Here is a 142,403-nt window from a genome sequence, read left to right on the forward strand (position 1 = left end):
TTCTTTTATAGTAATGCTGTCCAAAAGGTTTTAGTTCAGCTTCATTGGAAAGTCCCTGTAAATTAGCATCTGGCTGCAAGAAAACCTTAGAAATTCAGAGATGCCTGCAGGTAATTATTTCTGATTCTCATTCAAGGAATGTTTCCACATGCATTTTCATACAGTTTGGGGATACTTGGTTACAAAAGTAGGATTCTGCCATTTTGGTAATCAGCGTGTGAGTAAATAACAATCTGCTCTTCTGCAGTATCCAGAGGGACTGAATGCATCGCTGTACATTTTATGCATGTAGGGAAACTGCAGCTCTGGAAATGTTTTGCTATTTCTTAGGGACCCTCTCTGTAGGTATCTCCAACTCTGCAGGTATCTGGCTGGGAAATCCAGGAGGTGTTTTACACCTTGCAGCTACCAAATGACACAGTTTCTAATCTACCATCAATGACCCATTCCTTCATGCCACCCCTAGTTTGGATTTTTTTCCCCTTTAAGCAGTATGTCCCTTTGCATGCTACCACAGCCACTTCAGATAGAGCTGTAATTATCTTTGCTACTCCTCGGCCTTTCAATATGTCACCTTCAGCATTGGCAGATGATGAATGCTCATGAATTTTACTGAATTTTAGTCATTATTCAGCCAAGTCTGCCTGTATCTCCCAAAAAATAAAACGCATGATGGCCTCTTGTCATCTGCTGCAGCACAAACTACTTTTAAGAGATAAATCCTCCTTTTTAATAGGACGAAATCATAATTTTATCCTTAGCAAGGGTAATAATAACAACTACTGACCTGTGACCACAAGTGTGCTGTTTCTCAGAGAAAGGCAATTAAATACTGATGTGACCAAATACCAGAGGCAAACTCGAAAGATGTGAAAATTGAGGCAAGTGAGAGGGCCTTTTGAAAGAACACCAGTTTAGCACCAGGGGAAGAGACAACTAAACAAAAAATTCTGTACATTAAGATGAATTATGTGAATAGGTTTCATAGCCCCACCTAGTCACACTAATTCCATTTAATATACAGAATCGTAGAGCAGAATCATAGGATAGTTTTGGTTGGAATGGACCTTAAAGAGCATCCAGTTCCAGCCTCTGTGCCATGGGCAGGGACACCACCCATTAAACTAGGTTGCTCAAAGCCCCATCCAGCCTGGCCTTGAACATTACCAGGGATGGGGCATCCACAGCTTCTCTGGATAATCTATTCAAGTGCTTCATCACCCTCAGAGTAAAGCACTTTCTTCTGCATATCTAACCTAAATTTCCCCTCTTTCAGTTTGAACACATTACCCTGTGTCCTACCACTAGAGTTCCTGATGAAGAGTTCCTCTCCAGCTTCCTTGTAGGCCTACCCTTCAGTAGGTCTTATCCTGTACTTATTAAGCTATAAACACACAAGTTTTAAAGACATATGAGGAGAAAAATGATAGTTGAAGGCAAAACTACCCTGGTTTTTCGATGTTTCGATGATAGCACATGGAGCTGTGCAAGTTTTTGCTCTCTAGACAGCATCAGACTCTGCTTGTGGGTTTCAATGTTCCCAGCCTTTCCAAGAGCAAAGCCATCTCAAGGCAGGTGTCTGAGCAGCATTCAATGCGACACTTGAGGAGAACATGGTGATTTTTCATGTAGAAAATGTCTCATCTTTACTACTTAGTTTCAGCCCCTGAAGTCAATTTTCCCAGTCTGTGGCACAGCCTAAATCCAAGCACCTACAGATAAAGCCCCAGCCACTGAAACCTAGCAGCCAGTTCCTCTCCTCCAAAAACTCACCTTCCCCTCCAATCAGACTAAACCAAATGGAAAAAGGAGACAGCTGTGATCCCAGGCTCCATCAATGACTGAGGATCCTGAGAGTTTTGCCAAGAGCAGTCAGCTCACTGTGCTGGCACAGCCAGGGATGCTCTTGGTCACAGCTGTTCCTTTGGTCACGGTCAGCTATTGTTGCTTAAAAACATCACTCCTGTCTTTCTGCTGTGCCATGTAGCACTGCATTACTGTCCAACAGGGACAAACAGAAATTTAAAAAATATTCTGATGAACAATAGAATAGCCCCATCTTGGCCTCTCCCACTAGAGGGCTTTTTTGACCAGGTAACTTGTTACCACAATACCAAGTGCTGAGGGACCCTGCCAGGTTCTGCTCTCTGGGCACTGAGCCTGTAGCCCCAGTACAAAGCCTTACATGACCTCCTCCAGCTCCCCTATCCAAACAGAGGATTTGAGAGGCATCAGGTAGGCATGGACACCACACATGGCAAGAGGGGGCATGGGTTGCCACAGGCTGCTCCCCTGGGTGCAGGTTCCATAGCAGGTCTCCTCTTGACAGATCTAAAAATAGCAGCCAAATACATCCCATGGGCTACTCAGCTCTGGGGATCTGCCCCATGTCCTCATCTTCAGCTTGCACAGAATCAACACCCAAATATGTGAGTCAGAAAGTGCCGCTCTCTATTGCTGCCCCATCCTCTCCAGAGTTCCCCTCTCATTGCTTTTCCTCTTAGCCTCTTGGCAGGTCTCCTGCATGCTAATCAGAGAGCACTGGGTGCTTACCTAGCCAGCCACTGTCTCAGTAATTATTCAGATTTTAGATATCCCATGCAGCATTTCTGGCTGATTGCTGGATGGCTGACTTGCCAGATACACAAGGTCTGGGGGCTGGGGAGAATAAATATACAAAACAGCCCTGGTGTGAGAAACCACTGCCTCTGAAAGGCAGTCCTGCTGGATTTCATCCTTTTGTTACCTCTAGAGAGAAAGCAGGCAGACATTTTAGATTCTCATCTCTGGCATTAAAAAAAGTAATAAAAATTAGTAGTAGCACAATAAATGTTTTCAGGCAGAAGAAAGTGAATAGCAACATTTCCTAAACTGTGTTAGGTAAGAATGAAACAAGTAGATTTTACGATCTTCAAATGCCACTGTAGTGGGCTAAGTGATAAAATGGCTTTATGCCTCTTATGGCAAAATTGAAGCTAGAGACATGTATAAATAAAATTATTCCCAGTTTCCTAATAAAAGACAAACCTGCTTATATAAATAAGTTAAATGGTGACAATCTAAATAGATTTCAGAAAGTTTCCTGTCTTACTTTGAACTATTAAATAAATGCAGCTTTGTCCCTTTGGAGCTCTAATGAAAATCACATCAAAATCCAATTTACAGAATGCTGAGACATAGTGAAAGTTAGGAGCATTAAATTAATTGGTTTGCCTTAAAGAGTTATCGAGACTGGATTTGTCAGTCTGCCATGTTTTAGCAGGAAGATGCTCCTTCTCTCACAGCACTTCAGGCTAGCAGTAGCCATTTCTTTGGTAATCTTCCCATGTGCTTCTGGATAGGCTGAAGACAAGATCACACATCTCTGCAGGAAGGCTGTGGGGCACTCACCCTGCACTGAACATCCCCCTGCCTGCCCTCTGGCACTTGCTGCTGGACAGATGGGGAGGACATTTCTTCCTGCTCTCCTCAGCTCCAGTCCTGGAGAAGGAAGCTCCCAGGCAGGATTGGTGTTGTGTGTAAAAGCAGCAGTGGTGTGTGCAATCCCAAGCCAGGGTACAGGCGGAGTCAAGCCCACAAGGCAGCACCTGACTCCCCTCCTCTCCCCTGCTAACACAAATCTGGGCTGTGGAATTCTCCCCCACTTCCTGCTTTCCATCTGGGATGCAGGATATCAGTTTCTCTAGCTACACCTGAACTGCAAGATTAAATCAAACTGAAAATTTAGCCAATAAAAGTGAAATAGAATTCTTCAAGTAATGTATTGGCCTAAGGAAGAAAAAAAAAACCCCCAAACACAAGAATTAAGAATTATCCATTGTTTGTCTCAAATTTGTCAGTGGGTTTGAAATAAGAATTGTTAGATGAACTACAGCCAAAAAATGGAGGAGAAAGGGTCACTACCAACTTGATGTATATTTAAGACTAAAGGGCTAAAGTGGATAAGAAGAGTCAGCTCAGTTTCCTGTCATTCATGAAGGGGTAAGACAGGACAGCAGAGCTCCCTGTATTCTGGAAACATGCTCTAAAGACTGTGCTGTATGACATTCCCAAGTGAGCTGGCCTTCTCTCCTGGTAGCCCTATTTGAAGTTTTATAGAAGAGGAATGGGGCAGGAGAAGCTGACTATCAGTGCAGGACACCCAGGATTACAATCAGTCCTTGAATTTGGTCTCCATTTCCACTGTCCTAGTTTGCCTGATGATGACAAACTGCAAATCAAAACTGTTGTTTGAGCCTCAGAGTAAGGGCTTCATTCAAACAAACCACACTTTACTAATATTATTACTTATTTAGTTCTAATGCACCTGGAGTGAAGACAGACCCACCTAAAATGGATTTGATCTGAGAGCAAAAGAGTGCATTCCGTGCAAGGAACACACCTGAAGATGGACACAATTTTGTAGTCATTACCCTTCAACAGATCAGAGTTCAAACCTTTTCTGCTTCCTCAGCTTACCCTGAGATTTCATATAATTCATTTATGCTCTGCACAGACTCTCCTTTTGCTGATGGGAACCCTCCATTTCCTACACCTCTGCCACTCCTGTCACTCTAGACTGCAATTTGTGTTCTCAAATCTGGAGAGACCTCTCATGGCATCACAGGGATATTTTCAAGATATACAGCACCACTCTTGGGCTTTGTATGGAAGCTTGAAGAAGAAGAAAAAAAGGTATTAAATGCATCCTTGATGAACATAAGCCCTTGCCCCCAGGAACAGCACTGGGTTTTCCAGAGGATGCTGCCCAGAGTGCTGGGAGCACAGCAGAAAGTCCCAGCTTGCTGGGAGATGCAGTGCTCATTTATGGGCTTCCCTCAGTTTTCCTCCAATGCCTGCCTTTCCCCTTTATGCAAGTCTTTGGACCACATGATGGGAGCTGCAGAGAAGCTCCTTCTCCTCTGTCGCTGACCATGCTTTAATATTGTCTGTGCAGTTCCTCCTCAGACAGCAGTGTTACTCTTTCTCTTGTTCGTAATGAGGTTAAAACAGAAATTAACAGTGGCTTGACAAGGTGTGTCAGTGCTCAGGAGGTCACGTGGCTTTACTGGCACTGGGAGTGGACACCCAAATATGCACGTACACAAGCCGAGACACCGGCAGCTCCAACCAGGAAAGCTGAAGTGACCATTTGTTTCTGGTGTGACAGCTTCCTCCTGCCAAGGAAGACTTGCACTGGACTGGTGCTTCACACAGGAAATACATCAACCGAAAGCATTTCACCATACTCCTCGGACACCCTATTTTTGGTAACTTTTAAGTACCTCTTCACATAGCTTCTGGATAAGAATCTAAATATGTTTTTCAATCCACTGGGAGGGAGAAGGGGCCTAATTATTTTTCAGTTTTATTTAGAAATAGAATTACAACGAGCAGCATGAAACCCAAACTTATTAGCCGTGGTAGGAGATAGGATTTAATACAGAAGTAAAAATAGCCCAGCTCTACTTACCCTGATGCAAAAAGCATTAAGAGATGCAAACTCCTAAACCAGGCAGAATCCTTTTTAATTTTGCTTTATTTAGGCCTGTATCCTAAGCATCTGTGCACTGATGTGAGATGAATATGTAAAACAGTAATAACTGCAGCTAGGTATCACATAAAATGATTCATACCTATTATTACCTAGTGCTTTTTGCCCCAAAAGGATTGCACAGAATTTACAATCTATGGCTGAGATGCAGCACATTAAAAACACAACGCTCCTATCACTGATAGGAACTGGTTCAGGTATGAAACATGACAGGCGCTTAACAGCAACAACATGTCAGAGTTAAAGACAAGAAGCTATTAAATCCTGTTACTGATAGGATTTGGGTAGTCAGAATGTCATCAAAAGGAAACTTTCCTATAGTCTCCTGTTCTCAAAAGGCAAATAACTGAGAGAAAGAGTGACATAAATGGTCAAGACTATATTAAAATTCTAACCTGAGAATTTAAACTTTTAAAAAGCAAGTAGAATTGCGCTGAGAGGTGCAGCATATTGTACATGTGATTTTTTAAAGGCCTGCATTGAGCTTGTTTCTAACTACTTCTGAGCGTTTCCCATTCTCTTTATGGAGGGTGCCACCCAAGTGTGGGGACATGGGAGGAGGACAAAGATTACCTCCAATTCTCAAAATGTTTACAAAGGCAACAAATGTTTTCCAAGCTGGAAATATTTAGAAACTGCATTTGAGGGGCTGTCACATAGTACACTTATGTCCTGAACACATGCTTTCCAGCAAAAGTGGGGCCAAGGTTCCACAAAAGGCAAATACGAAAACCAGTCAGCTTTAAATTTATTTTCTTGACATGAAAGCACTCTTCTGGATCTCTTGCTACCTGCATGACACTGCTTTTTATGTAACATAATCTAGGAGATCACCAACAATATGCACATGGGAGAGTGTGTACTGAACCTTCAGCATGTACTAGAGGCCCTGCTTTCTATCCACTCTAATTTATTTACGTGAAATAGCTTCTAAATCAACTTTCACATGGCTTAAGCTTTATTAGGAGATGCTGTTCCTGGCAAGCTGAGTTCAGCTGCTCTTTTCAAACTAGGTAGGATTTTTATGGAGTGTAAAGGCAGCGAGTTTGGCTAATCTCAACCTCAGTCTCTCCAAATCAAGTCTGAAGTAACAAAAACAAACATATATGCAGACCTGTCCCAGTTCCACACTGGAATCACGTAATGTTTTGCCTACAGGTAACTTATCTTACCTAAATGCTGACCAGAGACAAACCTGGTCTTAGGTCCAGCACACTTTTAACTGAAGCAGGGATGTTTGAGGGACAACACTTAAAAAGATGATTTCAGACTGCTGAGATTTGCTGTGCTTTTAGGCATAGACCATTTTTCTTTTCTCCCAAGATGTCTCCTGGCTCTGATCTGACATAGGTTCCTGCCTCTAGTTTGAGCTCAGCAGTGGTAGATGACATCATGACCATGGATAACCTGATAGAGAGGCAGTGGTGAGGAGTTCTGCACTAGTTGATACCGGCCTGAAAGAAGAGGATACCATCTACATCCCAGTCTCTTCAGTCTTCCCTCTCCTTCACTAGCATAACTGCTAGCATAATAATTATCTTTGGTTCTCCTGCCAAGCTCATGCACATGGGCCCATCCTATACAATCCCTGCCTGCCAGCCAAGCTGCCACAATGCACCTGTGAATGTTTCCAGCTTTTATCAGGAGTGCAACACATGACAATACAGGGACTTTCACTGTTCCATGAGGGTAAGAGAGGCCCTGAGGCTGGTGCCTGCAGCACAGCTCTGACTCCTCCTGTGTGTGGCCACTTGGGACCTTTGGGACACATCTGTGAGCTGGGTGTGGGCAGAGTCCAGTTGAATCAAAACTCTTACTGGTTTAGTTCAGCCAACCACACGGGGCATGCACAGATCTGGTGTCTCAGACCTGGTTTAGGTGTAACACAATTCATACAATTCATTAGATGCAAATGGAAATTGATACAATTTTAAATTGATTAACTGATCCTGTATGCACACATGCCTTTGCAAATCTATTTGAATTTAGAGTGTGATTTTGACTGGCAGTTTAGCCCAGCCCATCTTGAGGAGCTGTGGGAGTAACAGCACTTTTTAAACTAACTACACAGATAGCAGTCACAGACATCCCAAATCTCCTTGAGATATGGGAACAGATTCCTAAGAAATAGAGGTTTCAGACATGATTGACATGCCAGTCAATCACCTTCCTGACCAAAAGAGGAAAAATATCTGTTCTCATTGAAGTTTGCTTCCTTTATCATTACAGACACTTGCAGATTTGGGATCATGAATGTATCTACAATACAGAAGATCTGCCTCTAGCAATTATCTTACACTGTGCTGCAATGCCACATGCAATTAGGACTGCTCTTCCAACACACCAGACAGGTGTACTTCTTGCCCAGAATTATTTTTCATCTGACAGCACTGTGAAGGAAAGTGGAAAAGACAAGTAGAGAAAGTAGCTAAAGCAAATGAGGGCATTCACAGTGCCTGGGAAAGTGGAGAACCTGAAAGAAAAGCATGTAAGGTGCAGGAAGAGAAAGATCCCCAATCCAAACCTCAAAAAACTTGGCTACTCCTAAACACCATTGAGGCAAGTATAAGATATTTTACTCCAGCATAGGTATGTGTTCAGAGATGTTGCTATGGGATGCCCAGCATCTCCCCTGATGGGAGGGAGGCAGAGGAAGCCAAGTTGCTGTGGGGACACCTTCCTGCAGACAGCCTTGAGGTTACATTCAGCTCAGTCTCCCCTGCACTTCAGCTGCCTGGGTTTCTGCTATCTCTGCACTCCTCCTCCTGCAAACCACTTCCCTGCTCTTCTTGCTGGGCTGTTTGTGCTTTTGGGAATCCTCATCAGCAATATTTGGTGCTTGTGTGGCATTTTTCAGAGGCAAAGCTTGGAAAATAATCCTGTGTCCTGTCAGTCTCAGAAGTGCTTCTGTGGAAGCTTCCAAGACAAATGGGGCTGTGGCGGGTTAGGGGAAGAAAATCTCTGTCCACAGAGATCAGAGGAATGGGATTGAGTATGCTAATGAGAAAAAACTGATGTCCCTATATAGCTATCAGTATTTTGCAGCCTTCTGTCTGTATCAGCAATCTTTTGATCAGGTTTATAAACCTTCCATTTCCAAATGGAAAAAACGCAGATCAAAAGTGAAAGCCCTCTGAATTTGGTTGCAGGGCCTGTTCTGCAGCCAGATCCCTTGGCTGCTCTATGTGCTCTTCCCCTTCTCTGCTTTGGTACAGCCAGAAGGTTGTGAATCTTTCCCATCTCACTCACATAACTGGGAATGGGACCCTGAGCGTGTGTGCAAAGATGTTTGACTTAAAAGACCAATTCAAGTGATCTTTGACCTGGCCAAGGTTTGCTGTTCTCAGAGAAGAAATAAGAGAAATATTCAGCTGCCTAGGAGATGCCTCTCTTCCTCACTTAAAACTTCTTAAATACCAACAGTGCAATGCAAGATGTGTGCAGAGTGAAAATGAACACCTCATCTGTGGTTTTAATTGTTAAAATAATCATCTCTTCCCTTTGCACAAAGATGTGTGAATTCATACATTTAAATGTCATGTATTTGATAAATAGGCCTAAAGAGCAAGCCATCTGGCATCAAAAAAATATTGTGACAAATCTGACACCGTTTTCATTTTTTCATGAATTGCTTCCCACAACACAAGCAAACAGATTAAAGGTCACTGAAAATACAAAATGTGTTTGTGAGTGGTTTGCTTCCTTATTTTTTATGTTTGCCTGTGAATGTGAGATATTGTACCTTTGCTTTTAGGGAAGGTGGGCAAAGAGGAGGCTGTGGGAGGACAGAGGGGCCTTTGCCTTAGAAACCAAAGGCAAATTGTTCAGCCTTCCCTGGAGGCCTTGACTAATCAGGGAATCAGCATAAGCCATGAGAATGAAACCTGGCTCACTGAGAGAAGACATGGTTGTTATTTAGGCTATTATTTATTTTTGCTAGTATCTATTAAACTTCAACCTTTTTATTTTTTTAAGTATCAGCAGTTTCCCTTCCACGTGCCATCCAAAAAGAATCAGTATTGATGCTAGTATAAAGGACTACTTTCAAGTTAGAAGCTGAAATTTGTGTAACTACAGCAGGAAATGCCTTTCCTCCTTATTTCAAGGAGATAAAAGTAAAGGTACAAACAGTTTTAGGAACCTTAAGCGCCTTTTCCTGTGGAAGCTACCTCCTTTACAGAGGAGCTGTTGGTTGAGGCTGATCACTGCAGTCTGGAAATGAGGGTGTGTCCCTGGTACAGCCTACAACTCCCAAAGGTTCCTCAGACACACCTAACCACAACGTTTGTCAAAGAGATAATCTGAAATCTCTCCTACATGCTGTATCTTTCCAGAGGTTAATGACTGTGTCCACCAGACTTTAATGGTTGAATACAGGCCCTTGAGATCAAACATCATCAGCTGAATTTTAAAGCCTATCTGATGTCAAACCAGACTGAGCAATAGGCCTTATTACAACAGGTAATTGACTCATTTTGTCAACTGAAACTTTGTTATCAGTTTAGGAGTTTTGCATATGTTTTCACCAGCTGGATGCAGTGGAAGGGATTTTCAGATCCAAGATTCTTAAAGAGTAAAACCCATAAACCCCAGGCTCAAGTCCTGGCTTTATAAAGTTTTTAACTGAGTTCTCATGGATGATACAAGTAAGTTTTCATGCTTGGTCTGTACACACAATAATCTATATTGATGTAGGTTACATCACCATGTCAGTGAACTCATTTTTACTCAGAAACACTGGCACTGAAGTGCTCAAAACCAGCAGCTGCTAGTTTACAAATTTCTCCTGCAAAGCCTCATCAGGAAATAAAATTGTTCTAGAGTGTACTATGCAGTAACAGAATAAATTTTTTTAAAAGACCTTTGCAAATAGATAAATTAACTAGAGTATAATTGCTTGAGGCATTTCCTATCTTTACTTGTCAGAGGACAGATAAGAAATTGGGCACCATTGTGCTTTAATTAATGTTCCCTGGGTCCCATTTGTAAGATTGTTGATCTGTTTAGGCTTTTCAAAAAGCTAGATTTTCCATTAAAAAATTCAACTTGCAAATACTGAGGGAAATAACTAAGTGGTACTCATTTGATTGCCAAGCACAGAAGAAACTCCTCCCATCTGAGTTAACTCTGGAGAAATGGCACTTAGTGACTGAGATGTGTGCACTCTGCCAGCAAGGACACAGAACTCCTGGTGAAAAAGTCATTCAGGAATATGAATAGTTGCACCCTCATTTAAGAAAACCCCTAGATTTCCATGATCTGCTACATGCTGCATTATGTAGGAAAATTAAAACAAACCCAACCAAAACCATATTCCTTCAATCTTGTGGCCTCTCTCCCTTCCAAACGTGAGCAAGTGAATTGGTTATTTCGGCCAAGAGATCTGGGAAAAAGATGCTTACTGCTGACCAAAGGAGAGCCTCCGGGTTAATGCTTTATTTAAACTCCTTAAATGTAACCAACAAAAGCATCTTTGGAAGCTGCAGAACATGTAGGAAGCAAACAAGTCTGCCAGGATTGAATCTTACCTACATCCTGCCCAACACCCAGGGTTTTGCTGTGTTCTGCCTCCTTCTGATGATCCTGGCTCTGTCACTTTTATGCTCAGGGTATGTTTTACAGCATGTTATTCCAATAAGGCACTTTAACATGACTTTTAGAACCTGTGCCCTCAGCTAATCATTCTTCCACTTAAAGCAGCAAGTGAGGAGACTGGCTGAGGGGATACTGTCAAAAAGTGTGGAGTGATGTGACTGTATGCACTGATAGGGCCAATCCCCTCATCCCTTAAAGAGAGATTTTAGGTATGACCAAAACACAACCAACTTAAACACTTGCATTTGAGCAGAGGTCCGGGCAGCCTGCACATTACCAGAGGGAGCAAAAGGGAAAAAGAGTGATTGTCAGCTTCAAAACTGGGGGGCAACCCCCAGATACCCCAGTACTAGTCCTCTGTGAGCATCTTTCTCGAACACAGCCACTGTTCCTGCTGCAGCTGCAGGTGCTTATTTTTGGAAGCCTTCACTATCATCTCATTTCTCCAGGAAGCCAAGGAACACAGATATACCTCAAAGAATGGTGATTATCTCAGGAATTTCTCTGCTGAGCAAATGACTCACTGAGTTTTTATCCCTCAATACTGAATTAAAATTTAATAAGAAAATCTCAGAATGGGAAAAAAGTTCATTTCACTGCAGAGAAGGACTTTTGGTTGCAAAGAAGATGAATGCAATGATCTGTGCAGTTTGAACTATCTGTGGAGATGTCATTCATCAACAGATAATGCAATTTATTCCTCAGACATTTGCCAGTGTCTCAAAAGCATTGATAACAAGGTCTGTACTGCCAGGATCTAATTGAGTTTAAAGTTTGGCTGCCTAGTAAAAGTCTTTAATAGAAGAAGAGCTCATATTTCTGATTTTGAGAAACCTTTCTTAAACACTACCAATAAAATAGTGGAATTGGTGATGATAGACCTAGAAGGGTGGAATGGTCACAAAGAGAATTTGCTTCTCATTTCTTACATTTTTCTATCCCCAGAGTTGCACCAATAAATTTTTATGAGGATTTAATCTTCTATACACATCTTGGAAAAAACTCTCTGGCATTTTACTTCTCCATGTGCTCTCTCTAGAGCAACAAAAAGAAGTGACCATGTGGGACCCAATCTGCCCAGTCATCTGAGGGACAGCAAAGAGAAATACAAAGGACAAAATGAAATGAGAGCTTTCATTTTGGAGGAAAATATTACTTACTGTGCAATGAAGGAGTGAGAAAGACAAAAGATATTGCTTGCTAGATTTCACCAAATCCACAAGAAAGTCATGCCAACAGTCAAGCACCCCACATTTACATCTCAGCATCAAAATCTAAGATCAAAACAGCACAACTGAGTTTTACAGAGTAAATCCAAAGCACCTCGAATCACAGATTTTTCAGACTAGGAACAGCATTTTTTTTTTTTTTTTTGACTCAGACAAAAATCAGGATAGGGATGCTGAACTGGTGAAGCCACATACAAAGTTGAGGAACAAAAATTCCAAAATGCTGGCCACTGTTACATTCCCCTGGGTATATTTAGATTTCCAAGTACTTGGATCTGCCACACCATGGTGAGGTCTACTTTGTTACTCAAGTCCATGACTGGAAGTTGATCTGCTAGGGTCTTTGATGTAAAAAGTACTAGGGCAACAAAAATAATGAGCAGAGGAAAAACTCATATATCTGTGATAGCTTTGTAGGCTAACTACTACCACTTTCTTTTCTATTAAATATAAATTTGTATAACATACACACACACACATGATTTGTAAGGCTGGGCCTTAAGAGCTTTTCCATTCCCTTTTCATTGTTTTATAAGAGCATGGCTAACAGAAGTGTTTGACAGAGTGCAGGATTATTTTGAGAGGCAGCCAAGTCAGCGATTTAATGAAATATAATTTCATTGGTGGTGGCTACAGAACAGGCAGTCTTGGCCCAGTATAAGGGTTTTCAAACTCAGAAAAAATCAACAGAGCTTTCAGAAAGTATTTTTGAAAAATGGTCAGTAGTGGAGGGAAGGAAGATGGAACAGCTACTGCCTCATTGTGCTGGAGAGTTCCTGAAACAGTCATGCAGCAAAATCGTTCTGCTTCAGGCCAAATAGAAATGTTTCCAAGTATACACAGAGCATGTAGCACAACTTGGCTGGTGCTTCAGCACAGATTCTCACAAGAATAAGAGAACTGAAATGAGGCCCCAGTCAAGCCCATGCTTGAGAAAGTATTTTGGAACTATTTGAGTTAGGAGGTACTGGATCTTTACACCAAAAGACCCCTTGTCTGACAGGTCATCTTGACCCCTTCAGAGACAGAGACTCCAGAAAAACATGTCTCCACACAGTGTGTGGCTGATGTGAGGCTCTCCAGCTGTACTCATTGCACTGTGTGGTGTCACTTGATAAGCACAGAAAAGACATTTCAAATATCTCAAGAGCAAACTGGATTTTATTGAGGAAAGGAAAGAAATAAAGGATGTAGAGTCTTGCTGTTTAAATGAGATTCCTTCTGGGAACATTTATTAAAGTACAGTCCTGTACTTTGGAAATGTCTTAATTTTATTGTAAAGAATATTTTGATCCATTGCAGCAGAGATGTGAACTGCAAGACTATTATACTTCAGGGAGTCAAACTCAGACCCAGTGAATCCTGTTTCACAATTTGTCACTCAGAGGACTGCAGTTCCTGTGGCTTTTTACAACCAGTCCTCTTATTAATTATATGCATTGCAGCAATGAGGGATCAAGAGAGAATAAACTGGGGCAAATTGACCCAGCGTCGTGGTTGCGGTGGGAGGTCAATTTTTCCAGGGGGATGTGAGCAGGCCAATCAGTGATCAGCTTTTCTGCTGGCACCTGGATTGGTCACTCAGAGGTTTAGACACGCCTCTGAGGACACAAAGAGTTAAAAGCAGGACCCCAAGGGGGTTCGGCCTCTTTTAGATTCTGGTTTAAGCGGAGAGATGTCTCAGGCCTCCTTCCGCTGCCCAGCCACGAGGCTGGATGGGGGAGGGGAAGCACGTGGTCGGCTCAGGTAAGCCGGAGCCCTGGGGGGAGAGAAGAGAGTGGACAGGACTGGAACTGAACTGCCCCGTCCAGGATGGAGGGGTAGAAAACTGTGGAAGTGCCTTCTGTGTGTGCTCACCCCCCTCCTTCCCCCCAAACTCCGGGAGAAGGTGCCGAGCCACGTGGGGGTTGCTGAGCCTGGGAGTGCCTGAGCCTGCAGCCCTGCTGAGAGCAAGAAACTGTTAACTCTTGTGTGGCAGAAAGAAACTTTTCTTAGACATTTATTCTCATGACTGGTGGTTTCAGAGGAGAGAAGGAAGTGGCCTGGGACCGAGATGATAAAGCACGATTAGAAAGAACCCGATAGGCAAAAAATGAGAGGAGTAGCTTTCTGAGCTGGACTTTTCTTACATAATGTCAGCCATAGACTGAACTTAAATCTCTTTTGAACATAAACTGCATTTTGGGTGGATACAGCTGCCCTTGCTTTTGCTACAGTGACTGGCACTTGAAGAGTGGAGCAAGCAGAGAAGAGAGGGGGAGGGTGAGGTGGCGCCCTCTGCCCTCAGGGCAGACCTGCTCCTGGAACCCCGGCCCCTGGGTAAAAAGGGGAGAGCTCGGCATGCAGCATCCTTAAAAGAGCCCTGTATGCAGCTTTACACTATGGACAGCGGCGAGAGCGCTGGACATAGGAAAAAGAGAGTGTCACCCTGGCAGACTTCTCCGGGCGGTGCCACAGGTGACATGGAAACACATAAGGGGTGGACCCGTGTTTTCTGAGGAGCAGTCTGTGGTGCAAGGGAGACTCCTCTCTCCCTTGCTGAATTGAAGATTAGTTTGTTGGTTTTTTTTTGAGTAGTAATTGTTTGATCTAAAACCCAAAGGTTTGGTCTGTGAAAAGTAATGTGTGGGGGGTAGAAACTGAGAGAAGAGATGTTCTGAGAAGTTTTTATTTCTGTCTCTGTGTGTGTTTAAAAGTTTTCTGTCTCTGTTCTGATGTAATGTAATAAAGTTTTAGTGGTTTTTTTGTTTTCAAGATTTAAGCCTGCTGTGCTCTGTTCCTGATCACATCCCACAGTAGTTGTTAGAGAAAAAACATATATTCATGGGTGCATTAACATCTGGCCAGTGCCAACCCATAACACCCAGCCACTGTATAGCTCAAATTTATAAGAAATAATTCTTTCCCATATATCTCAAAGCTCTGCAAAGCTATGCAGAGGGACTCCTGGGAAATTGTGTTAAATAGAAGAAAATATGGTTCCTGCAGCAAAATCGTCATGCAACCCAGACCAATTGGTCCATGCAAAACAAGCAAGGAAGCAGCTCAGTGTCTGGCAGGGCTTCTAGCCCATGCTGCAGGGAAAGTTCTCCAGTTCAACTCCCCTCTCAGTGCTGCAACTCTGCATTGCACCCGAGAATGTAGAAACCTGTGGTAAATCTGATCCTGTAGAAAAGAATACTGATTGTCCACCCACACACAGGGCTTTTTGGCCAAGAGTGGAGTGTCATCCACTTAGTCTATCACTAGCATTCAGCAGTACAGTGAATTTCTTCCCAGTCCTTTAATCTGTTCTAAAGGATAAAACTGCTCTTACGAGGAGCCAACTCAGCTGAGATAATGATTCCTGCATGACACACTTTAGTATTTAATAGACATAACACCATCTGTTCTAGCTTTAAACAGTAAAATCTGAGACAACGGAACCAGAAGCTGCAATAGTTAAAGAAAAAATCAGCCAGAGGCAGAGGAAGGAGGCAAGTGAATACATGCAGTACATGCATAGAAAATGGCTGCAGGGGAAACTTTCTCAAGACACTCTGCAAGAGAGCTTGCTGCTACCTTCTGTATTCTGCACAGCATTTATCTATATTGTGTCTTATGTTTTAGAAGCAAACTAGTGGGGAAGAGAAGGGAATAGAGTACTACCCTGAATCAAAAAAGTGCCACTTTCTTCACAGCAAACAGGGATTTACAAATAGGCTTTTTTCTGATACTGGAGAGATGATTAGATTAAATGCAGTGGGGAAGACAACATTTTTCCCTCTGGGCTGCAGACAGGTCTGAGCTGGACCTAGGGTTTATCTCCTGCTGAATCCAGGGTCTGCATTTTCCACAAGGCATATCTTTGCCAGCAATGCAGCACCGAGGGGCAGCAATGTTTCTAGAACCAAGAACAATACATTGAACAGATGCAAGACTGTGTTCCTTCTCTGCATCTTTTCTAGACACCTCTGCCAGGGAGCTAAAGCAGCAATTAGACTGTTTTCACCAACCCTCACCCAAAGTGTCTCTTGTCAAATAGTTATAGTCTGAAGTAGATATTTAATTGTGTTTGAAAAGGTAAAATTACACTTCACATTATTTTTTCTAAGGAAATTTTTAAAGCCAAATAAAAATCAACCAAATAGATGATCAGTCTTCATGAGTGTGTATAAGAACATGACTGCAAAAAATTCTGTAAGGATATGCAGCAGATGAACTAAGATTTTGGATCTAATTTTAAGCTTATGTCATCTTTTTACCTTACTCCAAGGATATGTGTCAAAATCAAGAACATAGCTACCGCCAAGAGAGTTGAACCCATGCTATAAAAACACAGCTGGAATCAGGCTCAGTGTCTTCATGTGTCACACAGTCAGTGTATTCCTATTTAAAACCAAACAAAAAAATCCTACTGTGAACAGAAAGCTTTGCCAAGGGTTTCAGAGAAATACCATGAGAGTAACACTAGAAAAGGAGTATCAAGACCTGCTTGTGTCTTTAAGAGGAGCTGTGAACTTTAAGAGGAGTATTTGGTGAAATACCTGGGAAAGAAGACCAATGAGCCATCTGAACAGCTTCCCCTTGTATGCACTACACCAAGAAATACACTGCAAATAAATAGATAGTATACAGCCCTCAGTACAGCACAGAGACTCTGAGGTAGAGTCTTATTCTCCAGTTAAATCAGTCCCACAATTGAAAGCCCTGCAGCCAAGCGTGCTTGTACTACTTTGAGAACAGCTGAGTGTCAACCTTGATTTCATTAATAAATCAATCTAAAACACTGGTGGAATTTCAGTTGAAGATTCTCTCAACTTGGCTCTCAAACATTCGCCTTAGGGATTTTTCTCTTTTCTAAATCCCTCTGCACTCCCTCCTGGCAGTCCTCCCTGCTTCCTCGCTTGAAACCTGTTTGAGTGAAGAGTGTCTTGGGTCACCCCACTTGCCTAGAAGAGGTGATCATAAATCACATCCTATAACTTCATCACACAGAAATTTGAAGACCAGAAGAGATGAGTGAATACTTGCCCTGTGCTGTCACTATAAAGTATCTAGTGCAAAGACAGGTGCCCAAATCAGATTCTGACAAGATGGTGCAGACATACATTTTTTTTGCATGCCAAATGCTTTCTCCAAGGAGGTTGTAATTTTTTTTTCACTACATCTCTTTTCATGAAGCTTTTTCTAAATTCTCTTTGTTCACTGCTCTTTGGAAACCTGAAGGGGAAGCCTCCAGCTGGAGTCAACTTTGGTAAGACATGCTGTGGGATTCCAACTGACAAGATCATGTGTAAACAGCTGAGCAACAAAATTAATTAGAATATGAGGAATATCATGTAAAAAACTATGCAAGATGAGCTAGCGTACCAAATCCTACATTTCAGGACGACAAATTTTGGAAGAATTAGTATAAAGTTAAAGCAGTAGCTTCTAAGATGGCAAAAGCTCAGCTGGACGTATTTATTTCACTGTTTTAGCATAGTTTTTGTGGATAGAATAACCTTTCCCAGTGAAGAGCTTGCCTAAGATGGGTGCCAAGCTGAAACTTGGATAGCGCAGGACTGGTTTTGTCTGGACATCTGCTGCTACTGCTCCTATTTACATGTTTTTGGTGAATGTTTGACTTGCTTGCAATAAACACGATTGTTACTGAAGGTCTGGAGCATATGCGTCATGTCTGTGGAACTAAGTGGTGAACAACCTGGAGCTTGTTTGGTGTACTTTCAAGCAAGCAATGAAATCAGCTCTTTCAAATCTGGATATTGCCAAAAAACATGATTTTAGTGAAATAATATGTAGTCTTTTCAGGCCTGAGGCACAAAAGAATAATCAGTGTATATAAACTATTTTCATTTGCTTGTTTCCTTTATGTGGTTGTAACAGGACAGATGGAAGATTTGCACTGATTAGCCAAGATAAAGGCATTGATATGCTCCTGAAGGGACTTGTTATTCTGTCATGTGGAAAAGAAAATATGCTGCTGAAGCATGCTTTCTTACCATGTGTTGTGAAATCATTAATAAATTCTAGTCATTAATACTGACTAGAACAAGACAATGTGGTATTTAAATAGTCTTAAAATGCCACAGTAGATAAATCTTATTTTGGTATTTAAATAATAACATAAATTTGAAAAAAAATCTCTCCTCTGAGCTGCACCTTGGCTTGAGACAGTACTGGCAGACATGTGAGGATCATGAGTGGTAAAGATGTCACACCCTGTGAACGGAAATGTCTGCAGAATCCTAGCCTCTGAAGAGCTGCCACCCCACACCACAGAGAATGAGCAGAGTACATCCAGCAACCCAGTTCAACAACAGGTACCAGCAGGTACCAGTATCAGCTCCTCTGTGCCACAGCTGACACCTACCAGGACACAGGGAAGCACCACTGCTGACAGAAAGGAGCAGTGCCTCCCTTGGGACAGTCCCTCTTACCCAGGCTGCCATGCCTGACACACTCAACAAGCAGACAAACCTGCTGCCTTGCTGTTCTTGTCTTAGGCTAGACTGTGAGTAAGCATGTGAGGAGTTACCCCATCTGCCTGGGGATAGCCACAAAAATTGGCAAGGTTAATAATAATCTTTATTATTTCAAGGGGAGGGAGCCCCAGCCAATGAAGGAAGAGGAGCTCCTTTCCAAAATGGGGTCAGCTCCTTCTGTTGACCTTCATGTACAATTTCTATAAACTTTCAAGGAATGCCCCTCCCATGAGGGGAAAACCACTTTTCACAATCTTTGAAAGAAGAAAAGAAAAACACCTGTGTACTTGATGAAAAACCTTAACTACTCTTCATAAGGGGTCAAGAAACAAACACAATATATGCAACACACATTGAGTGGAGACAAATTATATCAAATTATATGCTGAATAAGAAATTAAATGCAATGAACTCAGAATCTTCACTTAAATCTCTGTGGAGAGCTGGGGCAGTGTACAGAAGAGAACCTGCATGTACAGCAATGAAAAGAATATGAGAGCTTCACCCAGTAGTGGGGCTGTTCTTTTATTATCTGTGCTCCTGTGCTGGTTTTGCCTGGGGTAGACTTAATTTTCTTCACAGCGGCTGGTATGAGGCTGCGTTTTGGGTTTGTGCTGAACACAGGGTTGATAATGTAGAGATATTTTTGTTGTTGCTGAGCAGGGCTTACACAGTGCCAAGGCTTTTTCTGCTTCCCATACTGCCACACTGGCCAGGAAGTTGGGGGTGTGTGGAAGTTTGGGAAGAGACACAGCCAGGGCAGGTGACCAAAGGGATATTCCAGACCATACAGCATCATGCTCAGTGTGTAATAAAGTGGGGGGAAAGGAGGAAGAGGGGATGTTTGGAGTGATGGTGTTTGTCTTCCCAAGTCACCATTATATGTCATGGGGCCCTGCTCTCCCAGAGATGGCTGAACAGCTGCCTGTCCATGGGAAACAGTGAATTAATCACTTATTTTGCTTTGTTTGCATGGAGAACTTTTGCTTTCTCTATTTAACTGCCTTGATCTCAGACCTTGAGTTTTCTAGGTTTTGCTCTCCTGATACTTTCCCCAGTCCTGCTGGTGGGTGAGTATACGAGTGACTGTGTGGGGCTTGGCTGATGGCTGGGGTTGAACCATGGCACCTACTAAAATAAAGCTACCCTGTCACATATAAAGCAAGCATATCTGGTTATTTGTGATCAGGCTCATTCAGCTGCCCATGCTTCTTGGAAATCTCTGACTCAATCTGTTGGTTCTGTGTTTTCCTTATTGTATTAAGCTATGACCTCAGTTTGGCTCTCTAATGTCAAGGTAAGACCAATGTGGTCTGTATGTTTGTCCTGGAGACTGATAAATACTTTTCTCAAAAAAAGTGAACCGTATTTGAACTCTGCTGCTGCATAAAAGGGCTAGAGGCTGTTCTGTAATACACTGACTTGCCCTCTGAAGAACCCTCTTTTACTGCCATGACTCTATCAAAGCCCAGAAGTGGAAACAAAGACAAGTTCAGACAGATATATCAAAGCTGTAGGTAGATAAACACAGAGGATACAAACTCTGTCCATAATGTCCTGCAACTGCCTTACAGTACCTGTCACATGCTGAAGTAAACTGAGTCACCTGCTCATGAGTCAGTCATTGGAGGGGTGGGCTAACTAATTCCTGATATGCAGAGATTCTTTTTGACTAGTACATAAAATACATAAAACTTCAGTGTTGTATCAAAAATGTATGCATCATCAACTGGAAAAGTTTGTCATTAAGAATGCAGTTACTTTTTCTAGGCTATTCCTCAGTAAAGGTTAAATAGCTGAAAAAACCCCCACAGATACAGAAGTCTTCAAGAAGCTGTGCTAGATTCTGCCAAGTAAAGTGGTGTCAGTAGCTGGAATTTCAGAGCATAAATCTGACAAGTGGGAATAAAACTGAGAACTCAGGGCTCAGAGATTCAATAAAGCATTGTATCTGCAGGCAAAAATAAGAAGTGGAGAACTCTGTTCATAACAGTAAGAGGACCTGGAAAGCAGGAGGAAAGATAATTTAGAACTAATAACTTCATGATGAATAGCCTGATCAGAAAGTGTAAAGCAGATAAAGACTGGCTCTCCAAGACTGGCTTGGAGAGATGTCAAGTGGTGCTTGAAAACAACTTCCAAAATGCTTATATGGTCACAAAAGGCATGACAATAGGAGAAATAAACCAAAATTAAATTTGCAAACATGGAAAAATACTCCAGGAACCTGGGAGGAAATATTTGGCAATCTCTGAGGAAGAGCAAGACATGCAAAGCGAGAGTGATAGGACTTTACAGCAAAGCACAACTGAAAGCTAGTTAGAGGTTTCCTTGATCACAGAATCACAGAATAATTAAGGCTGGAAAAGACCTTCAAGAACCCTGAGTCCAACCTTAGATCACCATCTTGTCAACTGGACCACAGCTTTAAGTGCCATATCCAGTTGTTTCTTGAACACCTTTAGGAACAGTAGTGGTATTCCACCGCCTCCTTCGACAGTCTCTTCCAATGCCTGGTGTCATGGGTTAACACTGGCCAGATGTTAATGTACCTATGAATATATGTTTTTTCTCTAACAACTACTGTGGGATGTGATCAGGAACAGAGCAAAGCAGGCTTAAATCTTGAAAACAAAAAACCAAAACTTTATTACATTACATAAGAACAGAGACAGAAAACTTTTAAACACACACAGAGATAGAAATAAAAACTTCTCAGAACATCTCTTCTCCCAGTTTCCACTCCCCACACATTACTCTCTATAGACTAAACCTTTGGGTTTTTAATCAAACAATCACTACTCAAAAAAACCTAATCTTCAATTCAGCAAGGGAGAAAGGAGTCTCTTTTGCACCACAGACTGTTCCTCAGAACACACGGGTCTACCCCTTATGTGTTTCCATGTCACCCGTGGCACCACCCGGAGAAGTCTGCCAGGGTGACACTCTCTTTTCCATGTCCAGTGGTCTCACCGCTGTCCATGGACTGAAGCTGCATACAGGGCTCTTTTAAGGATGCTTGCATGCCGAGCTCTCCCCTTTTTACCCAGGGGCCGGGGTTCCAAGAGCAGGTCTCTCCTGAGGGCAGAGGGCACCACCTCACCCTCCCCCTCTCTTCTCTGCTTGCTCCACTCTTCAAGTGCCAGTCACTGTAGCAAAAGCAGGGGCAGCTGTATCTACCCAAAATGCAGTTTATGTTCAAAAGAGGCTTGAGTTCAGTCTATGGCTAACATTATGCAAGAAAAGTCTAGCTCAGAAGCCACTCTTCTTAAATTCCCTGCCCATCAGGTTCTTTCCAATCGTGCTTTATCATCTCGGTCCCAAGCTGTTTCTCTCTTTCTTCTGAAACTACTAGTCATGAGAATCAATGTCTGGGAAAAGTTTCTTTCTGCCAAGAAAGGGTTAAGAGTTTCTCGCTCCCGGCAGGGCTGCAGGCTCAGGCACTCCCAGGCTGGGCAACTCCACCCTGGCTGGGCATCTTCTCCCGGGGGGGAAGGGGGGGGGGGGGGGGCGTTGAGCACACACAGAAGGCACTTCCACAGTTTTCCACCCCTCCATCCTGGGTGGGGCAGCTCAGTTCCAGTTCTGTCCATTTTCTTCCCCCCCCCGGAGGCCCCAGCTTACTCTAGTTCGGCTGCGTGGTTGTCCTGAGCCCGGCCACGTGGCTCCCCTCCCCCACTCAGCCCAAAGCTGAGCAGGGGAGAGGAGATGTTTCCACTGCTGAAACCTGAACCCAAAAGAGACTGAACCCCCTTGGAGTCCTGCTTTTAACTCTTTGTGTTCTCAGAGGCGTGTCTAAACCTCAGAGTGGCCAATCCAAGTTCCAGCACAAAACTTGATTACTGATTGACCTGCCTAAATCCCCTTAGAAAAATTCACCTCCCCCCGCAACCACGACACCTGGCCACTCTTCCAGTGAAGAAATTCCTCCTGATGTCCATCCTGAACCTCCCCCAGCACAGCTTGAGGCTATGTCCTCTTGTCCTATCTCTGGCTGCCTGGGAGAAGAGGCTGACCTCCATCTGGCTACAATCTCCTTTCAGATGGTTGTAGAGTTACAACCCCAAGCCTCCTTTTCTCTAGGCCAAACAACCCCAGCCCCTGAAGTTGCTCCTTTCATGATTTATTTTCCAGAGCCTTCACCAGCTCCATTGCCCTCTCTGGACATGCTCAGCACCTCAATGTCTTTTTTGCTGTGACGGGCCCAGAACTGGACACAGCACCTGAGGTGTGGCCTCACCAGTACAGGGGACAATCACTGCCCTGGCCCTGCTGGCCACACTATTTCTGACCCAGGCCAGGATGCCATTGGCCTTCTTGGGCACCTGGGCACACCCTGGCTCGTGTTCAGCCGCTGTTGACCAGCACCCCCAGGTCCTTTTGCACGTTCAGCTTTCCAGCCACTCTGCCCCAGCCCGCAGTGCTGCCTTGGGTTGTTGTGACTCAAGAGCAGGACCTGGCACTTGCCCTTCATGAGCCTCATGCAATTGGCCTCAGCCCATTGATCCAGATAATGGAAGGTAATATATGTCTGCACTTGTGTTAAGGAGAGACTGAAACACTTCCTCCCTTGGTAAATGACTTTATAAGACAGTCAACACTTGTTTTGGTAATGTTTTGCTGCCTCCTCTACCGGAAGGTGAGAAAAAACAATAAAATTTGACACAAGAGAATAGTTTGCCATGAACCTTTCAGAGGACAGAAAAGCCTGGAAAGACATGGGAAAGCATCTTTTTGTATGAGCAATCCCTGCTACAAGAGCATGGACAAGGAGTTGCCATGCAGAGGCACAGACATAGGAGGGAAGGTGCTGGGGAATAGTGGTTTGAAACAGTTTTTACTTCTTCAATAGTCACACCTAAAATGGGGGCACTGCAGCAAGCTGAGAGCAAATGCTGCTGGTAACAGCTCTGCTGGAAGAGAGGAGCGGTTGGTCTCAAGTCAATACAGCCCTATTCTCCCATTTCTGGGCAAAGGGGACTGGGGGAACATCAGAGCAATGCAGGAAATGAAGCTGCCTGTTGCTACCCTGCACAAGTGCTCACAGAATTTCACCTTGCAGGAGTCTGTGCCCACTCTCCCACAGTGCTGGATTCCCATCACTGCTGCCTCACAGCACTCCAGACAGGAGCTGCTCTCCAGGAGGCAGACAGAATAACACCTGCTTAAATTGCCAGTGTTTTACTGAACTTGTAGCACAGCAGACAGCAGTGCAAGGGGAGATGGATTCAGTCAGAGGGTTTCAGTCAGAGGATTCAGCGGTTGCTGGGACACAGCTTGGCAGGGAGCACACACACACCTTGCCAAGGAAGTGGCAGGGGCAGGAAGGACACGTGCAGGCACCAGGCTCTCCTGTGCCAGGGCTATGCAGCAAAATCATTGTGGGTGCTACAGCAGGGCACATCTGGCAAATATCAAACACAGACCTGAAATACTCTGAAACTAGGATTTAAGGTTATTTGATCATCTTCTCCAGTAGAAACTTTTGCTTTTGTATGAGTATAAAAATACTTCTAAGAGAAATTGTAACCCAGAGGCATCAATTTTGATCTGAACTGCTCAGTGTAAAAGTGAGCCCAGGTTTTGTGTTCATTATAAAATTCTCGCATTTTCTTTTCTTTTTTTTTTTTTTTTCCCCTACATGAATTCTGTGCAGCCAATTTGATCCTATGAGGAAAGGAAAATAAAACACAGAATAGAATAGCAGGAGTAATTAATGGTTTTGCATGCTTCCAATTTTCAGGTACCAAAGTCTGAAATACCTTAAAAGGTAAATGAATGATTTTAAGAAACACTTTTTAGGATGTCCTTTCTAGAAATCAGATTTCTTCACAAGTTTTGAAAATAAGAATCAAAAATTCATTCAAAGTTCTTTAGATTCTTGTTTTTAATGTCGTCTCTGTGAAGAGCAGCCTCAGTTAACAAGTCTCAGAAACTGCAGCTTCAGTCAAAGCAAATCCCAGAGCAAAAGTTAAATTTTTGTTCACACTTCTGGATATCCAGTTGCACTGATGTCACAAAAACTCTGTCCTGTGGACCAAAGGACTAGATCCAGGGCTGTAACCCTGGTTACAGGCAGGCTCCCACAGATATGTGGATGACTTTTCTGTGACAGAATTGATGACAAATTCTATCTACAGAGGTGGAACTGAGCATACCTGAGCCAAACCCACAGATTTTAGGGACCATCAGGTGCCAAAATGACAAAGTTTTTGTCTGAAGACTGCATGCAGCTTTGAGCAACCACTGTCACTACTTTGAAAACAAGACTAGACCTGCAGTAGTGAAATAGTAGATTTAAAGCAATTACGAGAGGTTGCTGATCTTGAGTAGTTCTAAAAACCATTCAAACAGGGATGTAATGCAAGCTGCCTTTGTGCAAAATTTTATTTCAAGGGAACACGATGCTTATGCTTTATGGCATCCTGCAGTCATACACCCTTTCAAGCCAAGGGGCATCGGCTTTGTTTTCAGGAGACTCCAAAGGGAAAAAAAAAGGAGAGGAAAAAGCTTTTAAGCCTTCAATTTCACATTTTCCAGCCTCCTTTATGCACTGCATTTCACTTTGACATAGCATCACTGATGACAAGGGGCTGGCTCTCACTCTTGCTGCATGCCCAGTTCTCTGCACAGTGATGACAGTAAATACTTCGGGCGATCCCCTCCCTTCCTCCACTGGCCTAAAGCTCTGAGATCAAGAAGGAATCTGTTTCCCGAAAGGCAGTGAGAAATGCTCTTCAATAAGGATGCGTTCCCTGAAGCAGATCCATCTCTGACAGCCTCATAAGGCATTTCAAATGCAATGGGTACCAAAGTTGTTGTCAAGAGTAACCCAGAAATGGTTCTTCCTGAACCAAAATGAGAACCAGAAACGGGGCAGGAGCCAGTCTCTAGACATGGCCAGCACACCTCACCCAAATCCCAAGAGATCTGGGCTCAATAGCCCTGGACAGCCAGAGTCAAACTGGCAGTTTGTCTGTCAGTTTAGGTGCTTAGGATCAGTTTAATTTGACTTTAGTAGTTCACACAGGGGCATGTCCCCATGACCAGAGGGCCAGGCATTCAACAAGGGTTAATGTCATTGAAAGAAGCACAGAGGATTTTTTATGAGTTCTCAGCAATTCCTCACCACAATAAAAGTCCTGTGAGTAGGACTTTTTATCCCTGATCATGGAAACACTCAGAAAATGCAGACAGCATATCCAAATTTTCAAATCAGGTGTGGAAATAGCAGCCTCTTTTCTCTAAAGGTCTGTGATTTAGATTTTCTCTAAATCTAGGCTAGGTATATGCAAGGTAAGAGATTCAATTACAATACAGGATTAAATAAACACATGAAGTTAAATGTTCCAAGACAAAACCACAGTGAATGAAAATAGAATCACATCAGCAAATTGCCCTAATCTGACAAATTCAACAAGTCATCTAGGCTTCAGTTAATGCTATTGCCTCTCCAAAATTAGCATGATGATATTTCACAACTCTAGAAGCCTCCAGTTAGTTTAACAACCGTTGTTACTGAACTCCAGGAGCCTTGCCAAAAAGCTCTGACCTTTTGTTTACTCATCACTATTGACATGATTGATGTCATCACAGAATTGGTCTCATTTCCTGCCCTCAACATGAGACATTTGGCTTTGTACTGTGCCCTCTGACACCTGGCATGGAAAACAACCAGCTACATGCAGCGCTTTACGATAATTTCGGCTGACATAATTGCCAGGTAGTTAGAGTGACACCTCCTGCCAAGGAACTGGAGTGTCTGTGAAGATCAAGCCCTTCTGTTAGGCTGGGCATGACAGTGAAGACTCTGCTTTGTGCATGATTCCCCTCGGAGGTGGGTGTCTGATGTGAGAGCTGACAGACAGCAGAAGACGTAGGCACTGAGCCACCAAGAACTGCTGCTCTTCCAAAGTTGGGTTTGGCACCTAATGAAGGGTTTGGGAAGGAGCCACTTGAAGGAAATAGTCTGGGATGGAGAAATCCTGAGCTGTTTCTCTTTAAAGAATCAGAATGATGGGAGTCTCTTACAAAGACACATGTGGAAAAATAAGGAGATCTTCTGGAAATGCAAGCTGATGGACTGAAAAGCTTGGAGACTTTAGAATGCTAAAGGCTTGACATTTCCATATATCTAAAGGAAAAAGAAGTGCTCTTTGAAGCTTCCACCTGAAGCCAGGGAAGAAGCTTGTGGGAAAGCATTCCCAGAGGGAAGGAGGACAGATCATTTGGCCTGCTAAAACCAAGGATGAGATAGGATGGGATTTAGAGGCTAAAAACATTAAGGAATATCTAGATTCCATCCAAAATCTAGAGCTGAGATGGTTTTGCCCTTTTCCATGCTAAAGAGGCAAAGGCAGCACAGTAACCTCCATCACTGGGATTTGTGCAGTATGTGGAAGAAGAGCAAACACAGTTTGTTTGTTTGTTTTTTAAAAAAGAGATGAACAGAACTTTGATATCATTCTTCAGATATAACAGTCTGGTCTCACCAGCAAGTGTTCAGAAGAAAGCAGAGAAGAAAAGAGTCATTAAAGGTAAAAAGGGGGATAATATTTAGCATATATTTAGCAATTCCAGTTATGTTGGACTAGATTTTGTTTTTCTTTGAAGGAAAAAACCTTATTTTCTAGACGAAAGAAAATAAGGTAAATTGCATTCATCAGAACTTTGTTAAACCACTATGGACTATTAGAACATAAACCAAGAATAAATACAGGAAATTTCAAGTGATTAAAGTGACTGCAACCAGCTGAGCCGAAGAAAGGTTTCATCAGGCCAGAGGAAGATTATAAGCAGAATTCATTACTGATCAATCTTTTCAATTTTTTTCTGTTCATATTCATTAGTGTTTTCATTGCTTACATTGTGCAATCAGCACATTTCTTACCAAGATTTCAAAGTGAGAACTCACAGTTAGTAAAGATGACAATTTGAAAATTGTCTAAGAAAAACTAGAGAACCCTGGTGGGAGAAACAATGGAAATTTAATTATAAAAAGTACTAGACTGTGCACTTAAATGCCATAGTGAATCAAATACTTCTCATTTGGATGCCAGGAAGAGTAGGGAAGTGGGAGCTGGTTTCAATTGCCATCTAAGGCTTGGTTTGTTCTATTCTAGCTGTGAGAGTAGACACACAGCTGCCCTCTTTAAAGAGGGGTTGGAAGCTTAGTAGAGCAACACATGAGTATAAACTGTCCAGGAATAAATGTAATTTGGGGACTAGAGTACTCTGGGGTTAAAGCAGCATCCAAAGTTCATTAAATAAGCCAAATTATTTGGAGTACCATATTTTCAAGTTTACAGCCCTTATATGATCTGCAAATATGCTATAAACCAGCAACTGTGTGGGCTGCAACCACTCACAGCTTATTGGAGAGGAGCACCATAGTTGTCTGCACCCTCTGATTTCCCCTCTGAGTGGCTGGAGTTTCCCTCTGGAATTACTCTGTCTTTCCACATGTGATCCAAACTGCCCGATAAACACTACTGCTCTAAAGTGGATCTGGATTCATTGAGAGTGGGAATTATTCATTGTGGTAGTTTGCAACAGTGAAGGCTCAGGCCTGTGGCTGTTTTATGTGCTAACTCAGTGTGCTGGTGGTTGTCCCCACATCTCTAGGTCAGGAAATGAAAAGAAAGGCATTGGAATATCTGTACAGCATGGAACCAAAGGTGACCCAGCTCCTTAAGAGGGTTTTTGCTATGACAAGTGCCCAAGGCAGAGTGGAGAAATAGGGCAAGTCCATGGAAATGACTTCAATGCATGCTCTCCTGGGAAGCAGGGACTGAGGCAGTCTGTAAAGGTGATAAGACATGAAAGATTATCACTTCACAGAAGGTGATAATATCCTGCCCTCACTGGAATCACTGCCTTGTCTATCAGCTAAGCTGAAAAAATGCCATTGAGCGCAGCCTGTGTGTTAGAAAAGAGCAAATATATTTGTGACTTATAGTCACAGGATGCTGCACTGGGACTTCCCACATAATTTATTTCTCCTGTTCCCGAGGCTTTTTCTCACAGTAGAAATTAGGGAAACTCCTACCCTAAAACTGTGCTAATACATGCTATATAGTCACTTGAATTTCTCTATATTATTTCTCAAAGAAAAACATGATTAAGTGAAAACAAGTTGACCTCCTTGATAGGATACTATCAGCTTTGCCTGACCCCCGATTTTGTTAGAAATGCAAAGGTATTTTAGATTTCAGACAGTCCTAAATACATAATTGTAGTGGGTTTGAGTAGCAAGACTATGGTAGTGGAAGGTTTCTGAATGACTTCTGTGAGAAGCCTCTGGAAGTCCATGTCCAATAGAGCCAGTGGCAGATGTCTGCAAGATGGACATGCCACTCCCTCATCTCAATCCACAAGACTTTTGCTATGTTTTCTCTCCCCTGGCCAGTTGAGGAGGGGAGCAATAAGCAGATTTGATGTGCACCTGGCATCCAGCCAGTCAACCCACCACAAAAACCAAATTCACTTAGTTCTGCATTAAGAACCCATGTAGATAAGAGGTAATGAGCCCTCAGCACCCTGAGCATATTTCTTTTTCCCCACTGCAAGACTGCAGTGGAGCAAACTACTGCAGACCATTCTGAAAACACATAATTCCATTTCCATAGCGATAAATGCTGCACTATGCAAATCTGAAGCGTGTATCCAACGCTATTATTCTACTAGGTATATTGTTCTATTTTCTGGAGGAAAGGGGATTGTCTGAACTGCTGGCTTCCCAGGCCAACACACCCCCAATTTCCTTGACTATCCTGCCTGGTTCTCTTGTTATCTTTGCTCCACTCCCTGAAGAAATTTAGATGGCAATTTCTTTAATTCACAGCAATGTACTGGCAAGCTCGGTAGCAGCTCCTGTCAGTAGTAGGGATAGAAATCATATTGATTTAGACACAGATTTCAGATTTATAACACAGCTTTCCAGTGTGCCAGCAGCAGGAATGCAGCATGTGAGAGGAAAATCAAAGCTGATAGCCCCCAGGAATGATGTCTGCTTCAGCAAGTGGCTCTTTGCCAACCACCAAGACAAAGGAGAGGGGAGATCTTCAGTAAAATAAAGTATAAGGAATCTGCAAAAGTGTATTAGAGCAAGCCAGGCCCATATTTATCATGTACACAGCAAACAGGCTCAATAACAGGAATTTCTATGAATTTCAAGTGGGTGCAAAGGTTCATCAGTGAATGACTGGAGTAACAGAGTTCATCCGTCAGAGCCTCAATTCCTCCCAGTTATCCAGGAGGGGGTATGGTTTAAATACAGACCAATGCTGGCTGCATGCCATCTTTATGCCTTCTGTGTCAGAGGGTTTGTTTTTGTGGAAAACTTGACAGCTCCGTAACAGCAAAAAAGATGCTCTCCAAAAAGTTTGGATGGCGGGACATGTCAGTTAGGCTCTTCTGTGGCCTGAGCCGAGGTCAGCACATCAGGGAGACCTGGGGAGGCTCAGAGGAAGCTGGAAACAAGCCCATGTCCATTAAAAACAAACAAACAAAAACCCCTCAAGACAAAAAACCCACCTGCTTTTCATGAAAAAATAGATAAATAAATCTGAAAAATATCTGAAAATCTTAATATTCCTAAATCTGCTTTTAAAATAAGGGGAGAGAGGAATTTTTAAACCTCTCTATCCTGCCCCTTCTTGTTTTGCCACACAGAGAGACATCTCTGCCCATGGTGTTGAGGGATCCTGGTACTCTGGAGGGGAATAAGAGCTTGGTACACAGGCAGTCGTGAGACAGGATCAGACTGAGTCTGCTGTAGTCACTTCAGTGTGGTGTTTATCCTTGTCCTGTTCCTCAGAAAGAGAGCACCAAGATATCCAGGAGATACTCAGTCCAGGTAGACAGAGGGAACTGGAAGAAGGTGGAGATCTGCACTTGAAGAGCTCCATCTTCTTCCAGACTGGTGGTGGTGTCTTTTCTAAAATAATAAAAATTGTTGTGACTCATGACTTTCATGGCTGGTGCATTCTAATTACAGATGTCTGTTCATTTTGTATGCTCATTACACTGAATTACATCTTAGATGGAAAGTTACCCTTTTATTCTCAAAAAAGAAAAAAAAAATTAAAAATCAATTAGTCTCCCACGTTTGAAACTCCTCAGTGGTCTCTTTCTGGAAATTTAAGTAGTTGTTGAAAAAGAGTCTAAATCCGTAAGAGCAACAAGAGATATTTCAGCTGGCAGCCCTGTTAGACAAAGGTAAATGATGAATGTGAGCTCCTGACTCTGAAACTAGATGTTGGAGGGGACACCAGAGTTCTGCCTCTACCAGAAAGGAAAAGGAGGCAGAATACAACATTTCCCTTTAGTGAGACTGGAAGGATGAATCCATGGGAATATTCATATTCCTTATGAAATAATCCCACTAATAAACATAGGAAGCTAAAACCCCCCCAAAACATGACCCCCCCAATAAAAGGGCTGCTGCTTCTAGTCACTGATCTGGAAAAAACAGATTTCTAAAGTTGTCTTGCAAACCCAAAATAAGATAGACAATTTAAAGTAATTGCTGACTTTATAAGGCTTCTAAAGATTCTCCTGACACAGATTTGTACCAGCCCAGGTATTGTTGGCTCATGCCATGTAAAAGCTTATCTCACACAATTCCATCAGCCTTCAGCAGGTTGTGCAGCAGAGGAGGACCCAACTGTCTGAGTCACGTGAATTACTTAAAACTATGCCTTAAAAAGCCAGATTGAAGTTAAACTCCAGTTTGCAGGCTTTGTCAGTCTGTGAAGCTAGCAAATTCTCCCCAACCCTGTCAAATAAATGGAGAGCAGTATATGTGACACTAAACTCAATATCTCTATTACCTGCATAGTCCAAGGCCATTTTAATGGCCTTAATGTTTTGAAGATAACATTTGTCAAATGTACAAAGCTGACGGAGCTTAACAAATTTCACAAGTTGTAAACTAACTCCCAGTAGATTCACTGCCAGTATCCTACAGTTGTAGATGCTACATGAACAGTCAGACCAATCTGCAGTAAATTTGTAGAGTAAAACTGGGTCCACTATGGGACTAAGACAGTGAGCAACAGCTCACATCATGTATGCATGCCCAGGAGAAGCCTTGGGAAAACAGTCAACTGGGAAATGTGTGATGATCCCACACAATGCCATTTCCACTGGTCTCCTTATGGTAACCCCTACATCTGCCCTGGAGCAATGATCAGATTCTGTCTACTGGCTCTAGTGGGACTCCAGGCCTTGGCATCTGCCTTCCTCAAACTCCCTGTGGACAAAATAATATATAAACAATAAAATCTATTCTCTCTTTGAAAAAAAATTGTTTTGAGAGTGTAAATGCCCCCTTGTGTGATATTGCAGTCTGACAAAATAAAAAACGAACCTATATTAACAAGTTGATTATGATGGGAAGGGAAAGAAATCACTTTTTTCAAAGTATTTTGGTGTTTGTTCCCAGGTTGTTGATATATTTTGCAAACTGCAGAGACTAAATAGATCCCTGGGGTTCCCAGGTGTGAAAGATCTGCACTACTGAAAGCAGCTGAGGGAGGGAATGTTCAGGAACTATATCCTGTCATCATTAAATCATTTTGCTGAATACATCAAAATGCTAAACACAAATATTTACATATAAATCAATTCATCTATCTATTCACGTTGCTAGCACAAATACACAAAACCTGTGGAGAAATTTAACAGGTCCCTCCAAGGCCTTCCCCCCCTCCAAAAAAATAATCAAAAAGCAAATTCACCATGAGGAAAAGCTAACGCATAACCTGGGACATTACTGAGCTGTCACACCAGCAGCTTGAGTTTGTAAACAAGCAAACCCAGCAGTTCAGAGCAGCATGAATCACCTCTGTTCATCTCAGTGGGGCATTAGCATCATTCCCAGTAACGAGCCTCTAACACAGCAACACCGGGAATTATTTCACTGCTGACCAAAGTGCGCAACGGGCGGGAGAGAAAAACAAGCCTGCATGATGTCCTTGGAGCAAAACCTTACCCTGGCACCATGGTGATGGAGAAGTGCCAGCTCCCACATGGTCTCTGGGACATAAAGGAGCCATGTCCACAGCTCTGGGGGGTTGTGCCAGGGAAGAGCCTGGCTCTCCCATTCCCAAACAGAATTTCCTTTCTCCATAGGGAGGGATTCAGAACCTCAGAACTACAGGTAATTACTGTGACCACTGGCTCAAACTCAGCAACCTGCAGAATCCTTATTATCCTGGGGTATAATCCCCTTATCCTGGGGTCTGTCTACACAGTCTGTACTCTGCCAGCAATCTGGAACAGGACTGGTAACCTCTGGTATTTTGGTTACCATTCCCGGCAGCACAGGCTTTGCTCCTCTCAAATAAAGGCAAGGGCTACAGAATTGGTCCATCAGCATGGTGAGATAAAGCCTCCTATTTAAATTAAGGTATGGCATTAATTTATCACTGCACAGGGCCCCAGATGGGCAGGAAACAGCACAGAGCACCCACAGAGATTTTGTTTTCTTGCAGAACCCTTTATGCCCCCTCTCATGAAACCTACATGACAAAAGGGGACCAAACTCCAAACACTCAGTGGAGATTTTAGGCAATTATTGATTTTGTTATTCAAGTAGAAAGAGCAGTTCCCATGGCAACGAGCCCATCACTCCCTACCTATGGCATCACTTGCTCTCATAACACAAGCTCTTTATTTAAAGAAATATGTATGTTCACAGAGCTGCCCCTGGGAGACTGATTTCCTTTCATTTCACCCTGGCATAGGCAATGAACCACTCCGTGTCTGGCTGCTTGAAACCACGCTGCAAGCTTTTCCCACATTCCAGTTGGCTGCAACAAATGGTTGCAGCCTGCCTGCCCCAAGGGGTGACCACCCTGCAGTGCTGGGGGCTGGTGCTGCTCCAAAGCATTCCAGGTGGGCTGTGTCAGGGAGCACCCCCTTGTGCTGCTGACTGGGTGCTCAGTGAAACCCTGCTCCTTTTGCATCAACACTACACAAGGACAGAGGTGCACCCTCAATTGTTATTGGTTGTGTCACAGCGAACCTGGCATTGGTGGAAAGAAAATTTACATTCACAGTATTTCCTCAGCAAAATAAAACAAGTAAATAAGTTAATTAATTAATCAATTAATTAGAAGTGATATCACACCACCACAGAAAATTACGGGAATTCTGATTAGGAAAAGTCAAGCACTTTTGATGCTTTTATAATTTAAAATAATGCACCAGCAGGACAGGCTGCCTCCTTGGGAGGTGCAAATCAGCACAGCTACCTGCAGTTTTAATAACAGTCAAGTTGCACAGGCTGATGAGCAGGCTCCACATCACAAAAAGATAAAAACTGCTCAGAAAGAGGGGAGACAGCAGGTAGTCTTGGGGTGGTTGGCAGGGCAGCACTTGGGAAAATCAGGTCACACCACAACCCCCAGCTCACAGTAGCACTTCGTGTTCATCATGTGGCCCTCTCCATGCTGGGAAATGGGAGGAAAGGGTCCCACATGCACCTGTGAGCAGCAGCCCCATGCAGCCACCAGGAAAAGCATTTGGGCTTGAACAAGAACTGTGAGAAGCAACAGTGGCACTGGTTCACCTGGAAAGTTAAAAGCGAAGTCTAGTCCAGATGCAATATCTGCTTTCTAAAAATTAGCCATTGAAAGAGAGGAAGTAGGGATTGGTGTGACAGTGCTGAGAAAGCCTGTGGCTGGGATGAGAAGGCAGCTTGCTTTTCTTCTGATTACACATGGGAGGAAAATACAGACCCAGAAACCAGAAATGTGTGAGCAGGGTCTTTCGGGTGAAGTTCAGTCTCCTGGCAAAATTTGATGAAACATAAACTACTCCAAAACTCTTTTCTCACATAGGTCCAGATCCCTTAACCATAACCTTGTGCATCCTGGCTGGAGCTCCCAGTGCCTGTGTGAGCAGGATGCTGGCCCTGGCTGCATTTCCAGGTTGTGGTACCTAAGGGATTTGCAGCAAGATGCCTTGGTGGCTTTGCAGATCAAAAAGAAGCATGGTGTGCACAGACCCAGCCACTCATCTGAGCTACAGACAGTGGGGTGGCATTGCAAGAGGTGCCAGGAGCCTGGACAGGGGATCTCAAACCAGGCACAGAGGAAGCAGGTGAAGATACCTGTTTTGGAATGTGATAGAGGAAATTGTGGGAAGAATAACAGCGAGGGAGATCAGAAAAGCCTTGGCTTGGAAGAAGCAAAGGTGTTAGAGCTGAAGGAACAGTGGCTAGACTTAGGAGAAGAATACATACTAAAAACAACAGCCAAAGGAAACAGATCAATGGGAATAGCTGAAACTAAAAAGGTATGAGTACATCCAACATAATATAGTGCAGAGCCTCTAGAGATGCCACAAAGATTGATGAGACATTAATGGATTTCAAAAAAATTAAAAAAAAAAAAAGGCCATGAGATGCTGGGTGTGAAAAAAAAAAGTGAGGAATCTTTTTTGCTTTCCATTGCTAGTGTCCAGGTCTGTAAAATTCCACTCAATACAAGGGAACATCTATTTCACAGACACAATGGTTCAAAAGCATTAGCAAGCGTGAAGTAAACCAAGGGCTGAGAGAGGGCAGGACTTGTAGGTTATCAGCCCAATAATTCAGCAAAGACAGAACTGTTTTTTCCACTACTAATTTCCATTTTAGTCAGTTAATATAGCTGAACACACAGTCCTAAGACATGATAGAATAATTCAAAATAAGACAGGAAAGAAAGACACTGATGTCTTATATCATGCACTGCTTATCTAATGCCACTGATTACTAGCAAAACTGCTTGTTTACCCTCAAGGCATGGAAGCTTGAGGTTTTTGCTATTTTGCTTCCTTTCCTCTTTCCAATTTTCCACTGATTTTCATGGTGTTGAAGGCACTGCATCACATTTAAGAATCAGCCTAGAGAGAGGCATTAAAGATGAATGAGAGAATTATATCTTTTTTTACAGCAGGATGCTTTTATAGGAATTATCAAATCTTTTTCAATATTCATCTTTGCACCTGCACAGAATGGCTAATGAGGAGTCTGAAAGGCATTCTCTGGGAGTCACTGTGGGCATCAAGGCATTCCGTACACAGCCCCATTGCAGCACAGCCAGCTGTTGCCTACCATAATGGAAAGGGACCTGTGCAAGACAGATATCCATCTACAAGAGAATGTTGTCAATTTGATGTAGCCAATGCAGGAATAATAGAAGGTTTCTCCCTGTAAATATGATTGCTGCACTATTCAGAGCAGAAAAAGCTGTGGCATGAGGGGTTGTTTTTGCATCATTGCTGAACAAGCCTGGGATACAATAGGAAAAAGACCTTGACATCTCTTACAAAGGCACATAAACAACAATAAGTCTCTTCTTGATGTCCATTGCCTTATTCGTGCCTTTATAGTGCAGAATTGAGAAAGACTCCTTTATGTATAAAAGGACTAAATACATCTGTTTCATGATCACATCCATTAGGATAGAAAGAAGGGATTAAAAAGTAGACTTCATTGATATTTAGTCTTAGAGAATGGATGCCTCTTTTCTGTCAACATAGAATTATTCTATGAATTAGTCATGATGGTTCAATTCTGTTCAAATATGTAAAGCACAACCTTCTAAGTAGACTAATTTACCGGCTTGCTTCGTGGCCCTCTGCTTCAATTTACCACTTAGTTGTACATTAAAGGACAATTTGCCTTGGTGAGGTGGCATGGAGGACGTGACAGCAGTGTTTGTCTCCTTCCTCCTGCAAGAGCAGGGTGCTCCTTTCACGTGTCATGGGATCAGAAAACCTGACTGCTTTTTCCATAGCACAAGCTCAAAAAGAACACGATTATCTCCTGTATTGTCAGAGAATGAAAGAAAGACTAGAGAGGATGTGAACACGGCAGGGGGTTAAAATTTGCAAGTTTTGATCTTCTCCAAAGCTGCTCTGAGTTTAATCCATTGTTGAACAGCAGCCCCAAGCATCAGTGTCCTGCAGGGATGTTACAATTCACATGGTGGGCAGTTTGGTCACCTAGAGGCACCCACTTAAACCAAATCATGGTTAGCAAAACCAGCAGAGAGTTTATGTTCAAACCCCCGGCTAAATGCACAGGTGCTAGCAAGGACCAGGGAACTGTGCAGCCATGAAGTGCTGTTGTGCTGTACCTCCCCCAGGCTCTTTCACTGCCTCAAAGCCCAGCTCTGCCCCTGCCACAGAACCTTGCCTGCACTGCACTTTGTGCAGGGGAGGACTCCCATGCTGCTTGCCATCACAAAGCACCTGACTTGAAGGGGCCAGCAAAGTTGTGAAGAAGGTGGGAAATAATGCACTTACAAGACAGCAAAGATATGTCTGGGACAGGAGAGAAGGAACATCCCAAGTAGAAATAAGCTGCAAACATTTCTATACACACCAATGAAGGAGGCTGAAAACCAGGATGCTTCTGGATGTATATGTAACATACTGCTTCTGCACACATTTGAAAGATTTTTTATTAACTGGCAAAAAACTCAGAAAATAGTAAATTTTTACCTTAAATCTTCCAATGAACACATTTCAATCTAGGAACTGTACCCAGAATTGTATCTGCACCTGATTTGGTAAGAATCCTCTTGGACTTAATAAATAAAAACTCACATACATTTACAGTGAACCCAAACTACCAGGTAAAATTGAAAATAATATATTCATGACAACAAGATTCATTCCAAGACTAAAAAGAAGGTGAAAGTTTTTTTCTACAATGATTGATGGAATAAGGTGGCTTGAAACGTGCTGGATCTTAGCTGTGCAGTCTTTAGCTTTTTAGGAAAGAGACACTTGAATCCAGCCAAAAATTTAGAAATTCACTAATAAGTAAAATGAAATTACTTGACCCACGTGACAGGGAAAGCCAGATTGCAGATTCTTAATTGTTTGCCCAGAATTTAACTGGACTAATATCTGTCTTGCTGATGGTCAGGATTAGGACCTCTGCCAGAAGAAATTCTTCAGGGATGGAAGGTCCTCGGGATCTATCTGCAGTGGAAAACCCCCTCAATAGGGCTACAATAGGACTTTTGATTTTTCAGCACCTCCCCACTCACAGATATTAATTTACAGCATCACAATTGTGAAACCTGTTCCCCCTTAAAGATCTGGGAACTACCCCAAATCAGGATTTCTACCATTCCCACAGAGACTGTTTCTAAAAGTCATCCTATGCTAGGTTTATGCAGGTTTTTCTAGAAATATTAATTTTCTTTTCAGTCCATACATAAGTCTTCTTTTTGGAGTAGGAAACCAGATACTAACTGATTAATAGATATTAACTGTTTCAAAGACAAGCAATGTGAAAATGAAGCCAGCTCTCTGGACTAGTGAATGCCCCAAGAAATGAACTTTTAACCACTGATCAGAAAATAAGACACTTTCTGATACTTCCCCTAGGGCAGAGGTCAGACTACAAGGAGCAATACAGAAATTCCAAGACTGAAGAGCGGTTTGTAACACAAACTGCAAAAGCAGGAGGATGATGGGGATGGACACACCTCTCTGGGCTCTTTAGTTCCTATGCTGTGTGTGGGGATATTTGATCCTGCACTTCAGAACTAAGAAACAGATTGCCACAAAGGTGCAGGAATACAGCCCACGACAATTAACAGATGCTCTCTCCTTTTTCTGAGTCCCTTGGGGCAGGCAACTTTGGATTTAACTGCTGAAAACGCAGTTAACCTTAATCTGTTGCCAGATGTTTGAGAATTGAGTGGGATTCTCAGGGAAGGGTTCCCGTAGAGGAGGATCAGCACACAGCTTTGTGAGTGACGTGCCAGTCAGCAGGGTAGCAGCCTCCTCCTGGGATACACAAATCGAAGGCGGTGGGGTAGAAAGGTGGAGGCTTCTGTTAACTTCAGTCAAGAATGTTGATTAAAAAAATAAAGAAAACCCACATTAAGTAAAAGAATTGCTTCCTTTACTTTGTAAAGCACAGGAAGATAACACAGAGGGCCAAAAAAATCCTCTGCAACTAGAAGTCAGACAAGCCAAAAACGTGGTTTGTGTTTGCAGAGCTTCTTTAAATCCACGAGTCTTCCCATCTTTTAAATCCACAGGGATTTTTCCTTCCCAGGGAGCTAATTAAACTACACAGCATGTTTTGTTAGCTAACAAGAAGCTTATATCCTTTATGAGACTATGAAAAACTCCAAGAAAGCCAAGCCTTCACAAGCAAGTGCTGCACACAGAGCACTGATGTTGCCAGTGCTGTGTAATGCCAAAAACAATGTTTGTGTTACCCCAAACACGCCAGCATTTCTCAAACACTTTTTCAGGCTTTCAGAGCTTTCTCATCCCCCTAATACCCAGTTTCCATCCATTTCTACCTGATGCTGATTTTTTATTTTCCACCCAGCTGACCAGTTGCAGGCACAGCCAATATTGCTCTGCACATGAGGGATGTTGGCACTCCAGGAGTATTTATGGAACACCCAAGAGAATAATTATGGATCTCATCTGCTTAAATGCAGGTAGAACCAGAGGAGGTGGGTCTGTGGCCACCTAAATTTGGGAGGATAAAAAATTCAGAGGGACTTGTGTGTTGCATCCTTCCCACTGGGAAAATGACCCAGTCCTGTGCCAGCAGCATCACGTGCACAGCCCCTTGAGCTGGGGGAGCTCCCTGCAGACCATCACTCTCCAACATCAGGAGCTAACACTTAATTCACACTATTGTTTTCCTTGGCAATTTTGCCCCTCTGCATGGCCAGCGTTGCATTTCAAAATCTGCACTGCTTTCTTTGGTGTGCATGACCTTGGATGTTGCACCTCTATCTTAGCCCTGAGCTCAGCATCCAGAGAAAGACCAGGATACAGGAAGTGCCCATGGGAAATCTGTGTATTACAGATGAGCAGCCTGAAATCTTTCTTTTAAGTCCCTGCAGCCATGGGGATCCTGCCCTAGTGCACCTCAGCCTGAACAGATGGCAGCAATGGAGGCCTCACAGAGATGTTTAGGTCAGACTTGCTGTCTGTATGTCTGGGATAAGAAGGATGAAGTGGGATTTTTAAGAAATCTAGTCTTTCCAAGATGCAGTGATGGACCAAGATACATGGTACAGAAAAACAGCTGGTGGCTGAAAGAAGCCTTGGCCTAATTTTGTTTTTCAGAAATCTTGCCTCTCATTTTAACCATTCTCTCTAGTTAGAGATCAGAGGACCTGGCCAGTGATAGTAATTTTTCAAACACTGGGGAGGGAAAGAAAGAAAGCCAGGATGCAGCAGGAGTCTTTCCAATAATTTCCTCTTTTCTTTCTCTAACTCTCAAGTTCCAAACAGAAACTTCTCCTGAGAAAGAGATGTGCCTGCATTAAATGCACTGAACTAGGATCAGAGGTTTGCTTTTTCTCTGTTGAGGATAAGGAAGTGCCTCACAGGCCATGCTAGACAGCATGCATTTTGAAATACTGGATGCTGTAATTATTTCTATTCCATTTTAAGAATAACACATCAATAGTCAAGCAGCAAATACTCCCTCCACAGTAAACTGAAGGAAGAGCTACATAACTTGTTTAAAATTCAACACATCAGCCAGAAAAAGTGCAGCCAGAGAGAAAAGCCTGTGGACATTTCTGCTAACTGTCTTGAAAGAAGACAGAAGTCAGACACAGGCCACATCACAGGTGACAGCAGTGACCCAGAGTGAATTCTGCCCAGCTAGCTTGCAGAATCCCATATCTTCACTGCCATGGCCCAGCCAGCCTGCACCTCAGTGCAGTTAAGGCAGCAAACAAACACATCATCACCTTTCCTTTCTTCTGGGGAATGAAGGGACTTCCCTTCTCCATATGGTGCTGGGAAGTTAATTTATTGACACTTGTAAGTGTACAAATACTGCAATAGTGTTACAGTGCTTAACAAGAGAACTAACACCTCCCCTTTTCCAGACCGTATCCAAAGCTGATTCTTTTTGTGTTACCCCACATTTAAATTCCATCTGGGAACCTTGACCACAGCTTTCCCTAATGCTAACAAAATGGCCTATAGCTGAACTATGGACTTGAACATATGACAGTGATTTATTGATGACATCTCCTAAAAACACCGAGTGCACTCAAACCAACATTCACTCTAACCCTGCTTTGGCCAGCATTTCTAAGCTAGACTTGTCTGGGGAAATGCACAGCTAACAAAAGGAGGCAGCATGGGTGTCTTTGGATACATATCTGGCCAGGTTTCTAACACTGAATAGGAATGGTAATGATCTTCTGCTCTTCAGTACAGCAAGATGATTTATACTTTCAGAACCTCTAGGCATCACTGAGGTCCTTGTCTTTATATATCAATCACAACCTTATTTCCACATGAATGAAACAGATATATCTATATATATACACCCAGACACACATACATATGTATATATTCACAGACAAAGGAATCTGCAAGAACTCAGAAGAACACCCTTTCTGGTTTGCAGTTCTGTGATTCTTGGGAAGACTTTCCAGAGCATTTCCCGTCACAGCAAGTTGGTTGAATGTGTACCAGAACTCATGCTAAGAAGCTCAGGGAGAAATAAGTTCAGATAAAAGGACAGTGTGTCCTGCCACTATGAAACCCAGAATTTAAAATGCCCAGAGGTTTCTGGCCAGCCCACAGGACTTCCTTGCATCCTTACACCAACATGTCCCTGTTGGTGTTCATGCTTCACACTGAGGATATCTGAGGGCTTTGTGCCCACTGTGAAGTTCACTGCAGCACTCCTTGTGAGAGTGTACTTTCCTGTGACTGCTTTCACTCCAGCATAACATTTTAATTGAGAGGAAATTAACAAAACAATACTCCATAATATCCTTCTTTCCTCCAAGTAGTGCTGAGAAGCCAGCAGGTGCCCCAGCATATTCTTGCCTGTACTCCAGTACAGCGATTAGATGCATGGGCTTTTGTAGCACGGGAATTGCAAATTGTAATTGGTTATTGATGGATTTGTTTGTGATCAAAAAGTGCCATTGTCTGCCAGGGGGTGGTTCTTCAATTCATCTTCTGTGATCTTGCATATACTGGCCTTTTTCTGCTTCAGTCTTACATACATTGTAATTCTGGCTTCTGTTAGTCAGTATAAGAATGCCATTCACCTTCTATTAAAACATGAAGAATTACAGATTCTTGAAGTCAAGTGTTCTATTTCCTCAAAGCAATCTTCTCTTCATCCTGCCCTATAGCTTTCCAAAAAATTGACATTTAGAAAGAGATTCTTTTCAAAATTTGTTTTTACAGATCATCTCCAAGAGCTTGTTCTGATTTCACGCAGGATCTCTGTTGTGCTTTCAACCCCTGCTACCAATTTCCACTCTTGCATATTTGTTTGTGAAATCACTCTGTTAAAACCATGCACAAACAATGATTGTGTGCCTAAAAACTGAGAGAAGTATAAAAAAAGGGATCCAGCAAGTCAAGCTTGTAAGAAACTCAAGGGAGTGAAGAAGAGCAGCCTGAATTTCATCCTGATAGCTGCTGGTGGTGATAAACGCAGCAAGGAAGTTTTCTGTGTGAAGAGAAGGTTGGATTTTATCTGTAGGGACCCAGGAGGGCCCTTCTGACAGACAGACCAAGATGCTTCTTAAGGTGTGAATCTATTCAAGCAACTTTGGAGAGGCCTGAAGATTTGAAAACAAGTGTCTTCCTTTTATCTGGCAAATATCACAGTTTATCTTCCTTTTATCTTGTCTGAAAACTTACTCATCTGTTAATGATATCCTAATTTTCCTTTAAAAATGCCTTGGCTGTTTGACTTATAGACTGATCACTACACAAATCTACTGCTGTAATCATTCTCTCTCCTCTGCATTTATAGCCTTGCATCCATTAGATTTACATATATATATGTATTCAAATAGGCACTTGAATCTCTGAGTTTCTTGACAGAGCAATCTAATTTTTATAATTTATATATTTTATTATAATAGCAACATTTCATTCCCAGTAAATTACCAACTTGTTTTCAGTGAGTGCAGTAACACAACTCAATACTACTGCTCTGAGAAAGCAGCAAGAGTCCTCCCTCTACCTCCCAATGTAACAAAACCCACTTGAGGCAGCACCAATTTGCAGCATCTGGGGGAGGCAGGGGTCCAAAGTGAAACCCCACTGAAGGGGTATGCTGCCATCAATGATAAGTATTTCTCAGATTCATACATCATAGTCAATGTAATCTTAATTATAGCAGAATAAATTGGCTCAACTAAGCAGATAGAATTAGGTTTTGTTTCAACTAGGTCTGCCTTGGTTGAAAAGGCAGTATCTTGCCCTCCTGGGTCACTGTTTGAGCTGCAGAAATCATCAAATCTCTCAAGTACCAGGGACAGCGAGGGATCTGTCAGCTGTTACTCATCTGCCCCTGCACTCGACCCACCCAGGATACAGTCGGGAGTGACAACATGCCTGAGGCATTTGCATTTTTAGTTCACTCTACCATGACATCTCCTTTTGGTCAGCACTGTTCTCACAGAAGCTGCTGCCCCTCAAAAAGGTGCTGGGAGTCAGGGGAGCTGCTGGCCCCGAGATGCTGCTCCCACATTCACCTCTCCAGATACCTCTCTGGCCATGGTCAGCTACTGATAATGTTGGTGTTTCCAAATGACATTTTTGGTCTGCCTAGTTTGCATTCTCAATGAAATGTCTTAATAATGGTTTTAGGAATTGCAATTTAATAAAAACAGGGATTTGGTCCTGCTCAGAAACCTCTAGCAGGAGGAACACCTGCTCATGAAACCAAAGGTGAAATGCAAAACTGGCAAGTAAACGTGCGTAAAGGACAAATCTGGGAATTCGAAGACCAAAGCTGAAGATCTTCATTAACCCTCTGAACTCCTAGTTGAACAATCTGCAGGCTCAGTTTCCCTGTAGCAAAACAAGAATAAAGCTAGATTTCTGCTGGGGCAAATTTTGCTGATATTTCTCTACAGAAATACAACATATATGAGCAGCAGTATTCTGGTCACTTAAAATGCCACACACTGAAAATTATTTTAGCATAACTTAACAGGATAAAAATTTGAGTCTTAGGCAAACCCCAGAAGGATTCTGAGTTTTGCAGGTCAAAATGAAGGTCTTTCACATCTTTTCCATACTCATAAAGGCATGAGGTTTAGAGAAAACTCTCCAAATTCCTATAAAGCCAAAGAAAACAAACAGTCTGGTGCTCTGGGAAAACAGGAGGAGGTTTTAGGCTGGAAACAGCAGGTGTAATCAGCATTTCTCTCTGTCACACAGATGGAACCCTTCTGCAAAGAAGGGAGGGATTAAGAACTCTAGCCCAAAGTCAAGGTTTAGATTATATAATCTAGATTAGCAACCTCTCCTTCATGCCCTACAGAACAGTTCCCATTAGCTCACAGGTGCATGATGTTTTAAAGTAAGATGATTCAGGCTGAAAGGACACCTCAGGACATCTCAAATTCAACTCCTTGCTCAAAACAGGGTCCAAGAGGAGTCCAGACTAGGTTTCTTAGGACTTCGTAGATTTGGTCTCGATAGATACAGTTTGATCTCTCTCTTCAATGGTTAGAGCAAGTTAATACTGATTTTGACAAGAGTCCTGCTGTCACAGCAAGCAACTACAAACCAGAAGGCAAGTTATTAAGGCAAAAGCATGACTGTGTAGTGACACTGTAAATGAGCACTTGCTAACAAATTGCTTCAGGAGCAAGCCAGTGCAGTTAAAGCAAAAAAAAAAATCAAAATCCATTCTGCTCTCCACACACAAGATTAATATTTTAATCAGCAGGGTTTTGTCTTGTTTAAATAACCTATCTTTCAAACCCTCTCACTTGGATGTATGATGATTTCATGGCAGTGTAGTTCACTTGATCTCAATCTCACTCAAGGGTGACTTAACAAATTCTATTATAAAATTCTCTGATCAAAGAAACACTCAAAAACTGAGCCAGTAATTATGCACTTGATAAAATTTAATGCATCAGTCAAAATTCCCCCTTGTTACTACCTCATGAGCCAAGTTTAGCAGCAGTGGCTCAGCAATAACATTCAGCCCAGTGAACAACAAAACATTTCTTAGGAATTTGCCAGAAACTCTTTTCCCAGCCTAAAGCCAGCCTGTTTGAGCTTCCAGAAGATCATGAATTGCCCCAAATAGTAACACTGACCGAGATCTTGGAGAAGGTTGCTTGCACACACCTACATTCAATATTTATTTTAAGGCTTCACAAAACATCCAGTTTCATTGTGAGACTGGAGGCCTTATCCATACCAGCTCAGTTTTAGTTTTAACACTTGATTAATCCAACTCAAAACCTGAATCCTCTAGAAAGTAAAGGCAATGTGAATATTTGTAAGCTCAAAAGAATATGAACATGAAGCCACAGCCATACATTAGGAGAGGCATGCAGGTATCTTTTCCATTATACATTATATTAATTACTATATCCACTCTATTAATGATAGCCATGAATTTTCAGCACAAAAACACACACAAAAACACATGATCACAAATATAGAGGCACACACACACATATTATTAATAACTGGAACAAATTATCCTCTTCTTACTTCTCTAAACAAAGGGAGCTTCCTCACAAACCATCTAAAGGTAATACATGCACCAGCAGATACACAGTGACTTTAATAAACCCCAGATAAAAACAATAGCTTCTCAGAAGCCAATTATATCTGCTACACACTCCAAGCTAGCAAAGGACAGACCTTTCTCATTATATTTTTCTTAGTCACTATTTAATAATACACAATCATTTTAATAATATGTACGGAAATTATTAACATTTTAAAAGCATGTAACTTGTTGGTGATTTTCTTCCTTCGCTACTTATTAGAAATTTAATTTGTTCATGAGACCAAACAATAAATGTTTCCACTGAATTTAAGGAATAGTTTTCTATGAATGAGAACCGAGACATTTCTGAAGACATTCTTGCCTGTTGCTTTAAGATTTGATGCTTAATTGTATCGGTAGTACATTTCAAAATGAGACAACATAGAAGCAAATTGGAATAATTTAGAGAGACAGCCCAGAAATTTTCTTCAACAAGGGCATCAGGTACCTAAAACAGATCCTTCCAGCACCACTAGAATTCCACCAGAAATTAAAAGGGTATCATTTCTGGCCTTGTGTGCCATCAGAGATTCAGACTGTTCCTGAAACCATGCCCAACATAAAGAATTTACATGGCAGGGCTACAGTCAGGTGAATTACTTGCATGGCCTTCCCCCCATATCTAAATTCTTTTCTGTTACTGTGCTGAATTACTGACCTCAGATCCCAGGCTCAGCCCTCTGTGCAGACTGGATGACTTCCGAGCTCAGCTGTGATGGATGCCTCATCAAACCACCCTGCTGGGAAAGAGCAACTTCATTTTCTTCCAGCCCCTCCCCCAGTAGTTTGGAGCTCTTCCTAAAGGTATTTCTGATCAATATTTTGGAAACTCTTCAGGTTAATAGTCGTAAGAGACTTTTGTGATCTGCTTTTGTTAACAAAGTGGGAATTCCAGCCCCATCTCTGTTTTGTTAAGTACAGGAAACACAAATTTATAAAAACAGTAAGAAAGAAAGAAAACAGATCCTTCAATAGCAAAATATTTTACAATAGTACTGCAAAGAAAAAAAACTAAGATAAAAGATAGAATAGATAGAATATAAAAAGTCTTCTATTAAGGACTTACACAATATGAAATTAATATTACAACTTGCCTGGAGTGTCAGTCATTTGAGATAAATGAAAGTTTAGGCCCTCAAATAAATCTCTCTAGCTTTCCTTACTTCTTTTCTGCTTTCTGGGGCTGTAGCTCCAATTCTGCCTAAGAGAGCAGAAGATAGCCAGTTCAGATTTTCATACTGACGAGGCTGATGTAGGAAGCCCTTGGGCTGTCAGCACTCTCGGAAAATAAAGAAACTCCACTTTCACCCGGGGCGAGCCCCATCCTGCGCTGGCCCCGCCGGCAGAGGCGGTGCAGCCGCCGCAGCGGGGATTTGCTGTGCGAAGGGGCTGCCACAAGAGGGAGACCCCAATGCACCCGGCGGGGCTCGCTCCTCTCAGCTGCATCCCCCAGCTGCATCCCCCAGCTGCATCCCCCAGCTGCATCCCTCAGCTGCATCCCCCAGCTGCATCCCCCAGCTGCATCCCTCAGCTGCATCCCTCAGCTGCATCCCCCAGCTGCATCCCTCAGCTGCACCCCTTGCCCATCAGAGCTGGGAGCCCCCAGCTTCTCTTCCTCCTGCTTTTCTCGAGCCCGTCCTGCACAAGAGGGACGCCACCCCCCTGAAAGGCGCTCCCTGCCCTTGAGACCTCATCTCAGCTCTCCCTGTCCGTGCAGAAACCCTCCATGGGCTGAAACTCTGGGAATACACCGGAGTGTGTTGCAGGCAAGCAATGCTGCTTTCACAGGGGCAGAGGAGGGATACGATTCTTGTGGGCAGTATCTGTTCATCCCAACTGTTCATCACAGGAAAAGGAGGGAGCAGGTTACTGTAGCATGATAGAAATGTACTAAAAGAATCCCTTAGAATGCCAGATCATTGCTGTCCTCTTCCTCAAACAAATTGTTCCTCTCTTTTTTCAGCTAGCTCTCATGTTATGTGACTTCTGTCCTCCGTCGTGATGCTGCAATTTATTATTTTTAAAAACTTCTCTGGAGAACATAATAAAAAAAGCAATCCAACATGTTTCATTAATATGGCTTTACATTTCCAGCAATGGCTGGAAACTACTACAAAAAGCTTGTGGATTTGGACTTTTTTATCCAGTATAAATCAACCATGTATAGGGCCTTGATGTCATTTAAACAGAGATATTAGTCCTGACTTCCAATCACCCTGTTACCTCTTCTTTTCTGACATGACCAGTAACCTTCACAGGGGCCATCTGACTCTGAAAGAGCATGATGTGGATACCCCTCAAAATCCTGTGCATCTCTGAGCCTATGATCCAGCAGAAGCCCTAGGGCTACTTAGCACAAACCCACGGCTGGTGTGACATGTCAAATCCTCGTGGAAGTCACTAAAGCTTTAAGAGTTTGTAGCAGCAGAGGGTCTGGCTGATGCAAAAGAAAGCAGAGCTTCTCTGGGAGCTTTTAGGAAGAGGTTAAAACATGCAAGATCCTCCTGCCATGACCAGATTGTCAGGCAGCTTTCCCTCTGATTTCTAAAAAAAAGAAAAAGAAACAAGTTGCTTTTCAGGCAAAGAGATAATAGAAAAAATGTGATGTTTTTTCCCCCCACAGAAATCCTCTCAGACCCAGAACAAAAGGAGAAATCCAGCAGCAGCAACCCCTCTGTCTGGAGGGGCTGGACAGGAGTCAACAAAAAGGGCACAACTTCTGTGAAGGGCATTTTTCTCCTGATGATCTTATGCTGTGATCTTCATTTATGCCCTTTCAGAGACCTCCTACAAAGCTGAGGGGACCATGCTGAAATTTTCCTCCAGAAGAGCAGGAGTATAAGGCAGAAAAGGAGCCCAGCAAAAATGTTCCTCAAAAAAACCCTCCTACCTCAGGATCTGTGCAAAACCCATGCTCTCTTCTAGTTTTGCACGTATGTTCTCTAAACCACAACTCTTTTCATATAAATCCTATACGACAAAATCATTCTCCATTTAAGTCCTGCATGAGAGTGTCCAGACCTACCACTCTCTATGGGAGCCAGAGGGTTATTTTCAAAGTCTGCAAACAGCTGAAAAATTTCTTTCCCAGATTATTTTAAGATAATGAGACACTTTCCACGTGTTTGCAGTCAATGCTGCAGGTGAGTCCTTACTTTCTGAGCAGTTCCATGCTGCTCTGTCAGAGTGCACTCCAGATCTGGTACCAAAATACAAAATAAAACTACAGCATTGCAGAGTTTACGAGTGAGCAAGGATGACCTCTGCATAGATAGATGTTCAGGTGAGCATGTAGCCCTGGTGGATTTTCATGGCTTTGTAAAACATTTGTTTTTGCAAAGTTACACTCAAACAGGGTCAAAAGTCAGGTCAGTTTTATGAAGCATGCCTGAGACACCCTGGAAAACATGATTATGGTTTGTTTGGGTTTTTTAAAAGAATTTCTTTTTCTTTAAAAGTTCAACAGAACCAAGTAAGTGTTTGGAAGTTATCTCTCACTTTTAAAAGTCTCTCTCAGATACATTGTTAGACTTGGCTCTGGCAATTCACAAGTTTTTGGTTCTCATCAAAACATCCACACACAGGTCAAGTATTATTATTATTATTATTATTATTATTATTATTATTACTATCATTTGAAAACCCTCTCAAGTAAAGATTACTTATAGATGAGATGAATATTGAATAAATGTAATCCATGGATTAATTAGCTAAAGCCCTATGTTAATCAGAAAGCAAGAAAGGGAGAAACACTAGCTCATTAAGCATTTACAAGTATGTTGTATGTGCTTCCAGGATTCAGTTACCCTCTCTCCATAACACAACTGTTTTTATTTAACACTTGGGTGTGTGTGAGACACCCAATGTCCTCGTATGCTAAAACTCAAAACTGTCAAATTATGTAGTGTTAGTCATCACCAGTGTGAGGAGAGAAATACTAAATAACACAGAAAAAAATACTTGCACTACAACTCCATAAATTGCATACACATGATATTTACATTAGTAATAGCTGGATTCGTGGCTGTGCATTACTTACTCACACCTTACTTGGAATAACTCAAGAGGTAAAAGACTCATCCATTAATCTCCTCCCTCAAATCTATAATCCTAAGAAATCCTAAGCCCTGCAAGACACTTGATCCTCTTAGGAAAATCAGGCTCACGAGCTGAGGATGGTGGTGTGCTTGGTGCCGAAGCACTGCTGGTGAACTCCCCATTGCACAGCCATGCAAGCCCTGCACGGGTCTGCCATCTGATTGATGGACACACAGACACAGAAAGTCCCCATGTGCCTCCTCTCTCACAGCCCATGAAGTGCCTTGATGCTCACCCAGGGTCTCACTGTAAAATTTTTGTGTGTATTTTTCCTTTGATGGAACACCTTCTACCATCAAAGATGGGTGTCAAAATGATGTGGAGTGCACTTTTCTTACTTCACACACAGCATTTTGTAGAATATCCCATCATAAGGTTTTTTCTCCATGAATAATTCCATGTTGCAATATCTTTTTTCCTTAAAACTTTTTCTGTTTTTTTGGGAGCAATGCTATTCAGTGTCCAGAAACTACAAGCAGACTGTCTCACACAGGCAAAATCAGCCCAGAGGTATGGCAAGATCTCCACCAGCCTAATTCTGGAGGGAAATTGCAGATCTCTCTGCAGTTACCAAAAACAAGGTAAACAAGGCTGGCAAGACAACCTAAACATTTTGCACTTTTTCTTGGTGTCATCTTACGTGACACCACTTTGTTGCACTGAATTCCACTCCTCTCCTCCCCAGGCTCTGCTGCCCAGCCTTCCTCTGCATCACAGCCTCTAGCACTGCCTGGTCCACCCCAGAAGAGACGGTAGCTCTGCAAGCCTGCCCTATGTTCCCCCAAGGATATGTACCACAAAGAATCAGGATTCCAAGGTTCTCATCATGCTTGTGTGGCTGCACATCAGCCTCAGGGGGACCATCACTTCCAGAGGAGTCAGACAGCATCAGATGGAGTAGGTTATTTATTTCTCTTGAGACCCCACGGCAAAGGGAGCAGCATGTCATGTGCAAAGGGTCTGTTGCACCACAGGCTGTGCTGGAAAGGTAATGTAGGGATTTCTCCTTAGGGGTAAGTTCTTGGGCAGACACTTTAATAACATTCTTCATTAGGAAATAATTGCCAGGCATTATGCAACTCCCTCCTCTCCGTGTGAGAAAGTCCAAATGAGTCAGAAGTGTGAAAGATAAAGGTCCCCACCTGAGCAAGAGTGAAATGCTGCCACCCAGCCTGTAACAGCACGGTGTTACTGTGGCCAGCCCCACCACCTTTGGCAGTGTAGGTACAGGGGAGCAAAGCAACAGCCAAGCAGAGCTTACTGCAAATACTGATGTGTTGCTTCATGGAAATGATGAAAACCAGCCCCCGCTCCTGCTCTGCCCCATAGGCTGGCACCCCTCAGCTGTCACCCCCACTGTGAGGGGAGTGCAGGGCAGTCTTATCCCCCCATGTAGCAAGGGGTGCCCAGGACCTCTGTGACTGCTGTGGAAACACCACACCTTGCCCCCAGTGCTGTGAACAGACTGTAAAATCAAAGAGCAGGTGTTTCATCTCAGGGCAGGAGACAGCTATTACCTGGCCACACATTTTGGTAGTAAAATGAACTTGCAGTCCCCATCACTTTTCAGAATCATGTACTCAGTACCCATGGGCATGCCAAGTGGCATAAGCAGCTTTGGAGCCTGTAGCTGTCCCAGCTCCATTACAGATCATTGGTGAATCACCAACTCTGTGGTGGAGTGAAAAACAGGACACTCAACTCTGCCAATGAGATGCTCATACAAACATACCTTGGGCATGCAAAAAGCACCTGAGCATGCCTTGGTGGGAAAGAAGGGGTAAGGTCCATGAAAGGACAAGGGGTGATGGTTTTAAGCTAAAAGAGGGTCAATTTAGATTAGGTACAAAGAAGAAGTTTTTTGGTAACAAGAATGGTAAAAGAGTGGCACAGGTTGTCTAGAGAGGTGGTGGATGTCTCATCCCTGGAAACATTCAAGGTCAGTTTGGACAGGGCTATGAGCAACCTGGTCTACATGAAGATGTCCCTGGTCACTGCAATGCAGTTGGAACAGATGGCCTTTAAAGGTCAGTTCTTGCCCAAACCATCCTGTGATTCCATGAGGCAGAAGCAGTGCTATCACTGAGTACTGGGGGGGGGTGCAGGGTGGGGTGTGATGAGCATCCACAGCCCTTTTGCCTCCCGCCACACAATTCTTCAGAAACCTGGTCTTCATTTACCTAGAAGGTCCCTACATCCTCTGTTTGGGAAAGAGATGCTTGGGACTCAGGCAACTGAAGTATTTTGCAGAAGATCTGTTCCAGTAGCCTCTGGCAGATGGGAATTTGTCCTGTTTTGCCTGGAGCAGTATTAATTCAATGACCTAGCAATCACATTGGAAACAAACCACATCAACATATAGAGTTACAGGTGAAACTTATTCACTGGGAAGACCTTCAAAAGGCACTTTTACTGTCTTCAGACCCAGCCAAGCCCACGGGTGTGAGGAACACACAGTGAAATTGCCCTGTGCAATGAACTTGTAGGGTTAGAGCTGTTAATAATGTATGGGCATATCCCATACATTATGTATTAAGCTCAGGAGAGCTGAGCTAAAGTCAAATACAGATCAAACAATGCATGGGATTGGACTTAGAGTACCTGAAAGGTGCCCCTGGACCTAAATTCAATGTGAAAAAGCAGCAGAAAGAGCTTCAGGCTGGCACCTCCTCAGTCCCTACATCTGATCCAAAGCAGCAGCCATCAGTACACATCAGTGGTGGCAACAGCCTCAAGCTGATCTCCACAATATTCCTCTCTTTTGGGAGGGAAGGGAAGAATTAACACTCTCCCTGTTAATCCTTGGAAAAAAGTCATTCTGCCAGGTCCCCAAGGTACCTCTGTGCAAGCCAGGGGTCTGCAGTATGTTTCATAGATAGTGTGAGGGTAAGCTCTCATTTTGGGAAACCAAGAGAAGCCCCGCACTGGGAATGCACCCTTGGGTGCTCTCTGCGGAAGCTACAGCTGAGGCAGACGGTGCAGGTTTTACTCTGGACATCACTCAGACAAACCTATTCTTGGCCCACTGAAAAACTGCAAGCTGCAGAATGCAATACAATACTTTGTGGTTCTAAAGGACCTTCCAAATGAGGGTCTCACATAAATTAATTAAGCCTCAGAGCACCTAGAAGGAAAATCTATCCTATTTTACCAGCAAGTGCAATGAGTATGCAAAGGTCACACAGAATAGAGGAGCAAAGGAAAGAGAGATCTTGGTATCCTGACTCCTGACTCCTTGCTGTATCTATTAGCTCATGAGTCCCCTCCAAGGGACATGCATGGAGGACAAAAGGTGACCCACAGCTGTGTCCCAAGGGGCACTGGCTGAGAGATTTAATAAGATGCAGGAGAATGACTAACGGGGTTACACAGATTGTTGCAGGTCAGTAAAGAATATGGCATTAAGAAAATTGATCCTTTGAAAGCCTCCAGCCACATGCTTATGTCAGAACCAGACGTGACTTGTGTCTGCATTTCATACGACACCACCAAGTACCCACCAAAGGGCTTTCCTTCATGTTTAAATAATGAAATGCAATGTAATGCCAACAGGTGCTTTTTTCACAGGGAGAAGGGAGAAGAAGGGAAAGTGTTTGGGTAGGCTGAAGCAGAGCCCAGGCTTCCCCTGCCTCTCCCACCCCTCCCTGTCCTCATGGCTCATGAGCAAGAGGTCACTGACGGCTGGACGTGCCCGTCTGTCTGCAATGCCGAGGAGACAAGCACATGGGCACGGGAAGAGGGAGTAACCCGTGCATGACTGGGGGTGTGTGCAGCATAGCAGCTGCAGTCTGGGCAATAGACAGGAGGCTGCCATGGGGAAGAAGAAGAAAAGTGCTCTACAGGTCATCCTGGAGGATGGTTGGTATCACCGTGAGATGATTTCAGTTCACATGCTGCCAAATACTCGACTAAACCTCTTGGGGTTTCCTGAGCACACGATTTTGCATCTTTCAAAGATCATACAATTTCAGTTTGCTCAGGCAGGGGACTTTTGTCAGTCTGCCAGACTAAAGTAAATATTAAGAGCATTGCTGTAGGGAAAGAATATAATGTATAATCAATAAGGGATATTCTGCCAAGCTCAGCTGGAATTGAAGGGTGAGCTGCATAAAGCATCATGCGTGTAAATTCCAGCAACAAATGCAATTACTCTTTGTTCTTTGTTTTGCAGCCGGAATAGAGTTTGATGGAGAAGTGGAAACTGACACAGAGAGTGAAGGTAATGTGGAGATTAACAAATGTGGTCTTGTTTGAAATACAAGAGGTGATACCTTTTCTTTTTCTCTCTGACTTATGACTTGCTCTACAACACGAACTCTTTCATGAGCTACTTGCAAGCAAGCAGATCTTTCCCTTGAGGTTTGACTTATAACAGTGATATGTAAACTGCCATTCTTAAGCAGTCTGTCCTCTTTTATCCTTGTTCCTAGAGCCAGAGGCTGTCAGAGCCCACATCCCTTGGGAGTCAGCCCCTAGTAAATCAGGCACTGCAGTAAAGCACCACCCTGTTGCAGGGCCGGGGCTGCTTTGCACCATACTGAGGTCCTGCCTGCCCTCCCTGCAATGCTTGCTTAGACTGTAGTACACTGGGATCTTCATGAATCATGGCCACAAGACGATAACGATGAAGGCGGATTGAAGGGAGACTTATGACTGTGAGGGAAATCAGGAAAAGCCTGTGACAGGACTAAAAACACCTTTAAATCTGCATGTGTTGTATATCTAAAATGAGAGAGCCAAAAGGTAAGATCGTAACAGCACTGGATAGGTGACACAAACGTAGCTGTTACTGCAAAAACAGTTCACAATTGTGTCTGTATTACTCCCAGAATATGAGAAAGTAAACAGCAAACTACTGGGACTTAATTGTTTTTAAAATCATATCCACCTTCTCCATTTAGGCAAAAGAGGCAGTAAGATAAAGGTAACAAATTAATGCTTCATAGTTATTCAAATACTTGATAGGTTGCAAATGAAAAAAAGCCCCTAGATTATTTGATATCCAAAATGAACATTTTACCAAAGAGAGCAGGTGATCCCTTTGATCTAGATGATTGACAAAAATTTATTTTGGATGGACCATTGCATAGTAACTGAAACCTGCCTAATGTCTCCTGAGAAATTAGTTGGAAGCTGCTTCTCATTCCCAGTGTCAAATGTGACAACTACTGCCTACTAATTTTTTACCACTAAAAACAAGAAACTATTTGCTTGTCATTAATTTCTAGGTTTTCACCAAATAAAAAATGTAAATACTCTAATTCTTTTTTGCTTCTATTTTTTTCACATTTTAGGCTCCTCATTTTACACACTGGATCCCATTCCATCACCATTTCCTTCTTCCATTACAATATCTCCAACTCTTTACTTTCATCAGCCAAAAATTTTGGAAAATAAGAAGCCAGAATGCTCTGGAAAATTTACTATTATTTTTAATAGGCTTGGCAATGAAAGAGATGGAGAGATTTTGGAAATTTTGAATTTTTTCCCCCTTTCCATAAAATTCTGCGATTAAATCACACTCCAGTCCTCTAAGCTGGAAGCATTTCTGGCTTCTGGAAAGAGGAGTTTTTTGGTTTCCAATGGCAGTAAGAATGAAATGTGCCTCAGAGACGATCTGCTCCTTTTCTTCTCTGAATATAGACCATCCAAAAACTCTTTCTCATAAAAGAAAACTCAGAGAAAGAAAACCGGATACTGCGTGTGCTGTGCCTTTTCTCTCTATAAATAGAGGAACTCCATTCCTAGCCTTGAAAAGTAAACATCTTTCAAGGACATCGCATCAGCAAGCAAACTACACATTGTGTAACAGACTGCAATTTCTGTTTCCTTTGTTCTGGTGTGTTTACAGGTCAGGGAGATAGCTGTCTGTGCTGTCTGATGGATGGACTTTTGCATTTGTAACTAATTTCCAATTTCCTTATGGTCACATATAAGTCACTGATGTACTGAATTGCACTGTCTTAAATGGGAATTGCACAACCAAAGAGTTCCACCTGGTTCTTGGACAGGGTATAACACAAAGCCCATCAAGATCAACAGGCACCTGCTCTTTGAATTTGCCAGGGTTTGCATCAGGTATCCTGGTTGCCAATGCTCTTCTGATGAATCTTTATTCTGCCAGCATGGGTTTCCCAATGTAATTGTTTTCTTATCACTTGCAGAAGATGAAGTAAAGGACAAGAAAACCAACAAACAACCCCTCAGGGAAACTGGCAGAGCAAGCAGACTTCAAAGCAAAAAGCAAGAGAAAGACAAAGAAGAAAAAGAAGATGAAGAAGATGAGAGCAAAGAGGAAGACAATGGCAGCCAACAAAACAGAGCTTCTAGGAGAAAAAATTACCAAAGGAAAAACAGAGATGGAAAAAAGGCAACAGAGGAAGGAAGCCAGAAGACAGAGAGAGGCAAAAGAGCTCTTGCCAAAGATCAAAAAGAATCAGAAAACAAAGGAAAGAAAACAACCAAGAGAGGGAAGGAGGGGGAGAATAAACAGAAGAAAGACAGGAAAAACAGGTAATTAAACAATCCCTGACTATGGTGCTTTGTTCAGACTGGCAGCGATATTGACATGCCAGTGGCATAGGGATCAGAATGACAAAACCAATAGACTGCAAATAAGTTCCTGCTCTCCTAAAAGAGACACAGTGGAAAACAGTGTAAAATGCCACAAAGCCAAACTGTTTCCAAGTCATTGTTATTTCTCAACCAGGGTCAGGTCTATGCATGTAGTGGAGTCTTAGTACCTACAACCAGGGATAGAAAAGCACCCCCAAAGAAGGTACCTTGAGAAATTTGGGTGTGGAGACTTATTTTGGTTGGTCTATGGAAACATTCCAGTTAAAGTGGATCCCTTGTGTTTTCAAGTCTCTTCCTCTTCCAAATCTTGCTTGTCCCACCCTTTGACTTCTCCCCATATCTCCCATTTTGTTATAAAGCCATGAAAACCATTTTTCTGGAGCCAGCTGTAGCCTAGCCCTGGTACTGTAGGCAATGTTCTACAGCTGAAATGTGGCCTGAAGCATGACACTGAGTGAATTGTAGTGGGGCACAAACGCCTCCTCATTTTCCTGGCTGGCAGCAGCCCTGCTCTGAGTGCGACAGGCACTGGCATCACATTCCACCATCGGGGTGGAATCCCCAGGGCCAGCAGCAGTCTGCCTAGTCTTCCCTCTAACCCCTGTGAGTGCTTCTGTGTCCCTTATTTTGTGTGTCTTCCAGTACTTCTTCTGGTTCCTCCAACTCATCTGATGAGGAGTCACTGTCAGAGGAAGAGCTCGCAATGCTGAAGGAGCAGGTGGAGCAAAAGAAAAAACTGATTTCCACCATGAGGAATAAGCCCTGGAGGATGGTGAAGAAGCTCTCGGTGCTCAGGTACCCAACAAAATGGGAACCCCCATTCCTGGGGTCTCTGCTGACTGTTGTCAGGTGTCTTTCCTTGAAATTACATATTTGCTGCTGCTGTAATACCATAGTATCAGAAAAAAGTGACCATCAGAACTTGGCCAGCCTGTCTGGGTTCAAATGATCGGAGTTAAAATGTGCAATCTGATTTTCAGCCTCTGTAACCAAAGAACAGACAAAGTGCAAATCTGTTCAACTGATACCCATGGCCAGGTCATTCTACCCTCGTATTTAAAACCAAATGACTCACTACAGTCAGGCTACTTGTTAAAGCAAACTCTGTACCCTGGCTTGCTTATTCATGTGGTTTGTCAGACAGAAATCAGAGCAGCACAGTGCCATGTTAGTGCACAGTCCTGAGATGGGGCTCCTTGGAAAAAGGCTGTACTATTTTCAGAGGTTTACGGAGCAAAGATAAATCGGCCACACAGCCCCTGATGAAGCTGGGAACAACTCAGGCAGCAATAGAGACTCCTTAGTACTGAGCAATGGGGGACAGTGGGGCAGAACAGACCAGGGAAATCCAAACCCACGGGTTGGCAGGGAATGGCTCATAACAAACCATTCCCCTGTCAGGGCAATGATTCAGCTCCCAGCTCTATGGCTTAAGAAACCTCTGAAACCCCTTTCACAAGGAGAGATTTCAATATAACGTTGCAAAGCATACATACATTTGCTCTTTAAGTAAAATCCAAGCTATGTTGAACCATGACACAGCCCCGCAGGGAGTGCTGATGCCCCTGCTCCATGTTTGCTGAGAGGTTGCTCAAAGCTGCAAGAACTGTGCTGTGAAAGCTGACAGTCACCATGTGCCTCTGCTTCTCTTTTTTATGCCTTGAAGGCCAAGATCTGTTCCATCTTCCAATAAAATCAGGAATTATGAACTCTGCAAATTACTTCTGAAAATCTGGGTAAAGGTCTATGACAGGGAAACTGTTAAAGTAGAGTTTCTATCTCACAGCTGAGCTATGAGCCTGAGCTCATAAAAAATAAATTCTTATGGCCCTAAAATTCCAAATTTCTGTAAGAAAAGAAAATAGAACAAAGCAGAGTTATTGCTGATGTATTTTTTCCTTGTGGTGTAGGATCCTGACTAAAATTCTACTTAGGATAGTATTTGACAATGTACCTCCATACTTTCATTTTATTTCTGAGTGATAGCAATCATCACTACCTACTAATAAACATAAACAAAACTGTTGTATTGGTTGTGCAGGGGTCTCCAGAAAGGCTCTCAGCACACTGTATGTTCATTAGATATTTTTGTTTTCATAAACTCAACCGTGAGAGGAGAAATTATTAGCCCTGTTGCAAAGATGAGGGGTGTAAAACACAAAGAGAGCAAAACAATATGTTCAAGACTTAGAGATCTCACTTAAGGTTTGCAAATGGAGTCACAGGTGATTTTCCCAAGGTTACAGGCTGACCTAGCCAACTATTTATACCAAGTGGAAGCCCATCTTTCCCACAGGCTTAGGATGGTAAAAAATCTCCCAGCTCCTGAAATTTAATCTCTTCTCATTGGCAATGCCAATATACAATATAATTTTATTCACAAGCTCAGCATACTCAGGAGAACAGCATCCTAGTCTATTTTCTCTGTATTTCCCTTAGATATCCTAGTGTAAAACTAATTTCATTTTTCAGCTTGATTTTACTTCTGACTAGTGTACACTCATTCCTCTGGCACTGAGATTATCCCCTTGGGCCATTTGCATATCTCTGATATTTATCCTGGGAGGTGTTCATAAAAGGAAATTCTACATCCTCCTAGAGTTTTTTTCACTAGGTAATGTTATTTTCTTCTTGACCAATGCATCAGGAGAGAGAAATTATAAACAGGCATGCAGGCTGAAAGAGCTCTGCAATGAGAGAAATGGGCAGGCTTTTAGTTTGCGCCCAGGTAGGAGGAGTGAGGAACAAGATTTGGGACACTAACAATACTTAAAGCTACTACAAAACCTCTCTACATGAATGTGAGTGCTTTGGGGACCTGATATATAGTTCTGGGTGGGTGTCTGGGCTTCACATGGCACAGCAGCAGACCAGCAGAGAGCAGGTGGGGAGAGGCACCCCACTTACACCCCACTTACACCCCACTTTCTATGAGCATGGTTGCTTTTCCCATGGTGCAGGCAGGGGTGAGAAACTAAAGACCCCTTTGCTGTTTTAATAACCTGCTTGTTTATTTTCCAATTAGGGAGGCACAAGATTTTGTAGAGAAGTTTGAAGGAGCTCTGGGAAAAGGAAAGGGCAAAAAGTTGTACGCATATAAGATGATGATGGCGAAGGTAAGTGCTACAGTGATATCAAGGAAAGGCTTGGATACTCAATTATGCATTCAACACATTTTTAGGTTTATTGACTTCTATTTGGTGAAAGGGGCACAAGGAAGTCAGAATAAAGTTTCCTGCCCACATTCAAAAAATACTAGCTGGCTTCAAATCTATGATTATTGCAGAAAGAACAGGGGGGAATTTATCCCAACCTAAACCTCATTGTGACCTTTCCTGAAGCAAGGGAGGGTTTACAGGAGCAGGGAAAACCATGGCCTTTCTGGCTGCAGTCTCCAAAACCTTGATATGTGAGAAAAGATATCCCTAAAGGGGAAAGAGACCCTGCCAAACTCTTGCACTACCCCTAGCCTGCAAAATTTCATCTTCTCCAGTGATGAAGAGATAACAGGGAGAATGATGCCTGTGTTTTGAGACTGAAGCTGGTAGCCAAGTTGCATGTTGTCATGGAGATTACACTGAGAGGTTCAAAACAGAGCCAGACTTGAGATTATGAAATCAATGGGAGTTTAGCTGCTGGCCTGGTGAGGAAAGATTCAAGCTCAGTGTTTTATCAAACTAAATTTTGTTTTAAATAGAGTTTGTTCTGAACCAATTCTTTCAATCCAGACCCAGGTCTGAATTTTCCACCCCTATGTAATCTGATCAATCCATAGCACAACTGCAGCTTTCCAAAAGCCTGGAAAGGTTAAAACTGTTGCAACTCAGATCATAAATGTGAACACTTGGGAGGGGGGGATTTTTGGTTGAAGGGAGTTTCTGAAATAGTCCGAAAGAGAAGACCCAGACCCTATTTCCTGCTTTGGACTTTACCCCCACACCTAACCATGCTACCAAACTCTGATATTAGAAAGCTCTACTTTGGAGCAGACCCCCTCCTCACACCCCTCTGCTCACTGCAATGTTGTCTTGTTTCAGAAATGGGTGAAATTTAAGAGAGACTTTGAAAATTTTAAAACTCAGTGCATACCCTGGGAGATGAAGATAAAGGAAGTGGAGAGTAAGTTGAAGTTGCTGTGTGGTGGCAGTGGGACATTTTCTAAGACAGCCTTGCCTTCATACAAACAATGTTCCAGTTTCCTGGCCCACGCTCTCCACTCGCCCTGGGCATCAGTACAAAACAAGGAGCACACACCCCTGGCAGCTCCAGGGGTTGCTCTCTCCAGCAGTTGTGGGGACTGTTGGGAAGCTCATGGGAAAAGTGCTGGGGACATCTGAGGGTAAAGGGTTGCTGAGGACAGTTGAACCCTCCCAAACTCCCAACCATGAAATGTTTTCTGCTTTAAGGTCACTTTGGCTCTTCTGTTGCTTCTTACTTCATATTTCTGCGGTGGATGTACGGAGTAAATCTTGTCCTTTTTGGGTTAATATTTGGACTGGTTATAATTCCAGAGGTAAGTGCTTAATTCTCCTTTCAGAAATATCTTGCCCTTTGCCTGACACAAACATGACATTGACAGGACAAATGCCTTATAACAGGCATCGCTTTAGAAAAATGAAATGCCTGAGGACAATTATTTACAAAGACTTACTGACACAGGAGCAGAAGTTGGATTGATATAAGGAGACATAAAAAGCTATCAAAGATGCTGCCCATCCAGCAGCTGAAACAGGGGCTCAACAATCTATCCATCTATCTATCCAATTCAAGGTTAGTTTTACATTTTGACTAAAGTGAGGAACACGACATTCCAATCCTAGGCACAAGATCTGCTCTGCAAGAGCCACAAGAAATGGATTGTGCTCTGAAAATAATTAAATACCTTCACTTTTGGGCCCTCTGAGAGCCATGGCCATGGGGCAGCAGCCATGGCACAGCCCCTCAGGGAATGGACAATTTCTTAGCACTTTGCCAGCTAACACTGGCTTGGGAAATAACCTTTTTTTTGTACTTCCAATTCATATGATTCACAAGCAACTGTTTTATTTTTAGTTTTTCTATTTCTCACTCTTCTTGGAGAATTAAAAGGATCTCATAGCCAACTTTATATGATCGTTTATTGAAAAATTTTTTAATGTAGCCATTACAGCTCTGGCTAAATTACTCAGTGTAGTATTTAAAGGCTGTGCAATCCACAGACAGTGGCATCTGTTCTGCTCAATGCAGAATTTTATGGCGCAAAAATGCACTGCAGAAAGTCTCCTGAGGACCGTGCTTTTGTTCTCCTTAATGTGCTTGCTCACACTATCTAAAGGGAAAGCTCAGTTTCCTCCCAGGACGAGGAGACATAACCATTAGCAGTGAACAATACAAATGTGTTTGGTTAGGCACTGTGCATATGGCAGGAGCTCTCGTCTCTGAAGTGTGCACACTGTTACTCGCTGCCCACTGAGCTGTTACGATACGGGGAGTAGCTGGGCAATAAACATTTAATCATAAATTATTTTGAGTGTAATTAGATAGCCCTAAAAAATAAGTGATAGATGATAGGCTAGGACCTTTCTAGGCTATGAATGCTAATGAGATATTTTGGTATAGTCAGCTTGTAAATATAATAACTCTCCATAGCCCTTGGCATTCTCTGTCTGGACTTCTACTGCTGCTCCAGCTGCAAGACATGTTTTGCATGGTGCCATCAGGACAGGCTGTGCCATGAAAACTATTCTTTGCATCTTTTTGTCATTTCCCCCCCGCCCCCCGCAAATCTAATTGCCCTTTACCTCACCTTGAGAACGTCTTTCAATTCAGGACTGAAAAATATAAATTATATTGCAAGCTTGACCCAGTGCTCTTGACTTCTCTCAGAGGAGGAGCTCTGCACAAAATAGATGAAGCTAATCCCTTTACTGCATTAGACCCATGAAGTTCAAGCAAAGAACTCCTTGCTAAACTAAGGACATTTCAACCACAGCTGTCTGTTGAAGAATACAGTTTCTCCAAAAAATATTTCCTGTGCAATGGATGTGTCCAGGGAAAGGGAATTCCTCTAGTTAGTTGTGTGAAATTAATACTAAATATTAACAACAAATTTAATATTGTACATTAATAAATATACTTAGTACTAAATATTAATATATAATTAATAATAATTAATTATAAATTAAAGTAATGTTAAGCAGTTTTTTAAAACTGCTGCTCTAGCATTAAGAAATTGAATATATATCAAAATCAGCAGAAAAGGAAAACCAACCAAAAGCAAACCAAACCAGACTCATTAAGAAAAGAGAACCTGTTAAAAACTCCTTGGTGTTTTATAGTATACATGCATCACTCTTAATAATGTTCTCCAGGTCCTGATGGGAATGCCATATGGGAGTTTGCCAAGGAAAACTGTACCCCGGGCTGAACAAGCAACAGCTATGGATTTTTCAGTTCTCTGGGATTTTGAGGTAAGCACAAGAGTATTAATCATAAAAGATCAGTTGAATACCTCCTAAAACCCCTCAGAAGTTAGTGGTGCTACAAGGATGAATGTGTTCCAAGATAAACAAGCAGAGCACCTATTTCTTCCAGAAGAAGCTGAGATTTCTGGCCAAAACAGTGTGTCCACAAGCAGACACCTGCATATGGATTTGAACTGCTTCCATACACAAATGTGCTGCCTGGTGTACATCACCCGTGTGTGTAGACACAAAAGCCATTTTGCTTTCAACTGGAAAGCAAGCACCAAGCACCCAGGTGAAAGGCTGGAGCTGCTCCAAACCAGGCAGCCAGACAGAGACCTCAAGCTGCAGACCCCCTTCACCAGCAGGGAGCACCTTGCCAGACCACTGAAAGGGATTGGGAAGGGGATTGCTCTCCATGTCTCTGCCCTCCCTGAAATATTTATGTGAGCCTGAAGTGGGAACCAAAGTTTAGGACTTGCACCCAAAGGAAGATCCCAAGTTTCCAGCCATCTCTGGGTGCTTGCCTGCAAAACCAATTCACCTTCCAACCCAGTTACTCTGAAGATTTAAGCCAAGGGGATTAAATATTTTTGGGTGACAGCCCAAGGAAAGGCATACGTTGAGGGAGTGAAAACTTTTGGATGTAACCAGTGCCTTGGGATCTGACTTTCAAAGTAGTTACTTCTGGAAATATTTTTTAATGCTTGTCAGCACTGGCCCACATGCTACAAGCACAGGACCACATGCTGCAGTCCTTCTGTAATGAACCCCTTTGCAATTTCCTTATCTTAAAAAAACAAAAAAACCCAAAAAACCAAAAACAAAGAAAAAACAAAACCAACCAAATAAAAAACAACCATCCAAAAAGAAAAGCTATTTTGTTGTAAAGAAGATTATTTAAGCTAATCTATTAATAAGGTTTCAAATACTGGTATACAGGAACCTGCCAAGGCCAGGCCTTCATTTACCCCCATAGTCTGCTGAGGATCCTTTCAACCCTTCCTCTCCCAGCACTTTCCCTCACTGCCAGAATCCAGAATTCAGAGGTGAATTAGGGACATTTTTAATAGCAGTGTAAGGAATGAAAAGCTCATTTGAGCAGTGCACTGTAAAAATACAATTAAACTCGTTAGGAAAAAAAAAAAGGCAAAATAAAACTCCAAACTAAACAAACAAATCTGAAGGAGTGTTGATTAAATCAGCTGCTGGTTTTCTCTGCGATTCCATAAGTAACAGATCTATCAGTAAGGAAACTTGTCTCTGGGTGAGGCTGTGTGCTTCCAGGAAATACTTACTCCCAGTCTCCTGCCTCTGGCACATCTACACACATCTACATCCCCCTGCTGCCACCGAGGTGTTGGTCCTCTGAACCCTTCTGCTGTACAGATCCCCACCCAGTACCCATTCCCTCCCTGTCTGACATCAGGAAGCAATCATCCAAGCTCAAGAAGCATCTCCAGCTGCGGGGCAACACTGCACACCAACACCCTCTGCAGCCAGGAGATGTCAAATGGAGCCCTGTGCAGAGGGCTGCCCTTTGAAAATGAATGGAGGCTTATTCCAGCACGCTCCACAGGAGAGGTGCAGGGGGAAAATATATATCAGGGTCGGCATAAATGAAGGCTCAATGGTGTTACACTGAAAAATACCTTTCAGGAGAGAGGAACTGGGGAAATGTATGCTTTGGTAGCAAGGAGGTCACATCACGGATTTCTAGAGGACTAGGAAGGAATAAATCTCACTTGGACACCAGACACCATGTCTCACAAATGGAGTTTAAAGAACATACTGGATGATGTGAGCAGAGAAACTAATTTTTCAGTCCCTGGCATCTGATGAATCAAGAAGACAAAGGTTTGGAATTACAACCTGAGAAGGAAACTTCACTAGTGCCTTCCAGGGACATTATATTTTACAAGGCCTTCTTCCACCACACCTCCCCAGCAGACATGGTGAGTAGCAAGCTACGAGCCCCAGGCAGCCGTGCTGGGGTGTGCCAGCCACAGGCTTGCTGCACTGGTAGAAACACACACAGAGTGGTCCTGGCTGGACCTGTGGCACTGCACTTTGTGCAGGACAAAAATGCAGCTTCTGTGATACCTGGGGGTACCAAAGCTTTTTCTTAGATTAGGAATAAAAAGCCTAGAGTTTGGGGGGAGCTTAGTTTAATTGATCAAGTGAAGGTGGTCAAACGCTGGAAGAAAGGCCCAGAAAGGTCATGGGAGTTCCATCCTTGGAGAATTTTCAAAGCTCAGCTGGACATATCCCCAAGCCACACCACTTCCTTTTGCAATTGGCTCTGCTTTCAGCAGGGGGCTTGGCTAGACAGCCTCCTGAAGCCCCTTTACATGTAAACCCCTCCATGTCTCCAGGCAAGATCCATTACACAGGCTCTGATATGAGCCTTAAGTTATGTCTTTCCAAAGGCTTGGTCAGAGGGGAACTTGCTCAACAATCATGGCCAGACTGATTAAGTAAACTTAGGAGCTGAAAGACAAGGGGCAATAAAACAGAAGTGCAATGTGCAGTGATACACATCAACTTGGATGAGATATGACAGAAAAACAGGGAGAGATTGCTAATGCAGATTAGGTGATCTGCACGCTCGTTGAATGCCTAACAGATTGCACAGCAAAAAATAGCTCTACTAGGACAATATCAACAACATGGTTGATATTGTGTCTGAGCTCTGCTTTCCACAGGAAAGTAATGCTGTGATTTCACTCTTCACAGTTATATTTGCTCTCCAGGCGGCAGCCAGTAAAAGGAACTAAATCTGCAAGGCACTGAGCTGCCACCTACCTGAAAGTTGAAGTTTCATATCATCGTGGGAAGACCCTTTGCTACAGCATTTCTACAAGATCTGAGTGTTTGATTATTGGCTTAGAGAAGTAGGTGGGCTACAGCCACAAAGAACAATAAGGATGTTTTTCTGGGGGGGATGAAAGAGTGATGGTTCAAAACTATATTTTAGTTTTAAGCCACTGCCCTCTGACATGCTCTCCCTCATCTTCCCTCTCTTAGGAAGATAAACTCTTAAGAAGATGTCTCTCAAAGGTACCAGGGCAGCAAACAGACAAGAATGAGAACCTAAAAATTTTTCCAAGTTGATTTTCCTTGTTTTAAATCTTCAGGTTTTTTCCAGAAACCCCTTTCCTGCAGAAGAAAAGCTGCACAGCTTACACAGGATTTCTTTTGCTTTACCTCCAGGGCTACATCAAATACTCAGCACTCTTTTATGGCTACTACAACAACCAGAGGACAATTGGCTGGTTGAAATACAGGTTGCCAATGGCATATTTCATGGTTGGGATCAGTGTATTCGGCTACAGCCTGATGGTTGTTATAAGATCGTAAGTGCAGCTGACATTGCCCCCTCTGCAAAATCCACCCAGATGTGTCTCACAGCTGGATTCCCCTCCACGGGCACCCAGACTTGGTCCAGCCTTGGCTGAATGGAGGGGGAATGTGGGGAAATGTGTCCCTGCTGTTATCATGCACTTGGCCTCCCCATCCAACATCCTGGCCTTGGTGGGTGGGGGAGACCTGGGCATTCCCCTGCCTCATCCATTTACTCGTGTGCATTATTTTAAACCCTTCCTACTCCAGCCATCTTCCTTCTCGTCCTCTCCAGATCTCTTTAACCCTTCCTCCAACATTACTACAGGGCCATCAAACAGGTAGATTTTGTAAATGAAGGAGGATTTTACTTGCAGTAAATTTCAAAGGTTCCTTTTGCATCCTTTCATTGCAAAATAAACATTCTTGAACTCCAACATGGGTCCCACAGATGGTGCAAGGGTTCCAGAAAAGAGCCAAATGCTACCAGACTGGATTTGTTGATTCCCTAAATGAATTGCTGGAATTTAAAAGTGCCACTTGTGAACTGTCCCCAGACAGCAGTGAGGCTCCCACAGCATCCTCAGGGCATTGAGGATGCAGCCAACACACTTGTCAGTGCTGTAATGGTCTCTGCACAATTTAAAAAAAAAAAAAAAAACCCTCTATCTCTGCCTGAAGGACACACCATGAAAAGGTCTTCCTTTCTTTGGAAGAAAGAATAAGCCCATGGATTTATATTGCTTGCTGAAACAGGCCATATTGCTGTGCAGCAGAAAGAGCCTCCTGAGCCCTTGGCTGGAATGGGACATGGGGATTTGCTGTACATTTGCCATGAAATTGCCCCATCTCTTGTCTTGCCTTCCTTGAGGGACTAGTGCTAGGAATTCTATGGAGCCTTACAGAAGGATTTCAGGGATCAAATAATAGAGAGGAAACAGCATAAGCCATATCTGCTCCTATGCTGATTAACAAGAATAATCCTTTTTCTCTCCCTGCATGACTTGCTGCAAGCTCTTTGGCTCCAGCATTGTGCAGCAAGTGAAGCCTCACTAAAACTTTGTGCTGCAGTAGGTGTTTTGGACAGGACAGGGTGGGGTTTGACTAAATTTAACTAAAGGTAGCCATAACCATGTACTGCAGCCAAGGACCCAGAAGCACTGTAAACAGACTTTTGTCATGTAACTGGACAAACCAATCCTTAACCTCCTTAATCACTCACGCTATCACAGTTTTTCTCTGTATCGCTATTTTTAATAAAAGGCATGCGTAGCCCTGACAGCTGATAGTTCAGTCCTCCTTAGACCTGAAGTCCAATGGCACATTTTAGTCATTCCCAAACCCCAAGAATGGTTGCTCCACTCCACCTTACCCAAGCTTTGCAAAGCTGAGGGGTACATGGTGTCTCTGTGGAACATGTCTGACCCTGTCCCTGCACATGTCCTTCCACAGGATGGCACGCAATGCCAACGAAAGCACGGCAGATGGAGACGATGACAACTTCATTTTCAGCTGGAAAATGTTTACCAGCTGGGACTACCTCATTGGCAACCCAGAGACAGCAGACAACAAGTTTGCATCCATCACCACCAGCTTCAAGGTAAACCTGACTGTACTCTGCCTGCTCCTGGAGACACTCCCAGCATATACCAATGGCAGAGATTTCAGGGGCAATGTGGATACCTACTCAGCATCCCTCCATTTGAACAGGGCATGGTGCTGACACGTGGCAGCTCCAGCTTCTGTGACCTGCCTCCCCTAACACCCTTTTTCAGACTTTAAAAGAATTTGTATTAATTTAGAGTGTAGTTCCCCTGGAATATGTCAAACTCCTTGCCATTTGATTATCTTTCAGTTGAACCAGGATGCCTCTATGAAGTTTAGTTTGAATTTAACAAAAACTACCAAGTTGGATATAGCCAGAATAGCAGCAGACTTGATTTCGTAGGGTAAAAAACCTTGTGATGCTGCCTTATGCTTGGTGCTGCAAGATAACCATTCCAATTTCTTGAGCACCCCTGTTTTTTTCAGGAGTCTATTGTAGATGAGCAAGAAAGCAACAAGGATGAGAATATCCACCTGAGGAGGTTCCTGCGGGTTTTGGCCAACGTCCTCATCATATGCTGCTTGTGTGGGAGTGGCTACCTCATTTATTTTGTGGTGAAACGTTCCCAGACATTTTCCAAAATGCAAAATGTTGGGTGGTATGAAAGAAATGAGGTAAGAAAACTTTGCTTCCAGTTTTCTGCTGGGGTAATTTGCTTTGGACATCAGCAAATCAATTACCACAATTTGAGGACAGAATCCAAGGCAAGAGAATTCCCTACCAGGGCCAGGGAGTCCCCTTCAGTACCTTTGGACTTGTTGTAGCTGCAGTACATGTTGATCTCACTGAAAGTTCCTAAGGCAAATTAACAACTCCTGCAGAGGAGGGAAAATACTCTTATAATAAATCACTAGAAAAGTCAATGGTTTTCAGCACTTTCAACACTGATCACCATCTTAACAATCAAATTGCAAAATAACACTTACAAACTGTTGTATTAGAAAGCTCTCTGGGTGTTAAAAATGTCCCTGATCAGACGTAACTCTAAAATCAAACTTTTGTCATCCACCTTAAAAAATGGGAATAAAATTATAGAGCCTGCAAAAAATTTCAATTGTCAAAGTTTTGCTGTGTCTGGTTTTGGAATGAGAAGTTCAAATCTTTAAGCTCTTCACATAGAGCAAAAATATTTCAACCTATAGAAAGTTTGCATTTCAATGTCTATTACACTATGATGTATTTATATATAAAAGCCAAATTAAATTCAAAGCCATGTATTTTCAAAATTCCTTCAGAAAACTTTTAGAAAGACAGCACTTGTTTACAAAATGCTTTGATTTATCACTATAGATTTTTCCCAAAGAAAAAAATCTTATTATTATTAAAAAAAAAAAAAAAAAAAAAAGAAGACCCTTTCCTGGCAATAATATGAGATCTGAATAAATAGTGCTGGGTACTGTTACTGCTGGAAAGAAAAGCACAAAGAGGAGCCAGAGACTGCCTGTACCTGTACAGATACAGGCCATGGGTCTGTAGGGCTATAAAAATATTTAAAGCCTGTAAGTCATGCCTGAGCTAACCTTGACTGGCCAATGACTTCATTGACCACAGCACAACTTAGTATCTGGCATGATAAAGAGGAACAAAGATACCACTGGGACATACTTTCTTGAGCTGCAAAGGTGAGATCTTGATGTGCTTCCGTTCAAGTCTGTAAATGCCTTCTGCAAAAGCAAAGATGCTGAGAGTGGAAAATAAACATTAGCATCTACTAATTATCTTTGTGCACACAAGCCAAGTCTTGCGCTTCCTCTGAAACTAAAATAAGAACGTTGGAGCTGATGCAAGCAATACTGCAAGGTACTTGAGGAACCTAAATATTCATGAGTCTGGACTGACAGGGAGCAAATTCTTTGGAGCTCATCCCTTTGAGATAAGAGCAAAAGTGCTCCTGCAAGAGCAAGTCGTGCAACCCAGCCCTGAAGTCTGGCGCTGTGCTGCCTGCACGCTAAGCAAAGCCAGAAGCTGAGTTTGCTTTGACTCCCTCCCCTCTATAAATCCTTCAGAAATATCCAACCAGGTGCCAGCAGCTCCCGCTCTGCTCAAAGTAAGATAGTCACTGTTGTTACTATTAGCAGTTATCTCGTTTTCCTCCTGTGGCAGGTGGAAATAGTGATGTCCTTGCTGGGCATGTTTTGCCCTCCGCTGTTTGAAACCATCGCTGCACTGGAAAATTACCATCCCCGCATTGGGCTGAAATGGCAGCTGGGGCGGATCTTTGCACTCTTCCTGGGGAACCTCTACACGTTTTTGTTGGCCTTGATGGATGATGTCAATGAAAAAGTAAGAGCTGAACCAAAAAAGCCACGGTCAAATAGCATTTCCCAGAGTCGAGGGTGAACACAGCCTGTCCTCACAGCCAGCAGGGACAACCTCCCCCTTTGCAGCAGGTGCTTGCTCTGTCCCCAGTCCTCTTGAGCAGTGGAGACTCACCATGCAAAGTGAGTCTTCTCTGGCTTCTCTTTACAGCCCTAGGAAGCACATAGTTATTGTCCTCCTATAATCACAGCATGTTAAGGTAATTCTATTTTTTTCTCCATCTGACACTGTTTGCAATTTCTATTACTGCAGACCCTGAGGATAGTTTATAATCCTCTTCCCCTGCCTCCCCTCTTTAACATTATCCTGGTAGCGTGTTGTGGGCAGATAACTGCGGGAAAGGATAAACGTCTCACTTTTCCACAGAAAAAATTATTCTGTTTTAAACTGAGAAGAATTAGAGGAATTGAGGCAGTTTACTCTGCCCTGAAAAATTATGACTAATGCGAAGGAGGAGGACTGGGTGAAGGCTACTGGAGTCTTGAAGGAGGTCTGACTTCTCCATGTGCAGGGAGTATATTGCTTGTTCCCCAAAAACTCGTGGAGCCTTGACCTGCTCTCAGCTGCTGCTCCCCTGCTCCTGGCAAAAGAGGAGTTTCTGTGCTATTGCCAGCACTGTAACTCTGTTGTGGACATATGTTTATACAAGGGGTTGTAACTGGTAAGGAGGAGAGAAGAACTCAATGCCTTAGATTTCTTCTAACACCTCCATGTTTTCTATTTTCTGATGGTTTTTTCCTTTTCATTGCAGCTGGCAGAAGAGGATGTAGTAAAAAACATCACACACTGGACACTGCTTGGTCACCACAACTCGTCTGCAGGGAACGACAGTGCTGCCACCCCACCTCCCCTTGACCCTGCAGACGTGCCCAGGGGACCCTGCTGGGAGACAACTGTTGGCATCGTAGGAAATTCATTATGTAGCAAGTCTCTGTGTTGGTTTGGGATGGTCCATTTTTGTTTTTCTCACTGATGTCTTTAACATTTCCAGGTTTGAAGTTTGCCTCACAAATGGCAGCTCTTTCCCCCACTCTTGTACACCATCACCAAGGCAATACAAACTCTTGGCCATGGTTCTCAAGCCATGGTGGTGATATCCTCAGCTGGAAGCAACCAGGGCACGCACAGCTCTGAGGCACTGGCTGTGAAGAGCTCAAAAGGCCAGGAAGCCTGCAGCCACACCTGCACCATGGTCTCGTTCAGATCATGACTGTGCCTTTGAAGCAAACCTCTCTTCTCCATTTATTTTTGCACTTGTTCCAGAGAGGCTTTGGTGCAGGAGCAAAACTCAACTAGAGGACATGCCTCCAGGGAACTCCTGACATGTCCCAATCCATAATGCAGCATGGAGCCATGGGATGAAAGCAGAATTAGACAAAAGTAAGCCCCATGAAAGGCAGGCAGAATGGCCTTCAAGTCCTCAGGTTTCATCACACAAAATCCACCCTGCAGCATTTACCTTGCACCAAGAAGATCTGCAGCCAGGCTATGCACAACTTAAAAACTAAAAGCAGTTGTTTACTGGCTGAGATAGTTAGGGCTCACCAAACTACAAGGCTATGCATTCCTGTGCCCACTCAAGGCATCTTCAAAAGCCAAGTGGTTCTCAGTCATGTGGGAAAAGACCAGCCACTGTCACCCTCAAAAGGAGCTGATCCTTGGTGCAGCTGAGCTGTCATTCAGCAGATGTTATTTTTTTCCCCTCATACTTTAAAAACCTTTCTTATAAGTGTCTTTCCTTTTGAATCCTTGGGCCACCAGTTATTTCCATCCTACAAGTCTTCCTTCTGCCTGCAATTTTATCTTCCTTGTCTTGCACATCTCCTTTCTCCACACTTATACGCAGCTCTTGTTTACAACTGAACAATTTTCTTATGAGTCCACATAAAAGTTAGGGAGCCGGGCCACACCAGAGCTAGGCACAATCAGCACAACTGAGGGCATATGTATATTTTACACCAGCAGCACCGCAGCATTAGCATTCTGCTCCCACAGCATGCAGTGCAGTCAATAATGCCAGCAGCAGCTATCAGGTCTAACAGCTATAACAGAGCTCGTAGCTCCCAAGCACTGAGATGAAGCTTAGGCACTGTACAATGTTTGAAAACAGGCAGGGAGTTTGCTCATGGCATGCTTTCCTGAAGATTACTGTCATATAAAGACAAATGGCTTAATAAAAAATACAGTCCTGAATGCGCTACTGAAATTATAGGAGTTAAGTGGGTTTTTTCTTTCATTTTTTTTAATTGCAGGAGTTTGTGAGGCTCACTGTGTCTGATATCCTGGTGACCTACATAACCATTTTGGTGGGAGATTTCATCCGAGCTTGCTTTGTCAGATTTGTGAATTACTGTTGGTGCTGGGACCTAGAGGCTGGATTTGTAAGTATTTCATAGCCGAGCCACTATTTTATAGCCCAGAAGATAAAAGTAATTTAGGACCATTTAGTCAAATATTACAAATTAATCTGTTTTGAGTACTTCCAGTGGCTGCCTGGTCTTGCTGGATAATTGGTATCCATAGTCTGTGCATCACTTTTCTGGGTCAATCAGCTCCATCCCAGTAAGAGCTCTACAAAAATGCAGTCCTCCTCCCCATCTCAGAAATTTAAAATAAGAAACTGACTTAAAAAATAAATAATCTAGCATTCATTCAGTTACTGAAACCCCAAAATCTTGGGCCCTTCTATATCCCTTTTCAAAGCCCCAGATCTTCCTGCTCATTGCCCACCCTGCAGGCAGGAATCTGCTTTTCTCACAGCAGGGTTTCTGACTGCTCCTGGAAGCTGGTGTTTCTTCTGCTGCAATGGAACAAGGAGCATTTCCTTCTCCTCTCCTGTGTGTGTAACACACAACAGCACTGGGCTCTTTGGTATTCATAAAGGCTACACAACACACAAAATGAAATAATGGAGGGATGGAGGGAAGTCCACTGGTTCACATGAGAGGAAGCAAAAACAGATGGATTCAGATGGAGATGGAAATACCTTGCAAGATTACGAGCAGATCAGTGCACCCACTGCCCAGCTGTCATATTGGGAGGGTTCCCAGGAATGGTTTGGGGAAGAGCAAAAAGGAGGGCTTTGGTCAAGGAAGAGCGGGCGGGGCACAAGAGACATTTTGCTGCCTGTGGAGCTTCTTGTGTTTCCTCTGAGGGAGGCAGAGGACATTTACCAGGGTGGCCTCGGGAGGTCCTCCCAGCAGCCAAGCAGCATGAAATGACTTCCATTGCTCGTGCAAAGATGGTTTGTCAACAACCATCTAATTCAACCTAGCCAGGAACACCAGCACAATTTTATATGTGTTTTTCTAATGCAGACAACGAATAAACTTCTTGTTTAATCCAGCCTTCTCACATAGGAATACTCAAGGTAGAGGACAGCAGACACTTTAAAGCTGTCTTTATTTTCATGTGAAAAAGAAGCCAATATTAACCTCTAGCTAAAGAGTAAAAGTATAAATGGACCAGAATCAAAAGAACAGAGAAAACAGTGTTTACACCCATCTCTTCCAAAGCTGTGAGCAGTCAGCTAAGCAAGACTCTGACCAGGCTCCTCTTGAGTTTTCATCATAAAGCAAACATCTTAAACTTCAGCTTTATGAATTGCTGACAGTATTAGGTAAATGCAAATGGCATGAAAAACAGACATACCACACAGAATATTCCAAAGATATAAGAGCATCACTTACCATTTCTTAGAATTCTGTTTTCTGCATTGCAGTTTAAAGAAAAATAGGGCTTTTTTCAAGATAACTTAGCATGAAAATCTTTACACAAAGTTTCATCTGCTAAAAATTACCTGGATTTTGTGCACCTCAAAGTAGATATATATAGAAGAAATAGCTTCATCATAGACCAATCTAACAAAACAATAATTTAGAAATCAACAAATACTGCAAGTAGGTCAGATCAGCCTGTTCTGGACCTGCCAGCATTAGCACCCACGTCAGGTGGCTAAAATAACTGCTTTATATGAAGCAACATGTCATCTAGCCCAGAGTAAAATGCCACCTAATACCCATCAGGTTTTATATTCTGTTGTATTTCTCTCCCTTTGCCCTGTGTTTCTGTTCTTCAGCACCTTGGACCCAGGCACAGGGACATAATCCAGCATAGCACATTTGCCTTCCAGCTCATCATTGTCACTGCTTCAAGATCCAATATTTTATCCGGGTAGAACTCTAAGTCCATAGCCAGGCACCAGCTGGAGTTTAAACACAGCCCCGTGCCATGCTCACAGCTGGTGTCATATTAGCAGGGAGGGACAAACACAGAGCAGCTCTAAGCCCCTCCTTGTAGCTTTCCAGTTTTCAGGAAGTCATGAGAGACATGGCAGCCCACAGCACAGCAGTTCCAGCTCTGCTTTCCCCACGCTGCTGCTGGTCATTCAAGCAGTGTCCACACAGCAGGAGCCCTCCCAGGAATCCCTGATCACCAGCTTTAAAAAAGCATCATGCACCCAGCAGAAAATAATTGCAGGCCCCTCTAGCAACAACACGCTTTTCTTTCTTTCCCCATACAGCCATCCTATGCAGAGTTTGACATCAGTGGCAACGTTTTGGGTTTGGTTTTCAACCAGGGAATGATTTGGTAAGATATATCCTTCTTTAAAAATTTTTCACGTTATCTAGAAAATCTGTTAGTGAAGTTAGAAAGCTTCCAAGCCAACTAGATAAACCTCTGGGTTCTGTTTTTTGTGACTGATTTGCTTTCTGTGCTTAACTGTAAAAGTGGGTCTCTTTCTTCTTGTTGCATTCACCTGACATTTTCCAAGGCATCTCCTTTGGAAAGAAATTTTGGTCCCAAACTGGAAGTCTTTCTTTGTAACCCCTGAGAAGTCAGAGGCCTTGCTGGTCCTCGGTGAAGGGGACCATACCAACACCTATGGGTGCAGGTGGCTTCCAGCAGAGGGGTAGGACCTCTGACCACCACACTCAGACTTCGTTTGTGAACAAACTTGTCATCACACGAACACCTCCTTTTCTGCCCTTGAAAAGAGTGAACCTTCCAGTCTGTCAAAAAACAGTGCCTGTCCTTCTCTTTTTCTTTCCAGGATGGGATCCTTTTACGCACCAGGGCTCGTGGGTATAAACGTGCTGCGCTTATTAACCTCCATGTATTTTCAGTGCTGGGCTGTTATGAGTAGCAATGTCCCTCATGAAAGAGTCTTCAAAGCATCCAAGTCTAACAATTTTTACATGGGATTGCTGCTGCTGATCCTCTTCCTCAGCCTTCTGCCTGTGGCTTACACCATCATGTCCCTGCCTCCCTCCTTTGACTGTGGACCTTTCAGGTACGACCAAAACACCAGAAAGGATATTTTTGTTCTCTGGTACATGAGAACAAAATTTTAGTTTTGTTTCAAGAACAAAATTTTCATATTTTCATGAAGGTAGAAGGACTGGACTCCAGCAGAGGTGGTGAAGTGTTTAAATCCTTAGCAATGTGAGGCAAAGAGTCATGTCCAGCTATGGGGTGTAAACACTTGGCTGGGAGCACTGAACCTGCTCCTGCCTGCTGCTCTCCTCTGCTACATGATTCCCAGTGGTTTCCCAACACACACTGATGAAAGCACCAGAGAACAGCAGGGGTGGGACAGCAAGGTGCAGCCTCCAGTAAAAAACAAACAAACAAAACAAACCAACTAGAGGGTCCTAAAGGCTCTTTGGAACATTGAGGAAACAAAATGAGTCCAAAGGATGTATTTTACATGTTGACTTTAGTTGGCAAATAGCAGAAAATGGACAGGGGTGAGCCTGTAAAATTGCATTCCTTTTTTTTTTTTTTTTTTTTTTTTTTTTGTGTGTGTGTGTGTGTGTGTGTGTGTGTGTGTGTGCGCCTGTTTGGATTCTCTTTAAATGTTGTGGGGCCTTTTTTTCTTTTAATTAAGACAGAATCAGCACTGCACACAGCATTCAGTGGACTGGATTAACATGCCAATAAAGTCTAATTTGATTGAATAACGCCATTTCCTGGGCCTGCTGAATCTGACTCAGCAAGGAGCCAGCTTGGAACAAATTGTTCTTGTAGATGCAGCGTTTTAGGTTGTCTGCTTGCTGACGGAGAATGACATCAGAAAGCTAAAAAACTCGGGGGAAAGGCAAGAGACCAAAATACCCTCAGTTCTATAACAAGGACAGGTGTCAACGAGCAATGTCAGATGATCTGACAAGTAACTTGTTGCATGCACACTATCATTTGGAGATGACTAATCTGCAATGTGAAAGAGCTATTTCAATTCCCAATCAACCCTTCAAAAGCCACACAGCCTGAATCAGACCCTTGGCAGCTCGACTGAAGGCTCAGCTCTCCTGAGCTGCTGGCAGTTGATGAGGTTGGGATACTGTTTATCCAAGTTTTCTTTATTGACTCTCATCATCAAGACGGAGAGTCCAATACCCTTTTGACAGGAATCCTGCAAGCTCCCAGGAGGCACCAAGCTTGAATGGGAGGAATAGCACTGATAGGGTTCAATTCCCAGGCCCAGAGATGCCAGGGTGAGAAGAAGGTCAGTTACATAACCCAGCCCTTTACAGATTTGTTCTTCTTTCATACAGAATACTCTCATTTGCTTTATCAATCCCGTTTGAAATTACTCTTTCACTGAGTCTCCTATTAAGCAATAATCACAGCTTGCTATTTTTGTCATTACTTAGCAGCTCTTCAAGTTGGTTCATTATTTCAGAAAGCTGGAATTTGCATATGGAAAGTCATCTCTCCCATGAAAAGGCCACACTTAACAAGATATTCATCAGAAATATGTGGTTACTGCAGTCTGTAGGGTTTTATCTATTTCAGAGGGGTAAATAGTCAGGACTCACAAAGGAGTCAAGCGTGGAAATAAATGTATAACTCCAGGAGCAAGCTGGCCTAGCAAAGATTACTTGTGTAATCAGTGAAGGGAGAGAGGGAGGGAATGAATGAACCAATAGATAATTTAAAATAAGGGCATTTTAAACTCCTTGGTGGCCAACAGCAAGCTGATGTTCATTGAAAGATAGCTGAAACATGCTGCTTAGCACCATGAGACTGGAAGGCATTTTGTCCCTCCAGAAGATATCTACACTCCTAAACTGGCCATTTGTCTTTCCAGTGGAAAGAAAAGGATGTATGATGTCATTCAAGAGACCATCGAGCTCGATTTTCCACTTTTTGTTGCCAAGATCTTCAGCTATGTGGCAAATCCAGGACTGATCATACCTGCAATTCTGCTCATGGTGTAAGTTTTCCTTGCTATGTTACATGCCTGGCTTGGGAAAAAAATTCTGGGATATTAGTCAAGTCTAAATACAGCTTCTGCTGAGATAACAGCATGGATTAGAGCAGACACATGCTCCCTACCCCCCTTACCTTTGCCTAACCCAATTTCCCAAAATCTAATTACCTGACCCAATTAAACACGACTTTGTGGATGAAATACATTGCTGACAGAGGCCTTGTAGATATCAAAGCTGTCACAGCTTCCATAGGAAAAATTTTCTGTAGCCAGCAGGAAATAAATGGACAGTCTCAGCCTGGTGCCTTTCAGAGAAGCAATTTCTGTCACAGCTGGTGGTATTTAGAGCACAGCCAAGACAGGGCATTTAAAAATTACATGTTCCAAAAATATGAAGAGTTGTGAGCTTTGTTTGGGTTTGGGGGGGGTTTTACTTTTTCATTTTCCAAATAATACATCTGGTATTTGTTTTAGTGCCATTTGATCATTTCAGCTTTGAAATCAGACTTAAATCCCCAGCACCTTCAGCAGTGCTAGGATTAGTTCTCCTTTTTTTTTTTAAGATACTTTTGGCACTGTTCTTGAGGTTTTCCAATGCTATCAAAATGAGTAGGAGGGCTGTGGCCAAATTCTGTAGGCAGTTCCGAGCACTTCAGACTAATCAGAGGGAGACAGGGAGAGAGCTGGGGAGCCTGTGGCATACAGAGCTTCCTGTTCTGACTCTTCTGGGGTATCCACACACACACTGGAGAGGAGCCTCTGGGCTCATCCAGTACAGCTGCCCTTGGGCACTGTCATGCTCCATCCTGGATAGCTATGCTGGAGGTAATGCCATTAAATTATATCAAATACAAGTTCCATACAAAGTTTCTTATACAAACAACCTGAGAAAAATCCCAATTAAACTGAAAATGACATGTCACCTTTCTACCTGCCTCAATATTTGCTCATTTTAACCTAAAAATGGTGATCAGGTACTGTAACATGTGCAGGCAGATCCTACACCTGTGTGAATCAGACCAGGTCTGTGCAGGGGGCAAGGAGTCTCACATCCAGTCCCACATCCCCAGCATGTTACAGAGTTATAACCTCTCTTCTTGTGGGCTTCACAGCAGCACTGGCAGATGCCATTGCCAACACAAAGTGAAGACTGCAGAACAGCCCAAGTCAGCCACCTTTACAAAGGGGCTGCAGGCCACATTTCTGAGACTTTGATGCAACCCTCAAAAAAGCTGATGGGAGAAAGTAATACCTTTGAAAAGAATGGGTTTTTTCCAGTGACAGTCTCCTGCCCTTTCCTCCACTGACAGCTGGGAAAAGTAACAGCACAAATTCAGTTTATTTGTTGAAGAGACACCTTTTATCACACCTTTCCAGTGTTGGCTATTCCCACGCCACAGACTTACCATCAGTCCGTTTCTCCTTGAGACACAGTTTTGTCTCTGTCCTGATTATCCTCTGAGAGCTGAGATACCTTATGTCCGTGTTACCTAAAACATCCTCACTTTCCACCCAGATACACTGCCTGTATGGCCTGTATGTGTTGCATACTTGTGATTTCCAGCTGTACAGCTCCCAAGAGTCACAGCCCTAAAGAAGTGGCTCCCCCCATGGTGCCTGGACCAGTCAGACCTATGGCCCCTTGGCAGTGGCTCTCACATGCCCTGAGAGCATCGGGTGTCTTGCAGAGGCACAACCACAGTGACCAAACAGGATTGTTTCTTAGGGCTTTGGCCCTTTTCTCCTTTTCAGTTAAGTGCCCAGTTTCCTGCCTTGTCTCTGAAAAATCTTCAGCTTCTCCCGTGGTGCTGACAGGCAGACAGTTAAACTGGAGCTAATCCTTATGATGGACCCCATTCAGTTTTCCAAGAGATTGGAACCAGGGAAATGCAAAAGTTTCATTTAGTCCTGATGAGAAGAGAGCCAGAAGCTCTCAAAGCAGCAGGCAAGGCAACCTACAATCTAGCCTAACTAAAAATAGCTTCTACAAAGAGCAACAGGTGGATTGTAAACGGATGGTCTGTTGATTTTGATTGCAGCCTCTCAAAAAAGGTGTTTTCCACTTCTGTGGACTGAATTAAGTAATTTTTTCTAGCCATGATAACTCCTTCTCTTTTATCCAGGTGCAATCAAAAAATCATTTTTCATTTATTTTGGTTTTTAGCTCCTGGTTCCAAACAATGAGGGGGTCCAGTGAGTGACATGAGTGTCAAGCTTACTGTCCTGCTTTTAACTGCCCAAGAATAAGGGAAATAGGAAATACCGAGAAAGAAGAATGAAAGATACTGTGTCCACAGGCACATAACCTAAGCCCACTCAGGCTGAGAGTACGATTTCAAGCTGTGGCCTGCAGAGCCTCCTGGCAGAAGATAGAAGCATTTTACTGTATCAAGAAGGGGGAAAAAATATAATTCCTATGCAGGCTAGAAAAGGACAGTGACCCACACTCTCCCCAGAACTGGGGAAGTGATAAATCAGAGAAGAGGGGTGCCAGGGTGTCAAGGTTTAAATCCACATGGAAGTTAGGCACTACCCTGCTATTTGCTCAGCCTCTTCTCTCTCTCCCCAGTCCTGGTGGAATGAGGAGGAGAATCACAGAAAAAACTTGTAGATTGAGATAAGAACAGTTTAATAATCAAAGTTAAAGTAAAATACAGTAATAATTGTAAATGATAATAATAATAAAAAGAGAAAAACAAGTGACACACAATACAGTTGCTCACCACCCACTGACCTTACACTGCTAACACCCAATGTGTTAGCACCCAATGATGCCAGACCCCTTCCCAAAACCAGACTGACCCCTGTTAAAGGTAACTCTCCTGTTTATACACCAGGCATGACCATTCTGTGGTGTGGAATATCCCTTTGGTCAGTTCAGGTCACCTGTCCCACCTATGCCCCCTCCCAGTTTCTTTTGTGTACCTCCTCACTGGCAGAGCTTGAGACAAAAACAAAGGCCCTTGCTCAACTTAGGATAAACAAGAATTAGCAAAACGAAAACATCAGTGTGTTATCAACACCATCCTTATTCACAGCCCTGATTACAAAGGAGTATTTTCTAGACAATGAGCTTGATAACAGAGAAGAAATAAAACTATCACATCTTTACAAAAGAACAAAAAGAAAAAACAACTTCCAAGAGGATTTGCAGGACAGAGAGCCCAGATCACCAAGAGTGAGTTTTGGGTTAATGTTAGGCAAAAGGAAGCAAATGTGTTGCCTCTAGACGGACTCCTGTAAAAAGCCTCAAGAAGGGCAATCCCAAGCACTGCTTCCTGATCTTCCACCTGGAAACCCACATGCCAGTGCATGCTGCCTTGCTGGGCTTAGGGTCAGGCACTCAGTTGATGAAATCCTTGAGTCTGGTTTGAGGTTGCTGAACACACGCAGGTTATGAACTCTTAGGAAACCATTTTTCTTTCCTTTTATAAGAGAATTTTCTGCTTTATTTAAAAAAAACCCAAACAACTATAGCAGTGAACTGAACATTGGTACATTTCCTGGGAATGGCTTGGAGTCACTGATGGTTACAGTTTAGAAAAATAAAGGCACTCCACAAAAGCAGGAGGAGAGATTTTTTTACTACCGAAATATTACTGGCTGGTGAGCGTCAGAGGTGGCGAGACAGACCCAGACTCTGGGGCATGTTTCAAAGCACAGCCTCCCTGAGTGCCAGAGGCTGGCAGCCAGCATGCCCTCTCCCATCCTTGCTTGCCTTTCAGTCCCCTCCTGCTTGGCTCAGTTTTCCCCTGGCTTTGGCATGCCCTTTTTGGAGAAGACAGGATCAAACCAAAAGGCCATGGCTCTCCTCCAGCCTGGCTTCTGCTTGCCATCAGTTCCTGTTGGTTTCCTCAGGCCCTGCCCAGGGATACAGGATGCAGATGGTCATGGAAAAGGGGGAAGGAGGATTGTTCCTTGAGCATTGCTTTTCAGGAGAGGTGTCAAGGCCCTATTTTACCACTATTTCCCTGGTCTGCCAGTTTTTCCTAAGGTCCCTGAGATACCTGGTGGCAGTTCCATCTCAAGGCTGGTGCCTGGTTTCCCCAAGGCTGGTGCAAAGGAAGAAGAGGGAGCCCATGGCCAACCAAGGAGGAGGCACACGGGCAGGCTGGTCATTTTTCTTCTGTTTCAGCAGAACTGAGCTTCAGATGGGCTCAGCCCATCTCAGCTAACCATGTCATAGGTAGTCCAAATTTTTCCTAAACCTTGAGCTTCTAAAAGAATTTTAGAGACAGCTGGTGGGAACACTGGGTATTAGAAGGTAGGCAAAAAATTACATGTTCCCTCCTTGTGAAACTTTCTCTTTCCCCTGATCCTGTCACTGCAGCAACATATTTTCTGTTCCAGCCTCACCATCTATTACCTGAATGCTGTGTCTAAAGCATATCAGAGGGCCAATGCAGAGCTGAAGAAGAAAATGCAAATGGTAGGTACTGATCTGGCAACATCACCTTTGAAATACCGTGCACTTTCATTTTGCTGCATAGCATATGCTTTGAAATCACTTTTCACTTTGGTGACACAAGAAGACGACGTATTTGATGCTTGTTCAGTCCCCTCTGATGGTATTTAATATCTAGCTGTGCAGAGTGGTCACATCCCATAATAGCCTGCTATTCCATACATCAGAACCACAGTTGGCTTTCCCATAAACTGTGCTTTTCTTCTACAAAAGTAAGTTACCTCAAAGTTCAGACAATGCTTTGGTGTCTGAAATTTCCCAGGAACAATGGTAAGTCCATTAAAGCCACAGCTATTTTACTGGCACAGGACAGGATCCAAGCCAAGGAAGCAGTGCCACATCAAGCAAAACATCTCACAAAGCAGAGATTGGTGCAACATTAAAAGAGAGGATGTGAGCACTGAGAAATGGGACTCCATAAATTACATTCAGATGCTCAAATTCAGAATATAATCACTTGGCTTAAAGGAAGTGTCTTGGTGCAAAGGGCATCCTCGAGTACTGCAGGAGCTGAACATGTGCTACAGCACACTCTAATTTTGAGGCGCTCTATTTCGTGCTGCACAATCTGGCTGGGTTGAGGCTAAAGGGATCACAAAGCAGGACTCAGCACTATCCAAAAGTACAGATTCCCTCTACCATCCAGAGGAAAATCTTTCACAGTTCTAAACATACGCAAGTAAAGCCAAGGACAGCCCTACACCCGCGTGCTGCCATATCCTCTTCCTCTGGCATTTATCCCTGACACCCTCTCTCACAAGAGGCTCACATTTAAAACTAACCAACACACCAGAGTGGGCAGATTGGTACCTGCAGTAACACACACACAGCCTGATAGACCTCAACCATGTTATCAGCAAATGCTTTGCCCTAACAGGAGCAGAGCCACAGTTTTCCAGTCCTGCCTGGGGTGTACTTTCTTTCCTGGAAACACTTGATAACCAGACCAGGATTCAGCACCTTGCACTTGGCAAAGGGATTCATTCATACCAATAAACACTTAGCCAGGCAAGCATGACACCAGGCCACTGTTTCCCAATTACATCTGCAGTTCTTAACTAAACCAAATGGGTTTTATTGCTGCAGCAACGTGAAGAGGAGAAAAACAAGAGAAACAACAAAGCCAGTACCAACCCGATGCTGGAAGATCTGGAGGATTTACTTACACCAAGTACAAAGACTGAAAGTCCCCCCAAACCAGCAGAAGGTAAAAATTACACAATCTCCCCATAACACTTCTGAAAAGGCCCATTTAGCAGCCAAAGTGACTGGTAGGATTGAGAAACTGGAGGGATACACCTTAGCAAGGGATTGGGTGAGGATAATTAGCAGAGATTTTGTCCTGTCGCAGAAGTCCACCAGCCAATGGACACAGGAAGGGCACATTTTAAGACTGGATTATAACTCACACAGGCTTGTCACAGTGGGAATTGTAGTCCAAAATTATGATTCACATCCCAACTATTAACCATGCTGGTCATGAAACCAGCAGTTTATTCAGAGAACTCTGTTTAAACTCAGTATTGTCTCATGGCTGATGAGTTGAGTCAGACTCTTTCCTCCTGAGTTGAGCTTTTCATTGGAAAATTCATCATGAATGAGGCAGAAACTTTTCACAGAATTGGGTTTAAGTTTTAAGGTAAATAAGTGCATGCTCTAAGCTCTGCTGTGGGGCTCCATGGCTGGGCAGAAAGAACCAGAAGGAGGCATTAGTACCAGAATTGGGTTATTTTCAAGGATAATGGATCCTCTAGGCTTAATCTCAACCAGCCACTTCCTGACTGCCAGAGCCTCCAGTTCTCATTTGTGAAAACTCACTTGAAAGATTTTGATTTTATCCTGGTGCAGGTGGGGAAAACCAGACTAGTGCCACCATAAGCCCCTTGAATTCAATGGGCTGAGACAAACTGGGAGATTCAGAGCAACCCAATACAGATCCCCTCCAAAGCAGACTCAAGGCATTCATTTAAATGGAAATAGTGCTGGCAGCATTTTGAGTGCAATGAAAATAAAAACTAAAATCAGGAATTACCATCCCATGCCTAGAAGTGTACCAGCATGGCTGGTAGGATTATCATGTCTCATGGATGCATCAGTAAGAATCTGAAAAGAGGGGCTGGGCAGCAGAGACAGGTACTGGCTGTTGGGGTGAAGGGGGAACATTTATTCCTGGTTTCTTCACTCAGATGTTCAAACACAAATCTCCAGACACTCTGGTTATTGCACAGAGAAGAAACAGCAGCCACTGGGGAGAGGACGAAAGGCAGTGTTTGCTCCCAAGAAAATAACATTCATAATCTTTGCTCTAGACAAGAAGACAGAGTCTCTGAATGGACCCAGCCCTGTCAGGAAAGCAGGCAGAGTAGAAGCCCTGGCTGGCAGCCCCGTGGCCGGTGGGAGAGGAGCAGCATTCACCCCACCACCACCAGTGTTTGTGACACAGCCACGGACACTGGGCGTTGTGGCACCCTACCTTGGGCAGCCCAGGCCATGGGGGCACCCCCTGGGACCCTTCCCTGGCAGAGGGAGAGGGCAGCCATGCTACCCACGGGCTGCTCCATAACCTCAGCAAAGTTTCTCCTGTCTGACATTAAAATAGAGGAGCTGCATGAGCTGTTGTGGTTTTGGTAGGAAATGATTCCTGCATGCTGGACACCCACTCATGGTGCTCTGTATCTATCCAACACTCTCTAATACAGATTTGTTTCAACACTTCAGAACTTTCTCTGTGGAGCAAGTGCTTGCCAGTATCTTCAAAGGCTTCTTTAATTAATAAAATTGGTGTGATTTTACCTGCCATTTAAACAGAGGTTTGTTGTGGGTTTTTTTCTGTTGTTCATCCGCCTGAAGAATTTAGTATTCTTGTAAAAAACTGAGTGTCCCTGCTCTGCCACAAGGCAGCTGCTACTAGGAATGGAGGATTCCTACCAGAGAGAATTTTGCCAGCTGCATTTAGTCCCTTGTGATAGACTTCCTACAGTCTACCTCCTCCAAACTTCATCTTTTTGTTTCAATCTCACCTCCACTTTCTCTAGGTTCCCGCCCCACTCCTCTTTTCACAGTCTGTTGACAGCAGTTTGCACCATTGTTTCAATCCCTGGATATGATTCCTAGTCTAGCAACACCACCCAGCACAACTGAGAGACTAACAGTGCCTTGGCCTAGTTTCTGATTATAACCAGTTAGAAATTCCTGGTGCAATTTAAGAACAGTATCATCCAGATCTACAGGACTTCCCAGGACTCTGTGACAGATCTCTGGGCTGACCTGCTCTCTAACACCTACAGTTTCTTCCTGTTGCTGACATAAACCAATCCTGGCCAGTTTAGATCTTGTGTTCACATGGGTGTTGTTCTTCAAAAAAAAAAAAAATTCTTCAATAAAATCAAATCTATAACCACAGATAATAACAGTTCTAAAAAACTAAAAACAGTTCTCAAACTGGGATATTTGGATTTAAAAAGGTCCTCACTTTGAATTTTTTTCTACTAAATTCCATAAATCTTGTGAAATGCTATGTTCAGGACAGGAAACTTAATAACATATTCATGTTGACTGAAATGATTATTTGTCTCTTGGAGTTTTGAGTCCATTTACTAGTTATTCACATGCAGCTGAAGGTTAAACTCCACAAACTCACTGGAATATTCAGTAGTGTTTAGTTTCACTCCTGTTTTTCTATTGTTAGAAACAGCAAAAAGCCCTTGTCTGAGCATTGATTTCCAACCCCCTAACATTTGCTGAAAGCCTGTATGCATCTCAATCTTCCTCCAGGGCTCAACTTCAAGGGGAAAGAAAAAAAAAGAAAGAGAAAAGCTCAGTGGTGAGTACTGGGAACCTCCTAGTAACATCCTCACAGCCCACAGCTTCCATTCATAGCTGACTGTAAGAGTCCTCTGCACTGCAAATTTTTCACATCTCGTATTGCCGCTAGCTCAAATGCTGCAGCCAAGAGGTTTTGGTAAAAAAAGCCAAGGAAATATCTAAGCTTAATTATTTTATTATTCTTCTCATCAGAGGTTTGTTTTTAAACAGGCAGCTCGGCAGCTCTTACAGACATTGGTTTTTAGTTTGCATGGCCAGTGTTACCAATGAACAAGAACCTCACCAAAAAAAATAGTAAAATAATAATAATAATAATAACAACAACAACAACATTAATTAAACATTTAGAAATTTTAAAATTTGCAATTTTGCAAAACCCATGGCTAAGCATGAGCTGTGAAGAGGATAACAACATGCACCCTTCTCTTTTAGGGTCGAAAACATAATTCAGACATTTCTATCATTATGTGCTCAAGTGTGTTCAAGACAAACTGCTTTCTGTACTTCCAATGAACAGAAAATAGTAGACAATATTAAGCAGGTTTGCTCATAAACCAGAAAAGAATGCCAAGAATATACTGATTTTGTATTCGGTACCAAGGCACTTTGGCTTGTCCAAAGCAGAAAAATCAGAGTTTTGCTGCAGAGGGACAGTAAGTTCTTTTCAAAAGGAAACCCTGAAACACCTGAACTTCTATTTTCAGGTAGCTTACATGAAGCTTTCCAGGGAGAGAAAGGGAAACAAGCACTGGATGCCACCACTACCGACAGCATTCTTTTTCCTGATAACCTCACCTATTCTAAACAAGCAGGATCATCTTGAGCTTTCTCTCCTACAGCTAACCCTGCAGTATGACAAAGCCAATTATCACACATTCTGAACCTCCACAGAAATAGAATTGTCACCTTGCTTGAAAATGTGAGCTCAGAGGTCTTGTGTGTCATCCACCTCTGTTCTTCTTTGGAATCTTTCTCTGCTCATGGACAGGGGAGAGGGTTTCCTATACCAGCTAACAAACCAGAGCTCTGGGGATGGATTTTTAGTTTCTTTCAGGGTGCTTAGGAAGGTTTTCAGCTGCACATCTAAGCTAAAGAAAACTCAAAAGTACAGAGCGGCTCCAGACACCACACGAGCCATTGTAGGGACAGGAGCCACAAGCTGCACTGGCACCAGGACCAGTTTCTCAGACCTACCCTAAGAAACTTCCTCCGACAAATCCAAGCAAGAAAGACAACCAAAAACCACTTCTCAGACAAAATTCCTGCTGATGGTGACTGGGATTTTATCTGTTTATCCTGCCCCACAAGCAGGAGGAGCCCCACAAGCTCCTTAGCAGGAGCTCTGCCAGTGCCAGTCTGGGAATGGCCACCTTCAAGGAACTGAACAAAGCAGTCTGGTTAGGTCAGACATGAGGCAGATCGGAAAAAGATTCCACTTTAAAGGGCTAATCTAAGAAAAACACTTAAGCATCTGTTTCCTCACAGGAATTTAGAGCTTAAATACTGTGTTGTGCTCATTTGTAGAGGCCTAGCTCTTTTCTTGATATCTTTGGCTTATAAAAGAGACCAGAACCTTAAAAAAGAACTCCCAGAAAATACAAGCAAGAGATGGATAAAAAGAGACTTCAGAATTTCTACAAAAATCAGGTGGTTGAGTTTTGCTTTCAAATACAGCAAAGCCAAAGGGTCGTTTCTAGAAATAGCTGCACCACTCAGAGGAGGACATTCACAGACTGGCACTGGCAGAAACCCAGCAAGGCAGGGCCCCTGCCGGTGTCAGGAGCCCCAGAGTGGCTTCTGTGCTGGTGAAGAGGCACTAAGAACTCATGTGATGTCCTGTGGGCCCTTGCCTTGGCCCCAGCAGGCCGTGGGTACAGCAGGTCTCCCACCGTCCTGCACCCCAGCATGTGCAGACCCCTCTCTGCAGCCACGCGTCTGTGCTTTTGCTGGCACCAAAGCAGATCAGACAGGGACCTTTGAGCCTCACCCCAGCACCTCTCTAAATCACATTGCTTCAAAGCAGAAACGTCCTGGTTAAAAACAAAAAAAACCCCACCAAAAACAAAAAAAATTGAGTTCTTGCCAAAAGACTTGAAACTCGTGATTCCCCCAATTTTTATTCATACTGCATGCAATGTTATCAGTTCTCCAGCTGACAGCCATGCGGATTTTTTTGCTCTCTGTCATGGTTTTCTTTGCCATTTGCCTGAGCCTGAGGCAGCAGCTTGTCCTTTGGCAGGTGGCAGCCCGGTTTCATCTGCAGCCAAGGCTTTATCACTCCCAAATGTTCAGATTCAGTTTTCCCCTGGGGAGAAAAGTGACTCTGAAACCCTAGGATTTCTAGGTCCTGGCCCATTTCTCACACAAGGTAGTCATCAGTGCTGAGTCAGAACTCAGCCTTGTGTTTTAAATGGATTGTACCAACACAATGCTGTGTTGAGCTAAAGCAGGGAGCCTTGGCTTTGCTGCAACACAGGACCCAACTCCCTGAGGTCCCCTTCCTTTCAGACATCTATAAACACCAAAACCCAGCTGTGAGTATTGTGTCTAAATCTTAAATTGGTGCCACATGTCGCTACTCAGAGAATACCCACGTTCTCCATGACCTCAGCAAACAGAGGCCACCAGGCTCCCTCAGATCAGGAGACAGCCTGTGTATGCCTGTATCCACACAGGCACTGAGATCAAGATGAGTGCATTTTTAAAATGTTTCAGAATTGATAATTTTTTCTGCACCACTCCTCCATGATTGACAGCAGAACTAGAAAGCCCTGAAGCACAGAGATTTCTCTGCAGCTGGTGCTCCAAGCACACAGGTGGAGGGAGGAGAGCTGACAGGCACCCAGACAGGGATGGATAGACAGATGCCATTTCCCAGCAGGCAAGGGCTTTATGTGCATCAGCCTCAAACCTCCACAGAAAGACCCAATGGACAAAAGTCACTTGAGGGTGACAGAGAAGCCAAGGGGAGGAGGGGGACAACGACTGAGAGTCTCCTCCACCTCCTGGGGACCAGACTCAGGCAGGAGAGCAGCAACAGTGGGACACAAGAATCTCCAGTGCTGATCTCAACTATGCTCCCTGAAGGCTCATACCCAAGGCAAGGAGAGTGGGATTTAGCATCCTTTAACCCAGCTCACAGAGCTGGGAAATCAGGAGGGTAAGGAATTCAAAAGCCCGGCACCTGCCTTGGGGCCAGTGTGGAGATAAGAACACACCACACCCACCACTGCTACACAAGGCAGTGAAAAATCTTTGCAAGGAAACAGCTGCAGGATTTAAAAGCAGCAGAGCTTCTCCATCAGGAACCGAGCAATGCTTGCAGAAGCTGCCAGTGTCATCCCTCTCCTGGCAATGTGGGAGGGAGAAAAAAATAACTTCAGCTCAGTTGAAAATAAAATGAAAACAACCAATGCGGCACAGCACTGCTACCTGGAGTGCTCGAGGATAGACAAACCATCACAGTGATCAAGTGCACAGATCAGATTAGTAGGAGGTGGAACATTATTTTAATGGCATTACTAACTCATTTTTGCAGAGAAAAGCAGCTGCAGAAACATCCCAAGGAGCTGTGTCCTCCCCCTTCCTCCATCCTCCCTCAAAGCAAAGTTGTTTGGGGGAGCCAAGGCTTTTCCTACAAAAGCCTGCAGATCCAAGCCTTCCTCTAATTAAGAAACATTTCACACATATGGGACTTCTGGGTTTTTTTGAATAGCAGCAGCAGTAAATAATTCAGTGCCTTGGCAGATATGTAGGATCTTCAAAATATGAAGGCTATTATGAGATTTATTTTAATAAGGTACCTGGAGGGCTCAGGGCCAGGAAGAGAGGAGAAAAAAACCCCACCATAATAAAAACCTTCCCTTCTTCATTAGCCAGAGCACTTTGCTCCAGCAGCTTGGACAGAGCAGCACAAACACTGCCTGAACACCAATGGAGCTTCACTGCCACCACAGCAGCACTATTGCAGCTTGCAGGTCCCCCAGCTCTGATTGCAGCTGCTGCAGCACGGAAACAGCTCCAAGGCCAGGGCTGCAGGGCTTTTGCACAGGGCCCTGGCTAACTCAGCTTCTGCTCCCCAAGAAGCCCTGCAGCTTTTGGAGAAAAAGGCTGCAGAAGCACTTTGATAATGCATGTGCAAATAGAACAAATGAGCCACTGGCAAGGTTTTCATCACAAGCAGCTGCAGCTCTGCCTGTGGAACTCTCCACAGCTTCTGCTTAACTTTCCACACATCTGTCATCATGGCCACAAAGGATGGGGTTGTACCACAGCAGCAGAGAGCCAACAGTGGGGAAACATCTGCCTTAGCACTGCTCTGAGCATTGACCCGTGGACAAAAGCAGCTCCCTTGCACAGAAGTGGTGGACATCTCTTGTAACCCGTCTCCAGGTAAAGTGTCATTCACATGCCCTTTCAGCCCTTTGTGCTCCTCAGTACCTATGCCACTAACATGGAGGCTAAGTAAAGGTCTTTTAAAGACTTTAGCTGGCTCTGAGGAGCTTAAACAGTCCTGCTGGAACAGGACGAGTCACCACTTGGGTACACAACTACACCATGTGCCACGGAAGCAAAGTACTGTGTTTGAACTGGTTATCCACCTAAGAGGCAAAACCATCACATTGTTGGGTACTGACCAGACATACATTGCTCACAGTACTCCTCCAACCCAAAGTCCAGGAGGAAAAACAAATCTTCACCTCAAATAAAGGATTTCTTCTTCCCTGCCACCACCAGACCTCAAATTCAGAGGAAAGAATATAGAAGGCAAGGCAGAGCCTCTGAAAGTGACATCTGTTTAAACTATTTGTGAGATTACAGTTCCACCTGGCCTTCGAGGTGAGAATGGAGCCTCTGGGCAGTTTTGGGGCTCATAGACACCAACCCTTAAATCTCATCTAACCAGGAAGATTCGCCAAGCACACGTTTGCCACAGGGGGCCCTTTGGTACCAGCAAGACATTTCCTGAGCAGCTACCACAACTGCTGAGCCCACCCCAGCCTAGGAGAGCGAAGAGGGAGCTGCTCTGTGCCTGATGCCCACCCTGCTCCCCTCTGGCTTACACTGCCCCAAGGAGGCACTCTTTGCTCGCCTCCGTATTTTGTGCTGCAATTCTCTGAAGAGCAGAAGAGCAGTGCCTACCAAATGGCACTAGAAGCGAAGGTCAATCCACTATTCTTGTAATGACAGAAGATTTAAAATGAAATTTAAAGAAATGCAGAAGCTTGACACTTACCTTAACAGAGCAAGCTCCATCCCTGAGATCCCAGGGGAGTAGAGACACCACAGGCCACAGGAGAATGGCTTCACAGAGCACTCATCCCACCTGGGGACCATACAGAGTTGATAACTTGGCATATTTTAAATCACAAGTCTCAGATTTGACATTTTAATGAAGTTCCTGCTTCTATATTCAAGGTATGGTTCAAGAAATCCCAGTTCTCATTTTGAAACAGTAAACACAAACATGTAGCTTTCACAAAACAAAAATAAAATTCAAAATGAGCACAGGCAGCATAGAAGTCAAGGAAAAATCCAAGACAGGCTTAGGGAAAAGAATTATGATTTAAAATCTATCTCAAAGCTTTTCAAAAGGCTGAACCCCTGAAATCAGAAAAAGTAGTTGCTGGACTTCTCAGCCCTCCTGAAAGAGCTGATAAAGAATCACTGCTTGCTTACAGCACATGAACAAAGGGGGTTTGCCTCACAAAGCCAAGAGGAAAAGCCAACAGCGCATTCACTCCTACCCCACATCAGTCCTCGTGAGAAAATGGTAGGAGACACTTCAACTCATGGCACCTGGGGCTCGTAAAACCTCACCCAGCTGGGAGCAGGAATGAGGCTTAAAGGAGCCTTCAGAAAAGATGCTGCAGAGAGGGAAGTGGTGGTACTTTTTTTTTTTTTAAATCTTTCCTCTCAAATTAGAGTCTCTAACAGCAAAATAACAAGTGAGGGGAAATGGTTCACACCTGATTCCCTCTCTGATGTGCTGCTTAATTTTTTTCATATATAAACAAAACTAACAGGTGCAGTGAATTCTATACCTGGGGGCTTTTGGGAGTAGTAGAGAGAAGAGCCATTCTAGAAAATGCTGGAAGCAATAAGCCAAACAGAAAACATGAGTTAGAAAGCTTCCAACATGGAGTTTTTTCAATTAGGAGCACCCACAGCCAGCAGCATCCCACACTAGCTCACTTAATTATTAAAATTAAATTTAATTAAACTCAAGATCAAGGTTTGCAGCTGAGCACGGAGGCAACAAGTTTAACAGACACCAATAGAAAAATAGTAGGGTTTTGGTAGTTGGGGTGTTTTTAGGTATCTAATGGTGCCAGTGAGACTGCACCAGCCCGGTAGAGGGAAGTCAAAGAGGCAGGTGAGGGCAGCTTTGCACCTTCCCTCCCCGGGTGTCCGCTGTGTCCAGCCCCAGAACTAGGAGCCAAGCAGGAACCACAGCCCCACCTACTGGACTCTGGGAAGAGATCGCCACACTCGTGCTTCGCAGTTGTGCAAGGCACCAGCACCACCCTCCTGTCACCTGCCAGGTGGGAGCGACGCTGGGGTGTTAGCCTGCTCCAGGAGAGCCACTTCTGTCACCACGCCGGTGTCTGAGTGGAAAAGGCTGCTAGGGCCGTCCTGACCTAGTTCAGGTCCCAAAGACAAACGTTCAGATCATCTCCTTCACTCTGAGCATCCCCTGGGCTCTCAGGAGGGAGGGTGGCAAACGCTTTGGAACCAGTTCCTTGGGCAATGCTAACAAATTCAGCATTCCAGGTGAGAACCTGAGCTTCACAGCAGCTTTCCAGTCTGTACGACTGCACCCTGGCATTCCCAGGTTTAGCACAGGAAGGAGCAGTGCCAGCTTGCCCTAGTATGGCAAAAGCTTGCCCCAGGCCTTGGTACAGCTGTCCCCCGGGGCAAAGCAGCTCTGAGCTTTGAGCTGTGCCACAGCTGCCATGCAGAGCTCCCTGCTTTGCAAAACCCTGACCCTGACCCACATATGCAGTGAGAGGGAGAATAGTCCCATTGAGCAGCCAAAATGTTGTTTCAGTCCTCAGCATCCAGCTTTGATCCATGCAATAGGCCCTGTTCCCCCCTTCTGAGATGCTAAAACCCAAGCCCCATACTAAGGGCAGTGGGCACAGGTTGTCCCTGTGCACTGTGGTGCCCCTTGTCCTGCCCAAAAGTCACCAGCAAGACTGTACCAAAACAAAGAGTGAGTGTCTCAACCCCAGGAACCCTTCTGCATGTGGTACAATGGCATTTAGCATGAAGAGAAAGATTTTCTACCAAAGCAGGTTTCTCTGGGGTTCAAAGCATGGTTAGGGAGTCATAATTTAGAAGTGTGCATCCTGCATCCCTTTAAAATTTATCTTATTCATGCTGGAAGAGAACTAATAAAAGCAATTTTGTAGCCAGTGAAACAAGCACTGACAAAAATATTTAGGACTTTCATCACATGAGAAAACATACCACCTAAACTCAAGTCTTTATTAACACTTTATGAACTGAGGGTTTAAGCAGCAGTCCAAAAAAGATATGTTCTTTCAGCTGTAGAGATATGAAAAAGCCATCTTCATAATGTAGTTTTGTTCATCAGTGACAGTATACTGAGTTTATAAACAATGTATAAATGAAAATTACATACTTCCAAAGATGGACAGCAGCAGAAAAAATGGCAGTGAGTATTCTTAAAATCACAAGTATTAAAAAATAACAGAAATAACAGGTTCAGAAATCAGTGCCCCATAAAGCAAAAAACTGAGAAAATCGGTGTTGTGACACAGCAAGATTGTACCCATGCCCAAGGTGTTTGTCACAGTCTGCCTCTTTGCAGGGCTGATAATCAATGATGTTTTTTATCCCCCGTGCTACACACAACTGTAACACTGTTCTACCTTTACCTGTCATAGACACTCGATGCAGATCAGGATTTCACCAGCTCTGAGGCTCTGTGGTTTCCACCAGCTTTAGGCTGCAAGGGCTGGGAGCTGGTAGTGCCAAGAACTGGCTAGAGGAAAGAAACTGCCTGAAATGCTGGCTGATGTCTCTTTGGAAGCTGCAGGGCAGTGAGGACAAGCTCCAGCAACACCTTGGTCCCACAGCAATGATGTAAATCTGGAATGTTTTTCCTTTTTCTCCCTCTGCCAGGACATACTCAAGATGCCAGGCTTCATCCGTCCTAAGCTGCAAGATACACAGCTTTGGAGAGTGCTGCATTCATGACAATTGCAGATTTACCCCATGCTTTACTCCATGCAGAGTCTATCTGCATCAAGATGCTAGTAAACTAACAAAAAAAAAAGTTACAAGATCCACTCCAACTGCATGCTCACAATCCTGGGTGGGGAGAAAGCCTTCCAAGAGGAGCAGTGAGGTGAATTCATCACACACCTCAGTTTCTTTTGTATGCTTACTTATATGGTGCACTAATTTTAATAAACAGGATTACAATATGAGTATACCACACTCCTGAAAGTCAGCATCAAACTTCCTATAGCCATTTTCAGAGTTTCACAAAGCAAAACAGACTACAGATGCAAAGAGCAGAACATTTTTGCAGCCTGGATATAAGCAGAGAGATGAATCTCTTCAGCTGTGCACAAAACCCTTTGCTTCTTGCAAAAGAAAACCCTTAGTGTAATCTGACAATACGTGGATACTAAAAATACTGTGATTATTTGGGCAAAGGAGTGACTGGAGAGGAAAAAGAACATCTGTGAACAGTGGCATATAAATTAGGGAGGGAACAGTATGTATGAGACATTCATGGGTCACACAGTACATATTGGCAAGGACTGCAACAGCTCATTTGTCCAGAAGGGTTCTACGATGCTCAGCAAGCCCAGCCAGCTCCTGTGGAGACCAGCTCTGGAAGAAGGCTATCCTAAGAAGCTCACCTAGCCCCACTCAACCCACTTCTATCAACCCAAATCAAATACAGAGAGAAGGTCACAGAGAAAGGAAACACTACCATGACCCTCAATAGAAACTGCCACTAAGCAGAGACCTCCACCTGAGCCATTCTGGGTCAAATCAGATCAATGAAGAACAGTTGTAAGTTCTTTGTTCTTATTCAACATCAACACCACACTTGCCAAAAAAAGAAAAAAATGCAATAACGAACAAGCCAGTGTCTCAAGGATTTGCTTGTACCTCCTCTCCCTATTCCTCTACACTGCCTCAATGGATTACATCTGCCAGGTTATTTACCACAGGCAAAGTTCTGGCAGACATAGATCTTCTGCTACGTCTCTGCTGCTGTCTCCATTCCTGTGCTGAGACTTTTCCTACCCTGTGCCTCTGGCATGCTAAGGATCATAGCCTTCCTGCAATGAGTCCTCTGCTGTCACAGCCAAGCCTGCCTCCTTTTCTAAAAGGCAGCTATTCATCCCCTCTGCAGTGCTGCAGGCAAACGAGCTCTCCCACTCTACCCATTACCCCAGCAAGGTGATCCTGAACCCACAAGCACAGCTGTGTCTCCTGACCGGGCTGTGCAGATCTACCTGTCACTGCCAGTCTTTGGCTCTGGGAATGACACGCATGAGTCAAAGCGATACTTTAGGAAATACTGAAATGAAAGCAACCACATTCCAGTAACACGCCAGGAACATTTCAGCACCAAGTACTCAGAACCAATTGATTTAGAACAGCACCATCACCCACACAGGAGCTGATGACGTCTACACACTCATTAACAGGAACACATGCACATGAAAGAAGTTACACAACGGATAAAGAAACTGCAGAGATTCAATGTTCCAAGGGGTAAGGCTGCTTTGAGTTTGGAAATCTTTAATGTGGCAGAGTGACAACAAAATCAGACCAACAAATCTTCTGGGGCAATCTCAGATCTGGGGAGTCAATCTGTGCTGTACAGGCTGTTCTCAGTCCAGCTGCAATGCCCATACATAGTCCCCAAATGACACACGTGACAGATCTCAGGTGGCAGGAAGGAAGCCTGCCCCTGCTGGGTTTGGGAAGTGAACTACCAGAGGATGTGCCACATGCACACTTCTGAAGAACAAAGTGAACAAACAGGGAGGGCTCTTCCAGGAACAAATGGTGAAGTGCTCACCTATCCCTCTGCTAAATGCTGTTCATTATTAACAAACCCTTTAGCCACCTTGCATGTAATAAGACAAGAGGAAGAAAGATCAGTCTCCTTTAGAGACTTACTGTGCAGTAATATGCATGAGTTGCTTTAAGTTTTTTTACTGCTAATATGCACTATTACAGCAAAATGAAATGAGCATATGTGCCAAGAAAAAATATTATTTACAGGTTGATCGGCAGTGCTGAAGTTACAAAAAGGACTATTTGCGACCACACCAATATGGAAAAAAGGATCCAAACTGAACAATCTTCACCTCCAACAAACCCCTATTTCTCTTGGTGCAGGGTCTACCTCCCATTATTGCTAATAATCACAGCAATATAATCCTCAAGAACTAAAGCAGATGAATTAATATGGTGGCTTTTTCCTGAAGATTTCCACAGTATATTTGAGGAAGGAACTGGCAATACTGATGCTAAAGCTGGGATTTGATCAGAGGAGCAGCTCCCACCCAGGGGTTGTTCATACTGCAGGTCAGGCCACTTCTCACACCTGGTCATCAGAACGTTCCTCACTCTGCAAACCTGTGAAATCCCAGGCAGAACAAAACCAGCCCATTTGGGTGGACCCAGACAGGCTGCTATAAAAAAAGAAAAACCAAAATTCAAACTGCTGTGCCCCAGGTCACCACCTCCTCTCCTGTAGGCGCACACACTGCTGCCTCCTCACCAGGACGGTGCCAGGGAAGGTGGGAATGTGAGACCAGCCCCAGACACTGAGAAAGACAAGATGGGCACCCCAGGGCGCTGCTGCAGGCAGGGACAGAGCCTGCAGCCCCCAGCTCCATTTAACAGTGTAGCAGACAAGCTGCTCTTGCCTGAGGAGCCATGCTACCCACACGTCACCAGCCTACAACTTTACAAACACAGTACCAGCACAGTGTGTACTAAACCAGCCTTTATTTCTCTCACAGTACAGCAGGGCTGAAGTTAAGACCATTCCGTGGCAGTGCCAACCCACTCAGTAGCCTGGGCCGTGGGAGCTGCTGACCAGTCCTCAGTGGCAGGCTGGGCACTCCAGTCCTCTGCAATCACAAACACAGCTCTTAGTGCTCCAGCTCCTTCCACCCAAAACACCCCCCCCACAGACACCTCCCCACACTGACCTGTGGGGAACTGCTGGATGGGCACAGATGGGACCTGCACTCCCTCGGACCAATCTGCAACCTCAGGCTGAGGAGGAGCAGTGAATTCAGGTGCAGGGGCTGTCCATTCAGTCTGGAACTCCTCCTTTGTGACTGCTTTCTCGGCAGCCGCCTGCTCCTCCTTTTCAATCTGCAATGCAAGAGCCCAGCCTGAGTCTCCCAGGAACACATCCCAGAACACAACCCTTACTATCACATATCAGAAAACAGGCACCAACTGGCAGTACTGTTCACCAACCACCAGAGTGGAGTGTGAAGTGCCACTATGATACTGGTGAAACGTGTCCTGGACAGCAGACACACAGGACCACGGGACAGGAGCACAAGCAGAACATCCCAGAGCCACACTCCCTGCCACGAGGCTCCTACCTCCTCAGGATCCCTGTAGAAGTACAAGTCAGGCATGACTTCCCACGGGTGCTCACGGGAGATGGTGCCACGCATGCGCAGGACCTCCCGAGCCAGCATCCACCACATCAGGCCTACTGAGTGGGCTCCCTGGAAGAGAAGAAAGAGCTGCTGTAAATCTAAACCTTTGCAGAAAAAGACATTTGTAACCCATCCAAGGCTCATGCTTGGTGGAAGACATTACTTCCCAATGCCAGACTTAAGTACTTGAACTCGAAAAAAGGGCAACTTTTTAAGTTCCCGGTGACATTTTCAGGTCTCTGCAGAAATCATGATGCCATTACAGCATGGCCTGAAGTAACTCGCCTGTTACAGAGTTTCATGTTGCTCACCACCCTCATGTGAATCTCATCCAGAAGACAGGGATGATGTTCACCACATATTCAAAAATGATCAAATTGAAAACTTGACAAAATAAACAAAGCTTACATGCATCCTCATATGTGGCTTACACTAGTTTTGGTGACTGACATCTAGAGAGAGATCAAAGATGACTTCTAATCTTCCTAGACTTTACCTTTCAGGTGATTTCTGGCAAGGTAATATTTCAGAGCAGTTTCTCCATCAGTTCACTTTATCTTTCATTCATATTCATGATCTGTAGCAAGAATGACTATCAAACTCCACTCATTGGGCCACAAAGACCCTCATGGCGTCAGCGAAAAATCCTGCCAGGTTACTATAGCACACGTCCTACACTTGAGAGTTCCTTGGCCAGAAACCAGCCTCAGCTCCAAGCTCCAACTGTGTGCAGTTTATTTTCCCCTCCCCGCCCGCCTCCCAGAGACATTAACTAGCTCATCCTCGGAGATACACGTGAGATCCGATCCAACCCTCCCTTGCAGAAAGCACCCATCCTGGAAGCCCACGGCACGCTCAGGAGGAAGCCGCCTGGAGCGCCCCCGGGAAGCGCCACCTTGTTATTGCAGGGAATGGCGATGTCCACGTAGCGCAGCGGGGAGTCGGTGTTGCACAGGGCGATGGTGGGGATGTTGACGTAGGACGCCTCCGTCAGCGGCTGGTGGTCAGCGCGGGGGTCTGTAACCACCAGGAGCCGCGGCTCACGGAAAGCTGCTTGGATCTGGTTGGTGAAGGTGCCAGGGGTGAAGCGCCCGGCAATGGGAGTGGCCCCGGTGGCAGCAGCAAACTTCAGAACCGCCCGCTGCAAAAGGGACACAGGCAAAGGTGAAGCACGAGAAGTGCTTTTCAGCCAGGTCACCCAGGCACTGTCAGTGAACGAGCATGAAATTTAACTGAACAATTAGTTTCCATTCCTGTGAAATCAGGGCTCACCATCTCAGGAGACAAAACAGAAGTGTGACTGAAAAGAGCCACACCGTGAGTTTAGAAGACCATACCCACCAGCAAAGCGGTAAGCCAGGATATGGAAAAAAGCCTTCTCTTCCTCTAAAGTTATTAGCAAGCTTCATTCCAAACTCTCACAATCAAATCATAGAAGGAGGAATTAAACCAAAAGCTTACAAGAAAAGCAAAGCACGTTTTCTTCCATTATTTTTACATCCTTTCATTAACCAAGAACTACACAAAAAGAAGAGTAATAAATACACACAAATAGTAGCTGTGTCCACTGAAAGTGCAGTTGACAGTTCTTATTCAACTGCAACAGCTTCCAACTTGTCAGGCATGTGGCAGGGCCTACTATCAAACTCCAATCCTAGAGGGAGCCCCTCTCCTGGCGTTAGCGAAAACCCTGCCATCCTTTGCTGTCGCACACTTCCGACACTTGAGAGCTCACGGGCCAGAAAATGACCTGAGCATCAAGCTTTAATAGTGTGCACATCAAGCCCCCGGAATACCAAGCTTTTCCTTCCACCCCTGAATCTCCAGAAACATTTGTGGTCCACCTGCAGTTACTCAAACAAACTAACCACACAAACTCCTGTGACTAATAGCACTAGGAAAGCATTTCTATAGGTAAAACTGGTGTTATTGCCTTTTATCACCAAGCTGTCACTGGCAGGCAATGATGCATGGCAAGGCAGTCCTGCTCCCAAGACTGCAGGATTCCTGATGTCCATACCTGTCCAGTGTTCCTGGAAGAAATGACGCTCACATCAGCTGGGTTCTCAATGGCAACAATGGCACGAGCTGCCAGGAGCAGCTTTTCCCAGGTCCTCTTCAGATTGATGATGTAAATACCTGTTGGCAACAAAACATTTCAAAGCAACCAGCAAATACAAGATCCCAAAACAGGATAGCACTGCTCTGCCTCTCACTCCAAACTTCTCAAATGGCTGTGGTTACTCAAAAATTCATAGAACATCAAGGTTGGAAGAGACCTTCAAGATCATCCCATCCAACCGTTCAGCCAGCACTGCCACTGTAACCACTAAGCCATAACACCAAGCACCATATCCAGGTCCCTCTTAAAGGCAACTGGGCAATCTATTCCACTGTCTGACCACCCAAGAAATTATTTTTTTTTTTTTTTTATTATCTAATCTGAATCTCCCTTGTCTTATCTGAAGGCCACTTCCTCGGGTTCTCTGACTGCTGACAGGCAGTGGCCCTTCCTTTCAGGTAGTTGTAGAAAGCAGTGAGATCTCCCTGAGCCTGTTTTTCTCAAGACTAAACAAACACAGTTCCTTCAGTTATTCCTCATCACATTTTCCAGACCTTTCAAATGCTTTGCTGCCTTTCTCTATACATGCTCCAGCACCTCAATGTCCTTTATGAAATGATGACATTCTAGTCTCATTCTAGCTAGTGAAAAGCTATTCCAAAGAAAATTCTCTCCTTTATGGTATTAATGTCACACACTTCCAGCATCTACCACCGAAAACTCAGACCTGGTATGAGTTTTAATCTTTTTAACACAGGGCAGCTTAGATTGAAGACCAATACAAACAAGAAGAAATCATTATTGAGATACTAAAACCATTTTGTTAATATAATCAAGAACTAGAAAAATTATGTAAACTAGCTGTGACTAATTTACCAAATTGCAAGATCACGATAGTAAAGAACTAGTAGAATTGTTCTAAAATCAGTATTTTACTCTACTTCTTCGACTTAACACTGCACTGTATGCAAAGGCCATGGAGAAAACATGCTAAAGAAATCAAGCACTAGCACTTTCCTGCTTCTCCCAGTTGTGCTCACAAGATCCCAACTGCTCAAACCGGGCCACCCATCCCGCCTGCTTACCATCGCTCTTCCTTTTGTAGATGTATTGCTCCATCTGGAAGTCGAGGTTGGTACCTCCCAGATGGGTCCCGGCAGCGAGGAATTTGAGGACATCCTCCTCCTTCATCTGCAGGACATCGAGGCCTCCGGACATTGTGGGGTTTCCCTTTGGAAGCAACGACAGGGAACCTGCGGGCACGGGGACCCGGCTCAGCGCGGCGGGGAAGCGCCACGAGGTCCAGCCGCCCCGGCCGCCATCTTGGGCCGCCTCCCGCGCTGCACCCGGCAGGCCTCGGCCTTCCCCGCGGCTCGGCTCGGCCCGGCCCGGCCCGGCCCGGCCCGGCCGCCGGCAGTGCGGCGGGATGCCCAGTGCCCCCCGGTGCTATCGCCGGGCGGGGAACGCGCCCCACACCGCCCCCGCGCCCCCCGCGCGGCGGCCCCGACTCACGCTGACAACGCCGTGTGGAGGCCCGGGCGGCGCGGAGCCGAAAGAGAGCCCGCCCCCGCCGGACGCCCATATATAGCCTCGGCAGCCAATGGGGCGCCTCGGGGGCGGGGCTCCGCGGCGGCGGCACCCCGGGATGCCCAGGGCGCGCGCCACCCCGGCTGCGCGCGCACCTCCGCGCCCTTCGCCACAGTGGGCCCGAACGAAATTTGTGGGATCTGTGGGATCTGTGGGGTTACGAGTCCAGAGAAGCGCAAAACTGCTGGTGAAAGGCCTGCAGTGTGGGTCCTATGAGGAGCTGGGGGTGTTTAGCCCGGAGAAAGGAGGCTCAGGGCGGACCTTATCGCTCTCTGCAGCTCGCTGAAAGGAGGGTGTAGCCAGGCGGGAGTCGGCATCTTGTCCCAGGCTACCAGCGACAGGATGGAGGACATAGCCTCAGGTTTCAGCAGGGGAGGTTTAGGTTGAACATCAGAAGGAATTTCTTCACAGAAGGGGTGATACTGGAATGTGCTGCCCAGGGAGGTGGTGGAGTCACCGTCCCTGGAGGTGTGTAAGGAAAGACTGGATGTGGCACTCAGTGCCACGGTCAGGTTAATAGGGAGGTGTTTGGTCATTGCTCGGACTCCGTGATCTCAGAGGCCTTTTCCAACCGAACTGAATCTGTGGCTCCGTCATTCTGGGGCTGCTTCAGAGCATCCTGTGGCATGTGCTCCAACCAACATCAACTCTGTTTTTGAGGTCCTGAAGTGAAAAGAAAGCAAAGATTTATTTAAAACATTTTACTATTCCATTTTCCCGAGGAAATAGTTATTCTCAGGGGGCTGGTGATTATTCGATGAATTATATGTAGCCTCTAAATCACCTGCTGTCGGGGGAAGCTTCTAAGGAGCTGTAGCATCTTCCCTACATCCACATTCCCCTCTGGCACCACTCAGGAGAGCTTGGGCAGCCAAGGCTGTTGTTGTCCTTTGCAGAAATGACAGTAAAAACAGGTGAAGTGGACACTGAGCTTACACATCCTTGTTCTGCAGTAGACATTCTTGTGGTACTTGCCCTTTTTTTGTGTGTGTGAAATTAATTTCTCAGAAAAAAAGAAAAGTAGTGATACTTTACTATGCTTGCTATCATAAAGATCTGGATACATTTCTGGACAGATTTCTGGACTGTGCAAAGACTATTGCCAGTGCCTTCTACAAGTGATAACTCATCTTCACATCTTCTAACAACAGTGCTCTTTAGTTTGCTCCCTTTTATTTTAACCTCATATAACCACATCAGTGTGTCTGGGCCTGGACTCTCCTGACAGCTCCTTTTCCATGTCTGAGCCCTGAGTTACTCTGTGGGAGAATTCCTTAAGTAGCAGGTTACAACATCATCTCATGTATGGTCTTTGTCTCCTGGAAAATGGCTCTCTGTTCTTCTTTTCTTTGTGCTTGTGTTAATTAGATGATGTTAATTAGCAGGATTACCAAATCAGCTTTAGAGTGTATTCTGTAACAGAGTAATTCAAACGTTCGCCACATGGTGGGGACAAAGTAGGCAAAATGAAACCCAGCAGCAGGTTAGTGAGCTCTCAGCCAGAGCGTGAATTATTACTGCCTGAGAAATTATAGACATCTGTGGCACTTCGGTAAGTGCACTGTGGATGGTGAGAGCTGACCCGATGGGGCTATGTACGAACTGTGTCTCTCCTAAGGAGACAGGAGCAGGGCGAATATTAGCTTGGGAAGGAAGACGAGAGGTGATGGTGATGTCACCATGGTGTGGGTAATGGCTTTCATCTGGAGAGCTCTTCTGCACAGTTGAAACCGCATTAAAAATATATTTGAACATAATGATTGGAAATTAAGTATTGAATATTGCAGTAAATATTATGTTATCAAAAGACTGCCACTGGTTAGCATTATAGACTCTTCTGGCATCACTAATACTTAATTTATTTTTTATTGTTACACTTATGGGTCCTTTCACGAGGCCCACAGCCTAAGAGAGGGCTTGGAAAAGTGATGATGAAGCTTGACAATAAAGTATTTCTAATTATTTCCTTAAATAACCTGAAGGCTCGTCTTTATTTTTGATGTGCGTTGAGACAGTTTAAAACAGACCTGTTACTAATGGACATGCCCCTCAGGTGAAAGTGTATCTATCTTATCGCTGCTTTAGGCAAGGTTTCCTCGGTTTAAAGTTCACATTGAACTCTGTTACACAATTACAGAGCTGCTGGCAGCCCCCGGGAATAGCGTGGCTCTGCAGCAAGCAAAGCCAGGGAAGGCAGCTCTGAGCCACTGGTCCTCCTGCAGAGCCAAGGAGACTCGGGGCCCACAGGTGCAGAGAGAAGCTGCATGGTGCTACCACCAGCCTTTGGGTGCTGCTTTGGGTGCCTGGGCTGGTCACAAAGCCCCAGAAAGGGCATCCCCCAGAGAGCCAGCCCAGTCTGCAGCAGGGAGTAGCAGCCAGAAGCCTCTGGCAAGGGGCTGTACCAGGACTCCCAGTGCTGGGACAGAGGGCTCCTCACAGGGCTGCAGAGGAGGCGTTCTGTGCTGCCACAACAGCTCCTGCCACGAAGGCATTGTGTTGTGTGTCTGGGGAAGAGGCTCAGGCAGAAAGCTGTGCAGGCAGTATCTTCCCCACCCAACATGACAGTGGGTGTCACCCAAGAGATGGCGTGGCACCCCTGGAGAAGGCGAAGAAGAACTACGAAGATTAACCCACTTTCAGTGAAACTGCACTACTGTTACTGTGCTTCCCTGTAAATTCCATTTTGGCTTGTGTTTCAAAGGTTTGTTATTCTTACATGTTTTGGGAAAACATACTTTGGCAAATCTCTTCCCTTCTTATTTCTAGTTCTACAAAGTTAGAATTGCCTGACACCAGTTAGAAAACTTGCAGAGGTCTCATTTTAACCTCTTACTGGGATTTTATCACTTGTACTAAAACTCCTTAATGCATTATAATAAAAACTCCTAGACCATTTAACCGTGACAAAATCACAAATTAAGAAACTGCAATGAAGAAAAACAGCTTGCTATTTTGAAATAAGCACCAAATCCAGAAAGGATAAGCATATTGAAGAGGTCCACATGGAGCACTTTGCAAAAGCATACATATATATGTGTCTGTGTGAGATGAGGAATCTTTTCTGCTCAATTCTGGTGTCAGTGCTTATGTATGGCACACAACTCATTAAAAATCAAAAAAGCAAGCAAAGTGTTTGCCCATTTTTAATGTGAATGGGAAATCTGTAACTCAATGTTTTGTTAACACCACAGTGCCTTTAAACTTGCAATCTTCCCCATGTTCTACTACCCAGAAGGGCTGGGGAGCTTGTCTGCTATCTCTTCTCACAGCTGGGGCAGCTGTCAGCAGCACGGACAGCAACACCCACTACATATGAGGTGGTTCTCCAAGGCAGCAGGAGGGCTCTGGGGAGCCCCGTGTGCAGGAGCAGGCATTATCCCAGGCTTAACTTGCTATCAGGAACCTGCACAAGCCATTCAGGTTCAGCTGGCACAAGGCTGCACCTCAGCACTGTCTGGTAGGGTCTGTTACACACAGATAACCCTCCACGAAAATTTCTCCATGTGAGAATGTATCATCTAAGCAAGACAAAAAAAGAGGCTTGGGATCTTCACATCTGGAAGATGCACACCTCAGGATCAACACTGGTTAGTTTAGCACAACCTGCCTGCTGCTGAATCCCAGGACCATACTGTGAGAGCAAGAGGAGATCCCAGCAACCCAGCATCCCCTTGCATTATGCCTTGCAGGAGACAGTTGTGTCCCAGGCACAATTTCTGACGTCCTGCTGAGATTGGACTGCCTGAGAAGCAAAAACCTGACCAGCAGGAGACTAAAAACAATTTCTCCCCAGAGAGCTTAAAACCCCACTGTCCCGAAGGCAGGTATTTCAGCAGCTAGTACAGGGATTCAATAGCCATCTGTCTTTACACACAGCAGGCAGGCAGAGGAAGCTGTGTAAGACACAACATTCCCCAATAGTGTGTGTTCTTTCCATTTAAGCGAAGCTGATTTAGATTGTACTAGTACAACCTGTGCATACTATACACCACAGAAAAAGAGAATATTCCTTGCCTTTTATGGGCTCTGAACACGTGCAACAGACCTGTCCTCTTGGGAAAGTTCTTTTGCTTTCTTAAGCCTCTCTTCCATCCAATCCCTTGTTGCATTTAATCGGTTTGGTGCTTGTTTGTGTTTTTTTTAAAGAAACACTGATGAGATTACATCCTTCATTTTAGCAACTAGTTTTTAATAGAAACATATAATACACCTTTTCACATAAATATTTTATATAGACACATAAGCACTCACAATACCAAAGCTATCCAATGTTCCAAAGCTCCAGTTCTGTTTAAGACACCAAGAAGAAAAAAAACAAAAAACAAACCAACAAACAAATCATCACACAGGAAGAGTAGAAACATAAAGTTTCTAAAGCATGAATAATCAGACTGTTTCTCTGGTGTCCTTACAACGCACTTAAACACTGCCTGCCTCAACATGCCAGCCAGCTGCGTTCTTAGCCACAGCTGCAGGGGCAAGCAGAGGCAGTGCCCGATCAGTGACACTGCACTGGCAGCAACAGAGGTCAGTCCAAGAGGGATCCAACTGCAATCCTGAAGTGCACAGAGGGAGAATACCACTGTCTCTGGAATCCAAGCTAAGATGGTTTTGGAAATCATCATCTGACAAGATTGTTAGTGTTGAATTGCTGGCATGATGCACGTAGACGATTAAGCACCTCTGTCCAGATCTTTTGATTTACTTTACCTTTAGGCTGTACAGTGACAATACATTGTTAAGTAGAAGCATTAAACCTCAAGGGGAATACATCTAAACTTTAAGTCCATGCATTTGATTGTCTTGACTTGCTATAGCTATCAAGGAGTAACTTCAATAATTCACTTCACAAACAGCATGTTTTTGAAGAGGGGAAAAGGGTGAAGGACAGTAAGGATCAGAGCTGAGAAACAGTCTTATGCCTGACCATGTGCTAAAGCTTTCAGAACAGAGTGAAGCAGAACTTCAGGCTTTCCCTTCCCCCATACATGACACTCGACAAAAGAAATAACAATGAGAAACAAATAAGCTTGCCCCACAGAATTCATTCTCCCCAACTCACAGGTAGATAAGCTTTTGGATTTGCAGCACCAATGGCAGATGAAACACAGTGCAGTTTAGATTCTCTATTTCTTAAACTCAGAAGAGCCCAGGTTAATCCACAAGCCCAAAACCATACAATTTTTCACTCTACTCCAATAACAAAGCACCAAAGCAGAATGGAAAAACTTTCCCAAAGAAAAAGCTAACACTGCTTTAGGTCTGATTCCAGATTTTAAACAAACAAACAATCCCACAGAAGACCTTAAAACATTAGCACATGGGAATAAATTCTCTACTTCTTCCTTTATTACTTGACCACCAGACAGGAGTACAGGGACATAAAAGCCACCAAAGTGTTCCTGAAATTCAGGTTTCTGATGAGGACCTTACTTAATTCCAGATTACCTTGCATTCTTCACTTGCCTGCCTCATTTCTAAGAGCTTAAGTTTCTGCCTGCACAGGTTGCACATTGTTTTGCTGCTGCTAAACCAGGAACAAAATATGTGTGAAGCACCTTTCAGGTGATCCCGCACACTGCCCTTGGCTACCACAGCCCAGAATGATCAACAGATCCAACTCGCACACCGGATTTATAAAGCCCAAAATAAATTCAGGCTCCTGGCACAATGTTGGTTTGATTCCATACAAAGGGGAATAAAGGACAAATGAGGTAGCTCATGTAATTGCCATCTTATTCTGCCAGGTCAGCAATCCTAGACTTGGTTCTCTAGCTCTCTGTGTCAGTAGTGCTCAGGACAGTAAACAAGCAGGATGTGCAGTTACCAAGGTTTCATACACTCTCACACTCAGTGACTCTGGTCACAAAGGGCAGAAGGTGTTCCCGTTTAGGATCTAGAAAATAATGTGCCACATGCCTGATTTGATGCAGTGCTCTATTGCTGACACGTCAACATGTGCATCCAGAACCCTCCACCACCATTCCTGGAGACTCCTGCACTGCAGAGCACCAGCCTCCCCTCAGAGACGGGCTGAGTCTGAAAACAGGCAGCACTTTCCAAGCCTCCAGCCTGTCTTCTTACACTTCACTCAACTTTTACATCAGTCATCAAGCCTTCTCGGAGTTGAAATCTGGTAATGAACACCTTTAACAACCCACATCCCCTCTGCTCTCACACTCGGGATGTTGCCAGGGCAGGCAGTCATTGTCCAAAATACACTCTTAAATTTATGAACAACAGGTAAGCAGCACTGGTGTAGCACAGCTACACTGTCCTATCTTCACAGAGACAGGTGCTCTGGTTCTGAAGTGAATTGCCATATCCCTAGATATTTAAGAAAATAAAAGCCAAAGCTAAGTTTTCTACAAGGCACACTACAGAACAGGATGCACACTTCCACACCAGCTTCATGGCTATGCTAACAAAGCTGCGAGGGACCCAACCCATCACAGAGGCACAAGTGAAGAGGGGAGCAGGCTGCACCTGGCACACACTGTGAGTAACACAGCAGGAAAGAGTAAGAAGGCACAGAGGATGAAAAGTGTATTTAAACTCATGCATACTCGAACATGGACTACCTGATAAGAGAAAAGGATCAGCCAGGAAAATGTGAAGAGTCTGTGTGGAGCCCTAAGGGAATTAAAGGTTGCTACCAAGCACCCACAGGGCTCAAACTTTGGAGAAAGCTTACAGAAAGAGCAACCTTTTCTTTCCAAACCAAAACATACTCCACATGCAATCAGCAATGTTTTTAAGGGAAATCTGAAGTGCCAGTAGCTACACCTGTTTCTATGATACACTTAGGTATTATGAGCCATGGCCCTAAAAGCTACATCTAAGGACCAGTTCACACTGAGGGTGTTGATCAGGGATTAACAAATAAGGAATAGGAAGCAAATAAATCTCTACTATGACAACTACATTAAAAAAACCAACAAAACCCACATTCCTGCTATAGTTAGACCAGCAGCATTTTTTTTTTCAAAGAACAAGAAGAACTTTGGTAGCAATCAATTCTAAAGTGCCTTATGCTTCTTAATTCCTGTGCAAACTCTGCGGTAGAGGCAGAAGAACATTTCAAGACTGTTCAGCTGCTCAATCACATAATAACACATAACACAGCAGGGAGGTCCCAGTTACTCTCTCTGCAATCACCCACAGTACAAAAGTGATGGCAGAGACCATGCTTGTAGCTTTTCCCCTGCACTCCATTTCTCTTCCACCCACTCCTGCAATACAAGCATTACGAGACACACCAAGGCCCAGTGCTCCCCTGTGAGAATAAAGCATATGAGGAAGGAGGATCTATACCAGATGGTGGTCACTGTGGCCTTTCTGGTCACGCCAACAAGGAACAGGCTGGCAGGTTCTGTCACCACTGTTTTCTCCTCAAACACTCTTGCTCTAATACTGTCTCATTGCATAAAGGTGGTGAGCACAGAGTTATTTTTAAAAGGGGCTTCTCAGCATAGTAGCCAGGCCAGTAACCAGGAAAAACCCTGCCATTTCTCGTGGCAGTCTGCAAGTGCAGTCCTTCTGGAATGCATTGATCAAACAACACAAAGATCCAATCCTTCCTTTCCTCTACTTGCCAAAAGGCCTAATCCCCTGTCTCAGAAGGGCTTTCTTCCTCCTGGCTGAGGAAGGCTTATTTCTCTGTGGAACTGGGAACTTCTCAGTGCCAGTTGATCACAGCAAGCGGGAGAAGGAGTGAAGCTGGTCCTTTCTCGTGCAGCTCAGTCAGGACTTCAAGCCCATTTTTTCCATCATCTGTTCATACACCGTCCATGCCATTGCTGCCATCAGAGTGCGCCTGAGGACGCGGGGCACACTGCCTCGGAAAAAGCCAACCAGCCCAAAGTCCTGCAACAGGAGAAACAGCAATTCATCCCACTCTGCCTAGAGGGTTTTAATTTCTCATCATTCATTACATGGAAGAGCACAGGATGCATTTCAGTTCAGACCCAGATCAGTCTCTGAAGGACCCGGGCTTAAATACTGTTTAGTGTTTAGAAAGAACCTGTAGCACAGCACTATTGCAGGGCTACCCAGGAAAGCAGGAGGAGCAGTGACTGGAAAAAGGAAGGCCAGGATGGGGAACCCAAATGAGGAAAGCCACACTCAAGTCCAGCAAAGAGAAGGCAACAGTGTAATCATTTCCAGACACTACAGGAAAATGACTAGTCTTTGTTTTAGAGCTTCATATTTACAAAAGTCTCTTAGCTATTCTGTAAAAACCTGAGATTTCTAAGTACTGAAATAAAAAAATTAAAAAAGAGAAAAAAAGGTACATAAAAATGCATACACAAATAAACAGATTACTGCTTAGGAATAAAGTTCAAAATGGAAACAGAGTGAATCTGCCAAGATCTGCCCTTCTGACAGCAGGAAGGGAAAGGTGGGCTTTGACTACTTCTCAATCCCATTCCTGGGATAAAGACCTGGGCATTTATTTCTCTTCTCATGTCTAAAGAGCAAATTATTATTTTGTAGCTGCTTTGTATCTGAAACCAGCATTTCGCACTGCACACTATAGTCTTGGTCTACCACAGCAGGACCCCCTTCATCACCTTGAAAATGCTGACACTGAGTTGTCCAACTGGAAGAGCAGATGAAGCACTGACACTTGTTCACCTCCTTTAAAGGGCAACAACTTCCTCAGCATGGCTGTCCTTTGAGCAAGGGGATCAGAATTGAGGATGTGATTGTGGATGTCAGAAGGGATTCACCTCACCTTGTAGATAAAGGCAATAGCCTGGCTTGTCCTGTGGTACTTTTGGGGTGACAGCTGCATGTGTGTTTTGATGACATCAGCAGGCTGCGTTACCAGAGAGGCCAAGACTCCCGCAAAGATCCCACAGCCAAAATTCAGCAAGGGCATGAGCACTGGATCCAGCCGGTCTGCAACAGAGCAAAGGGAACGCACTCAGACACCATTCAGGCCAGGAACACTCATGCTGCATGACAAAGTGAAAGCTACTGAATGATTAAATCAGCATCAGAGCCTAAGAGAAGTTATAATCCATGCAGCTAGAGAAACCTCTCAAAAGTGAAAGGGGAAAAGGGGAAAGGGGAAAAGTGGCTACTAGTGAAAAGTTAGCACTGTTGAAAAGCCTCATTTGCTGGGGAACTAAATTTGACAGAGAAACAGAAAAGATTGTACAGACAGTGAGTTCCAATATCAGAGAAGCCCCAGTTAATGGAAACTGAGCAGTATGCAGGACAAGCAGAAGCAGCAAGCAGTGCTTTAGATACCCTGTCTTTCCACTGTTCACTAAGCCACTTATGCCTCAGTCTTCATAAAGACAATCAGTCAATTTAGGGCCAGTCTCCATTTCTGCACTGACCTCAACTACAGGTCTACAGTTCTCCACAGGCAAATGCAAGTGTGTGACCCAACACCCTACAGGAGACTAATTTAACTTCTGAGGTGGGGGGCACAAGCAGAGCATGGAGGCTGAGAACTGCAGGGCAACATCTGAGAAGAGGAACATTTTCCACTCCAACACTCAGCCTCACCCTGAGGTGTGAGGTTTTTGGTCTGTGTGTAGAACATCAGGTAGATGCCAGAGAAGGGCGCATCCCGCAGCAGCGTTGCCGTGAGCCCACTGAACATGCCACGAGCCCCTTCGGTCTGATAGATACTCTTCAGGGCTCCATACACACTCCCATAGCCAAATCTTCCACTCTGCAAGGGCAGACAAGGGTCAGTCATCCACGTGCCAGCACAGGTTGAGGAGCTCTACTCACACCCTTAGGATATAATATCCAAACAAATGGTAGTGTGAACTTAATGTGATATCCAAGATGGCAACACAGAGGACAACCCAAGGCAAAAACTGGGTTTCATCTACCTCAGCCTTTAAAAGAATCCTTCAAGAAGCTAACATACAAAAGATGCTACACAAACATTGTACACAACTGAAACTTATAAATCTTAGGGCGAATTCTATTTCATCTTCTTGCCTAAATATCATTTCCTGCACAATGTGTGAACTGAGATGAAATCAGGACTACATTCCTGGCTGTACCCAAGTAGCAGCAACTTTCTCCAGGCAGAAGGATTTATTTTGCATTGCAAGGGAGGTGTGTGACACCATTAACAGGGGACCAATTGGAAAATCATACCTCATATCGGGTCTTCACTACAGTCACTGGCAACATGCAAATCCCAGAAACTGCACGAGCAGTGGCACCCAGAAAGACATTCTCCAGGGCTGTGGGTGAACGGTCCACAAGAAACTTTTGCTTCATCACGTACAAAGTGCTGAAGTAAATCCCAACCCCAGGAATACATCTTGCAAAGGACTTCAGGAGAAACAGAAGCAGATGAAGAAAGAAGCTTACGTAAGACAAAATATACTACAGAACATTCCTGAGGCTGTTCAGCTTGACAGGAAGCTTTGTAGAAGACAAAAATACCACTAAAGCTAACATGCTGAGGAAAGAAGATAAGGTAGAAATCATTTATGGCACTGACAGACAAATTATTCAAATGATGCCAGGATTTAATGCATTCCTCAATGGCAGTTCTCAAGGAACAAGATATTCCAAACCAAAATGAAGTTCCTGCAGCTGCCACACTACATTTGTAAAAGTATTCAATTGTTCAGCTGCTCAGAATTGCCATAACCAAATCAGTGAAATTCACAACATTAACTCCTTAAAATAGGATGTAATCTAAATCATGTGGTTTCATTCATAATTATACAAGAGCTGGCTATTTAAATTCAAGCAGACATAATTAGCAATAAACAGTAAGTTTACTTATCTACTTATTTTTACAAGTCAGGGTTAAACCAGCCACTTACTGGAGAGACACCTTTCCAGAGCCCCAGAATACTCTCAGTACGAACAACCCTAAAGAGCAGTGTTACCATCCCAGCACGACCAGACCTGAAAGAAAGACAAGACAGGAACTGAAGAAATCACCTGCTTCTGCTCCTTACCAGATGTACTCCACAGCCACCCCTTTCACTCGTATCTCTGTGCATTAACTCAGCACCTCTAAGGTGCTCTTCCTCATCTCAGTCTGCTTTTCTTGGTCTCTCTTTCTAGGGCTTCTCCATCACCTTCTGCATCTCACAACTTGTAAAACCTCTTAGCATTTTTAGTTGCTCATTCCCTTTGTTAGCAGCAGCAGATTGTAGGTTGACTACACCAAGATGCCCATATGAAAAATTATCTGACAACCATACAGGATTTTTTTCAGGCAGAGGATACCCCATGAAACTGCATGGCAGCCACTCCAGCAAACACCAGTCTCTCAGATAAGAACAAATATCGAGGTTACAAGTTATTCCAGTAGCATTAACAACCACAAACCTTTTTGCTCTTCTGGAGCAAAATAACAATCCTTCTCCATAATATAAAAACATAGCTCCTCTTTTAGAAAGACTGATTTCTCAAATTACAACTCTGAACTCCAGGCCCCAGCCAGCAAACAAGGCAGAAGCCCATGGCAGAGCACCTCCAGGGCCCCCAGGCAGACACATCCCCCTCCTCTCACCTATCCACAGCAGGCTGCAGAGTTTGCAGGCGGGTTTTCAGCAGGTCAAGGGGTTGGAAGAGCAGCGTGGAACAAGTGCCACTGATGGAGCCGCACACAAAGGCCTTTAGGACTGGATGCATCTGGAACAGGAAGAACAGAACTCTAAATAGGCATTTAATTAAGAATGGTACAAAAGGAAATACTGCAGCTGATATGTTGCATGTTATAGAATGGAAGGTGAGCTGACCCCAGATGCTAAGGACAGCTGCCTAGGCCACAAGAAGCTTTTCCAGACCTTTTCTGGGCAGATCAAGTTTTATTTGTGTTTTTTGGTCCCTCTGCTTTTTCTGGGACATTGTTCCAGAAAATCCTCGAAATTCTGTGGTTGGAAAGAGTTTTCTGAACATCAAATGTACCAGCAGCCATATAATTACCCTTTGCCACGGCAAAGGAAAGAGGTGTCCCCTTCCCCCCCCACCTGCCCGTACCTTTGCCGCAGTCCCAGCTCCGCCGGCAGCGCCTCCAGCCTTCCCTCCCGCCCTGCACACCACGGTGCCCCACACAGGCGGGGAAGGTGCCCCACACAGGCGGGGAAGGTGCCCCACACAGGTGGGGAAGGTGCCCCACACAGGCGGGGAAGGTGCCCAGACCCAGCCCTGCCCCAAACGCGCCCCGAGCCCCGCACGGCCTGCTCGGCTCAGGCTGCCTTCGCCATGCACAGCGGCTGCCGCTTGCCGGCACTTCTCGGGAAATAATAATAAGGCGGGAGGCACAAAGCCCACGGCAGGCTGAAGATTCCTTAGCGTTTCGGGAGTGTATTTTATCATTATAAACATATAACGGTGTTTGCTAATGGAGAACGAGTTTCTGCGCCCCCCGGCGCGGCAGAATGACGACAGATTAGAAAGCACGGACGGACGAGAAGCAGCGTGAGGCACACTCCAAGCCAGCAGTGGTTCCCCCGAGTCCGCCCGGACGCACCGTCACGGGGCCGGACCCTTCCCCGCGTTCCCCCGCTGTCCCGGAACACGCGGCAGCGTGAGGGTCGCAAGGGGCCCCCCTCAGCTCCCACCGGGGCGCTGCCCCCAGGCTCTCCTCGGCAGAGCCAGCGAGGAGGGCGCGGCGCAGCGGCCCGGCCCGGCGCGGCCGTACCTCCGTCTCCCGGCCCGGCATCCCAGCGCCGCCCGCAGCCCCCGAGCGCGGCGGGCGGCGGCGAGGCCCAGCGCCGAGCCAGCCCCGCTCCGGAGCACCGCCCCGCCGGCGCATGCGGCTCCCGTGGCCCTTCGCCCGCCGCGGCCTGCCTCTGCCCCGGCCGCCGGGCACGGTGCCGGGCCGAGCGGCGGCCAGCAGCCCGCAGCCGGCTCCCCTCCAGCCGCCTCTGCCCCCGGATCGCGTGTTTGTCACGGCTTTTGGACGTTCTGCATAGAATCGTAGAACTTCAAGGTGTTGAAATGGATCTTTGAAGTTCATCTGTGCCCAGCCCCTCTCCCGCGGGGAGGGACAATTCCCGCTAGACCACATTGCTCAAGGCTCCATCCAGTGTGGCTTTGAACATTGCCGGGGTGGGGCACCGACAGCTTCTTTGGATAACATGTTCCGTTGTCTCGCCATCCTCACAGAAAAAAAGTCTTCCTAATGTCTAACCTAAATTTCCTCTCTTTCAATTTATGCCCACTACTCCCAGTCCTGTCACTGCAGTTCCTGATGAAGAGTCCCTCTCTGGCTTCCCCGTAGGGCGCCTCCAGACACTGGAAGGCTGCTGTGGGCTCTCCACACAATATTTTCTTCTCCAGGCTGAGCAGCACCAGTGCTCTCAGCCTGTCTTCACAGAGCAGGTGCTCCAAAGTCCTCTGATCAACTTTGTGGCCTCATCTGGACTTTCTCTAACAGTTTTATGGCCTGAAGTTGTGGACACCAGAACTGTACTCTATATTCCAGCTCTGTGTGCTGTATCCAGCAACTGAGCCCCAGCGTGCCCTGTCAGACCTGGGCAGTGGGAAGAGTCAGTTCATCACTGACGGCTTTTATGTCTTCCCTGAGTTCGCACCTCCCACTTCCCCACAAAACCAGCTTCCTATGGATCCCCTGTAGTTCAGAAACGGAGACACACACTGACACGTTCTTACCTCTATTGCTAGTGTTTCCACTTGCTCATCCGTATCCTGGGCCCAGAGCAGAGGAAGGCTGGCTTTCCAGAGCATTGATGAAGGGAGGCACCAAAATGAAGTGTTTCAATATTAGACCTGTGCCAGCCCACAGACTGTAGCTTTGCTGTGCCTGCAGAGCCAGACACTGCTTATCAACAGCAAAACTGGAGGAACTGGGAGGAGCAAGTTATGACTTTGGCAAACTGCTTTCCTAAGAATTGCCTGCTTGCTGTGCCATGGCCAAGTAAGGAATGACAAATCCAGAACGTCATGCTCCTAGAAGGAAGAACCTGTGTGCAGCAGTAGCCATTATGCACAAACCACTTCCTCTTCTGTGCTTGCTTTGCCTCATGGCAGCCCCTGAAGAAAGGGAGAACATACTTCTCTGAGAAAAAGTAACACACAGGCTAACAAAAGCACTTCATTATGGACTCCCTTTGGCAAGCTCCTCTCTTGTTAGGTGGTTCCCTCCTTGGGTGAGTGGCTGCCTTTTATTTCATTAACTGACTTTGCCTGCTGACTCGTGGAAAAGAAGATCAGCTCGTCCCCTTCCCTCCTGGTGCTTCTTCCCCTACCTCACATCTTGCTCCACTGTGCACCAGCACAGGGACAACATGCATCATCCCAGCCTGCATGGGAATCTCTGGTCCACTGCCTGGAGCTCCTCCTTCCCCTCCATCTTCACTGGCTGTGGACTCTGCAGGGCGTTTCTCTCACATATTCTCACTCTCTCACAGCTGCTGTTGCACAATGTTTCTGAATCACAGAGGCACTACCAATATCACCAGCTGGCTCAGCTTTGGCCGGTGGCAGGGCTGTCTTGGAGTCAGCTGGAACTGGCTGCTACCACCACAGGGACAGATTCTGGCATCTTCTCACAGAAGGCAGCCCTGCAGCCCCCTTGGTACCAAAAACTTCCCATGTAAACCCAATGCATCATGATCTGTTATCCAATTGATTCTACAAGAAAGCTGTCTGGGATATGCGTGCCATTTTGAAAAAGCCCCTTTGGCTATTTCTTTTGGCGTGTTTCTGGCTGTTCTGATGGGACTGGGTAAGTAGATTGTTTAGAGGAGGGAGCATAACTCTAGTAAGGCCGACAAACTCCTGTTATGCATTTGAAATGTTTCCATATGGAGCTGTGGATGGTGTGGCTAGATCCTCTCCCTCCGTATCTTTGGGTGGAGCAACAATTGACATTTTTGTAGTTTTCCAAAGCAAAACAGGCTGCAGCAATATTGGCCAAATGGCATGCATCCCAAGAAAGAGCTCATCCAGCATGAAACCCTGGCAGCAACAGCAGTCTCCGGGTTCTTATCTTGCTGTGGAAGCGTTTTCTTCCTTAACACAAGCCTCATGGTTTATGAGGAGGTGAAGCAGGACCACTGGTTACACACATTTCCGCTGGGATGTGCCTGAATTCTGCGGGAATGCCCAGCAGAGGGAGCCGCGTCCCTTCATGTCACTGTCCTTGTGCTCGGATAGCCCGTCATCTCTATTTAGAAGATTAAAGAGGAGAAGCACGGAACTGCCAAATTACCATTTGGCGGACACATCTTTTTCCACACTGAATAATTCCTGATGGTATTTTTTGCCACTTTAGAACCAACAGAGTTGTAAGTGCTGTTTTAAACCCATGTAAGGGAAGTGGAGATCAAGCTTCAACAGTGCCAGCAACTGCCAGTAACACTGCCTGTAACAGAAGAATTTGTTTGTTTCTGGATTTAATTCCTAGTTTCGGGTATTTTAAGAATTAATACCCAGCAGAGCTTGTCTGTCATGGTTTGACTCACAAGTAAAACTTAGCCCTAATGTCACACTGCCCAGCACGGCCAAGAAAAGCCATCCACTGCCATACACGCGATAGCTGCAGATTTTCTTGGTTCCCAAAAATTTATCCCTCTGCCTTCGGAGTGATGGCAGGTGAAGGTGGACATCCAAAGGGTTTGAGAAAGACAACCGACCATTCCACATGGAGATCTCTAGCAGCACATCTATGGACTGATGCACAATGAGGTGCTGTTTGTTCAAAATTGAACAAAAAGGTGATGTGACTTGTCTGAATTTCAGTAATGGCACCAAGCTCTAGTGAGAAGCAGCAGTATTTAAGGAGATAACACACATTTCACATGTTGCCTGTTGCTCAGTAGTGCTGTTCTTTCCCGTGTATCTTGTGTTTTGGGGAAGATCAGAGACGGCTGTGGGGTGGAAGCTGTGTTGGGTCTGGATGAGGTCACAGTAGGTATGGGGTAGAGTTTGTGGGAATTCAGTTCTGTTCAGGGCTTTATTTTAGTGTTAATCTGTGAGAGCATCCTGCAGTGTGCATGTTCTGGGAGGAAAGGTTCAAATGTACTGTACATTTAAGATCACTGAATCCAACACTGCAGTGTTAGGATTACACTTGGACTCAGTGATCTTAAGTGCCTTTTCCAACCGAAACGGCTATGATTCTGTGATCATTTCCCTTAGGTATTCCTGTCCATGCTTGGGTGGGTACAGGAGGAAGGGAGGGGAGGGGAGGGGAGGGGAGGGGAGGGGAGGGGAGGGGAGGGGAGGGGAGGGGAGGGGAGGGGAGGGGAGGGGAGGGGAGGGGAGGGGAGGGGAGGGGAGGGGAGGGGAGGGGAGGGGAGGGGAGGGGAGGAGAGGGGAGGGGAGGGGAGGGGAGGGGAGGAGAGGAGAGGAGAGGAGAGGAGAGGAGAGGAGAGGAGAGGAGAGGAGAGGAGAGGAGAGGAGAGGAGAGGAGAGGAGAGGAGAGGAGAGGAGAGGAGAGGAGAGGAGAGGAGAGGAGAGGAGAGGAGAGGAGAGGAGAGGAGAGGAGAGGAGAGGAGAGGAGAGGAGAGGAGAGGAGAGGAGAGGAGAGGAGAGGAGAGGAGAGGAGAGGAGAGGAGAGGAGAGGAGAGGAGAGGAGAGGAGAGGAGAGGAGAGGAGAGGAGAGGAGAGGAGAGGAGAGGAGAGGAGAGGAGAGGAGAGGAGAGGAGAGGAGAGGAGAGGAGAGGAGAGGAGAGGAGAGGAGAGGAGAGGAGAGGAGAGGAGAGGAGAGGAGAGGAGAGGAGAGGAGAGGAGAGGAGAGACACCACTACTTTCTGTCTTCTAGACACTGGAACTGCAGAGCACGGGCAGCAGGTGGGACAGGGCATGCAGGTGGGAGAGGTGGGAGGCAGGAACACTTCAAAGACGTAGAGGAAATTGCAGGTCTTTTCCACTGAAGAAGATAAGTGCTCAAAATGAAAACTTTGTGATCATACAGAAGATAAAGCTGACATTTCCGTTCTGTAGGTGTTAAGTACAGAGGCTGAACTCACTGGCTTAGGGTTTCATACATCTTTAATGTAACACAGGACACACAGAAAAAGCTGATTTAGGACTGTCCTGCTACAGTAAGGATCTTACCTGGGACTTGGCATTGCAGCGTAAGCTGAGGTAAATATTGCTGGCCTATATATGCAAAGGTATGTATAAGGCCTGCTTCTCAAAAATACATGATATAAAGACAGATTTTACGCTCTTTCAGACGCAGTGCTGGATTATGGAGCAGAATTTCACACACCTGCTGGGCAGCAGTGGCTCTGAGGACATACTGGTGAGTCACTTCCTGCTGGGTTGCTCTCCTGCAAGCTGGGACCAGTAGCACATCTTGGAGGTCCAGTCCCTATGGGGACACAGTACTGGTGGGGATGATGGGCATTTAGAAAAAATCAGTGCTATTGTTGTTCTCTGGAAAGAAACCAAAACAGAGGGTAAAAATATCTTTAGCTGATGAGACTGTGCTTGTGGAAGAAGACTGGCCTTGAGGGCAGAGGTAGTGCTAGGAATGTCCTATGGAGGACATCCTGACAGGGATGTTGCTATCCATCTTCTTTAATTGTTTGCTGTCCCAGGTACTGCCCAGGGATGTGGTGGCTGCTGCTCAAGGGTGAGCAAGCTGCAAGGGGCTGGTGAGCAGGAAGGGGGCATGTCACTGCTGCTGGTGCATCCCATTTCTGGCACTCAGCTAACTGGAAACAAAGCTTTTAGGAGATGAGTGTTAACATGTCAGTTTCTCCCTGGGCCCTGCTCCCTTTCTTTTTTCAGAAAGAAACATAAAATAGGAGCCCAAAATCCATATCAGGGGCTCTCAGCCTCCTGGCCATGCCAATGTTGTTGCTGGTTTGAGGGTGCTCCCTGTCTCTGGCCTCAGTACCCCACCTGGACTCGGGCATGGGCCATGGCCCCACATGGAGCCAGCAGGAGGATGCTGGTAACCTCTTCCAGGACAGCTGCATTTTCCTTGATCTCCTCTGACCCAAGGATCTCATCCCGGGCCTTGCAGGGGATGGCCAGCCACTCATGTTCATTCCTCTTTTGCATCTTATACCACTGCTGTGGCACATCTGTTTTGTCCTCATGCAGCTTGGTGTGAGCTGACTCTTGCCTGGGATATCTATTAATGTGGGATTTGGCTCATATGAGTTTCATTATCCTTGGACAGGTGACTTACACATCACCAACACCTAACTCATCTGCAGCCTACGAATATGCCTTCGACTACTCAGAGCTACACATCATCTGTCATCCTGAAGGTATTCCAGCATTTGCATCTACCTTATTTCCAGTGCTATACTCCCTACTGTTTGTGACTGGCCTCATGGGAAATGCCTTGGTTCTTTGGATTCTGACAGTCTTCATGAAAATCAAGACCATGACTGATGTGTATCTGCTGAATCTGACTGTCTCTGACCTCCTCTTGGTATTCTCCCTGCCCTTCTTGGTTCAGTACTCCCTTGTGAGCCAGTGGACTTTCGGAAATGCCCTGTGTAAAATCATCAGCTCAGTTTACTTCATTGGTTTCTACAGCAATGTCTTCTTCATAACCATCATGAGCATCGACAGGTACTTGGCCATAGTCCACTCCCTCCATGTCCAAGGTATTCGGACAACTGCCATTGGCTTTACCACCAGTCTGGTCGTTTGGACAGTTGCCATTTTAGCATCAGTGCCAGACCTACTTTTTTTCCAGGAAGTGAATGACAATAACCAGATTAAGTGCCTCCCTCACTATCCTCATGGCAACAATGGCTGGAAGACTTTCAGTAATTTTGAAGCCAACATCCTGGGATGGCTAATCCCTGCTGTTGTGCTCATTTTCTGCTATCACAGCATCTTGAAAAACCTGCAGAAGTTACATACTAAGAACAAGTACAGAGCAATAAAAGTGGTTTTTATTGTTGTCATTGTCTTCTTTCTCTCCTGGACCCCTGTCAACATTGTGCTGTTTTTGGACTCTCTGAGGAACATGTCCATCATCGATGACTGCCAGATAAGCCAAAGGCTAGACCTAGCCATAGAGCTCACTGAGGCACTCTCCTTTGTCCACTGCTGCCTCAACCCAGTCATCTATGCTTTTGTGGGTGAGAAGTTCAAGAAGCACCTCCTTGATGCTTTCAAAAAATCTGCATGTTTTCTGTCAAACTGCAAAGGGGCTTTCAGTGGGCACAGCCTGGACAAGCACTCCTCTCTGCACACAAAGTCCTCACAGTTGTCTTCTGTTGGCACTGTCTTGTAGAACTACAAGTCCAAAACTATCATCCTGGACAGGGGATCTGAAATGGAGATATCTTCAACCAGGCATCCACAGGCATGGACTGTTTGAGCAACTTTTTAGGACATGAAAAGTGGAAGCAGCTGCTTGATTTTGCTTTTATTGTGGTTACTTTTGGTGTTCTCACTTTTTAGAGTTGGTTTGGTTGTTTTTGTTTTTTTAGCACCATCCTCCCTTCCCCTCAGCATATCCTGCCTTGCTTGCTTTGTGAAATTAACAGCAGACTCCCACACTCCCAGAGCAGCATGGAGAGGTACCTTAGAAACATATCCTCCCCCCTTCAGACTCAGTACTGAAAAGAACTGTTTATGTTTCCAAACCCTGGACACTTGGCCACTCCTTCCCTCATCTCACCAGGGTGTGTTGGTGGTGTGAGCAAGGATGGGACTTGTGGCAGGAGTGGGAACCTGCTCTTTGGAGGGGAAATGGTGCCCAAGTTTAGGGTGTCATGCCAGAGCCTGGCTCCCAGTTGGCAGATATGAGCATTGCTTCCACCCCAAAAGAGCTTAGTGAGTAAGTAATTGGATAAGCAACCAAGAAATAAATGCTGTCCATGTGTTTTGGTAAAATCAATGTGAATTATTATCTAGGTATAATCCTGGCTCCCCATTTGCTACCAGGGCTTGTAGCTTCTTGGCTGGAAGAGTTTGAAGCTGTAGCTTAGAAATGATGCTGTGGATGTCAAGGAACAATCTCTATGGGAATGAATGAGTGCTGTAGGAATGGATAGAGAAATTGTTACCAGGCAAAAGGCTGAAAAGTGGAAAAAATAGTGCATGTGAGCTGTCACACATCTCCATCAGGGGAGTTTCTGAACATTTTTGAACATTTTTGAACTGAATACAGGTGTGCCAGTGTGGTCACTGCTCTTGAGCAGGCGGCTGGGGTTGACATTCCAGTTACTGTTTCAACCTGGAATGACTGATTTTATATGTGTGAATGGCTACCCATTCCTATAGATATATCTATATGTATCTATATTATACAGAGGTATGTACATATACATGCATATCTATACTTGCCATGTGTGTATATATACACAAATACACATACATATACCCGTATATATACACATATATACTTATTTATGTACAAATATTGTTAGATAAATGCAATGGTTTCCTGAAGCTTTTTGTTTTCTTCTATTTGTTTCTACAAGATATCACCATATTTTAAGTTTTGTAATAAAGATACTACGTGCAGTGCAATTGCACAATCTTTACACCTGAGGAACCTGTTTCATCATTATTTGTGTCAGCATTTGCAATTTATTGTGTCCTGGACAGATCTACACAAGTGATAATCCCTCCAGCTGCCTCTTCTCTGCCTCCTCTTCAGTTCAGCTGCTGCCTGGGTCCCAGCAGCAGTACCTGGCACAGCAGTACAGTCTCTACATTTCCGGTGCCTTATTGCCAGCCAGGCTTCTTTTGGATATGCAAACCCTCATGTTCTCTAGAAGGGGTTTCACAAAAATTCAGGGCAAAGCCAAAGGGTGATGGGCAAGAGGATGGCACCAACTCTGTCCCTTGCAGATTCACAGCATCAGCCCTCTGAAGCACAAGATATGGGAATGATTTCCACAGCCTCAACAGCCTCACCCCATACCCCTTGTGTGAGTGCCTTGGGACAGGTTCTGGAGCCCATTTGCCCAAGCTGGCAAGATGATGATGGCCTTTCTCTGGTTGCTGAGCATGTCTGCTGGGGGACATCTCCCTCTGCTCAGGGGTTTGTTGTGTAGCTGTTGGAGTGAGGCTTCCCCACCAGGGTAACCCAGTGGCATGAGAGTAGGTTAAACATGTAGAGCTTTCTTTGCAAAGTCTTTCACTTTTCAAGCTCTCACTGGAGGCCCTGCTGTTGCCTCAACACCACTCACCACAAGCCCTTCTAGCAAGGAGGTGGATGATGCTATCTGCATCTTAAAAGGTTTTTCTGCCAGAGGCAGCTGGCTTCTGTTTTATCAGCAACACCCAGAGCTCTGAGTTGAAGCTGACCTCAACTTCTCCTCACTGCCCAACAGCTTTAAACTGGTATTGCTGCCTTCCTGTGCAAACGGAGAAGGTGAGACCCACATCTGGAGAGTGCTTGGCTGGCAAGAGCTGCCCTGTGTTGCTCTGGGTGGCCAGAAGCATCCCTGTATGCCACAGAGCTCCTCTGCTTTCAGAAGGGACGAGCCTGGAGCAGTCTGCTGTCCTTCCCATGCCTGTGAGGGCAGAAGACATCTTCCTGTATCTGTGCAAGCTGACAGACAGCTTGAGGAATACGCCAAATTTTAGGGTTTTCCTAAGAGCAGGGAGCATAAGAAGCTGAGGCTAAAGCATCCTGCAAAGCCCCAGTGCCTGTTCACCTACTTGCATAAAAGGTACCCACCACAGGTGTTCCACCACAGCTGTTATATTGTTCCTGTTCATATCTGCTGCTTCCTGCATATCCTGATCTTGCTTTTCCTTTTTGCTGAGATGATGCAGGTTAAAGAGGATTTAGGATGACGTTGGCACATGAAACAGTCAGACATATTCTTCTTCTGGCTTCAGCACATCATCTTAAAACAGAGACCAGAGTAACTCTTACTCACATTCATGCTTAAACCTAAAATACATACTTATTTTCTTTTTATTTACTTGTGTTACTTGCACCAGAGGGTCCCTTCTACAGAGGGCCTCTTAGAAAGGAGACTTTGTCTAATGCCACTCATGATGCTCTCTGAATGTCTGGATGGAAAGGCCTTGGCAGGCTGGAGCCTTGCAGTGGCATCAGGGGTGCTCATTATTTGTCACACTGTGCAAACATGTGCAGCAGTTGTGTGGGTATGTTAAGGACCATGCTGTTGAACTACAGCAGCAAAAAGTGGGATCTATGAGGACATGCCAGTTATGATGTTGCTGGATCCCTCAGAAAGCAGTGTGAAGTGGATTGTTCCTTATCTCAGCTCTGAGCTGCAGGACTGCCACTTTAGCACAGGTAATCATAGTCTCTTGTCCCAAAACAGTATCCTGGAGTAAGAAACTAGTCCATATCTGGCTTTTTCTGGCATTATGCTGAAGCCTCCTTCCCAAGGCAACATGGAGACAAACTTATTAAATCCTCAGCAGAATCTCTGGCCTTCAGGTTGCTTGTTCAGGCCAGTGCATGAACCTGGGGATGAGGATGGGACAGACTCGATGCCTTCTGGAGGAGCCCTGCCAGCCAGCAGAGCAGCTCTGCCTCTTTCTGCTGTGGTAACATCTACCCACACCTGGAGGTCAGAACCAGGCAAAACTTTAGGGAGGAGAAAAAGAAAAGTTAATGAAGGGTATTTGTGTCTCACTCTTCTCTTAGCTGAAGGATGCTCCCACACAGGGATGGGCCTACACTAGCATACATGAAACTCCCCAAGCCCAAGTCCTCAAGTTAATTGTATCGTGGCCAGGATAATCCAGTTTTATTTTCAGCCTCTTGAAAACACTTATTATATATACATATGTATCTATACCAGTTATGAAGCAACATGGAAATTATTAACTATGCCAGAAGAGGATCCAGAAAGGATCATGACAGAAAAAAAAATAAACACGACTTTAGGTATTCTGTCCAGATGTAAAAATAGTTTGGGAAATTGAAAGATAATTATAACCTTAGTCTGAATATGTCAGGTTTAACTGTAATGCGTGGGCTGATACTCTTATTTGGTTAAAATACCTTAAATGTTAATGTCCCTTAAAGGCAGCAAGTAATACTGGGCAAAGCAAAGCTGCTACTGCAGTGCGTCAGTTTTGACGCACGACTTCTGAGCAGTGTGCTTCTGCTCTAGGTAAATCTGTGCTTCTGCTGACTTGCCTGAAATGCCAAAATGTACGGAGACAGCTCACAGAAATCCCCTCCTCAGAATAGCACTGATTTGGGTTCCTACAGCCTCTGCTGACGCACGTGTCTGCTGGGGCCTCATTCTGACCCCGCACTGCTCTTGTGCAGTGGCCACCGGCTGTCCCTGCGGGTCTGCTGTGCTTGCAGCAGTCAGTGCAGCCAGCGTGATGCTGGTGTCAGCAAAAGGGTCACACTTACCCCGCTGGATGAGCTCTATGCAAGAGAAAAGTGCCACCAAGCAAAGAGCAGTAACTGCTGTGTCACACCAGCAAATGGTTTTTCCTCACTATACTCCACTATTCCGACTAACATGAATGAATATGCAACACGTGCATGCAGGTATGCATTGCCAAGACATTCATCCCTTTCTTCACTTGCACCCTTGGAGGATGTGCAGTCTCTGTGATCCTCCACATGCCTGCGTTCAGAGAAGGCGTGAACGTGTATGCAAAATGTGAGGATGGACAGAAGGAAGGAAGGACACAGCCCTAGCCTAACACAGGCTGCCAAGACATTCCAAAAGTATTGACTGCCCTTGGTGTTTGAGTCAGCACCAGCCTTGACTGCAGCACTCCCCAAGGTAAAGAGATCTGTGTAGCAAGAAATGTTGGCAAATCAGCTGCCAAAAGGCAGCGCCTTTCCTATATAACAAGGAGTAGAGGAAATGAGCTTTGTTCCCTAATGCTCAAGTGTCCAACTGGGCTGAGAGCAAAGAGCAAGGTTGGGTGGTTTCCTTGGGTCTTTTGTCCATGCTCACTTCAAGGCAGGCAGCATTTCCACTCTCCTCTCTCCCAGTGTCTGCACATCTTGCACCACCATCCCTGCACATCTCGGTGTTCCCACACCACTACCCCGACGTGTGCTCACTGCAGCCCTGCACAGAGAGGGGTGGAGCTGGTGCAAATGTACCCAACAGCTTCAGCCCTCACAAGCAGCACAAGGGAGAGGAGGGAAAGGAGGGAGGAAAGGCATTTCTTTATTCAGCATTTTGAACAGCAGCTTGCTGGAGTGTGGCTCTGCAGCCTCTGCAGCCTCCTGCCTGGATGAGCCTGGGAGGGAAGTGATTGCTCAGCCAAAGGCTTCTTCCCATCTTCCCTGGGTCTTGCTGTTATTGTTGGAGCTGACCTCGCAAGCAGGGCAGCCTTACAATGCACTCTGAGTGATCAGTGGAACTCGGGTACACCCTGAAACAGGCAGGTCTGAGCAACTCACAGGCACTTCACCTATCCAAGGGAGGAGGACACCCCTGCAGGAGACCTGGCTGAGCCTCTGCCACCTCTCCAGGGCAGGACAGCACCATATCTGTGACAGCTGGAGCTCAGGAACACAATGGGGTCACCAAGGCATGAGTGAGCCTAAGCACTAAACTGTTTCAGTGACATTTCTAATGTGGGAATAAACATTTCTCTTCATTTTTGATATCTGTTTGAGCCACTCTCCTTCTGCTTGTAGAAACTGTGCAAACCTTCAGCTTTCTGTGGCTCTTCCCTTCACCAGCCCTCAGGATGAAACATTTTCATCCCTAGACATCACTTCTCTCTTCCTCACTCTGGGTAATTTCTGCATCCCCACTTTTTAAATGTAGAACAAATGCATCTCCCACTGGTGGCTGGAAAGACACCAGAGCTCAGATGTCTTCTTGCATCTCTGCAGAACAGTGACATGAAGGGATGAGGCTCTCTCTGCTGGGTTTTCTCTCAGAAGTGAGGCACAGAGGTTATTTCTATGATTTTTGTATGTTTGTGTATGAGCAGCTGCTACTCACATGTGCACCAAAAGCTTCCGGGCGGGCTCTGCTGCAGGACAGCGTGGGAGGGACAGGACGCCGATGTGACAGGGATGCACCTCAGGGAGCGCCTTTATCCAGCTGACAAGAAAGATGAGAGTTCTGGAGAAATTAAGAGAAAAAAAAATGTCCAGCAGGGGTCAGTGCAGTCATGGCTATGGTGTGTGTCATGCTGCTGAGCCACGCACGGCAGCTCTGCATGGCAGAGCTCCTGTGGGACTCAGGCTCCATCCTGGGAGGAGGGAGCAGGTACCCCCAGGCCACTACTGTTCCCCACTGGCCCTGCAGAGAGGACTCCAGTGAAACTCTTGAGTACCAAGAGAGCCTCTTTTAGTGGAAAATCACCACCATCAGGCTTTCCTCATGGCAGTAAAACCAGAGTGTGCTGGGGAGAACAACATTTTGATCCTTCAGGCTAGGCATTTCTTTGGCAAGTGCTTTAGTCCACAAAGCTTGAACTTGCTAGTGATGCTGTGCAAAACCCTGACTCCCTGAGCTGACCTGGCAGCCTGGCCACAGAGCAGGAGGAGATGCCAGTGGTGTTGAAGTACCCCTGGTCTCCCCAGATATTGAGAGAAATGAGTTTTCAAATTTGGAAGACCAAGCAGAGGGAGATGGAATAAAAAGAACAGGATGTTTGCCCCTCTTTATCCACAGTGCAGCTGAACATACATCCTTTACTCTTGATTTCCTCCTGTAAAATCATTGTGTGCCTCCTTGTTTGGAAAGCAGCACACTGTACCCAGCCCTTCCCAGGAAAAGTCTCTCTGGTTACAAAGGATGCAGTGTATTTTTGTTTTAGCTTGGAGAAACAAAAGATGTTTTCCTTCATTTTGCATGGACCAGAATACAAGTCTTTTCAGCAGCTTCCTCAGAATTTTTTATACTTGAGCTGTCCTCAATACCAGAAGCTGAAGATGGAGAGCAGAGATATGGTTGATGTGGCAGTTGTCTTTCAGCTGGTATTGGTTTCACATCTGTCTATGTTGCACACCATGATAATGAGTGGCACTCTTATCTAGGTTTATCCCTCACAGCAGAATACAGCAGAAAGCCTTTTCTGTTTCCCAGGGATACCTGAGAATCTCTGTGAGTCAGCTTGAATTGGTTTCTCTTTAATTGAAGTCTCCAGATAAAACCTGTGTGGGTAAAATTTGGCAAACCTCATTTCTTTCTGAGGGTAATAGCCTGCTCTGTGCTCAGTTCCAGTTAAATTCTGAGCAGCAGAGGAGGAAGAGGTTGATGACCACCTTCAGGAAAACCCTGTTGCTAGGAGGTTCTTTCTACCTGGAGGTAAGCAATGCCTGGGGACAGCCTCTCCTGCTGTTACATGTGGGAAGTCCTGACCCCCCCTTCTCAAGGATTTTGCTTGCATAGAGCTACACCAGAGGTGCTGTGCTGAGCACTGGTGACCCAGGAGCCTGTGCCCACCAGAGTGAGAGTGGCCATGTCTTGTCTGGGATCTGCCCACGTTTTACAGGTCAGCAGCAAAGCAGCTTGGCATGTGCAGGTCCCCACTGGGAAGCATCTCCTGATCTATCTGTGCCTTCTTTATAAGGCTGAGGGAGGTGGGGATGGAGGGACACAGCCCTTCATCATCCCCATGAGGACATGGGAGACAACAGCACATCTACAGACAGGGCAGTGCTGCTCTGATAGTATTGACTATCGCTGGCATCGAGGAAGCCTTCATTCATCTTTCTGAATCTCATGGTTCTCACACAATGAGAATATTTCTTTAGTACCATCTGTCAGAAGTTATCTTTCTTCAAGTTGAAAGTTCATAATTTTGGCAGTCATAGGTCCTACTTTCAGGATGTGGGGAGAAGCCAGCCTTCTGATGTTGTCCTGAAAACAGTGCAGAATGCTTTACATCTGTTTTTAAGGAATGGGTAGGATGGGTCTGCTGGCACTTGTCAGAAAAAGGTGAAATTTTGAAAATCCACTGCTCTGGCCCTTTATAATTCTCTACCCTTTAAACTTTATTTCCAGCAGTGTATCTTTGCTGTCCCCGGATAACATCTATCCAGGAGTCAGTTCCCTGATTATTTCCACGGGTGCTTGTCCTGGCCCACCTGGCTGACATCACTTGCATAATTTGGCTGATGTTAGGGGCCCATGGTTTGACCTTAATTACATTGCTATGTAGCTGTTGGGGTTGTAACATTTGTTAGATAAAGCAGAACACAGTAAAAAACCCAAAATGTAATTGGCAGAACTACCAGAACTGAACTTTTACGAAGATGTTTGGCTGACAACTTGCTAACCAGTCCACAAGCAACAGCTCAGGCAGCCTGGAAGATACTCTCCACCCCCAAAACCCCACCAAGGTCATCCTGCCTGAAGACAGCACAACTCTGCGTTTGGGCAGAAGGCATTTTAATCTCCCTTGACATTTGAGGCAGGGGCAGTACCTGGGGGTGTTTCCAGAGCCACATTCCTTGTGTCCTGGAGGGCCTTGGTATTGGTACAGCAGCCAACGGGATGTGGTGCCTGTTTCTCCCAACACACCCCACTGCACAGCCTCCTGCCTGGTTCCACCCCAGAGGAACTGCTTTGTGTGCCTCAGTGGCACCTGGCAATGTACTTCACAGCATCCCAGTGGTGGATGTGTTCATAGTGCAACCCTGAGCAGGGTGCTCAGGGCAGGGGCCAAGAAGGGTCCTTAATTAATGAACATCCCATTATTTTAAATCCTCAGACTCCCCTGGTTCTGAGCTGTAGAGAGACATTATTCTTAAAATCTCGATTACAGGCAAAGAGGGGGCACAATATATGCATAGGTAGGGCCAAGAATTTATTGTGAGTGCAATGGCATTCTCAAGCCTCCAATTGTTATCAGTTTAAATCTGCTCGTTGCAGAAAAAGAAAAACACTATCGCAGTTCAAATTTTTTCAATACACATAGCTTCTATCCAATTCCTTGTGTTATGGTCATTCTTTCCCTGCTCCTTTGGATCCTAAGGCTGATGGTTGTGGTGAAGTGAGGTGTCAGACGGAGCTGTCAGCACCTCCAGTCCTTCCCTGGGATGAGTGCAATATTTACCCTGATTTTCCTTCTGTCTTTTTCTAGGATTTGCTTTGGATTATTTTTCTGTGTTTTCCAACATGCTTCTACACCTTCTCTCTCCACTGGTCTATACACAACCTACATTAGGCAGAGCCCCTTATGTATGTTAGATACTAATTTTGTTCTCTCTGTTACCATTATCCCAGTTTTGCCAGCTCCACATCTGCATTTTTTTTAACTGTGTAGAGCTGTGGGGCTCCCCAGATGTGCCCCATCTTCTAGCATTCCACACTTGTACTTCTCTGTGCTGCTTCTGGCATCCCCACAGCTCAAGGCCCCTATGTTGTACCAAATTTGTATTTCTATACACTCTACTGTGAGTGAAAAATGTCTCATTCTGCACAGAATGGGGAAAACTAAGGGGGCAACAGCTTTGACATGCTCTCATGGCCCCTCAGGCATTTCAGTCTCTGTGCAGCTCCTGTCCCCTGTAAGTACTTCTGGCCCTCTGAGTGGCTGCATCCTACTTCACAATTTCACAAGAAACCAGCAGGACCCAAGCACAGCACATCAGTACTTTCTCAGCTCAGCCCTGAAGCTCAGCCCAGGAAGCAAACATGTTCATGTAGGCATCAGCAATAGAGAAGAGGAAACATACACTTAAATCCAAACAGGCTCTGCTTGAAGAAAACACTGGTTTTCAATGCAGCTATGAATTAAGGTAAGAGACAATTATATTTTCCTTATAATTTGAAAAAGCGAGATGAGATGAAATGGTGTCTCATGAACTCAAGAGAATTCTTCACTGCTTAGTGCTTAGAACCTAAATAATATTTCATTTGGGTAAAAATTATGTGGGTACTGTTTACAAATTGTGAAAGTAAAAAGGGAAGCACTTCTGTTAACAAAGTGAACCAGGGCAGATAAATTTTACTCGGTCACTAATTATTTGTAGCATCTTGTGGTAAGAACAATATTTACCCTGGATAGAAATCCTCAAGGTTAGTAAATGCTGATATAGGACTTGTGTGCAACATTAACCTAGAAGGACAGAGCAAGAAGATACAGCCCTTCTACTTCATTAGAAATTTTTTGTTCTATGTCTGCAGAGATTTCACAACTCACCAGCATTGCTCACTTCTAGTTTTAGTCAGTGAACCAACATCCCAAACATCACTGACACTGAAAGACAACCCAAAGCAGAAAATCTGGTAGAGTCAATAGAAAGCATCTAATACAGACACACCAGCAAGAGAGCAAAGGAAATCAAGGACATTTGAAAACCCTTAACTTTCTGTATAACATGGTTGATTTTTCTGTGACTCAGCTTTCCACAGGAAAGATGTTATATGAAGATGTCTGCTGGTTTGGGTGAGACATTTGGGGAATACAGAGGGGCCTGCCAAGTCCTTGTGTGATATAAACACAGATCCACAACAGTGGTTCCCATAATCTGGTCTGCTGGGGCAAGCCCTGTGTGCAGGGAGTGCAGCCAGAGGCAGGGCACTGGATGACAGGGTAAAAGATGGCAACTGCAATGAATCAAAAGGGTCTGGGCAGTGCAGAAAAGGTCCAAAAGGGAGAAGCAAAAGCTAAACTTTGATAAAAGACAGCACATAATAAATTGAGAGTAAATCCCATAGAAAACCTGATATTCTCAGGAAGGAGCTGGCAACCCCCGAACTTAAATCTCATCCAAACACAATCAAAAATGTTTAATGTGCTCTGTTCTCTGAAATGATGGAGAAGATGATTTAAAAGATCTCCCACTGCTAGACAGCCTTCTGTGATTTCTTGGGGACGCTGAGGCAATGTGAAATTATTAATCACAAAAAGGGAGTAGGGACAGGAAGCAATAGATGTCACAATAAAGGCAGTGAGAGGATGGAGCCAACAGTAACCATGAACAAGTACAAACGGTGCTCATAGCTACAAAATAATCATCTGTTTTTGCTGTCCCTTCAACAGAAAATACAAAAGAAATTTGAATGCTGTTTCAGAAGAGAAAGCCTGGGAAAAAGAAATAGTGAGGAAGAGCAGGTAAGAGGAAACACTGGCAAAATGGTCAGCTATAAATTAAAAAAAAAAAAAAAAAAAGAGTGCCTGAGCAACCGTGCAAGCAGAAACTGCAATTAGGAGAAAACTAATAGGCTAGATGAAATACCTGTGAAATAAATTTTCCAAGAAAAATCTGATCCTGTCAGTCACCATCCCATCACCTTTGTCAGATGACAACCCCAAACCCCCAGCTCCCTGGGGCAACCCTTGGGAGGGCACCCACTCCCTCAGCTCTGCCACTGCTTCTTCAGCAGTTGAGTTGAAGTGCTCCCCAGCCCCTGTGAGGACCAAAATAAATACGGCTCTACAACAACACTCACCATTTACCTATCCCTTGACTGATCCCTGGGAGCAGGACACTGCTGAAAAACCATCTCAGGCTGCAGAAGCTCTGAGGAGATCCCTTGCTTCTGGTCAAAGGATCAAGACCATCCTGAGAGACATGGATGCAAATTTCAGAACCATTACAGAGATTTTTGAACCTCAGTTTAAACATGCAGGGGAGACACAGGAGTCTGAGTCATACTGTCAGGTCATCTTTCCTAAATGCATGAAGTTGTTTCTGAAACAGTTTCATGTACTCATGAGACTTGGTCATGCCCTGAAACATGAACCTATTCCCTGTTCCATTAAGTGTGCAGGCACCAAGGCTCCTGCATGTCCACCCTGTCAGCCTCAGAGAGGCTTTGTTCTCCCCAGCACAGAGGGAAGGAGGTGAAACCACTGAAAGCTTCAGTTTTTGCTGTAAATACACCAGCAACCATGGTGATAGCTGCCAGGAATTTGGCAGGGCTTTCCTTGGCCCCAGCAAACCACACACTGCTGTGGTGCAGCTGTCCCTTCCAACTGGTTCACAGCAAGTCTTTCTGCTGGGGCTAGAAAAGCAGCAAGTGGGGGGACGTTGCTGGGGGCAGGATGTGCCCAGGACATCTGAGGTCAGTCCCCTGTGCCTGCTTTGCTGTGGAGGTAGCACAAACAGCCTGAGTGAAGCCACCAGCCTGGCCAGTGCAGGGAGGGAGCAAGAGTAAGATCTTGTTCAAAATAATACCTCTGTTGTTGCTCTGAAAGACAGGTGATGAAGTCCTTGGCATTGGCAGAGACATCCAGCAGAAAGTCCATGGTTTTGCATTTTCTTTATAAACGATGAATACACCTAATTTTGATGTGATGGGCTGATATAAATCTTGTGCTCTGATTACTTGCTCTTACCTCCACAGAGTACCATTGAGAAAGCACTTTCCAAAACTGTAATGCCTTAGCCAAAGGTGAGAGAGACCCCAGGGATTTTGGACTCTACAATATCTCCTCCTGCCTTCCATGATCAAAGTCTGATCTTTTCAAATGTATTTTTTCACAAAATACACATTGTTTTAAGTTTGTAGATTTACATGCTTCTCATCTCAGCTAGTGGTGTCTGCTTCTAATCTAATTTGTGATATTGGTGTAAAAACTGTAGAATTGGATCAGGGAAGTGGCATTTTTTTAAATATCTTTCATCTAAATACCATTGTAAAGGGATCCGAGGCCTCTGCAATATTCAGTCACATTCTTATCAGCAGTGGTTTTATCGGCTTCTATTTCTGAGGCATTTACTTATGACACCTTAGGTGGCCTAATTCTTTGAAAGCCTCTGCATCATGTTTCTGCACACCTTCAACTTCACCTTGAATTGGAAAATTCAATAACAAAACATCCCAGAGAACTTGCTTTTAAAAAACTTATTCTCAAATTACTGGGGGAAGCCTCCACAAATTAAATCATCCACATGGAAAAGCAATTATTAGGTTTGCAGAATTCTGATGGGTCACAGAAACAGTCCAGTTGATCTGAGAATAAATGACACAAGAAAGAAGAAACACCAAAGAAAGGAATTTCCTCACCTTAAAGTCACCAAGGAAGAACTGGAGGGGCAGCAAGCATGTGGCATTTCTCCACACTCACAGCTAGGGAGGAAAACACAGAGGTTTCAACAGGGTGGCTATTTGATAACATCTCCAAACTCTGCTGCTTTCTTTTCACAGCCATCATGAGAGCCTCACTGCTAACCCAAAGCCAGCAGCAGCTCCTGCTTCCTTCCAGGGGGTCACATCCAGGATTTGAGCTAGCCAGTGCTTGGGAGAGGACAGTTTAGCTTTTTCAGTAATTTAATACCAGAAGAGAGTCATGGTTTTTCAGAGAATTGTGCCCAACCAGGTCTGCCTCCCTGCCTATCAAGGGCTGTAGGGTTTAACCCAGCAACCCTTCTGCTGAGCTTCTCCACTGTGTCTGACCTGAATCCATTTCCCAGACCACTACCTTCTCTCAAAGAGAAGACCCTCAGACATACAAAAATGTCCTTTTCTTACCTGAAGTCTGTTCCAGTCATTAGCCTTCCACTGTTAAAAATGTTCATTTTATTCCTGTCTTGCATGTTTCTGGTTTGAATTTCCCTGCATCACTGTAACAGATAGCTAATCCCACTCAAATAATTAGCAAGATTATTAACACAAGCAAAAGTGAAATCAGGTGTTACCAAATTATGCCTGCAGCCCCTGTATCAAGTTCTGCAATTGTAAAGTCATCCCTCTTTTGTTCCTTCCTGTCTGGAAGCTCTTTTAGCACCTGAGGGTTGCATCAGCCTTTCTTGCAGTCAAGTTTCCTTTTGGATATGCCCCCACTGTTGAGACATGGCTGGTATTTTTGTGTCACTTTGGTTACATTTGGCTCCATGAGGGCCAATGTGAATCATCCAGGAAGCCCCAAATTACCCAGATTATCTGATTCACTCTCCAGTCCCGTAACCCTTTTATCACATGCCCCTGCCAGCTCTCATTGCCAATGTGTTTTCAGAGCAATGATGAAAACACCAAAGAGTTCTTGGCTTTCAGCTTGTCATTTCCACAGATATTTTACAAGAAATATTCCTAGTTCACCAAGGCTTCTTCCACAGATGTCTGTCTTTTGAGATCAGATGTCTAACCAGTCCAAATCTCACTGCAATGTTTTGTTGGTCTTTGCTTTGGGCTGGAAATGTGTGTTAACCGAATAAGCATGCAGTGCAAGTCAGAGCTCCAACTCACTCACACAGCCCCCCTTTAGGAACCTTGCAAGCCCAGACTAAAAATCCTCTTCTAAAAAGCCACACAGATTGGCCTTAGCTGCACTCTGCCCCTTAACAGTTTGAATTCATTTTGCCTGAGTTCAAGGTTAGGTTAGATCAGCCCTTTCATCTTGCCTCCCACTTTCAAAGGTCTGCATGTAGAGGTGAAACAGGGAGAACATCTCCCCACTTCAGGACTGAATGAAAGAATGAAATTTAAGATTTAAAGTAACTGCATTTGGTGAGATGGGCTTGCTTTTGACCCTGGCTATTTAACATGATCCCAAGCAGCTCCAGGGGCCGTTGCCCACGAATGGAACCACCCTGCTCTGAAAAATAAATTAAGTGAATTACAGGAACTAGCAGGGTGTAGGACTAGCAACCAGGCCCTATTTCTGGTTAATGTATTAACTATAAGCCTAAATTTTGGGTGGTGTATCATCTCAACTGTGGGTAGAGGTGTCTGTGGCAGTCTAATGATTCTGTGGTAGCTGGTTGGCCAGGCTGGTTAAGTTTTACCCAGAGTGCTATCTCCTCCTAGCTCTCACCCAGTTCTGGTTATTTCCTTTAATCTCTTTCTTTTGCATGTTAGAAGAGCCACCATAGCTACAACATTTCATTTGGAGGTGCCTGAGGTCATCTCTATGTTCTTGCTGAGAATCACCAGCTGGTAAGAAGCAGGTGGGTGTAATTGTAAATGCAAAAAAGCAAGAGCATTTATATTTGGGTAGGGTAATGGCAGCTCAGATCTAAAGGTGAGAAAGGGATATACATACACCTGTAGGATTTCACAGGTTTTCTCACAAAGCCTACAGCTGATCCATCAGGCTATTCAGTGTGCACTGAAATCTTTTGCCAGCATGAGAAAAGTGTGTAAGCATCGCTCAGAAATGCTGACTAAGGTGTGACAATCTTTCTGAGGCTGAAATAGCTTTATTAGCATATTGTGCAAATCTGAAGCATGACCCTCTGGCAGAGGTTTGGATTTGGTAATTTTTTAAACTTCTTTTAATTTGGTGGTAGGAACAGCATCACAGGGAGGCAAACTGCTTTTAGGTCTCTTTTTGGTGGTAAAACCTGTAACATGGCACTTGGCTGAAGTGCCAGGGATGACACCTGGAAAGATCAGATATATAAAAAGGATTTGCTCTTGTGTCACCCAGCCTGATGCCATTGTTGTTTGAAGATTGAGATGCAACTTCTGTTCCTTAGAGGAGTTTGCAGACCTCTCACAATTTCACTTCCCTGTGTATTACATGGGGTGCACATGATGGCTGGGAATAGCTGGGTTGAGAAACAGGGGTCTTGGTCTTGCAGACTGTGGTCTTTGAGATAGCTACAAACATGATTGAGAGCAGAAGTGTTTGTGAAGAGTAGGGTGTAAAATCGATGGGGAAATCCAGAGCGAGAGAAAAGTGGTCGAGCAGTTCCATGAGAAGCAGAAGTGAATCTACTATTTCTTATAGTCAGCAAGGGAAAATATCTGGTGGAGAAACCTCCAAGCCTTGCACTCCTTCTGTGTAGTCTACACTCTTCATTTCACTCTGTCCATTAGGTGAACATTTATTGTAAGCATGAAAGAGAAAATGGGGTTGAAGTTGATGGTGAGAAACCTGTAGCATGTTCTGCAGTGGACTTTGAGAGGCTGACAGAGAATACCTGACAGGAAAGTATGAAGGATGGTCAGATCTAAGTTTCCTTAAGGTGCAGTATAATTTCAACACATTATCCCTGTCTGGCATAGACTGAGTTTTGGGAGCCCTTTGAAATTTGCAGCCCACTACTGAGTATCATTGGTTTAAACTGAGCAAAGTGGTATCAGAGGAGCTAAATATTCAAGTAGTACTGGTGGCATTGCCTGTGCAGGATGAGTGGTGGTGGAAGAATATGAGTGACTGCTGATATATGAAATCCAGGAGCTAGATGGTGAACAAGCCACACACTACCAGCAGATTCAAACACCGGTGTCATTTTGCTAAGTGCAGTCCTTGCTTGTCCCTGGACATGCAATACAGAATCTTAGCCTTCCTGTTGTTGTAGGTACCACAGACCCCACAAGCACCCATACAAGGGTAAAGGAAATAATTTGCTACTGTAGAAAGAAATGATCCTCATCAGTAAGCTAGAGGAGATTACATGACTGAAAAGGCACTTCAGGAAATATCCCAGCACAAGCAATGCTTCTGATTCCTTCACTAAGGCCAGGAGTTTCTCCTGCACATCTGTGCAAGTGTTCTCTGGTGAAGAGGGCAGACATTCTCACACTCAGGTTTTTCTCCAGGCAGTGCCAATTCAGAATGTGCAGTGCAGCTGTCTGCCAGACCTGAGGGCTAACCCCTGGTGGGAGCTGCATGTCCTTATATGTGTGATATCCTGTGTCCAACAGAGCACAGTGACTTCTACAGACATTCTCATATGGAAACTCTTCAGACAGACAAGCTGCCTTTCTAGATATGAATTAAGGGAGCAAGCATGTTCAAAACCAGCATAGCTAGAGGTTCTTAGAGAGGTGAGTAAAGCAATGTATGTTCCCTCTCTCCAGAGCAGGGATTTCACACAGCACAGACAGTCAAGGCAAGCACCACCAAACAGCTCTCTCTACATGACAGCACAATTAGCACAGGTGTTAAGGGGATACAAGCAAGCTTTGATCAGCTTTTTCCTTTTTGTCTGATGAGACTTCTGGTTGTTACACCAGGAATGACATGTCTGAAACAAGAGCTGACATGGCAGAGAAGAAGCTGGGACACTTTGCAGAAACAGCATGATCTCTGTCTAGCATTGTCACAGAGTCACAAGGATGGGACAGGACTTCTGGAGGTCTCTTCTCCAAACCCATCCACAGAGCAGGGCCAGCTGAGTTTCAAGGATTACCTCCAGGGACTAGATCCCGCAACCTCCCTGGAGCCCTGTCCTGGTGTTTGACCACCATTGTGGCAAAAATTTGTTTTCAAAACATTAAGTAGCTATTTCCAATGGCTATTGCTATATATTCCCCCGAGGAAAGTTGTCTGCTTCACCTTTACACCTTCTCACTAAATTCCCCCTCTTGAGACATTTCCTGTGGAGGCTGACCAAACCCAGTGTCTTCTCCTAGGCCAGGTGCTCCTGTCCCAGTCAGTCACCTCTGCAGCCCTCAGCCACTCTGCATCAGTGAAGAGGCAGCTGTGGAGCACCTGAGCCCACAGAGAAAGGCAGAGGCTCTGGTGCTGCACAGAGGGTGCAGAAACTGCTCAGTGGCAAAGGAGCTGGGGGGCTGACAGAGTGACACACATTCCGCACAGGAGACTTGATGTATCCTGGTGCTTTTGCTGCATACATTTAGTCTGAGAAAGAAAGAAAGAAATCAGGATGGGATGGCATAAAATGATGGGTTATTGAGATTACATCATATCCATATCACTCAACAGGGCAGATAAAGTGATGGCAACTCTTTATTTATCTCACCAGTAGAAAATAAGGATCTTGTTTGCAATTGCTGTGAGCTTCTGCCCCAGCACCTAAACTTTTCTTGTTTGTGTCCCTTTTACTCTGCTGGTGTCAAATACCTCCTCTCCAGAGGCTGGAGGATTGAACTGGGCTGGCAGGAAGGGACAGACTCTGAAGGCGGACTCAGCTCCCAGTTCAAGTGGACAGATACTGCAAGAGCTGCTCTGCCCATGGGTGTGCCTGCCTGCTGCAAACAGCTTTCCCCATACTGTGCCCGTGCCCCAGAACTACCAATGCTGAGACAGCATTTTCTAGCCCCCTTTTCCTGTGCAAACCACAAAGATGTTTTCTAGAGAGTGCCAGTGCTAATCATTAGGGTTTGAACATTCAGATTACAAAAAAAAAAAAAAAATTGAGATCTTCCATTTCCAACTAGCAAAAAAAAAAAAATACCCTCTTTAAGATATTGCTACAAAATAATAGGCCAGAACTTCACAGCCTACACCACAAATGATGCTCTGGCGATGAGGCATCAGGTGAAAATGTTGGTATGGTCACAGTAGCTACTCATGGGGAAGATTGGTGTAGTTGCTCTCATGTCATAGAAAACTGCCTCACACTTGAGGACATCTTTATTTCATGTTTAATCTTGCATGGCTTATTTGAAACAGAGGGTATAAAAATGATTGCTGTTGGTGAAATGTGGATTCCAGCCACTTAGCTGTAAGTGTCAGGAGTCAGAGTGGCTGTACACCATCAGCACCTACTGCTGAGCAGTGTGTCCATGCTCGCCTTATGTTTGGGAAAAGAAGTTTCGTCAGTGCGGTCAGCAGTCTGGAAAGCAGTCTGGAAAGCAGTCTGTCTTGTCTTAGAGCAGATTTGGCCTGACCTGCATTGGATGACATGCACAGCTCCTTGTTGGCTGTACTGACTCTATCTCCCACTAACAGGAGATGTAAACATCTCTGTTAGAGACAGCCTATGGTCACTGAACCGAGTCCCTTCTGTACAGGCACCATGGCATTCCTGTAAGAGGGTGGTGACACCATGGCCAAGGGGGAGTTATTAGTCGCAGTTTTGTTATCACTCTTCTTTCAGTCTCAGCTTTAACAGGCTGGTTTGGCCATGTCATCATCTCCCTGGACTTCTGCACAGTGTATCACACTCATTTTCTTTCATCTCCTACAGCGAGAGCAAGTAATGGATACTTACAAGCTCTTTACCCAGCCAGCGAGAGAGCAGACCAAATACAGCAACCTCTGCACTCCTATAGGATTTTTGATTCCTTGCAAACAGAAATCTTTGCGGAGACTTGAACACCACACCCCAAAGGAGAGCAGATGAACGGACAGGTGCTCTGGGATTTTGGGTGTGCAGACCAGTGAGCCCAGAGGTCACACACACCTGCACCCCATATTCTCTTTGGATTCAGCCAAGGTGAATTCCTGGCTCCAGCCTCACAGCCAGAGCAGGAGCAGTCATGAGATGCTTTGTTGCTTGAGGAAAAGGGTCAATATATTTTCTCTTCCTTTGAACATAGGATGATTTTTAGAAAAGCCTCATCAAAGATACGCTTGCTGCCAGCGCTGTCCCAGTGCAGACTTGCTCCTCCCTTATCAGCAAGCATCAGCTCAGGCCTGGCCAGACCGGGTGTCTTGTACCCTTCCAGCCCAGGGTTAGCGAGAGGGGGAGACGGGGCTGTTGGGGTGTTGACAGGCACTGAATCTCTTCAACATCTACTTGTGAGCTATTGTTTCCTGCCAAGCACTGCCCACAGACTAACAGAACACCTGCATTGCTCGTGGTGCACCCATGCACCACATGCACAGCTCAGCCAGATCTCAGCTTGCTGCTGCTCCTGCTGCACTTCAATAAGTAGGGGCTTATGTGACAGCCCTCAAAATTCTCATTTTTTTTTTTTTCTTATCCTAAAGAGTTAATTTTCAGTGAAGTACATGTAACAGCAGACTCTGGGCTTTTGTGGTAATGTAACTACCATCAGTTCCACAGTAACACAACCCTCACTAAAATAAATAGTGACAAAATCCCAAAGCAGGCTTGGTGCAGTCCCTCAGTATTTTACAACAGCACATAGAAGATCACTCTAATGTTATTTTCTTTACTCTTTCCATTTTGCCTCTAGCCAGCAAATTCAGCATGACAGAAGCATACACAGAAACCACAGCTGAATACGCTTACGATGAACATGCTTTCTCCTGCAACAAAACCGACATCCAAGAGTTTGGAAAAATATTCCTGCCGATATTTTACATTGTGGTGTTTGCTCTTGGCCTCACAGGGAATCTATTGGTGGTTTTTGCCATTGTGAAAGGCAATAAAAAAAGCATCACTGACATCTATCTCCTGAACTTGGCTGTCTCTGATCTTCTCTTTGTGATCTCCCTCCCATTCTGGGCGTCCAACACAGTCCGTGGATGGACCCTGGGGACTATTGCATGTACAGCTATTTCCTCACTGTATTACATTGGTTTCTTTGGGGGCATGTTCTTTGTCACTGTGATCAGCATTGACAGGTACTTGGCCATTGTCCGGGCGACTTACTCTCTGAAATCCAGGACAGTAAGACACGGCTTTCTTGTAACCTGTGGAGTGTGGGCAATAGCGGTTTTGGTGTCAGTGCCGCATTTTGTGTTCTCCCAGCTCGTAGAAAGTGACTGCATTGCTGTCTTCCCAGAGAAGCTGGAGAACATCTGGCCAGTGTTCTGCAATATGGAGCTGAACACCATTGGCTTTTTCATCCCAGTCTGTATAATATTCTATTGCTACTGTGGGATCATCAAAACCCTCTTGTCCTGCAAAAATCAGAAAAAAGCACGAGCCATAAAACTGATCTTGGTTGTGGTGCTGGTGTTTTTTCTGTTTTGGTCCCCCTACAATGTACTGATTTTCCTAGATACTTTAAGTCACTATGAGTTATTCACAAATTGCAACCAAATTAAGTCATTGGACTATGCAATGCACCTGACTGAAACCATTGCATTCAGTCACTGTTGCCTCAATCCTCTTATCTATGCCTTTGCTGGGGAAAAATTCAGGAAATACCTTTATCATGTCTGCTTGAAGTACTGTCCATTCCTGTGTTTCTGTGGGCCCTGCAATCGCTACCAGGTCCCTCATTCAGTTAGTTATGCAGAAAGTGTGGTGAACAGCAACATAACCCTGAACACCAGCGACCAGGATGGCTCTGTCTTCGTCTAAAAGGGTCTGGGAAAGAGAAATGTATCCATATGTGTCTCCTGTAGGGATAGCAACCACTGAGGGTTTGCATTTACCTGCATGAAGAGCCTTAATGACTGCACAGAATTACTGTCATGCCTCTGATTAAGCATTTTTTAAAAACAAAAGCAGTACAATATGGCAGTGTTGGACATGGAATGGAATCAAGAGCAAGGAAGAGGGAAAGTAGAAACAAAAGGAGTGCTCTGTACCTTGAAAAGGAGGTGGAGAAGAATTTACGGGTAAGGAACCTTTTGAACAGTTCCATCACTGGAACTTGGGCATGTGTCAGGGTATGTGCATGTGATACTGATGTACATAGACCTAAACTCATTTTTAAGGGAAGAGAAATCTCTTTAATGAATGGTGAGTGACTTTTAGGAGAGGAGAATATTTTTGATAATATAGGGGTGTATTTTTCATGCTATATATCCATAAGGAAGTGATTTTGTGATTATTGATTGCAACAAATGTTTTAACTGTGTTTTCGTAATAAAATGCCACTGTTTAAAAAGAAAAGGAGTTATTTCTGAACACGTGTTTAGTGTCACCTGTTCACTCTGTGTTTATAGCATGCAATATTCAGAGCAAGGATCTCTAATCCATCCTTTAGGATTAGAGATATGCCAGCTGGTGTATCTCCCGATTTCCATGGGCTTGGCCTCAGCCAAATGTCAGAGCTCAGTGGAGCCCTTCACTCAGCACATCCCCAAGGGCTCTGACCAGGGGACATCAGCACCCTCTGAACAATGGGAACTAGAAGTATGGGCTTGCATAGCCCACTGGTGCTTGGTCCAAGTATAGCATGATCAAGCTGAGCACGGTAAGTCTTGCCTCTCACCCACGCCCTGCTTGCCACATGCTGTGAACACCAACCGTGTCTACCCTGTCACAGACAATGGCTTTGGGGACAAAATAACTTGCCTGTGCTGCTTGCCACAACCTTCCTCAAGTTTTGAGGCCTCTCCCACTACAGTTGATTTCCCCAGGGAAAACTGCAGCTGTACCCGGACTTAATGCATCCCAGAGGACACATTTCCCATGTGCACTCCACAGCCTCCAAATATCCTTTTTACTCCTGCAGTAACAATGCACTGGGGATGCAAAATGTCCATCAGGCAATGGGGTCCTCTACCTGGGCATCCCTGTCAGCATCTGCTGCAAAAGCAAAGGAGAATTTGTTGGCACTGTGGACTCAAGTTAGGTGAGTGGAAAAAGGACTGTTTCCAATAATGAAGCTGAGATCACCTGACAAGGAAAAATCAAGGACCAATCTTACAAAAATGTCCAGGGCAGTAGAACCCTGTTTCTGTACACTGTTGGAACTGGAACTGGAATCTGAAGAAACACTCTCACTTTTGAACTAACACAAAAAAGTTGTGTCAGATGTCAAGGGGAGGAGTAGGGCCTTTATTTGTGGACTTTAGTATCACTTTGTTTTCTAGAAAATGTGGAGGAGAATGGGTCCATTGAGCAATTTTCCAATGGCAATAATGACACAAATATTCCACTTTTTGCTACTGAACAGTCATCACAATCTACAGTAAAAAAACCCCAACCAAACCACATTTTCATAAATTCCTTTGTATTTGGTGGAAATATATTCTCTATGCTCAGTTTTGTAATTTTCAGCTATAAGTGGTCTTCCAGACTTGCTGTCCAAGATTAAGTGTAGCATGAGTGTCACTTGAAATTAAATTATTTTTCAAAATTCAGTCTGCCTAATGAAGTGATATAAGGCAACTTTGTTTTTCCCTACCCCCAAGAAAGTGGTATTTTAAGAAATGGTATTTTTACAGTGTTTTTTGAAAAAAAGCCAAGATGTGCAGAAAGAAAGAGGAAGGCTCTGAGACTAAACAAGAAGTTATCTGCATGAAGTCAGTCTGAAGATGGTGGATTGCCAAACTGAGCAATGCAATCATGCTTGTTTTATTTAACTTCCTTTTGATTTTCCAGACAATGGTGAGTTACTGAGTGGGAAGAGTAAAAGGCACCTTTAAATATTATCTATGTGCTGTCTTCAGAATGAAAGGTGGAAACCCAGAGCTTGATGCCAGCTCTCTAGGAAAGGAGAGGTTTTTGCTGCTTTGACCCAGTGGCTCCCCAGCAATCCCAGCCATCAC

General features: G+C 44.5%; 5 protein-coding genes and 2 non-coding genes across 12 annotated transcripts; 3 read left to right on the forward strand and 4 right to left on the reverse strand.

The window, feature by feature from the left end:
• Nucleotides 1-53,303: 53,303 nt before the first annotated feature.
• Nucleotides 53,304-84,124, forward strand: TMC2 (transmembrane channel like 2). The gene is made up of 20 exons (XM_063407363.1): nucleotides 53,304-53,349; nucleotides 53,663-53,710; nucleotides 55,656-56,004; nucleotides 56,710-56,862; nucleotides 59,093-59,183; nucleotides 60,105-60,186; nucleotides 60,474-60,580; nucleotides 62,418-62,516; nucleotides 65,724-65,866; nucleotides 67,305-67,452; nucleotides 67,884-68,072; nucleotides 69,562-69,741; nucleotides 70,529-70,681; nucleotides 72,030-72,158; nucleotides 74,300-74,367; nucleotides 74,831-75,070; nucleotides 76,871-76,996; nucleotides 81,344-81,422; nucleotides 82,545-82,665; nucleotides 83,768-84,124. Exons 1-20 carry the CDS (start codon nucleotides 53,304-53,306, stop codon nucleotides 84,019-84,021), a joined length of 2,805 nt encoding a protein of 934 aa, XP_063263433.1. The 3' UTR covers nucleotides 84,022-84,124.
• Nucleotides 84,125-96,279: 12,155 nt separating this feature from the next.
• Nucleotides 96,280-100,680, reverse strand: RPSA (ribosomal protein SA). Its single transcript, XM_063407375.1, has 7 exons — nucleotides 100,548-100,680; nucleotides 100,121-100,288; nucleotides 98,994-99,112; nucleotides 97,869-98,114; nucleotides 96,914-97,042; nucleotides 96,506-96,674; nucleotides 96,280-96,424 (listed from the first exon to the last, which is right to left on the reverse strand). Exons 1-7 carry the CDS (start codon nucleotides 100,615-100,617, stop codon nucleotides 96,330-96,332), a joined length of 996 nt encoding a protein of 331 aa, XP_063263445.1. The 5' UTR covers nucleotides 100,618-100,680; the 3' UTR covers nucleotides 96,280-96,329.
• On the reverse strand, nucleotides 97,549-97,707 carry LOC134563424 (small nucleolar RNA SNORA62/SNORA6 family). The gene has a single exon (XR_010083371.1). It is a non-coding gene; the product is annotated as a small nucleolar RNA SNORA62/SNORA6 family (small nucleolar RNA).
• LOC134563428 (small nucleolar RNA SNORA62/SNORA6 family) lies at nucleotides 98,595-98,752 on the reverse strand. The gene has a single exon (XR_010083372.1). It is a non-coding gene; the product is annotated as a small nucleolar RNA SNORA62/SNORA6 family (small nucleolar RNA).
• A 4,086-nt stretch (nucleotides 100,681-104,766) lies between the features above and the next one.
• Nucleotides 104,767-114,385, reverse strand: SLC25A38 (solute carrier family 25 member 38). Of its 4 annotated transcripts, none has more exons than XM_063407389.1 (7): nucleotides 113,269-113,652; nucleotides 112,135-112,256; nucleotides 111,437-111,521; nucleotides 110,754-110,933; nucleotides 110,145-110,313; nucleotides 109,360-109,526; nucleotides 104,767-108,488 (listed from the first exon to the last, which is right to left on the reverse strand). In XM_063407389.1, exons 1-7 carry the CDS (start codon nucleotides 113,635-113,637, stop codon nucleotides 108,366-108,368), a joined length of 1,215 nt encoding a protein of 404 aa, XP_063263459.1. In that variant the 5' UTR covers nucleotides 113,638-113,652; the 3' UTR covers nucleotides 104,767-108,365. The 4 variants fall into 4 exon arrangements, with proteins under 4 accessions (XP_063263459.1, XP_063263467.1, XP_063263478.1 ...); XM_063407397.1 differs by lacking the exon at nucleotides 113,269-113,652 and adding an exon at nucleotides 112,605-113,084; XM_063407408.1 differs by lacking the exon at nucleotides 113,269-113,652 and adding an exon at nucleotides 114,243-114,385 and having other exon boundaries at nucleotides 104,768-108,488.
• Nucleotides 114,386-117,548: 3,163 nt separating this feature from the next.
• Nucleotides 117,549-121,036, forward strand: LOC134562840 (C-C chemokine receptor type 8-like). Of its 2 annotated transcripts, XM_063420425.1 has the most exons (3): nucleotides 117,549-117,683; nucleotides 117,775-117,843; nucleotides 118,732-121,036. In XM_063420425.1, exons 2-3 carry the CDS (start codon nucleotides 117,790-117,792, stop codon nucleotides 119,803-119,805), a joined length of 1,128 nt encoding a protein of 375 aa, XP_063276495.1. In that variant the 5' UTR covers nucleotides 117,549-117,683; nucleotides 117,775-117,789; the 3' UTR covers nucleotides 119,806-121,036. The 2 variants fall into 2 exon arrangements, with proteins under 2 accessions (XP_063276495.1, XP_063276484.1); XM_063420414.1 differs by having other exon boundaries at nucleotides 117,579-117,843.
• A 7,888-nt stretch (nucleotides 121,037-128,924) lies between these two features.
• Nucleotides 128,925-140,799, forward strand: CX3CR1 (C-X3-C motif chemokine receptor 1). Of its 2 annotated transcripts, XM_063407442.1 has the most exons (4): nucleotides 128,925-129,198; nucleotides 130,446-130,517; nucleotides 134,207-134,295; nucleotides 139,187-140,799. In XM_063407442.1, exon 4 carries the CDS (start codon nucleotides 139,201-139,203, stop codon nucleotides 140,260-140,262), a length of 1,062 nt encoding a protein of 353 aa, XP_063263512.1. In that variant the 5' UTR covers nucleotides 128,925-129,198; nucleotides 130,446-130,517; nucleotides 134,207-134,295; nucleotides 139,187-139,200; the 3' UTR covers nucleotides 140,263-140,799. The 2 variants fall into 2 exon arrangements, with proteins under 2 accessions (XP_063263512.1, XP_063263501.1); XM_063407431.1 differs by lacking the exon at nucleotides 134,207-134,295 and having other exon boundaries at nucleotides 128,926-129,198.
• The last annotated feature ends 1,604 nt before the right edge of the window (nucleotides 140,800-142,403 follow it).

Source organism: Prinia subflava, chromosome 1 (genome assembly GCF_021018805.1).
Source record: "Prinia subflava isolate CZ2003 ecotype Zambia chromosome 1, Cam_Psub_1.2, whole genome shotgun sequence".
Lineage (NCBI taxonomy): Eukaryota > Metazoa > Chordata > Aves > Passeriformes > Cisticolidae > Prinia > Prinia subflava.

What these genes read in the sequence shown, in the direction of transcription:
- TMC2 (XM_063407363.1), top strand. Translation starts at nt 53,304, where the DNA reads ATGGGGAAGAAGAAGAAAAGTGCTCTACAGGTCATCCTGGAGGATG. An exon ending in CCATCACCACCAGCTTCAAG is followed by an intron (nt 67,453 to 67,883) that starts GTAAACCTGACT and finishes TGTTTTTTTCAG; the next exon opens with GAGTCTATTGTAGATGAGCA. An exon ending in CCTGCAATTCTGCTCATGGT is followed by an intron (nt 76,997 to 81,343) that starts GTAAGTTTTCCT and finishes TTTCTGTTCCAG; the next exon opens with CCTCACCATCTATTACCTGA.
- RPSA (XM_063407375.1), bottom strand. Translation starts at nt 100,617, where the DNA reads ATGGGCGTCCGGCGGGGGCGGGCTCTCTTTCGGCTCCGCGCCGCCCGG. An exon ending in CCATTCCCTGCAATAACAAG is followed by an intron (nt 97,043 to 97,868) that starts GTGGCGCTTCCC and finishes CTTCTCTTCCAG; the next exon opens with GGAGCCCACTCAGTAGGCCT. An exon ending in CATCCAGCAGTTCCCCACAG is followed by an intron (nt 96,425 to 96,505) that starts GTCAGTGTGGGG and finishes TTGTGATTGCAG; the next exon opens with AGGACTGGAGTGCCCAGCCT.
- SLC25A38 (XM_063407389.1), bottom strand. Translation starts at nt 113,637, where the DNA reads ATGTGGTCTAGCGGGAATTGTCCCTCCCCGCGGGAGAGGGGCTGGGCA. An exon ending in TGCCGGGCCGGGAGACGGAG is followed by an intron (nt 112,257 to 113,268) that starts GTACGGCCGCGC and finishes TTCCTGTTCCAG; the next exon opens with ATGCATCCAGTCCTAAAGGC. An exon ending in CAAAAACCTCACACCTCAGG is followed by an intron (nt 109,527 to 110,144) that starts GTGAGGCTGAGT and finishes GCTCTGTTGCAG; the next exon opens with ACCGGCTGGATCCAGTGCTC.
- LOC134562840 (XM_063420414.1), top strand. Translation starts at nt 117,715, where the DNA reads ATGTATAAGGCCTGCTTCTCAAAAATACATGATATAAAGACAGATTTT. An exon ending in GTGGCTCTGAGGACATACTG is followed by an intron (nt 117,844 to 118,731) that starts GTGAGTCACTTC and finishes ATCCTTGGACAG; the next exon opens with GTGACTTACACATCACCAAC.
- CX3CR1 (XM_063407442.1), top strand. Translation starts at nt 139,201, where the DNA reads ATGACAGAAGCATACACAGAAACCACAGCTGAATACGCTTACGATGAA.